This window comes from Paramisgurnus dabryanus, chromosome 12, assembly GCF_030506205.2.
Source record: "Paramisgurnus dabryanus chromosome 12, PD_genome_1.1, whole genome shotgun sequence".
Lineage (NCBI taxonomy): Eukaryota > Metazoa > Chordata > Actinopteri > Cypriniformes > Cobitidae > Paramisgurnus > Paramisgurnus dabryanus.
In genome coordinates this window covers 34,360,601-34,504,779 of record NC_133348.1, presented here as the reverse complement: position 1 = coordinate 34,504,779, position 144,179 = coordinate 34,360,601, and the positions used below count along the sequence as shown (strand labels likewise).

The 144,179-nt window shown below is 41.8% G+C and overlaps 1 protein-coding gene and 18 non-coding genes across 21 annotated transcripts; 1 reads left to right on the top strand and 18 right to left on the bottom strand.

Annotated features, from left to right (window-relative positions):
- Positions 1-55,331: 55,331 nt before the first annotated feature.
- On the bottom strand, positions 55,332-55,413 carry trnal-aag (transfer RNA leucine (anticodon AAG)). Its single transcript has one exon. It is a non-coding gene; the product is annotated as a tRNA-Leu (tRNA).
- A 431-nt stretch (positions 55,414-55,844) lies between these two features.
- On the bottom strand, positions 55,845-55,926 carry trnal-uag (transfer RNA leucine (anticodon UAG)). Its single transcript has one exon. It is a non-coding gene; the product is annotated as a tRNA-Leu (tRNA).
- A 397-nt stretch (positions 55,927-56,323) lies between these two features.
- trnal-aag (transfer RNA leucine (anticodon AAG)) lies at positions 56,324-56,405 on the bottom strand. Its single transcript has one exon. It is a non-coding gene; the product is annotated as a tRNA-Leu (tRNA).
- A 583-nt stretch (positions 56,406-56,988) lies between these two features.
- On the bottom strand, positions 56,989-57,070 carry trnal-aag (transfer RNA leucine (anticodon AAG)). Its single transcript has one exon. It is a non-coding gene; the product is annotated as a tRNA-Leu (tRNA).
- Positions 57,071-57,501: 431 nt separating this feature from the next.
- trnal-uag (transfer RNA leucine (anticodon UAG)) lies at positions 57,502-57,583 on the bottom strand. The gene has a single exon. It is a non-coding gene; the product is annotated as a tRNA-Leu (tRNA).
- A 289-nt stretch (positions 57,584-57,872) lies between these two features.
- Positions 57,873-57,954, bottom strand: trnal-aag (transfer RNA leucine (anticodon AAG)). Its single transcript has one exon. It is a non-coding gene; the product is annotated as a tRNA-Leu (tRNA).
- A 9,642-nt stretch (positions 57,955-67,596) lies between these two features.
- On the bottom strand, positions 67,597-67,678 carry trnal-uag (transfer RNA leucine (anticodon UAG)). The gene has a single exon. It is a non-coding gene; the product is annotated as a tRNA-Leu (tRNA).
- Positions 67,679-68,545: 867 nt separating this feature from the next.
- trnal-aag (transfer RNA leucine (anticodon AAG)) lies at positions 68,546-68,627 on the bottom strand. The gene has a single exon. It is a non-coding gene; the product is annotated as a tRNA-Leu (tRNA).
- Positions 68,628-69,060: 433 nt separating this feature from the next.
- On the bottom strand, positions 69,061-69,142 carry trnal-uag (transfer RNA leucine (anticodon UAG)). Its single transcript has one exon. It is a non-coding gene; the product is annotated as a tRNA-Leu (tRNA).
- Positions 69,143-69,431: 289 nt separating this feature from the next.
- trnal-aag (transfer RNA leucine (anticodon AAG)) lies at positions 69,432-69,513 on the bottom strand. Its single transcript has one exon. It is a non-coding gene; the product is annotated as a tRNA-Leu (tRNA).
- A 572-nt stretch (positions 69,514-70,085) lies between these two features.
- Positions 70,086-70,167, bottom strand: trnal-aag (transfer RNA leucine (anticodon AAG)). The gene has a single exon. It is a non-coding gene; the product is annotated as a tRNA-Leu (tRNA).
- A 433-nt stretch (positions 70,168-70,600) lies between these two features.
- Positions 70,601-70,682, bottom strand: trnal-uag (transfer RNA leucine (anticodon UAG)). Its single transcript has one exon. It is a non-coding gene; the product is annotated as a tRNA-Leu (tRNA).
- Positions 70,683-70,971: 289 nt separating this feature from the next.
- trnal-aag (transfer RNA leucine (anticodon AAG)) lies at positions 70,972-71,053 on the bottom strand. Its single transcript has one exon. It is a non-coding gene; the product is annotated as a tRNA-Leu (tRNA).
- A 572-nt stretch (positions 71,054-71,625) lies between these two features.
- Positions 71,626-71,707, bottom strand: trnal-aag (transfer RNA leucine (anticodon AAG)). The gene has a single exon. It is a non-coding gene; the product is annotated as a tRNA-Leu (tRNA).
- A 431-nt stretch (positions 71,708-72,138) lies between these two features.
- On the bottom strand, positions 72,139-72,221 carry trnal-uag (transfer RNA leucine (anticodon UAG)). The gene has a single exon. It is a non-coding gene; the product is annotated as a tRNA-Leu (tRNA).
- A 2,499-nt stretch (positions 72,222-74,720) lies between these two features.
- trnal-aag (transfer RNA leucine (anticodon AAG)) lies at positions 74,721-74,802 on the bottom strand. The gene has a single exon. It is a non-coding gene; the product is annotated as a tRNA-Leu (tRNA).
- A 442-nt stretch (positions 74,803-75,244) lies between these two features.
- On the bottom strand, positions 75,245-75,326 carry trnal-uag (transfer RNA leucine (anticodon UAG)). Its single transcript has one exon. It is a non-coding gene; the product is annotated as a tRNA-Leu (tRNA).
- A 399-nt stretch (positions 75,327-75,725) lies between these two features.
- trnal-aag (transfer RNA leucine (anticodon AAG)) lies at positions 75,726-75,807 on the bottom strand. The gene has a single exon. It is a non-coding gene; the product is annotated as a tRNA-Leu (tRNA).
- Positions 75,808-115,033: 39,226 nt separating this feature from the next.
- Positions 115,034-123,802, top strand: LOC135750176 (E3 SUMO-protein ligase ZBED1-like). Of its 3 annotated transcripts, none has more exons than XM_065268976.2 (4): positions 115,034-115,719; positions 122,922-123,056; positions 123,146-123,223; positions 123,326-123,802. In XM_065268976.2, the coding sequence occupies exons 2-4, from the start codon at positions 123,033-123,035 to the stop codon at positions 123,692-123,694; spliced, it is 471 nt and encodes a 156-aa protein (XP_065125048.1). In that variant the 5' UTR covers positions 115,034-115,719; positions 122,922-123,032; the 3' UTR covers positions 123,695-123,802. The 3 variants fall into 2 exon arrangements, 2 of the variants coding, with proteins under 2 accessions (XP_065125048.1, XP_073672421.1); XM_073816320.1 differs by lacking the exons at positions 122,922-123,056; positions 123,146-123,223; positions 123,326-123,802 and adding an exon at positions 116,237-116,394.
- The last annotated feature ends 20,377 nt before the right edge of the window (positions 123,803-144,179 follow it).

The following is a 144,179-nucleotide window of genomic DNA, read 5'->3' as shown; positions in this document are numbered from 1 at the left end:
ATATGTACTATATAATAGGTACAGATATGTACACATTTGGTACCAGTATGTACCTCTGATGTAATAATATGAACTCTTTAGGTACAAAGCTGTACATCTTGAAAGGATACTTCCCCAGTGACAGCTGGGGTACATATTTTGACAATTTTTCCAACAGTGTATGCAAAAATGCAGTCTTGTGCATAGCACTATATGGATTTACATTGGTTGGACAAAGAGGTCACACTATTGGTTGAGTCACTTTTATTACCAAGCAATAAAACTTAAACAAATTGTAAATCCATTTGCTGTAACTAGTGGGGCAGAAATGACACACTTCACCTTTCCACTATGCAGGTTTACACACTTAACCACTGACCAAGGAGCTGTAAAATGTATCTGTTAAAACTTTGTAACCCCACAACCGACAGATTCATTAGCTCATTAAATGCTATAATTACCAGAGCAGAATGGTGAGATGCTTTGTCTCAATAGGGTTTCTTTGTTGACTGTAAGTGTGAAAAACACAAGCTATTGCTCTTCTTATCCTGACTCTTACCAGCTTTAACAACTCAGCGTGCTCTTAAAGACACAAATGTCAGAGCCGCACACCCTCCACTCTTATCTACCTCTGCACACGACAGAAAATAAATGATTAATCGCACAGACTCGTCAAAGGGACACCTCATCAAGCCACGGTGTGATAAATGCTCCTCTCGGATATAAGTGGAATAAACTACAGTACGTGCGCCATTCGCATGGAAATGATGGGCGGTGATGACGATGCAAAAAAACGTTCTTACCGATAAGGCACATAACCGAGAGCCACCGTCAGAAAATGAAGTGGATCTGCGTAGATCATGAATCACATTATAGCTGTGATAAATAGAGACCAATCGCGTTCATACTCTCACGGCAATTCTCACAAGTGAGATTTTTTATGACCATACATTGTTTCATTATTCATTTAATTTTCCCTATATGCATATTTGTATGCCATGTGCTGGTTTGTGTGTTTTTCTCATCAGGCAGTCAGGATTGTGTACACAGCAAATCCAAGCTTTGATTTTACATTAATACATAAAAATGAAACTCACTGTAATTTAATTGTTGCCTCTTTGCTTAGGAAAAATTATTTGCTTATTATTTGAGCTCAGTATTGTAGAGTCAAATGACTTTGGATTGTTTATTGTTGCTATAAAAGTTGATGTAAATATTTATTACACAACACACAATACCTGATCCTGTCAGTTATGGCATCCAGTTTATTGACGTTATTGAATTTATACTTTTATATCTGCCCTGGCTGATGTTCAAAACTGACACTGATTCTCACATCAAAGACCCTATTTCTGTACATGACTGTCCAAATAAAGCAAACATTTGAGTTTTGCAGTCAACCAGCAGTTCATACATCATGCACAGTACCAATTTAATACTAATACTTCCTGATTATTAAATTATTGTGGGATAAAATTAGTGTGGCTAAAACTATGATTATGTTTTGAACTATACACCTATAATAAAAAACAAAAAACAATAATGAAACCTCACATGCTCACGTCACAGGGACGAAAGCAAATCGTACATAAACTTATAAACGTTTATGTACAAATTAATATGAATTAGCCACCTAGTAAAATACGAATGAATTGCCATGAGATTTTGTTGTTTCAGCTTTGTAATTATTAAAGATAAAAAATCTTTTTAAGGTAGGGCTGTAACGATTAATCGTGCAAATGCAATTAATTTTAATGAATTATGGTGAAATCCCAGCACATCCCAAAGCCAGGGGGTTCTCTCGTGCAGAAACTCCATTTGTGCCACAGAAGAAGTAGCATTACAAACGCTAATCCAGGAAATGTCTGCAGGAATATTTATATAGCTGTTCTTCAAATTGTTCAGGTATTTTCATTATAATAAAGAATATTTTTTATAAGTAGTAAGGCTCACCTTAGCAAACTTAATAATACACGTTTACAAAGCAACACAAAGATGAGGAAATGAACTCCACTGTAGGTGTGAATAAAGATCTTCTCATTCAGTTCAAAGGCCACACATTCTCTTTGTTTCTGTATAGGTGCTTGTTTTCTCTCGGGCCTGAAGCTGAATCGTATGTTGGACTACTCACAGGGCCTGCGGTGCAATGATCAATTGTGGATTAATTTTAAGAACAAGGTTATAAAAGAGGGATTAGCGTTCATCGATTATCACTCTTGAATGCGGTCCATCTGTGAATAGCAAGTCAATATCTGCAGCGTTTATTGACACACTATTGAGTAGCGCAGGGGTTAAAATGCAGCTGGCTTCAGAATGATCCCACCAACTGAGGAGAAATCGTTGTCAGAGCTAATGGTGAATCCGTCAAGAAAATCAAATTTAATCAGGACAAATTTGACCAAATACCAAGCCAGAGGAGGTACTCCATGGCCTTCATACATGATCAATAACTTTTAACCAGGTAGTGGCACTGGTGACTTCTTTTTCGAGGGCGCATGATGCGAAGCTAGTCACATCATGTATGTAGCAAGTCATATGTGTGGCTCATCATTTTAAAATATGTATTCAATTGTCAATTAAACAAGTTTTTTTATTTTATTTTACTTTACTAATCTTTTTTGTTTAAATGTAGCTAAAATAAATTGATTGCAACCAATTAAAAAACTGAGTTAATTGAATGAATATTTTTTTTCAGTGTATGTCACATCTGATGTCAAAATACGCTGTCAAAATAGTACCACGTTGTTTAAAGATCCCATTCTTCCTGTGTTTTTGAAGCTTTAATTGTGTTTACAGTGCACAATATAACATGTGTTCATGTTTCACGTGTAAAAAAAAAACATGGTATTTTTTACACACTAACTAAAGTTTGAAAAATGGGATCAGGAAGAAAAGCAAAATGCATTTGCGCCTATTTGTGCCCCCATGGGCTTGCTGGTCTAAAAATAAGATGTGTTCAGATGCATTGTTTGAGACAACTAAAATAGACTATGCCATTGACCAACTAAAACCTGGCCTAAAGTCTAAATTCAATGGTGCAAATTATTTTTAAGATTGCGTTAGTAATATGACCCTATAAACGGGACGAGAATGCACGTTTACTTATTACACACACAAGGAGGTGAAGCAGCACACAAACATTTTTAACTCCTTCCCAGCCATTTTTCAAATTAACTTGTCAATTAAGAGAAAACGCTTGCCTGCCAATGACAATTTTTTACCTTAATCCGTATTTTTGTCATTATTCACCAGGTGGTGCTCTTACAGAAACTTATAAATCCCAGAAGAATTCCCTTAGGGCAGGGGTGGGCATCGAGGGCCACAGTCCTTCAACTTTAATCAAACACACCTGAATGTCATTTCCAAACAGTCCTGAAGACTTCAATTACATTTTTCAGCTGTGTTTGATTAGGGTTGGAGCTAAACTCTGCAGGGCTGTGGCGCTCAGGACCAGGAGTTGCCCACCCTTGCCTTAGGGCAAACAGTTCAAACTCCATGTATGTTTTGAGGATCGCTTTGAATCTGATCTGAATCTGATTTAAAGTCCTTCACAAAAATGCAATCAGCTTTTTGCTCAAAATTCGGTATTTTCAAGAAACCAACCCATATTTGAGAGGTGATAAAAATGATGAAATGTTTTTTTTAAAGCAGAGGGTCTGTTCTTTTAATTGATATATTGTATGTTTATATATTTAAAGAAAAACATTTTCTAGAAAGCATTAAACTTTTGTGAGAATTATAAATAATGCTGGCGCTTGGCTGGCAACTTTTTTTTATAAAACACTGGTGGGGAATGTTAAAGGATTAAATGTAAATTAAATTATTATAATGTAAAAAAATATTATTGAGTCTTAATGAGGCTAATATTGTATTTATTTTAGATATTTTTTAAATGCTACCCCGTGGATATACTGTGTATGATGACTTTGTACCTCTGGATACGGGGTGATGAGAACCATTTAAAAGTAATAGGCTACTTTTACACTCAACTGTTCGAGCTTTTGCAACTTTTATAAAAAAATCTCCGGTTTGTTACAGATAAAGTATTTTAGAGTGCTAACCCTTCTTTTTTTTGCATATTTGTAGAGCAATCTTGTAAAAATACTTTTTGAGATTACATTGATCATGTTATGTATCCATACTTTTTCAGTAATTAAACTCTCATGATTTTATTACTCCATTGCTGCGTCCGAAACCGCCTACTACATACTATATAGTACGCGAAAAGCAGTAGGCGAGGCGAGTAGTATGTCCGAATACATAGTATTCGAAAAACAGTATGCGAAAAGTACCCGGATGACCTACTACTTCCGGTTAGATTTTGCAGTGTGCATACGATGGACGCTTCACTATCCCATGATGCCCCGGACGAGGAGTTATCCAACGAAGAAGAAGAGGCACGCGGCTGTTTTCACGCTGAAATGACATGACGTGATGACGACGTATGTCACGTGATGTAGCAACATGGCGGATGTAGTACGTCCGAATCTCATTCATACTACCAGGATTCATACTGTTCAGTGCCTACTGTTTTAACGCCAAGTAAGTAGGTACTTCATCTTATTCAGTACCTACTATACAGTATGCGGTTTCGGACGCAGCCCATGACTGCAAAAAAGCCTCTTAAGAGAACCAAACTTTTATTACGAAAAATAACCACAAATTATTAACATCAATCTTAAACTTGTGGTTTTCTTCCGCTTACAGTTTTTCTGCTTATAAACCTCATTGTAAAGTGTTAAAAAACATTACTTTAATATACAGACAACAAGGATTAAAAGCACTTTTGTGTTTCTACATTTTGGTGTTTACCGTCAGCAGACGCTTTTATCCAAAGCGACATCTTTTGTAGTGTTTATGACTGTCACCTTTAGAGATCCCGTGACCACAAAGTATCATCATGCAGTCTTAAGTGACTCTGTGATTCATGCGCTCCTCTGGTGCTTAAGTATCCATCTTTCTACTGTTCAATGTTGTGACATTTGATACTGTAGGTGGATCTGCTGAGTCAGTTGCATAAATTTTCTAAATCACATTCCCACAGGTTTTAATCGCAAAGGTCATATAGCAAACTATTTAAATAAAATGTCAGCTTTTCCAAAAAGATAGGTAGAAATAATCTAATCTACCATGTAGAATGGCTAATGAGAAAAGAATCTCAGAAAGTCAAATCTTCTTTTGACCTCTTGTAGACTTATGATGAGCAACACTGCCATGTATCTGTCTCCGTCTTTGAGAGTGTACTTTAGCGTTGTGCTATCATTGAAGTGACATGCCACAGGGTTTATTTTGACAGGCTTTTAAAGATGTTTCCTCCTGATACCTGTAAGCTGTTTTCTGCTAAGGAAATTGGATGACTTAAGGTTGCTGGGGACGTCGAAAAATGATGGGCCTGCCAATGCTGATGACGAGTTGATCTAAAGCCTCAATGCGGAGCCTGCTGTTCATATAGTTACACCATATCCCAGTGTAAGGACTGTGAAATTGCTCCAAAATAAAACGTTTTACAGAGACACATCTATTGATCAGGGGGCCTATGTACATCTGGCTTGAAAAACAATCGGTTAATCTTTCTAAAGTATCCGTCTTAATGAAGTTATGGGACCCTCATCAATACAGTTTACATTTATTTGTGGAATATTAACACTATTACAGCATCTAAGGCTATATTCATGGCTAGAACTGGTTAATCTATACACACAAGTTAATCTATACACAAGTTGGGGAAGAAAAATTTGGCATCTTTAGTCTGTGGGATAGCAGGTGGCCTTTCTGTGTGGAGTTTGCATGTTCTCCCTGGGTCAGCGTGGGTTTACTTGGGTTACTCCGGTTTCCTCCCACAGGCCAAAAACATGCAAGTTAGGCAAATTGTCCCTCCCCCAACATGTGTACGCATAAACTTATCTGAATAAAACTTATGTATGGATTAACTGATTCTCGCCATGAATATAGCTGTAGATGATGGAATGGCGTTAAGAAATAAAGGAAGAAGAAGACTGTGGGATGAAACCAGAGTACACAGAGTAAATGCAAACTTCAATAAAAATTACCTCCTCTTCATCCAAAGCTTGCACATGTTTAGAAAAGATTGCTATAATGCAATGTGCAATAAAAACCTCTTGGCTGACTCTTTTTCAGTCTTTGAAAATGTTCAATTTCCATCAAACAGCAAAACTGTATTTTTGATTGCCCCTTTTGAAACAAAATGTTTTAAATAAGGTCATATTTTACCAGATGCAAAAAAATCACACAAACAGTGACAGTATGTGAAACTACTCTTTACAACAAAACAACATCAATAATACAAAAAAGCTATGAACCCCAATGAATTATTAATAACAAGTATTTAAATCCCCACATGAGTTTCTGTGCCTTGACCCAGCATGAATCATTTATTCAAGGGCAAGGCCTGGCTTATGATTATTCCACACAGAATTGCTTCATCATTTGGATTTATTTATTTATTATTTTTGGGGGGATGTTTAAGCTAAAAAGATGAAGGAACTTAGATGTATCACACTGTAGTAGCTGGACTGCTCCTGCTTTAGATCTTTACACTACTGACCTGTCACACAGAGTACCTATTCGGTAATGTGCTTGAGCGTGTCATATTCTGTTTCCAGTAAATGTAATTCTGTTTTAATACATTCAGACCCATTCACAGTTAGCCCCTGGTGTATTTTCCTCTTTTATGCATCTATTTTTGTGGAGTAAAATCTCTCCAAAAAAAGCAAAATTATTTTTAATAATTAAGATCCCACGTTGATGTTGGGGGGTTCATCTTTTTATGAATAACTGAGCAAAGCACGCACGCACGCACGCACGCACGCACGCACACACACACACACACACACACACACACACACACACACACACACACACATAATAGTCAGGTTCCAAGGTGACACCATTTTTCAGAGATCCCAATAAAAACCATCCAGTGTCTCTGAGGTTAATGTGTTTTACTAAACAGCTTTGTGGAGCCTTTATTGTGATTGTTATCCCTAATACACCACACTCACTGCCTGTAATTCTCTCCCTTGCTCTTCTGCGGGCCGGGAGGCAGGAGAGGCAAAGATTACAAAAGCAAGCATTACATAATTCATTATCCAGACTGGTCTGGTTTTGTTCAGGGTAAGGGGAGGGTAAGGGGACACCTTCAGATGGTGCTTCTGACAGCGGCACAGAGAGGCTGGAACACTTTATTGGTTTTACTGTGTGTGTGTGTGTGTGTGTGTGTGTGCGTGCGTGAGAGAGAGAGAGAGAGAGAGAGAGAGAGAGAGAGAGAGAGAGAGAGAGGCCCATTTTCTCACCTCCCTTTGGCTGGTCAGAGAGAACACATCGCAGTGGTCAGTAAACACATAATCTTTCAAAAGCGACTCGGATCTGACATCTGCATTTACATTAAAACTTTGCGAAAAAATTCACAACATTTATTTAGCCGTAATGTGTGTGGTTTGTCATGTCAAAATATATGTTCGCCACGTCACGTGACATGTCAAAATAAGTGCCTAATGCAGATGTTTGGAAGGGGTTTATGATAAAAGAGACGTTCACGTTTGCCAGATTATTGCTTAGTTTAGTTAGTGTCTTCCGAGTATTTCGTGAATGTCAGCGTCTCTTTTATCATAAACCCTTTCAGCACTGGTGATACATATATGAATGTTACCTCTACTGTAAGGCTGCATGCACACCTGTGACTAGCAACGGCCTGAGCGACGCAATCTCATTCACTTCAGTGGAAGCTTGGTGACTTCTGGCAATTTGAGCGACTATGTATTAATATATGTATTAATGTCAGAGGTGTAAAGAGTAGCTGAAAGCCATACTTGAGTAAAAGTACAAATTCCTTACTGTAAAAATTACTCCACTACAAGTTACAAGTCACCAATTTAAATACGACTTGAGTAAAAGTATTAAAGTAACCCAATTTAAAAGTACTCAAGTATTTTTACTCGTACTGAATGTTGGCTCAAAGATGCACTAGTCCTCAACACAAAGAGACATTGTAGGTCTGGGCAGTGAAAACTAAGAAAGTTTATTTATGAGGTTTTATTTCCTAATATAGAAAAGAAATCAAACACCTCAAAATTTTGACCTGGCAGAACAAACACAGATTAAACATAGTCATAGTCTTCTTTTGACTAAAATTTAATTAAGTTTTAGTCATATTTTTGTCATCTGAATTGATTTAGTTTTAGTCTAATTTTATTCAACTAAATACCATGAGATTTTAGTCTAGAAATCTACATTAAATTTAATTTAAACCCATTTAATTTTAGTCTAGTGTCATTGTGTACTTGAATGTGCCATGCTGAAAAATATATAGCCTAACTTTGTGATATAAATATATGGTAACACTTTGCAATAAGGTTCATTAGTTAACATTCGTTAGCTACATTAGTTAACATGAACTAATAATGAACTGCACTTATACAGCATTTATTCATCTTTGTTAATGTTAATTTCAACAATTACTAATACTTTATTAAAATCTTGTTTACATTAGTTAATGCACTCTGAACTAACATGAACAAACAATTAAAGCTTACATTTTTATTAACTAACATTAACAAAGATGTAGAAATAATGTAACAAATGTATTGCTCATGGTTTGTTCAAGTTGGTTAATACATTAACTACTGTTAACTAATGAACCTTATTGTAAAGTGTTACCAAATATTCTTATATAGGCCTATCCTAAAAATATATAATTTTAATATTTAAAAAATTCCAGTAAACTAAAATTACACCAACAGAAATATGATAATGCATATTAAAAACGTGAAGTTGTTCATTTGAAAGATTAATTGTAAACACATGTAGTACGTAACACCACTATCTCACAAGTGCACTACATTTCTTCCGTCATGCATCCCTTTTTACAGTAAATACATTACAGCATACTTGATTAAATGTGAGGACAGGGAAATTAACTTATTATCAATCTTATAAAGTACTTAAGTTACTCGGGCAATCAGTACAGGACCTCGCTGGTTTATATAGTAAGTTATATCAAGTTATGTACCAGCTCAGGTTAGCTGATAAAGTAGCATCAGAGTATATAAACATTTGTGCTTGCCTTTGAGTTGCGGGATGATTCTCCTGCAATCGCGCATCACTTTTGTTTTGATTGTAGCATCACAAGTTTAACAAAGGGTCCCTTGACTGAAGCAAATGTGATATGCATCCATATGTTTGCTCTTTATCTCTTCTTTCAGTCCAGACGCGAACTTTTCTCTACAGTTTATGACATACGCAGCACGCAGATGTCCCGCTACGGTGGCTCAACGCAAGCCATTCAGCGTTTGACATCAAAGTACCGCGAGACCAGACTTCTCCATATGCATTTGATTCGCTCTCGCAGTACTTTGATTTCTACGATTGCTCTGCGCAGCGCCAAATGAAGTTGTGTGTGTGTGCGTGTAACCTCGCGACCACAGATTCTATCCATCATCACCCTCTGACACTTTCGTCTCGTTTTTATTTGACGAATAAACAATGTAGCGAGTAACGTTAAGTGTCATTTCAAATGTAGTGGAGTAAAGAGTACAAATACCCAATCAAAAATGTAATTGAGTAGAGAGTAAAAGTTGCTTATATTTTTTATACTCAGTACAAGTACAAAGTAGCCCAAAAAATACTTAAGTACAGTAACGAAGTACATTTACTCGAGTACTTTACACCTCTGAATGTAGTGCAATATAATATAGAGTATGTATATATAGTACACGTTTCTAAACTACAGTTACTTTTAAATGTCGTGTTAGCCAACACTTTCATCTTGGTGTATTTTGTTATTTTAGCAATTATGATGTTTGAGTCTAGACAACAGTACAGTAACACATAATAATCATATATGATTATAACTACAGCTGCAGAGTCACCTTGCTCTCGAGCGTTCAAAGACCGGCTTGGCAGGGTTGGCAGATTTGCATAACACTGGAAAATTATATCTAGCCCACTGACTCTAGCCCAAAAAGGAAAACATTCATTTCATAAATAAATAACCAAACATAAGTGATTCTCAAACTTTTTCGATATTGCACCCTCCTTGTGTACTGTGCATCCTTTCAGGGCCCCCAAAGAAAAATTCTGACATAAAACATTATAAACCTATTAATTTATACAACATAGTGCTGTTGGTTAGTAGCCTTATTTATCTGAGGTTTAAAAACACAGAATTTATAATAAATTAATGTATTTTATTAAATGTCATTAAACTGGGCCCTCTCGTGCACCATCTCAGGGCCCCCCAGGGGCCGTTTATGAGCCGTTTATAGGCTCATATTACTAACGCACTCTTTAAATAACAAAAAATTTGCACCATTGATTTAGACTTTATAGCAGGTTTTAGTTGGTCAATAGTGTAGTCTATTTTAGTTGCCTCAAATCACAATGCGTCTGAACACACCTCGTTTTGAGACCTGCAAGCCCATGGGCGCCTAAATAGGCGCAAATGCATTTGCTTTTTAAAGGTCACGTTCTAACATCAAATTTGTCAGAGGACAAACAAACATTTTCTGAAGGTGTGTTCTGTAGTATGCCAAAATCTTCAGTTACACTGTCACCATTTTATTTCCCAGATCTGTGATAACATCTTGTTTTCTGTAATCCTGCATGACTTTATTTGCCAGTTTGTTGCTACATGCACTGACCCCAACTGTACAATAGCTTGAGTGCTTTCATGGCTGGCAGAGATATTCAGTTTCTGAAATACTTCCTGTCCTGTTAAGGCGAACAGAGACGGTTTCATTGTTTTCCTATTTGACCTTGCCCCGAATGCAATAAAATGTTTGATTGTTTGTTTATAATTTAAGGTACTTCGTGTATTCAGTATGTTTAACAAGCCATTTGACTAATCAACAATGTAATGGAAAATCACTTCATAACAAATTAAATTGCAATTTTATTATTTTTGTTTTTCACTGTGCTCAATTGATGTTTGTGATGAGACAAAGAGACAGACATTAAAACTGAAGATCGTCTCGGTTACATATGTAACCCTCGTTCGCTGAAGGAAGGGAACGGAGACGTCACGTTGTGACCAACGAATTGGGAACGTGTCTCGCGGGACCAATCTACTTCGATAAACTTCTAAAACGCCAATGAACTTGGCATGCAGGTATTTGCATCTGCCGGCGCCGCGCGAGTATTTAACGAGAGGCAGGTGCGAATATCAAATCACTATTTTCGCTGAGAAAGCTGAGCATCAGTGCCCGGCCGGTATCAGCAGTGGAACAGCAAACTGTGGCGACGGGACGTGACGTCTCCGTTCCCTTCCTTCAGGGAATGAGGGTTACATATGTAACCGAGACGTTCCCTTTCAGTCGGTCACTACGACGTCACGTCGTGACCGACGAATTGGGAATCCCTACCAAAGCGCCACTGAAGCTGACCCCTCCAGTGCCTGCGTAAACCCTCTGACCCTCCTTTTTAGGGAGACAGAAATGGGGTTGAAGCAGAGGCCGGTCACTACTTGTTCCTTAACCCACGATAGTGAACTAGGCGAACTGGGAAGCGAACTCGTCAGGCGGGACTAAGATTGCTGCGAAAGAGTACCCTCTAGGGGTCAACCACTAAGGTTATGGTCTAAAGACATAACAAAGTCATAACATGAACTCCCTTAGTAATATCTCGTACTAGAGAGGCACGGAGCGAACTCCGTTAAGGGAAACATGGTAAAAAAGAACTTCCCACGGAAATACTCACATAGGAACCCTCAAGGGGGACGCAATGTGGACGCGAGCCTCACCCAGGTTCTCAAGTATACATCTAGTGAGAGGCTGGCAGCCGATACTCTGCAACATCGGCCACCAAGAGGTAGAGGAGACAAAAAACAGTTTTTGTAACGTTTTTGCCTTAAAGCCTTCCATAGTGGTGCGGTTGTGCAGCACCAAAAAGGAAATCTGCAAGGAGTCGTTCCTAGATGTTCTCACTGATCTGAAGAGAGAACTCGAGAGGATACCGGCTCAATATGAACACTGTAAAATATAGTGAATTTGTTAGGTGTCGCCCAGCCAGCAGCTCTGCAAATGTCTGAAAGTGAGGAACCACGAGCCAAAGCCCAAGATGAAGCCACGCTTCTGGTTGAATTGGCTCTCAACCCAAAAGGGCAAGCAATGCCCTGTTTCTCATAAGATAAGGCAATTGTATCTACAATCCAATGAGACATCCTCTGCTTAGTGACAGCTTTCCCTTTCTGCTGACCACCATAACAGACAAAGAGCTGTTCTGAGGTTCGAAAGCTTTGAGTCTGATCCAACTACACACGTAGTGCAGGTACAGGATATAACAAAGCCATAGCTGGGTCTGCCTCCTCTAAAGGCAGCGCTTGCAAGTTCAGCACCTGATCTCTAAAAAGGAGTGGTGGGAACTTTAGGCACGTAGCCAGGCCGGGGTCTCAGTGTAACACAGGATTCAGCAGGCCTGAACTGAAGGCACGAGTCATTGACCGAAAATGCATAAATGTCCCCTATCCTCTTAACAAAAGCCAATGCGAAGAGCGTTAAAGTTTTCATAGTGAGAAACTTAATACTCACAGTTCGCAGAGGCTCAAAAGGGGCGTCCTGCAGGGCTTTCAGCACCATGGACAGGTCCCAATTAGGAATAGAGGGAGGGCGAGGGCAAGATCTGTGCAATGAGGCTCACTGGGTGTAACGCGTATTTGCGCAGACCCCGCGGCCAGCTGTGTGCCAGTGCATCCACACCGAGTGTTCCCTCGGTTAGTGAAAAAACAGGCGACAATGGGTTGTCTCTGGAGATGCAAACAGATCTATCTGTGCTATCCCGAAACGTTTCCAAATCAGCTGAACCAACTGGGGGTGGAGTCGCCACTCGACGGGGCACGCTGCTCGTGAAAGCGTGTCTGCCGCTGTGTTCAGCGACCCCGGGATGTGAATGGCACGAAGAGACCTCAGATTCTTCTGACTCCAAAGGAGGAGATGACGGGCGAGATGCGACAGGTGACAAGAGCGCAAACCGCCTTGGCGATTGATATACGCAACAGTCGCAATGTTGTTGGTGCTAACTAATACATCTTTGCCTCGCAACTCGCTGCTGAGATGGACGAGAGCAAGATATACAGTCCACAACTCGAGGCAATTTATATGCCGGTGCAGCTGGGGTGATGTCCAGACCTCAGAGGCTGCAAGCCCGCCGTACGTGGCCCCCCAGCCTGTGGTAGAGGCATCTGTGCACACAATGGCATGCCTGGAGACCTATCTCAGAGGTACACCTGCCCTGAGAAATGCTGGGTCTGGCCACAGAGTGAAAGTAAGGCGGCATGTCGGTGTAATTGTTACCCGAAGTAACCCGCTGAGCCACATTCTCCTCGGGACTCAGTCGTAAAGCCAATGCTAAAGCGGTCTCAAATGGAGCATCCAAGCGGTCTCACAGCCGCCGCTGCATCCATATGCCCCAGGAGCCTCTGAAATTGTTTCAGTGGGACCGCTGTCTTGTCTTTGAATGTATCCAAGCAAGTCAGAATCGACTGGACATGCGCATCCGTTAAACGCGCTGTTAGACCGACCGAGTCCAGTTCTTTACCGAGAAAGAGGGCCTCTGCACGGGGCAGTTTGCTCTTCTCCCTGTTGACCTGAAGACCGAGATGGGCGAGGTGTTTGAGCACACAATCTATGTGTGTGCAAAGCATCTGACGAGACGGTGTTATTATGAGCCAGTCGTCGAGATACTACAGGATGCGAACACCACTCTCTCTCTCAGGGGTCTTAAAGCCCCCTCCGCAACTTGCGTGAAGACACGGAGAAAGAAAGAAGCCCGAATGGTAAGACTTATACTAATATGCCCGCCCCTCGAACACCACGAAGAAACGTTCAGTGTTGGGGAAGTATGGAGACATGAAAGTACGCGTCCTTCAGGCCAATGGCTACAAACCAATCTTGTGGGCGGATACATTGAAATATGCATCTAAAAACAGCATTCTAAAGTGCTTGACTCCGTACACGCAGGTCCAGGATCGGTCACAACCTGCCACTTTCTTGGGTACAATGAAGTAAGGGCTGTAAAACCCTGACCTCATCTCGGCTGAAGGGACCGGCTCGATCGCGTCCTTCACCAGTAGGACAGCAATTCTTGCACGTAGTATGTGCATGTTGGGGCTTTCACCGTTGTGAAGCGTACAAATTTGGGGGGAGCCGGGTTAACTGAATTGCGTAGCCGAGAGGGACCTCGTACGTCGAACAATCTGCGCAGGAAACCATCGCACCTACTGTCTGTAATAACTTGATTCTGATTGGCCAGTGCGACATGAACACATCATTCAATCAACACATTTGTTTACATGTCAGGATGGCAGCTTGCATTAACTTTTTTTGTTCGGTGAGGGATGCAAAGGCAGGGGTGGATCCAGGCGTTTTTCCCGGGCTTCAGCCCCGAATGTTTTGAGTGTAGCCCCGAATGTATTTTGAAAAGTTGACTGACAAATATGGAACTGTGTAAACCCCTGAAATCAAGGTGTCTAATTTCATTGTGCTTTGGCTTTACTGCATACAACCTTTTAAAAATAGACATAGGGCTAGGTCTTAAGAAAAATCTAGCCTATAGGATATGTTTCTTTGCTCTCGGTAGCCTATGGGCTACTCCGTTTTTTCCTATCTGTTGAATTTGTAGCAAGTAGGGGAGGAGCTACGAGAGCAGTATTTAACTACAGGAATGGAACTACTGATCTCTACAACGGTAACTTGAAAAAGTATCGTTAAAATTTAAATCAGATAATTTAACGCATTGTTACAGCCCCTGTAATCCTTTCTTAGATTGACCTCATTATTTATTCAATTACAACAGCCAATGGCAAGTCTCCGGCAGCAATACGTTTATAGCCTATTTAGTTTTATACGTTCTGTTTATATTATGTATTCAGACGTTCGGTATATTAGAATAATAACATCTGATCTTGGAAGCTAAGCAGCGTCAAGCCTGGCAAATCCCTGGGAATACTAGCGGTTGGGTCACGATTTTTTTAATCGGGTGGCCAATGCATAGTCCACGAAAGAAAACAATGTGTAAACATGTATTAAAAACATGAAAAAATCTTATGATCGCTGATTAGGCCTACCTCACATTAGCCCAAATAAATATTCCTAACTGCATGCATTACTAGAGGTAAACATAGTGTAACAGTGTTTTCTCACATCTGGGCTGCGTTCAGCCCCGACAAAACGTTGCACAACGTTTATTAAACAGAAACGGTGATGCATTGAACACCCTGTTGTGATGACGCAAGAGTTGCAACTACGGTAGCTGAGAGGCCATTCTTTGTGTTCTTTTTTAATTGTTTCTAAAGCCTGATGAAATCATTATAAATGTGTGTTTAATACTGTAAAATACCCTCGATGTTACAGTCACTGACCTTGCCGTCCAGAATGAAAGACAACATTCCAACTTGAACCCATTGAGCGAGCTGTATCTTTACTACCGCATGGTTTTATACATCTTGCCGCTGATTGGGCCGACATTTCTGACACACCCACCAAACAAGAGAAAACGCTTCTAAAACCTGTTGCATTCCGTTGCACACCGTTTCCAGGAAACATGTCGTTCAACCCGGAAACCGTAGCAAAACGTTGCGCACCGGTGTGAGATTGAACGTGCCCCTGATTTACTGTCTGTTAATGAATCAAAAATATCTATTACTGCAGTGACGCTTGTTAAAGTTGTTCAAGAAATCTAAACTGCACGACAAACCATAAACTTAATTTAGATAGCAGTGCTCAACACAAAAGATTTTTTCACAACCAAAAAGTAGTTCATTTAAAAGTAAATATGGATTCATCTTTTTCTACGAAGTTACAGAATTTACTCGGTCAGGAGCAGTAAGTGATTTTCTCTTCTTTTGTTTTTCTTTAACTGTATTGACAGAGTCTTCAACAGGTTACGCTTATTATGAGCCCGAATGCCATAAAATGTTTATTCGTTTAAGACGTAAAGTAAACAAGTGTTTACTGTGACACTAACTAAGACAGCTATTTTGACATATGAGCATTTAAAGGGATACTCCATAATTATGCACAAATTCAGGTAGCATATGATTACCCACAGACACACGAGCAAAGCAGATAAATCACAAACTCTGGCTGAACTGAAAGTCTGACAGGGTTGCCCCCATTTTCAACTCACCATGTTGCTGTATTTCAATGGCTGGAGTCGTGACTGTGTTAATAGCCTTTATCGCTATAAAACCTGCTTGCATCAGCTGCCACTGTGCTGAGTAAGTCTGCACGGCCTCTAACAGAGCCTATGCAGTATGTACTGTATGGCACCAGTAATAATATTTCTGAGGGCATAATTGATCTTATTCTTATTGCAGTACAGGAAAGAACGATATACACTATACTAATTTGAAAGATTGACAGCTTTTTTACTTTAAAAACAAGCTTCCCTTTAAAGGTCTCCAAAGTTCAACTAATCACATGTGACGCATGTTAAAAACACGCATGTCTGATCACACTGCAACCCGTTTAGTCACGGGAAGCACTTCTTCTGAACCTCGGGTCTTGGCAGCTTGCCTAAGGGGAGCCCTAATGTGTTTGGCAACATATAGTTTTTGTTTTTTGGAAGAGGTGGAGGATGAAGAAATCTGACTGTTGACTCTTCATTGTCACGACTGTGGTAAATAAAATTTTTTGTTTACTGAATGGTTTACTTGAAGTGAAAGCTAGCAGGACCTGGTCAGTGAGTTGAAAATTGGAAAATAAGGAAGACTACAAAGAGGATTTATGTCCCACTATAAAATTGTCAGAAAATAGTTGCATAAATTATTTAATTTTGTTTCTAGATTACAAAGAAAGTAGTTTAAAATTAGATTGAACTGTACATATGAATAATGTGCATTACAAAAGTAAATAGGGTCAATTTTGATTCAATGTTGATTTTAAACTAGCTGTCTTTCAAAAATTCATGCAGGAAAACCTGAAATATATCACAGATTCCCCTGCAAAATTATTCACAGTCCATGGGCTTCAGAATTAGCTGTTAGCAGGCTGAAACATTAACTGATATGTTCTTGTCAGCAGCTATAATCTCTGTGATTTAGCCAAATAAACGCTCCCTTCAAAACGCAATCCTTCTTCCTCAAGCAGGCTGTTAGCTTAGCCCACCACATGCCACGCTTTTGCGTCTGCTATATATAGCAGTCATCATCATCGGCTTTCAGGGAGCCTTCATCTTTTTTCTCCTTTCGTTTTCTTTCTTTCTTGTATTAACCGCACCAGTGGCTCTCTTTTCCTAAAGTGCTTTCCTGCAGCTAGCTGTAAGTTCCCTTTCAGTCGGTCACTACGACGTCACGTCGTGACCGACGAATTGGGAACTCGCTTAGAGAGACCAATCTGCTTCGTATACTACTAAAACGCCAATGAACTTGGCATTGAGATATTTGCATAATGCTGGCGCCGCCCCGCCAGGTGCCTTTATAAGCAGCAGGTGCAAATAGGGAAAATAGCTTTTTCGCTTCGAAAGCCGGCTTTATCTGCTACTGAGAAGCTACTTTACTCTGTTGGGATTTGATTGCTGAAGTTGGTTGAACTAGCAGTATCACAGCGGGCGCTTCGCTTATTCCACGGCTCTACATCTGTTTATTGTTTTGAGTTTAGTGTGTGCGTTGCCTTCCTGTGCGCTCATCAACTAAGCATCTGAGTGAATTTCCCTAAAAGAGTGATACGAGAGAGCTTTGTGCCTTGTTAAAGGCAGCCACTCTCTCGTATATGCGGAGATCAGCGTCCTTTTCAGGATAGCTTTTCGCCGTGCGATCTTGGATGCGAGAAGTATAAGGGTTCCAGTGACGGTCACGAGCGCTGTCTTCGTGCTCAGGCATCGAGCACTCCGGGGCTGCGTTCGTGGAGAGTTTCTGTTCTCTCTGTGAGAGCATAACCCTCTTGGATTGCGGAGACGACTGTCGTTTCTACGGGAACGCTGTCCGCGCCTTTGCAGTGCTGACGCCGCCATGGTGCGGCTGTCAAGCGCTCGCAGGGCGCCCTTCGCGTCACTACGCTGAGTAGGACGGAGGATGCGTCCTCCACCTACCGGCCTTCTCATCCTCAGCCGGTTGAGGCTCCGGTGGAGACTGCAGAGTCGTGTTCTACGATGTCTGCCGAATCCATTGGACCTCCTTCTGGTCCCGTCACTTCTGCAGCATCAGAGGGGTGTCCATTTTTCCTCCGAGGCAGAGTCGTTCCGGAGATGGCGGCCGTGCCCGCTCGAGCGGCGGAGACAGTAGAGTTGGAAAGGTTAACCCCTCTCCGCCCGAACTCTCCCGCCCACAGGATTGGTACTTCGGAGCTGCTCGGGCCTCTCGGTCCTCTCCTCCTGTGCCTTTCTTTCCCGACGGCACGAAGAGCTGACGTGATTTGCGGCCATCCGGCCGTTCAGCTTTCACCCCTCACCTCCCTCACCAACGGAGCCGCTAAAGGCGGGGACCCCTTCAGTGGAGCGGGATGTGTTCCTGGAGGGACCACCCAACCCTTCCCTCCCGTGTTTGTAGACAGTCGTCCGGTTACGGACGCTGCCCATCAGGCATGCCGGAGAGGCGGCTTCGGCCCTGCACGCAATAACGTTGCTGCAGGCTCACCAAGGATTTACGAGGGAGGCCGCGACCTTCAGTCGTGCGATGTCCACCACAGTGGTTCAAGATCGCCACCTTTGGCTGTGTCTGGCTGACATGACGGACGCAGGCGAGAACAATTTCTTTAATGCTCCTGTCTCACAGACCGGCCTCTTCGGCGAGGCCGTGGAGTCGTACAGCTCCGCTGCGCAGACTGAGGCGATCTCCTAGGTCATGCCCCGGCGAAGGAAAGCTGCCCTTGGTCCGCCACGCCGGCTCCTCAGTCTGCCTCTCGCCGTCGGCGTCCTGCGGCGACCACCTCCGTTCCCCTCCTCGGACCCCATCTCGGCAGCGCAGGGGAACCGGTCGTCAGCAGCTCGCCCCGCCCGCTTAGCCGCTTCCCGTGAAATTCGGGAGTTTAAGTGGCCAGTGAAGGGCGACCCGGATTGGCAGAGGATCACTCTTCAGGAGATGGAGCTCCTTCCCCCGATAGAGGGTCGGGTGGAAAATCCTTGGTTTGCATATGTTCCACCGGCTGTTTAGCCGGTACCCACTAACCACACATAGAGTGCATTCCTCTTCCCTCTCCAGGTCTCCAGAGGATCGAGAGAGCCGTGAGCGGGCACACACCAGCTCACCCTACCTCTCCTCTATCGCCAGCGGGTGACCTGAGGAGTCCGAGCTCTCCGCTGAGGAGACCGGACCACCAGCACCCTTATCGGAGTCTGCGCTCTCCGCAGAGGAGACCAGACGACCGTCACCCTCAGCGGGCTCAGGTCAGTGTCACACACACATACTGTAGATGTTTATGCTGTCACAGCAGACGCACCGGCAGTCCCACCTGTCTCGCTTCGCTGCCCCACCGCGGGTACTTCGGTAGTGTCGTTATTTCTCCTCGTACGGTGCCTGGGTGCTTGGCTTCAGTTCCCAGCCCGTTTCGTTGGGTTTTACGCACGATCCGCCTCGGTTACGAATCCGGCACACCCCAAAATTCGGGCTTTCGTTTCACTGTAGTGAAAGCGTCCGATGCACATGTACTGCGTGCAAAAATCGATATCCTGTTGGCGAAGGATGTTCGAGCCGGTCCCTCTTACCGAGATGATGATGATGATAGGGTTTTTCCAGCCTTTATCTCATAGTACCCAAAATACGCGGCGGGTTACGATCGATTTGATTTACGCACCGGCTCTACGAAGGTGTTCTTTTTGGATGATAACGCCGAGGCTCGTATTTCAATATTCAGATCGGTTTGCAGCCTTAGACCTGTAAGACATGTACTTATGTGTCCATCTCCCCTCGCTTTAGACCGTTTTTTCGCTCTGCGTCGTGGGGTGGGCATATTAATACTAAGTACACCATTCGAGCTGTCTCTCTCTCTCTCCGTGTCTCCATGTGTAGTCACGGCATTAAGATGTCAGAGAGAGAGAGCGTTGTTCGCATTCTGCTTTTTTCTACGTCGACTTATAATAGCCCGTTCTTGGCAGACGTGCGCGAACACAGAGAGTTAATGCTTCGGCATCTCGCTCGTTTAAGTCTTCAGGTCGTCTGGGAAAGAGCAACTTTGCCCCGTGCAGAGGATCCTTTTTCTCAGTATGGAAATAAGACTCGATCGACTAATTGGCGTGTTTAACAAGAGCGCGCAACCAGTCAGTTCTGACTTGCCTCGGTTTAATTCGAGGGAAGTACGCGGTCCCTCTGAAACAATTTCAGAAGCTCCTGGACATATGACAGCATGCTGCGGCTGTGACGCCGCCCTAGCTGCTTCATATGAGACCGCTTCAGCATTGGCTTACGATCGAGTCTCGAGGAGAGCGTGGCACACCGACATACACCGTGTAAACATTGCACCTGCGTGTCATTTAAATTTTTCCCTGTGGTAGACCCGGCATTTCCGATAGAAGATATGCCCCTGAGGGGTCTCCTGGCATTCTGTATATTGCAATGCCCTCAGCACGGGATGATCAGCCACGTATGACGGGCTTGCAGTCTCAGGGGTGTGCATAGCACCCCAACTGCCGCGAGCGGTGCGCTGTATATCTGGGACTTGTACGCTCCGCTATGGAGATGCGAGGGAAGGATGTATTAGCCGACACCAATAACATTGCGACTGTTGCGTTATTTACCGTTAAGGCGGTTTTGCGCTCTCGTCACCTGTCGCATCTCGCTCGTCATCTCCTCCTTTGGAGTCAGAAGCATCTGAGGTCCCTTCGTGCCATTTACATCCCGGGTTCGCTCAATACAGCGGACGCGCTTCCCGAGCTGCGCCCCCGGCGAATGGCGACTCCACCTCCAGACGGTCCAGCTAATTTGGAAGAAGTTCGGTTGTGCGTAGATAGATCTGTTTGCGTCGCCGGACGATACCCACTATCGCCTATTTTATTCACTAACCGAGGGCAGCCTCGGCGTGGATGCGTTGGCACACAGCTGGCCGCGGGGGGTGCGTAAATACGCATTCCTTCCAGTGAGCTTTATTGCGCAGACACTGTGCAAAGTCAGGCAGGACGAGGAGAGCCTTTTATTAGTCGCCCCGTACTGGATTGGGTTTCAGAGTTAATGCTCCTCGCGACAGCCCCTCCCTGACGATTTCCCCTGAGGAAAGACTTTCTTTCTCAAGGAAGGGGCACATTATGGCACCCGCGCCCCGACCTGTGGGATTTCCATGTATGGTCGTTGAGCGCGCGCAAGGTTTAGGTGATTTATCGCAAACGGTATCTAACACCATCGACGCGGTTCGAGCACCGTCCACAAGACGGGCTTACGCGCTTAAAGAAACCTTTCTCGTCACCCGGTGCTCTTCGCAACGCGAGGACCCCAGAGAATGCCCATTAACATTGTGCTTTTATATCTTTAACATAGGTTAGATGGTAGGCTGTCCCTCCGCCATTAAAGTTGATATCGCCGCTATTTCTGCTCATCACTCTCTTATCAACGGCAGATCAGTTGGCCAGCATGATTTAATTATTACATTTTAAGAGGCGCTCGCAGGCTAAACCCCTCGCGCCCTCCCTCTTTCCTCCTGAGACCTGTCCATGGTGCTGAAGCCTTCAGGTCTCCCTTTTTGAGCCTTTGCAGTCTACGAGTCTGAGGTTTTTATCAATGAAAACTCTGACCCTGATAGCATTGGCCTCCATGAAGAAGAGTAGGGGATTTACATGCATTCTCTGTTGACGATTCGTGCTTTTAGCTTGGTCCTGCTGTCTCACTGAGACCCAGACCAGGCTACGTGCCCAAAGTTCCCACCACTCCCTTCAGAGATAAGGTGGTGAGCTTGCAAGCGCTGCCCCCCGGAGGACGCAGACCCAACCATGGCTTTGTTGTGCCCCGTACGCGCACTGCGACTCTACGTGGTTCGCACGCAAAGCCTCAGGACCTCAGACCAGCTCTTTGTTTGTTATGGTGGCCAGCAGAAAGGGAAAGCTGTCACTAAGCAGAGGATGTCTCATTGGATAATTGATACTATCGCCCTGGCTTATAATCTTCAGGGTATTCCTTGCCCCTTTAATTTGAGAGCGCACTCCACACGGAGCGTTGCCTCATCTTGGGCTCTAGCTCGTGGTTCCTCGCTAACAGACATCTGTAGAGCTGCTGGTTGGGCGACACCTAATACGTTCATTAGATTTTACAGTGTTCGTATTGAGCCTGTATCCTCTCGTGTTCTTTCCTCACCAGGGGGAGCACGGAGAACAGTCTCACAGGTCGGCTTGCAGCCTCCATCTGATGCTTCATAACTGTGTCAGTATGGAAGGCCTTCAGAACAAAAATGCGTAATGGTTTGAATTGTTCTTCCTCCGCTGCCTTGGCAGCCTTTGTTGCGGAGCATTGGCTGTCAGCCTTCACTAGCTGCATCCTCGCGAACCTACGTGTTGGCTCGGGCTCCACATTGTGTCCCACCGGGTTCCTTTGTGAGTATTTTTCCGTGGGGTTAATCCTACTAGCCCACGTTTCCCTTAGCAGAGCACTGCTTTGCTTACACAGCCACGGCTGTCATTTTTACCTCAACTACGGTTGACTTTCGCCCACCATTAACCCTTAAGACGGGTGGTGGCTTCCGCAGCGTTCCTATCCCGCTCAGGTAGGGCGCTTCCCAGTTGCTGGCACTTCTGTGGGGTTAAAGGAACATCTAGTGCCCGGCCTTCTGCCTTAAAACCTAATTCTCCTCCTCCTTAAGTGGAACCGGAGGGCTTTACGCAGACACTGGAAGAGGTCAGCCCCTAGTGGCGTTTTGATAGGGATTCCCAATTCGTCGGTCACGACGTGACGTCGTAGTGACCGACTGAAAGGGAACGTCTCGGTTACGGATGTAACCCTCGTTCCCTGAAGGAGGGAACGGAGACGTCACGTCCCGTCGCCACAGGTGCTGCCACCTGCTGTTAAGGCCGGTCACACTTCCGGCTTTCTCAGCGAAAAGAAGCTATTTTCCCTATTTGCACCTGCTGCTTATAAAGGCACCTGGCGGGGCGGCGCCAGCATTATGCAAATATCTCAATGCCAAGTTCATTGGCGTTTTAGTAGTATACGAAGCAGATTGGTCTCTCTAAGCGAGTTCCCAATTCGTCGGTCACGACGTGACGTCTCCGTTCCCTCCTTCAGGGAACGAGGGTTACATCCGTAACCGAGACGTTTCCTGCCGTGTCCTTGAAGAGGTCATGTATTGGATTGTTCTTTAACTCTTTACCTTCTGAGTGTTCAGACAATGTAAAATTGATATAAGTACTTTGGGATAATAAGAATTTCCGCCATCTAAAACTTCTGCCCTTATGTTAGCTTTCTTTCGTTCACGAAAAAAGAAATTGTGAAGATGCTGATCATTCTATTCCATGCAATTATACTGAATAAGGGTCTCTTTCAAAAGAGGCGTTTTAATATCTGGTTGTCATAAACAAATGAGTCGTCCACTCCAGTAACTGACGAGAGACAGTTGACGTGAACTCCACTGCATCGTTCTCATTGGTTGCGCTCCCAAAGGTCGCTCATAATTTGCATAAAATTAAACATTTCTTAACTTTGTCGCGTGACTGAACACGCCCATCCAGACGCCAATGGTCACTGTCGCTCGTGTCGCCGGATGCCACCGAGCTTCTATTGAAATCAATGAGATCGCGTCGCTCTGCTACTGCTAGTTGCTTATAATGTGAATGTACCTTAAGGACTGAAGCTTTACAAAGACACAAAATACCAGAAAGTAACATAAAACGTTTTGTGTACTATTTTGTGTACCATTTTGTGTAATTTGATTGCTTTGTTTGCTATACTGCCTCAAATATGGGTCATTATTCACTGGAAATGCTAATAGCCACAATACTGTAGCTCTCATTGGCACAAATGATGAACTCAGCCCTCCTGTTAATTTTTATATTTTCAACCAATCAGCTGATTAGTTTCACAAAACTGGTTCTGAACACAAGGTCGTTTCAGAACTGTCCACCACAGCGTTTAAACATCTCTAAAGAGTCAGGCTGTGAGCGCTTAGAAACATCTCATAGCTTTAGTTGACTGGTTAGTGTTGTTATTTGTCCTGCCCCTCCTCCACTGTGATTGGTCGACTGGATGAAAAGTAACATTGACGTGCTCAGTGTTTTACTCTAAGGGGGCGTGTACATCAAAGCGTTTCAATGCGGCTGAAACGACAGGAGGATGCTGACTGTAGGCACTTGCCAGCATTTATGCATTTCAGGGTTTTGGTTGCTATGATACTTTTACTAGTCGCTGGCGGTGTGCACACAGCATTGTTTCTCGAGTTGCCAGAATTCTAAAGTCAAAGATTATCAGTAAATAATGATTTAAATTTCAGCCTTAAAGGACAAGTTCGGTATTTTACACTTAAAGCCCTGTTTTCAGATTGTTTATGATGAAATAGAACGGTTTTGACTGAAATTTCGACATATGCGGCTGCCCCGAGAATTTTGGGGGGTTTGTGTTTCACCTTACAATGGGTTTAATGGTGCACTGGAACAATCCTTCCTAAAATGCATTAAACTTTCGTTTACAAAGACGTGAAACTCACCGAGTGGTCAGGGGTGTTCACTGGTATGCTCACACAAAAATCGCTGCAAAATACACATTCCAACAGGTTTTATCGTAGTTTTTGCCAACTCCATTGACTTGTATTAGTTGTGCTGTGAGGTACGGTATTACTCCGCGCCGGGAACTTTGTTTCTATTCTTGCAATTGGCAATGGCGGATTAGCGCCACCACCTGGTCTGGAGTGTCTATTATTCAAGCTCTAAGCGGAAGAATGTACGGGTGTGAGGCATTTGGAAAAATAGGTCCACAAGTTAACAACGAATGCTAAAACAGCTGTTGGAAAGCATCTTTTGCAGCGATTTTTGTGTGAGCATATCAGTGAACACCCCTGACCACTCGGTGAGTTTCACGTCTTTGTAAATGAAAGTTTAATGCATTTTAGAAAGGATTGTTCCAGTGCACCATTAAACCCATTGTAGAGGTGTGAGGTGAAACACAAACATCCGAAAATTCTCAGGGCAGCCACATATGTCGAAATTTCAGTCAAAACCGTTCTATTTCACCATAAACAATCTGAAAACAGGGCTTTAAGTGTAAAATACCGAACTTGTCCTTTAAAAAAAACAATCATAATATTTGGAATGTAGCTCACAAGTCATATAAACTACCATTAATTTGTGATATTTTTATGGCACAATTTTTGAAGCATGCATAGCTCGAGCACACATTTTTGCAAGTGCATACAGTAACCAGTACATTTTTCAGATTTTTGTGTTCTGAGTTGAATTATTTATAAATGAATTCATTTTTGGTGAACTATTCTTATAAGCCTGGTTTGTGACTGTTTCCACATCAGTATTAAAGTGAATGTAGATATCATCCCATGGTGGCTATCTGCCCCATCAGAAGACTCTCATTATACACTGAATGACCCCATTATATCACATGGAAACGGCTATTTCCCTCGATGACCCTCAAGCTTTGATTTGAGAGATCCAATGGGACCTAATTTAATTTGATGTCCTGTGTCAACCTCTCTTCAATCTGAGCTCTGTAATATCTTACACATTAGGAAAGCAGAAGGCCTAGACTGCATTTTGTTTGGAGTTATTGATGGAAATGTTTGATTTGCTGGTGCCATTCTTGCCATCTGGACCCATAACACACTGAGCTAGTAATCAGCTGACTCATTGTAACAGAGCACTATACAGTACATTATAAAGCAATAACCTAATTTACTGCCTAAACAGATTTATGCCGTATTAGTTAGGTCATATATGTTTATATTTTCTCATATAGTGTACTTTTTTATGGAATGTTTTTTTGGTCTTTTTTAAATTAATTAATTAAATTATAAAATAATTAATTAAATTATAAAATAAAAATAAAATTGCAAAATATGTCCCAAATTTGAAAATTAAATGCTAAAATAAAAATTAAAACATTATTTCATTTTAATTTTTAACGTGATGAAGCATCATTCCGGCCAAATTAAAAAATTAAATTAAATTGATGATTTGACATTTCATTTTCAATATAATCTTGAGTCAAGACTGACAATATTAAAATAAAAAGGCAAGCTTGAAAAGGAATCTGTAAATACATTTTTTTAAAGGCTTTTTATTCATGTCCAAGCAATAATAGGGACAAGATTAAAATGTAAAGTTCAGTTTTAATTTTATGTTCTGTTTAAATTATTTGTTTTCATTTTCTTTTTCGTTTTCATTTTCATTTTCAACTTGTATGCAAATTCAATGTTAATCAATGGGTGGCGTTTACTTGCTTAAAAAAAGGGGATTGGCTAAAGCTGCGTTGCCAACTCAGCGACTGTGTTGCTAAAATAGCGACTTTATTGCTATGTCACACCCCGAGGGCGGACCCAACTGTGCTAAGGGTCACACCCCTCTCAACTCTTCCACCTCGAGGAGTTACCCAAGACCACCCCAATGACCAGACAGACGAGTATACTACAATTAAAATAAACTTTATTAAATATTTAAAAGGGAAGGGGGAAAGGGGAAAGGGCAATTTAAAACTAATGTTCTCCTGCTCGCCTCCAGGGCCACTTAGGACAGGGACTGGGGACCTTCGCTTCACACGGAGCCTCACTTGCACAGGTGGGTAATTGCTATAAGCACAGAGCAGTTTTATTTCACAGGTTGCGTTACTCACAGTGCCGGGGGATCCTCGTTCCCACACAAAGCTTCACTGGTTTCAGGTAGGTAGTTGCTATAAGCACAGAACAGGTTTATTTCACAGGTTGCGTTACTCACAGTGCCGGGGGATCCTCGTTCCCACACAAAGCTTCACTGGTTTCAGGTAGGTAGTTACTATAAGCACAGAACAGGTTTACTTCACAGGTCACGTTACTCACAGCACTGGGGATCTTCGTACACACACAGAGCTTCACTTGTACAGGTAGATATTTGCTACAGTGTCAGTGTACCGTATTCCTTCGCCCTTCCAGTATGGCTGGACTAGTGAGTCCGATGACCGGAGCCGAACGCTTCCCAAACTCCCCCTCCTTCTTCCACGACCGGGGTCACGAGCTGGGGCGAACTTTCGTCGAGGCTCCGTTCACCACAAGCTTCTGTTGACGAGGTCAGTACACACACCGTTACGACCCACAATCCGCACGGTACACACTTGATACTACTCACTGGGTTCTACCACTGTCTGTTCTGTGTACAAACGAAGCTCTCGTTGTCACACCCCGGGCACAGGGCTGGGTTTTCTCTCTCTCTGTAGGACTCAGGCCACAACGGATGTCGTCCTCTCGTGACTCGTCGGAGGCTCGGCAGTTTGAACGCTACAAGCACAGCATATACACAGCAAGTAAAGCGTAAACACCATCAATCAGTGAAACTCACCCACAGCACTCTTATACAATTTCACGTGAATTTTAGATCGTCCTTGCCACCTGACTACGACGACCTCGAGAGGATGGTTGGGTAACAACTGGATCACAATTGAGGGAGAGATATGTGATGTTCACAGGCCCGGCGTGTTGGTTATCACTCCCCTGGCTCACCTGCACTTCCTTTTTCCCACAGGGCCACTGACTTACTGGTAAACGGTGCGTCGTCCGTGCTTCCGGTCAACCCGCGGCTCACCCACGCTTTCCTCTCCAGTGGGGCCAGGGACCTCAAGAAACGCAAAAAAGCACACACCAGGACAACTCTTCATACAAGTTATGTACAGATAAGTACCACCACGGTTACTCACGCTTTGTTTCCAATAACCTCGGTTCACTGCGTTCTTGATGGCTCTGTGTCCACTCTCTCTCACTGAAACTCCACAATATTCCTTCGTCAGCTGATTGTCTCTTTCTCTCTTCCCCAGGAGAGCGATCCAACCAGCGTGGTCCGTCTGCAAAGCAGCAACACAGCGTACACAAAGTATACCACCAGCACCGGTGTAGTGTCCCTTTAATTAGTTCCACAGCCCCGTCCTTCTCGCCTCTTCTGGCAGCCGCACTCTTTCCTTACACCATAAGTGTTTTTAGCGGATCAACGGCGCCCTTCGGCTCCTCCAGGGACGGGGCATGTGTTTGCATTTGCCCAAGGCATAAAGGGACTCCCACCCGAAAAACCAACACTCCTTTGTGCTTCTTGGACCTTTTTATGTGCCTGTCTTCACTCCCTCTTCCAATCGTGGACGGCCAGCCTAATTCACCCCACCTGTGGCTCATTTTCTCCTGCTCTGCGTTGCTAGGGAGATCAGGAAGCAAAGTGGTGTAATTTAAAATCGGGCCCGGGCGGAAACCGTCTTCACGGAACCTTTATCCGCCGCTTTTGGTTCCCGCCCTATCGTCACCTGGTGACAGCTACATCTAGCGACTTTTAGGCCCATTTAGACAAACTTAGCGAATGTTTGGATGAATCTTAGCTTCACATCTGTACAGATAGGCTACTGTGTCGCTTGTACTGGCCCACGAGTGCCGGGTGGCGCTGTTCCGGTGAAATGTGCGTCTGGTGTCTCTGTGCATGGAGCTGGGCAGTGTAGGAGCTGATAACGCGTGGATGAGATTCGCGTTCATTGTTTACATTTGAGAGGAACAAACAATAAAAAGTGGCTGGTCCGCTGTTATATATGTGCGTATTTTCACACATCTGATCCGGTGAGGCGTCAGTTTAACGAGCTGATACACCGACCAGTCACTTACTTTTAAATGAACATTATCTGTTTATTTAGCCTATGTGTTGTCTGTACAAGTATCAGAACTTGCGTCCTCTGTGAAATGCGAGTCTCTCGGAGTCTTCTGTGTACACTGCACTGGACACAACATACAGTTCTTCTGACCATAGCTGAAGCGTGGAAGACGAGCTACGCACATAAGGGCTGTGACGATATCACAATAATAGTGCATCACTGCTGTAATAAGATGCCAGCTGCGGTGATGTCACGGCCGCAACCTTATAAAGCGCGTCATGCCCAAGTGCTCTGATTTCTTGAACTGTACCAACTCACTCCCTGGTTTTAACCCCCTGCGCGAATAACAACATCTCTGCAAGGAAATGTCAGAGCCATGCCCATGAAAGTTCATGTGCAAGGAGTCCGAGCCACGCGCATATTAAGCTTTCTCATTCAAGGAGAAGCACTGTGCTGGTGATGATAATGATAGCATAATAATAATTTAAAACTATAATGGGCAAACATGACAACTATCGTTATGAAGGCAGGAGCGCGTATACTGACAGCACAACTCGTTATTTGGTTGAATGCTGTGCTTATATCTGGAGCTACTGTAAGCGAATTTCTGAAAGCAATGATTGGAGTATCCATAAGTTTTGCCCAGTTATTTACGTAATGATGCAATTGTCGATTTCGTTTTGTATCCACTTTGAGAAAATCTAATTAAACATACAAGAGTTTCAACATGTTTGGAGAAGTGTGTTTCTATTCACGGAGAGTTTACCGAAAATGAATGTCTAAAGAAATAGGAATCAGGTTTTGCACAAGTCATCAGAAACAATCTTAAACTCTGCAGGTTTTCAGGTTGTTATTCTATGAAATGTATTGTATAAAATGGGTTATAAACGATGACATAAAAGGTCTATAAATCATAGTATATTCAAAAGATATAAAAAACAAAAGTTAACATATAGAAATACATATTATTTCACATTGTTATTGCTAATATAATTTGTTGTTTTAATAATATGGGGTGGGTTGTTGTGCTAACAGTCTAACCGCGTGATTCTGTTGCTTCTTCACCACGGTAAAATAAAATCCCGTACGGTCTCTGCCCTACTCACAAATCAGCGTTACAAATGAGGACCACTTACAAATATGCCACAAAGGCTGAAGGTCTGCTCTGCCAGTGTGCCCGCTGCAAAAGTAAGTGACTGGTCACTATGTCCATTTTCATGAAATGCATACAAATAACACGCTGTGTGATTATAGTGCTATAGCCTATATACGCCAATTTTGCGAGCATATGATACTCCAGTCCTTCACGGATTTTGGCATAATTATGTATTGCACGATAATCACACTGTGTTATGTGTATGCATTTGATGAGAATGGCTGACGCCTCACCGGATCAGATGTGTGAAAATACGTACATATATAACAGCGGACCAGCCACTTTTTATTGTTTGTTCCTCCTTTCAAATTTAAACAATGTACGCGAATCTCATTCACGCGTCAGCTCCTACACTGCCCAGCTCCATGCACAGAGACACCAGACGCACATTTCACCGGGACAGCGCCACCCGGCACTCGTGGGCCAGTACAAGCGACACAGTAGCCTATCTGTACAGATGTGAAGCTAAGATTCATCCAAACATTCGCTAAGTTTGTCTAAATGGGCCTAAAAGTCGCTAGATGTAGCAATAAAGTCGCTATTTTAGCAACACAGTCGCTGAGTTGGCAACGCAGCTTTAGGGTGGTTCTTCAACTACAGGCACTTTTGGCCTTGTGAACCTGAGGGGAAAAAAAGTGTTCAAATCAAAATGGTCAAAGTCTAACAGTTAAATATAACTAGTCTAGTTTAATGATCCATAAGAGAACGCACTAACATCATAAGACAAATTGGTGTTTTTTGACATATTTTCCAATCCGCACTGAACAAATGTCATTTCCATCACATGTAAATATTTGATTTTTATTTAATAATATTATGATATAAATAATTTCTTAACAGTGTAAGACCACTTTCACGCATAGTTTTGCTAGTTAATACCTATATTGCAATTACCATAGATTTGTGGATTAAGTAAATTAATTGTCATGAGGCCCAAACACAAAGCTTGCATCCAACACAACCTGAAATATAATATTGGATTGGTTAGATACATTTCAGAAAAATAATTACTTGTGTTATTACATTAATTGGACCATTATCCCATAAACTATGCAGAAGTTTTTATTTAGTGATTAGAATTTTGTAAATATTTTTAAAAAGGTATGATGTGGTGGAAATGACTGGGTGTTGTGGAATCTAAAAAATTGATGAAAAGGCATTTAAAAAAATATATATATTTGAATAAATACATTAGCTTTGTACATTTTAATAAATAATATATATATGTAGACACACAATCCATGAATTGCACCTTTTAAGCTTAAATGTAATTTCCACCTCACCTTTGTCATTTCCACCCAAGAAGGTAATGTGTTGGAAATGACGGTGGTGGAAATGACAATCCAGCAGTATTTTGTAAATAAAATCCAAGCTAGTACTACAGATTAGCTATGAATTGGAAGCTAGCATTGCATTCATGCAAAATACATCTATTTATGTTAAAAAATCTATTAATTTACAAACTCAATTGATGTAACGCCATGTTTGGAAATGACATACAATAAAAATATTTTCATTTCAAGCAATATTTACCTTGAATTTTCTTCTTCAAGTTGGTGAAGAAATTCAAAATCTCCTCCATGTCAGACATGTGCTGTGATGTCATAGTTCATCTCCATAGAAACAACCCAAACAATCTTTCAAAAAAACTGTTTTAAAGGGACATTACAGCATTGTGGTGGAAATGACAGCAATACTGTGGGACAACTATATTTTGAATATAAAATCACATTAAAAGTTGTCTGACCTTAAATACCCCAATTATGTTTTAATTATTTTACTGATACTTTATTCAGTCATATTAAAAAAAAATAGATAAATCATTTTTTTACACTTATTTTTCATTATTGAAGATCAGAAGTCTGGGTGTGGGACAAGCACAAAACAGCAATATTTGCATCTATAATGATGTTTAAAAAGGTGAAAAAATCTTCATAGACTACTTGTAAAAAGTTCCTAAAGTACTTACATTGTAAAGTTAACTATGAAAGTGTAAATTTTTCAAAATGTAATGTTTTTTATAAAATATGATCAAAGGACATAAAAGTGCCCATAGTCTAAGAATTGCCCTTTAGCCAATCCCCTTTATTGAGCAAGTAAATAAACGCCACCCACTGATTAACATTAAATTTGCATACAAGTTGAAAATGAAAATGAAAAACGAAAAAGAAAATGAAAACAAATAATTTAAAGAGAACATAAAATTAAAACTGAACTTTACATTTTAATTTTGTCCCTATTATTGCTTGGGTATGAATAAAAACCCTATTAAAAATGTATTTACAGATTCCTTTTCGGTCCGTGTACTTTTGCGTCCATTTATTTTTCCTTTATAATCCATGATATGAAAAATAAAATATAAACGGTTGTTGTATTTTTTAAATGCAATATTAAATTTCAAAATTTAAATTCAAACTGTATTTAGAACATCATACCCAAAAACATAATAATAATATTGATGTATTTTCATATTTTTGTTTATGATTTTTGCACCTTATTATAAATGTAAAACTAAAATTAAAAAACGCGATTATAGCTATTTCACATTCAGACTTCTTTGGCAGTGATCGCAGTGCTTTGCTTCATGCATGTAAACATCATCATCCTACGCATTTTGTAAATTTCTTCAAGTTTTGTCAAATTATGTTAACACAGCAAGCAAAAACCGAGACTCTTGTCCGGCTATGTGCAATAGGAACACACTTCTACCCTAAATAACCTTGAATTTGGTTACATGCCGCTTTTGCCAAAATAACTTGGAGAAGTAGCCTACTGTATTCCATCATGTAAGCAACAGGTGTTCAATGTGTTTGCTTTAATTTCTTTTACATGTTGTAAACATACGCATCGTCTATTTTTGGGCTATTATATTGTCACACTAGGCTCAAGTCATGACAAAAAAGGAGGACGCAGTGAAACCCAAAGTAATAATTGATCTTTTATTTAAAGAAGGTAATAATTAAACTGAACTTGATAAGGCTTTTTGACAATTTAAAGGAAACAAATGTATTTGAAACCACAAAAATAGCAAACCAATAGGCTACTTACAAAATAAAGCAGTAACTAAACACAAATTAACCAAACGAAACCCAAGCGGAGATCTCTCTCCTAACACAATCAACCCCAAACTTAAATAATGAAAGATAACGAGCCACAAGTGCAGATGATGTAGCGGTACAGCTCCACCCACTGGCCGGCCGTAGCGGGGAAGCAAGAGACCCGTCACACTATTAAACGTTCACTGACAACCTAAATTTTGCCTTGTTTTAGCCAAAATTGCTTGCTGGGAAGCCGGTGAATGCGGAAGACAGATACACGTTTTATAATTAACGGCTATTTTCAATGAAGATGCAGTGTTGCAGTCAGAAACAATTGACTAGTTTTAGATTCAGCCTGTGCGCATCTGTCATCGCAACAAGTTATGGTTCAGACACAGGTATTTAAACGCAAATCAACATTCATTCACAACGAGAAATGTTCAAAGTGAACGGGAAGGACTGTGCGAAAATAGAGAGATTATGCAGTATAAAAAAAGACCGACGTCCGTCTGAAACAGTAAAAAAAGTAGTTTGTTATTTATATACATGAAATAATTTTCACAAATCAGGCTCTATCTAAAACAATCAAATTGGCATGAACACCAACTGCTTGTTGATTGAAAATAGCAGTTAAAGGTAAAACCCCTCAGTTGAAACTGAAAAACTAAGCGGAGGAAGAAGATCTCCAGTTTAAGATTAATGTTAAATAATTGTGTTGTTTAACCAACACATCCTCATCCCATGGCGTCAATATTTGACGCCACTTGACCATGCGTCAATATGTTACGCGGAGGGTATACCCTTCGCGTCATTTTTTGACGAACTGGGGACTTCAATACTATTAGGTACGCGAAATTAAACAGTTGTCACAGTTGTCAATCTAACCCTAAACCGACGCGAAAATGGTAAGAAAATGGTAAGAAAATAGGAAAGAGAATGCAACGGACTCAATAGTATATTGTAACATATTGACGCATGGTCAAGTGGCGTCAAATATTGACGTATTGAAATTGTTATTTTTTTTCATTAAAACCTTTAAAACCCGTTTTCATTTAGTCATGGAAGTAAAAAAGCAGGCTTTTAATTGCTTTAAATGGCTATCCAATATATCATCAAAAAATAATTTACAAGTATGTAAGAAAAGGTTTGTACTGTAAAAATACTTTATTTGTTACGTTGTTACAAACAGGAGATAAAGAATTTACAAACCGCAAAGTCTCCGCAAGGTTCAGCACTTGGACAGCGTCAGTTTTTTAAAGCATTACTTAAAAAATGTTCTCATCTCACCATATCCACAGGTACAGAGTCATCATATACAATAAATCCGTGAGATAGCATTTAAAAACATTTAAAAACAGATGCATTTGTTTAAAGCATTTATTTACTTACCAGGCTGCAGGTGAAGCAGCACTTTGTGCCTTCTAACGTCTCATAATTAGTCTTCATTTATGTCCAAGAGACTCAATAATAATATTTTACGTTCAATCCTTAAATCTTTCATATATAAAAGCGTTTTTGTGCTGCTGTGCATTCATGTATCTGTTAAGCAAACCCGCGGCGTCGTCCCGTTTCGGCGCATATTACTAATGCGCTCTTCAATTAACAAAAAAACATATTGCGCCATTGACTTTAGACCAGGTTTTTGTTGGTCAATTGCGTAGTCTATTTTAGTTGCCTCAAAATAGCAACGCACCAACAATGCGTCTGAACACACCTCGTTTTCAGACCAGAACTGTCATGGCCCAGTTTCTTTCTCTCTCTTTCTCTACACTCTCACCCACACACACACACGCTCACACACACATTCATACACACACACACATTGCCCGCTCTCATTACTCTCAGCCGCAGCTGTTTCCACTCTCCCTCTCCACCTGTTCCTCATCTTCTCTCATTTACCCAGGCTTTATCTATCGTGCCCTGTCTTTGTCCTTTGTCAGATTGTTAAGCTATGCAGACGTGTTCGTTTCTGTACTGGAATTATATCTACCATTTCCTGTCCTGTCCTGTCCTGTCTCGTGTGTGAGGATTATTTTGTAGCTGTTGGAATTACCCCCCTGCGTTTTGTCATACACAGAACTGTGGCTCGAGAGAGACTTGCATTGTACCTGTGTGGTGCTGCTGGCTGGCATCGGTCTCCTCTCGCTCTCTCCGGGTGCCTTGTGAACCCCGCTGCCCTTTTCGTTCTGCTCTGCCACAGAGGACTATTGAGTTATCATTCTCCAGCCACCTGGATATTTTTCTGTTCATCTGTGTCTGTGTTGGTGCCGTTAACTATTGCCTGTGGCCGCATTAATAAACTGTGACATTGTTTCCTGCTATCCTTGCATTTGAGTCCTTCATTCCCATAACAGAACAATCTGACCAAACATGGACTCAGCGGGTAGCAGCCCCTTTCAGGCAGCCGGTCCCTTTCAGGCTGCCGTCGAGCAGCAGGGTGCCCTTCTAGGTCGGCACGAAGAGGACATCATCGCTGCCCGACATGCGGTCGAGACGCTTGCTGCCCAGATGTCTGACCTCTCGCAGCAGGTACATCATATCCGCCAGCCGCGGGCCTCTTCACCGGTCACTCATGTTCCACCGGAGCCACGGATTAACAACCCTCCTGTCTATTCGGGTGAGCCCACTCAGTGCCGTGCCTTTCTGACCCAGTGTGAGGTGGTTTTCTCCCTTCAGCCAGTAACGTACGCCGGGGAGCGCTCGAGGGTCGCTTATGTCATCTCCCTTCTCTCTGGTCGTGCCCGGGAGTGGGCCACGGCTAACTGGCAGGCGGAGTCTAATTGTGTCCTCAGCTTCGCTCAATTCAAGAATGAAATGATCCAGGTCTTCGACCGCTCTGCTCATGGCGCTGAGGCTTCTCGACAGCTGTCCGTCCTTCGACAGGGTAGAGGCTCGGCGTCTGATTTTTCTATTGAGTTCCGCACTCTCGCTACCACCAGTGGCTGGAACGAGCCTGCTCTCATCGCCCGGTTTTTGGAGGGACTTAATTCGGAGATCAGGGAGGAGATCTTCATTCGGGAGGTTCCCCTCTCCCTCGACAACCTCATCGCTCTCGCCATTCGGGTTGAGAAGCGGTTTGAGCTTCGCCGCAGAGCCCGCCGCACAGAGCCAGCGGCTTCCTCTTCCTCTTCTGTCAGGGCTGCTCCTGTTTCCACCGAAGCTGTGCCGGAGCCCATGCAGTTAGGCGGTCTTCGTATCTCTCCCAAGGAACGGGAGAGAAGGATTTCTAACCGTCTATGCATGTACTGTGCAGCCGCTGATCATTTTGTGTCTGCATGTCCGGTAAAAGCCAACGCTCGTCGGTAGATGGAGGGTTACTGGCGAGCGCCATCACACAGAAAACCCCTTCCAGGGCTTGTACGTCACTTCCGGTCATGCTTCATTGGTCTGCTTCATCAATTGCCAGTTCTGCCTTAATCGACTCTGGGGCAGAGGGAAATTTTATTGATGAGGATTGGGCTCTACAACAAGGTATTCCTCTCATGCATTTAAGTGACAGTACTCCTTTATTTGCCTTAGATGGCAGTTCACTACCCAAAGTACAGAAAGAGACTGTTCCATTGACACTTACCGTTTCTGGTAACCATAGAGAGACAATTTCCTTTTTGATTTTTCGTTCTCCTTTTACCCCTATTGTCCTGGGTCATCCTTGGCTTAAACGCCATAGTCCTCATATTGATTGGTCTAAGGGATCTATTGTTTCGTGGGGGTTGTCTTGTCATGTTGAGTGTTTAGTATCTGCGGTCCCTCCTGTCTCTTCTGTTTCTGTGTTTCAGGAGGAAGCTGGTGATTTGTCTGGAGTTCCGGAGGAGTATCGCGATCTGCGGGAGGTCTTCAGTCGCTCACGGGCCACCTCTCTCCCTCCTCATCGTTCATATGACTGCGCTATCGATCTCTTACCGGGGACCACGCCTCCTAGGGGTAGACTCTATTCTCTGTCGGCTCCAGAACGGGAGGCGCTAGAGAATTATCTTTCTGATTCACTTAGTGCGGGTACCATTGTTCCGTCGTCATCTCCCGCTGGGGCGGGGTTTTTCTTCGTAAAGAAGAAAGACGGTTCGCTCCGCCCCTGCATAGATTATCGAGGGCTGAATGACATCACTGTTAAGAATCGCTATCCTTTGCCATTGATGTCTTCAGCCTTCGAGATCCTGCAGGGAGCTAAGATTTTTACCAAGCTCGATCTCCGCAACGCATACCATTTAGTGCGTATTAAAGAAGGAGACGAGTGGAAGACCGCCTTTAACACGCCCCTCGGTCATTTTGAATATCGGGTCCTCCCTTTCGGTCTCGTCAACGCCCCCTCCGTGTTTCAGGCTCTTGTCAATGATGTTCTCCGTGACATGCTTAACATTTTTGTGTTCGTCTATATTGACGACATACTAATTTTCTCCCCGTCTCTCCAGGTTCATGTCCAGCATGTACGCCGGGTTCTTCAACGCTTACGTGAGAACCGGTTATTTGTCAAAGCAGAGAAGTGTTCGTTTCACGTATCTTCGGTCACGTTTCTGGGTTCAGTAATCTCGGCAGAGGGGATTAGTATGGATCCGTCAAAGGTTCAAGCGGTGGTAGATTGGCCGGCTCCCGATTCTCGCGTCTCGTTACAACGCTTCATTGGTTTTGCAAATTTTTATCGCCGTTTTATCCGAAACTTTAGTCAGGTGGCCGCCCCTCTCACCGCTCTAACATCTGTCAAGTCACGCTTTGAATGGTCAGAATCCGCTCAGAGGGCTTTTGATCATTTAAGGTCTCTTTTCACTACCGCACCCATTCTTATCACGCCTGATGTCACTAGACAGTTCATCGTCGAGGTTGATGCGTCTGAGGTAGGGGTGGGTGCTGTTCTATCACAGCGATCTGCAGCTGATGGAAAGATCCACCCGTGCGCCTATTACTCCCATCGTCTTTCGCCCGCGGAGCGTAATTACGATGTCGGCAACCGGGAGCTTCTCGCCATACGCTTAGCGCTCGGCGAGTGGCGACATTGGTTGGAGGGTTCTTCTATTCCCTTTATTGTCTGGACCGACCATCGTAATTTAGAATATATCCGCTCCGCTAAGAGATTAAATGCGCGTCAGGCTCGTTGGGCATTATTTTTCACGCGCTTTGATTTTTCCATCTCTTACCGCCCCGGTTCTAAGAACGTTAAACCGGATGCATTGTCTCGGCTCTTTGATTCCTCAACCCCCTCCACGTCACGGGAGGAGATTATTTCTCCCAGTCTCGTGGTAGGGGCCGCAGGCTGGGGAATCGAAAGACAAGTTAAGCGCTCTTTATCTCGCGTTGCCGTCCCACGAAGATGCCCTAAGGGCTTACTCTTTGTTCCGGTGCCCACACGCTTGGCTGTCCTCCAGTGGGGACATGCATCTAAATTAACTGCCCATCCTGGTGTTCGGGGTACACTTGCGGCTATCCGCCAGCGTTTTTGGTGGCCCACCTTAGAACTAGATGCTCGCCGCTTTATTGCTTCATGTGCGGTTTGCGCTCAAACTAAGGCTGGCAATGCCCCGCCAGCCGGTCTGCTTCGCCCGCTACCTGTTCCTACTCGCCCATGGTCTCACATCGCGCTCGACTTTATCACCGGTCTTCCCCCGTCTAATGGTAACACGGTCATTTTGACGGTGGTAGATCGGTTTTCTAAGTCTGCCCACTTTATCCCGCTCACTAAACTCCCCTCTGCCAAGGAGACCGCCCAGATTGCTGTAGACCATGTATTTAAATTACACGGTTTACCCTCTGAAGTAGTTTCTGACAGAGGACCACAATTTTCCTCTCTATTCTGGAGAGAGTTTTGTCGCCTCATTGGTGCCACTGCCAATCTCTCGTCGGGCTTTCACCCCCAAACTTGTGGCCAAGCCGAACGAGCCAACCAGATCATAGGTCGGCTCTTACGTAGTCTCGCATTTCGTAACCCATCATCTTGGTCTGAGCAGCTCCCGTGGGCAGAGTATGCCCATAATTCGCTCCCATCCTCTGCCACGGGACTGTCTCCGTTTCAGTGCTGCCTCGGGTACCAGCCTCCCTTATTCTCTTCACAAGAGGTTGATTCTAGATGCCCGAGCGTGCAGACATTTATTTCTCGTTGTAAACGAACCTGGAGAAGGGTAAGATCCGCTCTGTGTCGCTCTCGTAAACGCATGTGCATCACTGCTAATAAGCGTCGGATTAAGAGCCCCCGCTATTTGCCGGGTCAAAAGGTGTGGTTATCCACAGCAAATTTACCTCTCCAGTCTGAATCTCGTAAATTGGCTCCTCGATTTATCGGACCTTTCCCTATCACTAAGATTATTAATCCTGTCGCTGTCAAGCTCCGTCTCCCGCCTAATCTTCGCCGGGTACACCCCGTCTTTCATGTCTCTTGCATTAAGCCTGCCCCCCGCTCGTCCCCTCGCTCCGCGCTTTCCGCCATTCGTATCGAGGGGTCACCCGTTTACAGAGTCCGCAAGATTATGGACATGCGTCGTCGGGGGCGTGGGCATCAGTACTTGGTCGATTGGGAGGGATATGGTCCTGAGGAGAGGAGTTGGGTTTCTCCCCGGGACGTCTTGGATCCTTCGCTCATTGATGATTTCCTCCGGTCTCGTCAGGCTTCCCCCTTAGGAGCGCCAGGGGGCGCTCCTTAGTGGGGGGGCACTGTCATGGCCCAGTTTCTTTCTCTCTCTTTCTCTACACTCTCACCCACACACACACACGCTCACACACACATTCATACACACACACACATTGCCCGCTCTCATTACTCTCAGCCGCAGCTGTTTCCACTCTCCCTCTCCACCTGTTCCTCATCTTCTCTCATTTACCCAGGCTTTATCTATCGTGCCCTGTCTTTGTCCTTTGTCAGATTGTTAAGCTATGCAGACGTGTTCGTTTCTGTACTGGAATTATATCTACCATTTCCTGTCCTGTCCTGTCCTGTCTCGTGTGTGAGGATTATTTTGTAGCTGTTGGAATTACCCCCCTGCGTTTTGTCATACACAGAACTGTGGCTCGAGAGAGACTTGCATTGTACCTGTGTGGTGCTGCTGGCTGGCATCGGTCTCCTCTCGCTCTCTCCGGGTGCCTTGTGAACCCCGCTGCCCTTTTCGTTCTGCTCTGCCACAGAGGACTATTGAGTTATCATTCTCCAGCCACCTGGATATTTTTCTGTTCATCTGTGTCTGTGTTGGTGCCGTTAACTATTGCCTGTGGCCGCATTAATAAACTGTGACATTGTTTCCTGCTATCCTTGCATTTGAGTCCTTCATTCCCATAACAAGAACGCCCATGGGCGCAAAAGGGGGCGCAAAAGCATTTGCTATTTAAACAACGCGGCGCTAAACGTGAAAATTATAATTGCGCATGGTGGAAACTAGCAAAAGACACTTGCGTCGCGCATTGCGCTGGGTGTAAGATAGAGCCCATTATCACAAATCAACATTTATAGTTTCAAACTTGTAGATGTTCAGTCTTGCCAGTTATAATCTACGCGTTTTAATACAGTCTAAATGAGTAAGAAAGGGGAAATATTGGACCAGAGGACCAGAATCACATACATTTACAAATCATAATGAATAGAATGTGATGTTCACATGCATAAAGCCGCGCTCGCGATTTACAGCCAGAAGAAGCCTTAGGGCTCTATCTTACACCCGGCGCAATGCAGCGCAATGCGCGACGCAAGTCTCTTTCGCTAGTTTCCACCCTAATTTTCACGTTTAGCGCCGCGTTGTTTAAATAGCAAATGCATTTGCGCCCCCTTTGCGCCCATGGGCGTTCTGGTCTGAAAAATGAGGTGTGTTCAGGCGCATTGTTGGCGCGTTGCTATTTTGAGGCAACTAAAATAGACTACGCCATTGACCAACAAAAACCTGGTCTAAAGTCTAAAGTCAATGGCGCAATATGTTTTGTGTTATTTAAAGAGCGCATTAGTAATATGCGCCTATAAACGGGAGGACAACGCGGGTTTGCTTATCACAAAGTACACAAATACGCAGCAGCACAAAAATGCTTTTAAATATGAAAGATTAAAGGATTGAATTTAAGAGATTATTATTGAGTCTCTTGGACATATTTATAAATGAGGACTGATTATGAGACGTTAGAAGGCGCAAAGAGCTGCTTTACCTGCAGCCTGATAAGTAAATAAATGCTTTGCTTTAAACAAATGCGTCTGTTTTTAAATGTTTTTTTTTAATGCTACCTCACGGATTTATTGTATATGATGACTCTGTACCTGTGGATATGGCGAGATGAGAAACATTTGTAAGTAATGCTTAAAAAAACTCTTTGCTAAAAAAAACGCTGTCCAAAGTGCTGAAACGTGAGGAGAGCCGTTTGTAATTTCTTTATCTCCTGTTTGTTACAAATAAAGTATTTTTAGAGTACAAACCTTATCTTACATACTTGTAAATTATGTTTTTATGATATTGGATAGCCATACATTTAAAGCAATTACAAGCCTGCTTTTTACTTCCATGACTAAAAGAAAACAGGTTTTAAAGGTTTTAATAAAAAATAACAATTTAAATATAAGGGAAAAACAACACAATTATTTAACATTAATCTTAAACTGGGGATCTTCTACCTCCGTTTAGTTTTTCAGTTTACAAAGTCCGTCATCTAAATAGGGATAAGACATAGCGCCAGCGCAACTTGCTTTTAAAGGGGATGAGAGCTGTGACTCTCATTGGTTTACTGCACGTTACGCCCAAAATACTCCCATTACAATAGGACCTACCCTTTTCGACCATGCGCTCGGCGCAAAAACGATTTTTCCCGTCGTTAAATTAGCAAAAGTGGATTCGGACACGCCCATTTAGACGTTGCGCTGTGCGCTTTAGACAATGCGCTTAGATCGTTAAAATAGGGCCCTTAATGTGAAACAGCAAAACTGTGTAAGTAAAGTAAATAAATTACAAGAACCAAAATTAGCATTTTTATAAAACTGAAAAAAAAAATCCAATTCTTTGCTTTTCAATTGTAAAATACTCGGTTTTTGCTTGCTGTGTTAACATAATTTGACAAAACTTGAAGAAATTTACAAAATGCGTAGAATGATGATGTTTACATGCATGAAGCAAAGCACTGCGATCACTGCCAAAGAAGTCTGAATGTGAAATAGCTATAATCGCGTTTTTTAATTTTAGTTTTAAATTTATAATAAGGTGCAAAAATCATAAACAAAAATATGAAAATACATCAATATTATTATTATGTTTTTGGGTATGATGTTCTAAATACAGTTTGAATTTAAATTCTGAAATTTAATATTGCATTTTAAAAATACAACAACCGTTTATATTTTATTTTTCATATCATGGTTTATAAAGGAAAAATAAATGGACGCAAAAGTACACGGACCCTTTTCAAGCTTGACTTTTTATTTTAATATTGTCAGTCTTGACTCAAGATTATATTGAAAATGAAATGTCAAATCATCAATTTAATTTTCTTTTTTAATTTGGCCGGAATGATGCTTCATCACGTTAAAAATGAAAATGAAATAATTTAATATAATGTTTTAATTTTTTTTCAGCATTTAATTTTCAAATTTGGGACATATTTTGCGATTTTAATTTTTATTTTTTTTAATTTAATTAATTATTTTATAATTTAATTAATTAATTTAAAAAAGACCAAAAAAACCTTCCATACTTTTTGAAGAGGAATGACTTATGTGCTCTAACTTTTAGTGTTTTGTTTTCATATCTTATTGTCAGAGGCGGCCTTAGCTATGTTTCAACCGTTTCAATTGAAACGGGCCCCGCCCTCCAAGGAGGGCCCCAGGCAGCCTGGCGCAAGAATGTTTGAACGGGGGGCTATGATTCCAGCACGGGGGAGCTCGGCTGTTTACACTTGGCATTAACATGCGTTTAATTAAACACAAGTTTTACTTCTTTTTTTTTACTTCTGGCGTAAACATACGGTGAACAGCGCTATTTTTAGCCTTTCATTGATACAACTAAAGCGGCTGATCTCCGTAGTTTCGTTTTGAAAGCGTGTGAAAGTTGCGCGATCCTATTTCATCAATTGCGCTGAAAATTCAGAGAAAGCTCCAACATATAAACGTACAAAACACTATGCAGCATGTATACTTGCTAAACAAGCAGTGGACTCCGACATAATATAGTTTGCGTCCATATAAACTCATAATTACTCCCGCTCGGGTTTGAATGACAGCAGAGAGACTCGCCCACCGTCTCACAGACCGTCCCCTCACAGTATTCAGGACAGATGCGGTCGAAAGTGGACAAAAGAGACGGATTTAAATACCAGGTGTAAACGTTATGTGTCTCTCTCGTCCACTTGTGATCCGATCGATGAAAACGCATGTTAATGCCAAGTGTAAACAGACAGGGTTAGAACAACTTTTTGTTATATAAAAATGACATCCTAACCCAAACCCCAACTCTAACCCCAACTCCAAGCGATCATGGCTTAAATATGGATAAAAACTTAGAGAAACCTGTATATTAAATAACCTGCTTAAACAAATGTGAAATCTAACCCTAAACCCAAGCGAAAATGGTTTAAAAAACAGAAAACAAATGAGAAAACAATAAATAAAACGTCACGAAACGATTCGCCATATAAGTGAATGGGAAGGACTGGCGTATCATATGCACGCAAAATCGGAATTTGGCGCATCTATTGCACGATAATCACACTGCGTGTCATTTGTACGCATCTTGGTGAGAACGGGTAGCTGTGCCAGTGGATGTTAAGCAATCACATATCTTTCATTTTAAATCAATTAATTTCTGCTCTTTGTTTTCTCTCGGACGTTCATACGTGCTTTAGCCTGCGATAGAAATCGGATTACTAATATGAAATAAATGTATTTTATTTAGTCTACAATAAAACTGTAGAACTGCATTAATATTTATTATGTCATTTAAATTATTTTTTAAAGTAAATTCTTTCATTTTTATAAATCAATGTAGAACGTTTACAGCAGCATCACAGTGCTTCATAAAAACTATCAGAAAACGTGCACATGTGGATAATTTTAGAGGTTTAATTATTCTTTAGCATCGGGATCACTAGACGAGAGCTTAATAGCCTTATTTTTGTGAAAACCGACATTTCTTAAATGTGTTCGTAGTTAGCCCGTGCGCATTCATTCCGACAAATTTTCCGTCACAAATGGAGAGAATTCCAATTGGAAGTACTCATCCCTATGCCCTTTTTATTCCCTTAGAAGATCAGCTGTGCAGAGAGTTGCGCAATTGTGTCTCATTGCGTGACTGTGACCGTTAAAATACATTTGGAGAATAGAGCAATGAAAGCAACGTCATTTTCATTTTATCTGGAGTGAGTTTAAGCGGCGTTCCCTTCCCGAAGTGCCCTTCAAGGGCGCAAAAACGCAGTTTTGAATTCGACCATGCTCTCTCTCATCAGGCTTGTCTGTGCAAGTGCGATTCCAGGTTTTTAATAATACATTGTTTCAGGGGCTGATTTCAATGGTGTTTTTTAAAAAATAATATGATTGGATTTATACTAACCTTAATGCAGTATTTAATTGTATTAAAATATGCGTATAACATCTGTGTGCATTTACTGACTCCTGTTAGGGATGACAGACACAGGAATCCCAGCGCAGAGGTATTTATTAAATATGTATAATAGATGACACTCAATGTAATCAGGAAAGTATGTATATAGAAAAACACAATATGACTGTCAATATGTATAGGAGAAAACACTCGATGTCCTTGTGAGAATGACGTGAAGAATAGAATACACTAGAGAGCCGGGGCACAGCGGAATCCTTTCGGGAAAGTCACAGAGTGGGAAACACAGCACTGCCCTAGGACATCCACTCGCACATCCGAAATCCACACTGAAGTAATCCTGGCGGGGCGCAGAGAGAGTCCTGGCGGGGCAGAGAGAGAGAGAAAAGCGGTCAGAGTCTTCAGCAGAGGCCGTGCTGGACAGCGCACTGTGGCAGGCCCAGTCTTACACAGAATTACGCGCCCGAAAGCGCACTGTTGCTGGACAGCGCAAGAGGTGGACTGGCGCTCGGAGAATCCACAGACAGAGAGAAGACTGAGGCTTGACGCTGACACACCACTCGGGAGAGACTGACTACAGGGCTCGGAGTCTAAAGGGGTAAAGGCAGCAGAGAGCACGGTGAATAATCCAAAAATAAAAGCTTGACTAAGCAAGAGCTAGACAGGACAAGAACTAGACAGAGCTAGCGGGCATGAACACACTAAGACGAACTTGCAAAGAACAAAGGGAACGAGGGGAATTTAAATCAAACCGGATTGGACAATAATGAGAATCAGGTGCGGGTCGCAGGTGAGAAAAGTCAGAGGTGATGAGATCACCCGGTGGAAGACGCGCACGCGTGGAGCTGTCAAAACAAAAACACAACACATAGTGAAACAAAGACAAAGCAGCCAATAAGACCGAAATCATAACAGGACTCCCCCCCCACGACCGCCACCGGGCGGTCCATGAGGAGGCTCACCCCGTCGCCGGCGGAGATCCTCTATCAGCCCAGGGTCCAGAATGTCCCGGGCCGGTACCCAACACCTCTCCTCCGGACCATATCCTTCCCAGTCTACAAGATATTGAAATCCCCTACCCCGGCGACGCACATCCAGTAAAGACTTAACTGAATACACAGGGGCACCATCTATAAGCTGAGGGGTGGGAGGGGTGGGGGCAGAGGGAACAGGATTAAGGTGGGAAAAATACACAGGCTTCAGTTTAGACACATGAAAAACTGGGTGAACCCGACCGAGTGCTGGGGGCAATCTGAGCCTGACCGTCACGGGATTAATGACCTTAACAATGCTGTATGGCCCAAGGAATCGTGGAGCCAGCTTGCGAGAAGGCTCACGGAGAGGTAAATCCTTGGACGAAAGCCATACCTTCTGCCCACAGATAAAGCGGGGCGCGGTTCTACGGTGACGATCGGCCGCGGCTTTGGTTCGTCTGGAAACCTGACGTAATGTAAATCTAGCCCTTCTCCAGGTGCGTTTGCAACGACGGACAAAAGCTAGTGCAGACGGAACCACCGCATCAGGTTCCTGTGACGGGAATAAAGGGGGCTGAAACCCCATGGACGCCTCAAATGGAGACATGTTAAGGGAAGAAACAGGGAGAGAATTATGGGCGTATTCAACCCAGGGTAACTGTTGGCACCAGGAGCTCGGATATTGCGATGTCAGACAGCGGAGAGCTCTACCTAAATCTTGGTTAGCCCGTTCACATTGCCCGTTGGTCTGAGGATGATACCCTGAAGACAAGCTAGCTGTGGAGCCTATTTGTCTACAAAATTCCTGCCAGAAACGAGAAATAAACTGGGGACCCCTATCTGAAACAACGTCTGTGGGCAGACCATGTAAGCGAAAGACGTGTTCGATCATTACCTGGGCAGTTTCCTTGGCAGTGGGTAATTTGGGCAAAGGGACAAAATGAACCGCCTTGGAGAAGCGGTCCACAATGGTCAAAACAACAGTGTTTCCCTTAGAACTAGGCAAATTGGTTACAAAATCAATGGCGATATGTGACCAAGGACGAGAGGGAATGGGTAACGGTTTAAGCAGACCAATAGGGGCTTGATGAGAGGCCTTATTACGGGCACAAACCTGACAGGCTAACACAAACTGTCTGACATCGGGACCCATAGAGGGCCACCAGAAACGCTGACGTACGGTAGCCAACGTTCTCCGAACCCCCGGATGGCAAACAAACTTGGATTCGTGACCCCACCGGATGACCTCGGAGCGAAGCGCATTCGGCACCCACAATCGACCCGCTGGGCACCCCTCTGGCACTTCCCCCTCCCGGCCGGCCCGTCTCACCCGTTGTTCTATTCCCCAGCGCAGGGCACCCACCACCCGCCCCTCAGGGAGGATGGTTTCGTCCCCATCAGAACCGGGACTTTCGAACAAACGAGAGAGAGCGTCGGGCTTGGTATTCTTAGAACCGGGCCGGTACGAGAGGGTGAAGTTAAATCTGTCAAAGAAGAGTGCCCAACGAGCCTGACGAGAAGATAACCTCCTGGCTGAACGGATGTATTCGAGATTCTTATGATCCGTCCAGACCAGGAAGGGCTCCGAGGTCCCCTCCAACCAGTGACGCCACTCACCCAAAGCTAGTCTGACCGCCAGCAGCTCCCGATTACCTATGTCATAATTTCGCTCTGCTGGGTTTAACCGATGGGAGAAAAAGGCACAAGGATGCACCTTGCCATCCTTAGCAGACCGCTGAGACAAAACGGCGCCTACCCCGACATCCGAAGCATCCACCTCCACAATAAATTGAGCAGCCGGATCTGGAATAGAGAGAACAGGAGCAGAGATAAACCGGGACTTTAAATTATCAAAGGCCTCCTGAGCACTAGAATTCCAGACAAACCTCTCCTTAGTGGAAGTGAGAGCAGTGAGAGGTTGAGCAACCTGACCATAATTTCTGATAAATCGCCGGTAAAAATTGGCGAAGCCCAGAAATCTTAATAAATCTTTACGGGACTCGGGGACTGGCCATTCGGCAACCGCTTTGATCTTGGCTGGGTCGGGACGGATCTCACCTGGGGCAACAACAAAACCCAAGAACGAAACTGACTTACGATGGAATTCGCACTTCTCCGCCTTTACATACAACTTATTCTCTAACAACCGGCGTAAGACTCGGCGGACATGCTGAGTGTGTTCCTGCATAGAGGGGGAAAAGATGAGAATATCATCAATGTACACAAAGACAAACTTGTTGATCATGTCTCTCAGCACATCATTAACCAGAGCTTGGAAGACTGAGGGAGCGTTACAAAGCCCGAAAGGCAAAACGCAGTACTCAAAGTGTCCAGTAGGGGTATTAAATGCAGTCTTCCACTCATCTCCCTTTCTTATACGTACCAGATGATAGGCATTGCGTAAATCTAGTTTAGTAAAGACCTGCGCTCCCTGCAAAAGCTCAAACGCAGTAGACATTAAAGGAAGGGGGTACCTATTCTTAACAGTAATGTCATTCAATCCCCTATAATCAATACAAGGACGCAGGGAGCCGTCTTTCTTCTCAACAAAGAAAAACCCCGCCCCTGCGGGCGAGGTGGAGGGACGGATGAGACCGGCACGCAGGGCATCATTAATATACTGGTCCATAGCCTCTCTCTCAGGACTCGACACAGAATAAAGTCTACCCTTAGGCGGAGAAGTGCCGGGGAGGAGATCAATAGCGCAATCATATGGCCGGTGAGGAGGGAGGGAGGTGGCCCGGGCTTTACTAAACACCTGAGCGATATCCGCATACTCCGCCGGGACCCCGGTCAAATCGACTGCCGGAACCTGAGGAAGAGAAAGAACAGAACCAGAACCAGCAGAACCAAGACATGACACATGACAAGACTGAGACCAAGACAAGATAATGCTATGCTGCCAATCAACGTGAGGATTGTGTTGCATTAACCATGCATGCCCTAAAATAATAGGAGATAGAGACGCATGAAGGATATGCAACACAATCTCCTCACGATGATTACCAGACACAGAGAGACTCACAGGAGAAGTGCAGTGTGTAATCCGCGCCATCTGCTGCCCTCTTAGGGACCAGACATCCAAAGGGGATTGGAGAGGGACAACCGGGATACCCCAGGCGCGAACCAGCGCTTCATCAATGAAGTTGCCCTCCGCGCCAGAATCGAGGAGGGCAGTGGATGGATAGTCCCGCCCGGCGAAGGACAACATGACGGGGAGTTGGGTACTGGAAACTGGGGAGAGTTTTGAAGAAGTGGCGCCCACCAGGACTCCCGTATTCACTGATGAGCGGCGGCTTTTAACGGGCAAGTCTTGGCGAAATGTCCGGGCTTTCCACAATAGAGACAGAGGGCATTCTGTAACCGCCTCTCTCTCTCTCTCTGAGACAGGCGCATGCGTCCCAGTTGCATGGGTTCCGACTCGGCTGGGGGTGACACAGGGGCCGAGGAAGAAGTGGAAGTCTCATCCACAAACACACGTTGTCGTAGAGAACGGCGCTGACTGCGAAGCATCCTCCGAGCTTCGATCCGAAGAGCAAGGTCAATGATGGCATCAAGAGTGGGGGGAAGGTCGTGAACAGCGATCTCATCCTGAAGCCCGTCTGTCAACCCCTCGACAAACTGCGCTCGAAGAGCAGCTTCGTTCCAGTGGCAGGCAGCCGCTAAGGTCTTGAATTTGATGGCGTACTCGGTGACAGAGTGCCTTCCTTGGACCAGATGTGCCAACCGAGCCGCAGCGGCATCCCCGCGAACGGAGCGATCAAAAAGTTTCTCCATCTCCTCGCGAAATTCATCAAAGGATCGGCAGCAAGGATCGCCGGCATCCCACACAGCTGTGGCCCACTCACGAGCCTTGCCAGTCAGCAGGGTAATGACATATGCAACCCGGGTGCGCTCAGAAGCATAACGGCGTGGCTGGAGGGCAAAGACTAAGGAACATTGTGACAGAAACGCTCGACAGGATGCAGGATCGCCATCATATGGTGGTGGGGCTGAGGCATGGGGCTCCGTCTCATGCTGCTGACTAGGTTGCGAGGTGTTCTGCCGCACTTGGTCAAGGCGAGAGGAAAGATCGGACATGCGTGTGGATAAATCCTCGACCTCCTGTGTCGTGGTGGTGAGGCGAGCCGAGTGTTGGCCCAACCATGAGCCCTGCTGGGCGAGAGCAGACCGGAGGGCGTCAACCTCCGCGGGATCCATAACTGGCAAGTTCGTCCTGTTAGGGATGACAGACACAGGAATCCCAGCGCAGAGGTATTTATTAAATATGTATAATAGATGACACTCAATGTAATCAGGAAAGTATGTATATAGAAAAACACAATATGACTGTCAATATGTATAGGAGAAAACACTCGATGTCCTTGTGAGAATGACGTGAAGAATAGAATACACTAGAGAGCCGGGGCACAGCGGAATCCTTTCGGGAAAGTCACAGAGTGGGAAACACAGCACTGCCCTAGGACATCCACTCGCACATCCGAAATCCACACTGAAGTAATCCTGGCGGGGCGCAGAGAGAGTCCTGGCGGGGCAGAGAGAGAGAGAAAAGCGGTCAGAGTCTTCAGCAGAGGCCGTGCTGGACAGCGCACTGTGGCAGGCCCAGTCTTACACAGAATTACGCGCCCGAAAGCGCACTGTTGCTGGACAGCGCAAGAGGTGGACTGGCGCTCGGAGAATCCACAGACAGAGAGAAGACTGAGGCTTGACGCTGACACACCACTCGGGAGAGACTGACTACAGGGCTCGGAGTCTAAAGGGGTAAAGGCAGCAGAGAGCACGGTGAATAATCCAAAAATAAAAGCTTGACTAAGCAAGAGCTAGACAGGACAAGAACTAGACAGAGCTAGCGGGCATGAACACACTAAGACGAACTTGCAAAGAACAAAGGGAACGAGGGGAATTTAAATCAAACCGGATTGGACAATAATGAGAATCAGGTGCGGGTCGCAGGTGAGAAAAGTCAGAGGTGATGAGATCACCCGGTGGAAGACGCGCACGCGTGGAGCTGTCAAAACAAAAACACAACACATAGTGAAACAAAGACAAAGCAGCCAATAAGACCGAAATCATAACAACTGCCTTTAATATATTTTGTACATGACTGCATTTTCCTCTAACGCAACATCCACACAACGTTCCATTAAATGAACATAATGACCAAGAACTTTAGATAAACGAGGTTGATTTTTTTACTGTGGCTTGGAAATCTTCTATTTTTTTGCTCCCGCATCACAGTATGTAAACTGTTTTTATAATAGCCTATTGAACATATGCCGTCAGCTCTTGTTCAGATTTCAACTGAGCGCGAGGTGACAAATTCGCTGGACAAAGATTAACTTATCAGGGCATTCTTAACATTCAAACACAGAAGGGTGGATTTCTAAAAAGGGTTCAGGTGAAATCTACGCCCGCCGCCAGGTGAGCTGTCTATGGTGCTGAAAAAACGCGGAGCCCATCGTTATTTATAAGTTCGGTTCAGTGTCAGTCAGACACCTTTTCTTCTTTGCTTTTGTTAAATAATTCAAGTTGAGGGAATGTTTGAGATGTTTTTTTTAAGTCAGCCCAGACAGCTGAAAATATACTGCGCAAATCAATTAAGCAGAGAAGTTAGCGTCCATGAAGGGTAAGGGCGAGGCTTATTCCAAATATAATTGTATAGTTAATTAAATAAGGTTGGAAAATTTCTGTTGAGCTGCCTGTTCGTGAAGCTGAAAGTGCACGTAATAAAATAATATACCATTGATGCAAACCAACAGGAATCCTTGCTTTTTGCTCTATTATGCTTATGTTTAGGGCCCCGTATTAGTTATTGAAACGGGCCACCAGATGCTTAAGGCCGGCTCTGCTTATTGTCAGGTTCCAGAGGATGCAAGAGACTGACGGACCTAGCTCCAAATTGGCTGTGTTCAGTCTCTTTGCTCTGTGTGAATAACAAAAAGTTAATAAAACAAAAAGCTTTTTTATAACTAAGAAACATTTATGGAATTGTTTAATGATTTTTACTGGTGAGTTATGCACTTGAAGCAAAAATAATATGAGGTAGGAAATACAATCACTATAATAAGGTTGTAATTGATGTATTGCTGGTAACATACATTATTTTATTTTTATTAACTATATACCTAATTTAAATGAGCATATAATGAGATGAGTGCCATATACTTTTATCCTTTACACGTTTATTGTATTCTAGCTTCCCAGACCTGTGTACCTGATGTCTTTCAATCTCTCTCTATCTCTCGCTCTCTCCCTCTCTGCAATGTTTAATGACAAGCGCATTCCCGCGGACGTTCTTAAGTTGTTTGACTTGACATGAAGCTGATAGACCTCGAAGGATAATGCCATGTATTAAAAGCGCGTCGTTCAAATTAGCGGTAAAAACCCGGCTCAATGAAACAATCGCTTTGCGTTAATGGCCAGGAGTTTCTTTCATAAGAATTGAATTGAGGGTCTGCATTAGCCCTCGCCTGTCTCGTCCCTCTCCATGGCTCTTTTTGTGGGTTCCCCCGCCCATCAATCAATCATCCGTGGCGCTTCTTTATCACCTTGCTATTTTATTTTTTTACTCAGTAACGGGTATGATTTAAAATGTAGCGAAGTAGCCTACAATACTTTAAACAAAACATACTTAAGTAAAAGTAAAAGTACAGATTTTAAACCTACTCAAAAAAGTATAAGTACACAAAAAAAACCTCAATTACAGCAACGTGAGTAAATGTAATTTGTTACTTTCAGCTCTGCCTCACCTCTGCATGAATGCATAAAAATGTTTTCTTGTTCGTTTATCTGCTTCTGTTCTCATAAAACGAAATATGTTCATGTTTATATGTCCAAATAGTCCCGTTTTAAAACATATGAGGTTAAACTGATAAGTGATGGGAAACGTTGGTTTGTAGGTATATAGCTGATTAACGCGTCGGCTCCGTACACTTCTCAACCACCCGAAGTGGGGCGCTGGCAGTGGACCAAACCACTGTGAGGCAAGGGAGGGGGGAATCAAAATGTTTACAACATTCTTTGTTGTTGCTCCGTTTGCATTTGTATTGTTTTACTTCTTACACAACTATTTTAAGTATTATAAATCATTAAATTATTTTCAATACACATATCTTAATGATATTTTAGGGGGGGGACAACCCTCTGATGGGGGGGTCCTGTTCCCCCCCCCCCCCCGGGATTTCCGCCTATGGTGCAAGCTAGTGTTGTTTTTGGCAGCCTGTTTTCATTTTAGTTTTAGTCTAGTCTTTGTGTCAAGCTGTCATTTTAGTTTTTATTAGTTTTAGTCACGTCATACTCTTTTTAGTCTAGTCAACTTTTAGTCGACTAAAATTCTTGCCATTTTAGTCTTATTTTAGTCAGACTTATCCATTACTATTTTAGTCTAGTTTTAGTCGACGAAAACTAATGACATTTTAGTCTAGTTTTAGTCAGTGATATTGTATTTAGTCTCTTTTTAGTAATGCAATTCTATTTAACCCATATAGTATAATGACCTAATAGTATTATAGACAAAACAATATTTTCTTTTAGCCAAACCCATTTCAAACAAAAGTTATATTATTGTTACCTTATAGACCCAAGAATACATCCATTCCAGACATGGAAGATGCTCTGATTTGAATAGATATTTATTTTACTATCCTCTGAGTGAGTGACTTGACTGTTCGTAAGAGTCTACATAAAAGTCTACATAATCAAAACAAAAGTAGTCTAAGCAACACACACACACACACACACACACACACACACACACACACACACACACACACACACACACACAAGGTCAAATGGGTCACACACAACTATAATATGTGTGAGAATAGAAATATGCTATTGTTAACATTTATAATTGTATTTTGACAGCAGCACAAACTACAATCATACATATGTAATTATATATTATTATAGTTTATATTTCTGCATCTGTACGTTACCACCAGTGTACCTAATGGACTTTGGCTTAATCTAATGTGACAAAGCTGATCTTAAATGTCAGTATAAATTCAAGCAATTTTGGAGAATTACTAAATGTTTTTCTTGTAAGTAAATTAAAAGTCAGCTTTAAGAAAACATCAGATGTCTAAAGAAAAGCAAAGTTGGTATGTATGGTTATGTTCTCAACAGTACAGGTGTTTGATTGATTTAATACTCAAGTATTCAGCGAAGTATGTTTTGTTTATTTAAATAATAAATAAGTGTAGTTATTAAGCATATACACACAACGAATGTCTTTAGCATAGATTTACAATGTTTCAAAACGCAACGCAGCACAATGTCATTTAAACAACTTTTACATGATATAAATTTGTACATTGTTATACTGGTGGTGTCAGCAATCAAAGCTATAGATTTTAACAGGCTTGTTGAACTGACCTGAAAGTGATGCACGGGATTTATTTTGGACTTTTCTTTTACATTTGGAGCCAGAATGCTGCATCTTCCCGGTCGGAATCGCCGCGCGGCTACAGCGTTTCTCGTGTAGTGGAAGCGTTTTGTGCAGCATTTAGTGGAAATGTGTTTATCTTCAACAGCGACTGCCATGAAGAGTCGTGTCCGTAAAAGGGAGAGGATCTTAGGTGCACGAGCAAGGCTTGTGGACCAACTCCGCTTCACCTCTGTAACCGCCCCCGTTTCTCCGCTTTCCGCATGTCTTGCGGTTGCCGCGTACACTGTTTGAAATGCCCATTAACGTGCAAATGGAGGCGTATGATATCAAAGCATCGCGAGAGCAGACTGCCCCGCATGCTTTCTACTCACTCTCGCGGTACTTTCATGTTTTGATTGATCTACGCAGCGCCAACAACACACGTGATCACCTGCAGTCAGGTGGTGGGGCGCGGAGATGCTGGGATGGGTAAAAGACGAAATAACGTTATAACATTTCGTCTCGTCTCGTTTTGGTCAACGAAAATGAAGAGACATTTTAGCTTAGTTTTTATTTTGTAAACCACTTTTAGTCTCGTTTTTATTCGTCAACAATATTGCATTATACATTTTATTATAGTCATCGTCACATGACCAGCATTTTCGTTACGTCTCGTCTCGTTTTCGTCACGTGAAAAAGGTTCGTTGACGACTATATTTCGTCATACTTTTCGTTGACGAAAGCAACACTAGTGCAAGCGCGACTTCATTTCCATAAAAAACAGTGCAGATAATCCGGAAAACGGCTACAGGAAGCACAGACCGGATCTGAAGAGTTGTGATACACAACAGTGAGTCTGTCAAATTAGATATGCACTAAAATCAGATTTGGACTGACAGTGTGAACAAGGTCTTAGTCTTGATAGAGAGGCTGTAAACAGCAGGGAACGTGTCACGCTTCATGTGTTGTCGGTTTCAAAGAAGCAAAAAAATCTTCATCATTCAACTGTTGGCTAATTCCTTAGTGTGGTCCGAAGGCTCAAGAATAAATAACATTTTAATTGAACTGACCATCAGCACAATTCAGTTGGTTTGTTAGAGCAAGGGAAAAAAGATCTCCAAAATAGAATTACTTTTTGACTGTAAATAAAATAGTAAAGAGTAAAAAGTACTTTTTTTCTTAAAAAAAAAAAAAACTGAGACTAAGCATTTTCAAAAAATAAAAAATAAACTAAACTAGCAAACCCACTTTAAAAACTAATTAAAACTAAACTGAATTTGAATACAAAAAGTCAAAACGAAATAAAAATAAAAACTAATGAAAAATGTAAAACTATAATGACCTTGTGTATGACTGTTATAGGCTGGGCAGACAAAAAAAGTGTGAGATGTATGATAGTCCACTGACTGCATCTGACACAGAGGGGGAGGGATGGAGCCGGTTAAGAGATCAGTGGGCCAGCCCAGTGTCAGTATGGAAAACCAATGGGTTAGCTGGCTAGTTGACATCAAAGCCTATTTAAAACAATACTGGCAGCAGTGGGATACAAACCCACGTAGTTCTCAAGGTTATGCCTAAGTCTACAGAGTGTTTTTCCATGCCTTAGATTTACTGCAAGACAGCTGGTGATACAACCTGCTTAAAGCCACATCTGGCAGCGGTGGGATTCGAACCCACGCCCCCGAAGGGACTGGAGCCTTAATCCAGCGCCTTGGACCGCTCGGCCACGCTACCTGCCTGAAAAGCTTTTTGGCCGTTTCTGTTGCAGCTGACCCCCGTGGACAGCCTCAATCTCTTTCTGAGGACCTATCTCGCACACACCTCACAACACTCGTGAAGCAACACCTGCGAAACCATGCCAGTTTCTCAATCGGAAGGCTGCAACCTCCGCAGGTCGCATGTGCAGGCTGCATCATGCATCAAGCCTGGTTCATTCAAGTTAACTGAGCCTTACACTGGCAAGTCACAAGCGTATTACAATCGACTAAGAATAACAGTCAACTTTATAATTGTTAGTTTTCTGAAAACAAACAGTCTTTATGACGTATGCAGCCTTCAATATCAACCCCCTAGGCAGCAAACTTCCGATTGAGAAACGCTCAACGTGATTCTTCCAAAGCACATAGATAGCCTAGCTGACATCAAAGCCTATTTAAAATCACTGTTGGCAGCGGTGGGATTCGAACCCACGCCCCCGGAGAGACTGGAGCCTAAATCCAGCGCCTTGGACCGCTCGGCCACGCTACCTCTTGGAGAATACATCTCTTTGGGATTCCCAAAGCTCCGACAGCAAGCGCTTCTGCCCAACTAACGAAGACATGGGACATGCTTGAGTGCAGAAGACAGTTGAGTCTCCCAAACCTCTTACAGAAAGATCTGATGCAGTGCCTGACTGCTGGCAATAGAACCTCTTTAAAACTTAAATTTGGCAGCTGTGAGATTCGAACCCGTGCCAGTTGAGACTCCCAAACCTCCTACAGAAAGATCTGATGCAGTGCCTGACTGCTGGCAATAGAACCTCTTTAAAATTTAATTTGGCAGCGGTGGGATTCGAACCTGTGCCAGTTGAGACTCCCAAACCTCTTACAGAAAGATCTGATGCAGTGCCTGACTGCTGGCAATAGAACCTCTTTAAAATTTAATTTGGCAGCGGTGGGGTTCGAACCCACGCCCCCGAAGAGACTGGAGCCTTAATCCAGCGCCTTGGACCGCTCGGCCACGCTACCACTTACAAGTGTGCTACCTGGCTGTTGTGGTTGTAGTTGGAGCTTTGAAGGGCGATTTATAGTTCTGTACATGACCTGGGCAGCAGCTACACTGCAGGCTGTGCGTAGCTGTGAGTAGCTCCTCGTAGCCTGACGTGCACCACCCCACAACGTAACAGCGCGTCAATTATACGGGGACCGCATGCGCTGTGATTGGTCTGCTAGAAAACAAGGATAGACCAAGTTGAAGAGTGGCATTTACCTCAAGCTGCAAAAAGATCGCTGTCTGTTTACTTCTTTCACTGCTGATGCGTCTCTGGGCAAACGTACACAACCCCTGCTTCCTCTCCGGCTTTTGCCTTAATTCCGTGTACACACCAGCAATATGCCTGTGGACATTAACGTTCTGCACATGTAATTGCACGTCGACCCTGGAGTATAAATTAAAACTCACGGTGTAGTCCCTAGGAAGAACTATTGTTCGGCCTTTAGGTCATGCTATGTTGAGTAGTACTCCTGAATATGCCTAAGTCTACAGAGTGTTTTTCCATGCCTTAGATTTACTGCAAGACAGCTGGTGATACAACCTGCTTAAAGCCACATCTGGCAGCGGTGGGATTCGAACCCACGCCCCCAAAGGGACTGGAGCCTTAATCCAGCGCTTTGGACCGCTCGGCCACGCTACCTGCCTGAGAAGCTTTTTGCCCGTTTCTGTTGCAGCTGTCCCCCGTGGACAGCCTCAATCTCTTTCTGAGGACCTATCTCGCACACACCTCACAACACTCGTGAAGCAACACCTGCGAAACCATGCCAGTTTCTCAATCGGAAGGCTGCAACCTCCGCAGGTCGCATGTGCAGGCTGCATCATGCATCAAGCCTGGTTCATTCAAGTTAACTGAGCCTTACACTGGCAAGTCACAAGCGTATTACAATCGACTAAGAATAACAGTCAACTTTATAATTGTTAGTTTTCTGAAAACAAACAGTCTTTATGACGTATGCAGCCTTCAATATCAACCCCCTAGGCAGCAAACTTCCGATTGAGAAACGCTCAACGTGATTCTTCCAAAGCACATAGATAGCCTAGCTGACATCAAAGCCTATTTAAAATCACTGTTGGCAGCGGTGGGATTCGAGCCCACGCCCCCGGAGAGACTGGAGCCTAAATCCAGCGCCTTGGACCGCTCGGCCACGCTACCTCTTGGAGTATACATCTCTGCTGGGATTCCCAAAGCTCCGACAGCAAGCGCTTCTGCCCAACTAACGAAGACATGGGACCGGCTTGAGTGCAGAAGACAGTTGAGTCTCCCAAACCTCTTACAGAAAGATCTGATGCAGTGCCTGACTGCTGGCAATAGAACCTCTTTAAAACTTAAATTTGGCAGCTGTGGGATTTGAACCCGTGCCAGTTGAGACTCCCAAACCTCTTACAGAAAGATCTGATGCAGTGCCTGACTGCTGGCAATAGAACCTCTTTAAAATTTAATTTGGCAGCGGTGGGATTCGAACCCACGCCCCCGAATAGACTGGAGCCTTAATCCAGCGCCTTGGACCGCTCGGCCACGCTACCACTTACCTGGCCGTTGTGGTTGTAGTTGGAGCTTTGAAGAGCGATTTATAGTTCTGTACATGACCTGGGCAGCAGCTACACTGCAGGCTGTGCGTAGCTGTGAGTAGCTCCTCGTAGCCTGACGTGCACCACCCCACAACGTAACAGCACGTCAATTATACGGGGACCGCATGCGCTGTGATTGGTCTGCTAGAAAACAAGGATAGACCAAGTTGAAGAGTGGCATTTACCTCAAGCTGCAAAAAGATCGCTGTCCGTTTACTTCTTTCACTGCTGATGCTTCTCTGGGCAAACGTACACAGCACCTGCTTCCTCTCCGGCTTTTGCCTTAATTCCGTGTACACAATATGCCTGTGGACATTAACGTTCTGCACATGTAATTGCACGTCGACCCTAGAGTATAAATTAAAACTCACGGGATTCCCAAAGCTCCGACAGCAAGCGCTTCTGCCCAACTAACGAAGACATGGGACATGCTTGAGTGCAGAAGACAGTTGAGTCTCCCAAACCTCTTACAGAAAGATCTGATGCAGTGCCTGACTGCTGGCAATAGAACCTCTTTAAAACTTAAATTTGGCAGCTGTGGGATTCGAACCCGTGCCAGTTGAGACTCCCAAACCTCTTACAGAAAGATCTGATGCAGTGCCTGACTGCTGGCAATAGAACCTCTTTAAAACTTAAATTTGGCAGCTGTGGGATTCGAACCGGTGCCAGTTAAGACTCCCAAACCTCTTACAGAAAGATCTGATGCAGTGCCTGACTGCTGGCAATAGCAATATCACTTACAAGTGTGCTACCTGGCTGTTGTGGTGGTAGTTGGAGCTTTGAAGGGCGATTTATAGTTCTGTACATGACCTGGGCAGTAGCTACACTGCAGGCTGTGCGTAGCTGTGAGTAGCTCCTCGTAGCCTGACGTGCACCACCCCACAACGTAACAGCGCGTCAATTATACGGGGACCGCATGCGCTGTGATTGGTCTGCTAGAAAACAAGGATAGACCAAGTTGAAGAGTGGCATTTACCTCAAGTTGCAAAAAGCCTGACGTGCACCACCCCACAACGTAACAGCGCGTCAATTATACGGGGACCGCATGCGCTGTGATTGGTCTGCTAGAAAACAAGGATAGACCAAGTTGAAGAGTGGCATTTACCTCAAGCTGCAAAAAGATCGCTGTCCGTTTACTTCTTTCACTGCTGATGCTTCTCTGGGCAAACGTACACAGCACCTGCTTCCTCTCCGGCTTTTGCCTTAATTCCGTGTACACACCAGCAATATGGAGCCTTAATCCAGCGCCTTGGACGGCTCGGCCACGCTACCTGCCAGAAAAGCTTTTTGCCCGTTTCTGTTGCAGCTGACCCCCGTGGACAGCCTCAATCTCTTTCTGAGGACCTATCTCGCACACACCTCACAACACTCGTGAAGCAACACCTGCGAAACCATGCCAGTTTCTCAATCGGAAGGCTGCAACCTCCGCAGGTCGCATGTGCAGGCTGCATCATGCATCAAGCCTGGCTCATTTAAGTTAACTGAGCCTTACACTGGCAAGTCACAAGCGTATTACAATAGACTTAGAATAACAGTCAACTTTATAATTGTTAGTTTCTGAAAACAAACAGTCTTTATGACGTATGCAGCCTTCAATATCGACCCCCTAGGCAGCAAACTTCCGATTGAGAAACGCTCAACGTGATTCTTCCAAAGCACATAGATAGCCTAACTGACATCAAAGCTGTAGTACGGCTGGTAAATAATCAACTTTAAGCTTATTTATGAAGAGACACTATAAAACAATTAAACCTCAGGTGGTGTTGCTAACCCAAATTTGACTCTTAGGTGAAACTGTTTACAGACATGCAACTCTCTGTTCTCCTAATCTCTTCATCACAAAGGCTTTGGCACTGTTAGCCTTAAGGCTCACATCACTGAGTATCTGCTGAAATATATGATGTAATGTATACATATTATGTGGTTCTAAGTTGGTATTTAATATTAATGTTTAGTATTATCTTAAAGGTCATAGTGCGATGAGTAAAAAGGTCTCATTTCTATAAATCTAAGATATGATGGATTAAGGTTTAAGAACTTTGGATAGAAGATGCATTTCTTGTAGAGGTGGGGTTTTGCCTTGATATTTCTGGCTAGTTTGACCAGTTGCCAAGATACTCCTGGCTAGTTTGACCAGGTGCTCTTTAGTATCACTTGGTACAGGTCAAACCAGATTTTGTTAGTTTTCTCAAGCTGTGTATAAAAGGTGGCCTGGCAAAACATTCTGGGAGGCATCCTGTAACCAGGAGCTCCCACACTTTGTGTGTAGCCTATACAAACCTTATGGAGGCATCCTGTAACCAGGAGCTCCCACACTTTGTGTGTGTACTAAAACATCATGGAAGAAATCTTTAACAAGAATCTTCCTACACCATTTTAGGTGTATTATATCCACGATGGAAGTACTCTATAGCCAGAGTGTCTATTACTGAACTCACAATAGTCCATGATATCTATTGGTGTGTGACGAAGGTGTTATTTAGTGTTGTTTGTAAGGGTTACTGTGATGTTTGCCTGTTGTATTTATTGTCTATTCATTGTGTATGTGTTTTAAAAAACCACCTGTGGAGCCAAAGACAAATTTCCACTTTTTGTGGACAATAAACTTGAAACTTAAACTTAACTATTGCCAAGCATGACTTTGTAACTTTTGCAACTGTTGATCATTTTAATTAATTGAAATTGAATCATATTCTGTATGATATTCTTTAATTGATGTTGGAAGCTGGAACCTGCCTGGTATAATAAATTGTTACATTTGATTCATTTTAATTCTTCGGAAATTGTATTGATTTATTTTAATTCTTTCAGAAATTATTATTTCCAGTAGATTAGAAGGAGTCTGGTATTACCGCAAAATAAGTATGTCAGGATATGATCACACTGGTGTTTTGATGTTGAATGGAGCATGGGGCACATTCACCAGGACTCTCAGATTTATGTCTATCACCTGCCTTAGAAAGTTGCATGATCGTGACTAAAGTAACTATTTTTATGATCGGAGCAAGCATGGGGCGGCCAGACGTAAAAATATTAGTTTACCCGGCAACCTCTGACTAAGACCAGACTGGCAATTTTGTGTCCGTGAGATATACGCAACGGCCGGCGTATACTCTGTGCGATACCGGGTCCCTAATGAACGAATAACTAAGACTATGGAAATTTATAAATAATCAAACATATAAATTATGATCAACAGATAATTGGAATAATGCACTAAATTCTTACTATATTAAATTGGAGTCAGATTATAATTTAACCACAGAGATCAGAGAAATAAATGAAATAAATGGAATTATTCTTCTAGAAGCGCTAAAGGAAAACGAGAACACGAGACCCCTTCACCACGCATTGGATACCTTCGTTGGGCTAAATGGGTGGCGTCTTACAGCTTGGTGACCCCGACGTGATGACGTATACCACAGGTGACGTAATTCTGGTGACGTAGTACACCCGAAAAAGTGACGTGGCACTCCAGGAAGCTTTCCAGCGCGACATTTCAACCATAACAGAGGATTCCATTCATCGCAAAATAGGAGGTTTAAACGTCTACTTTCTGTCTGCAGCTGTGTTGGTAAGTTGATTTTATGTGCCTTTTAGAAATGTTGAGGGTGAGCATAAACGCACCCGTATGTTGTAGAATGGGCGGTAATGGTAAACTCAGTGAAAGTCCGGAGAGATCCGGTTATGCATGTTTTTATCGCGTTACGTTACGAAAAGTCGTACATTTAAGTCTAAAAGTGGAAACTTCGCCGTAGCGATTATCTATTTGCTCGTCGAAACAATCTCGCAACTATATCGGAAACATGTAAATTATTAACGAATATCCGTGAGTAATAAAGTCATGTCGGATGAAATGAGAAAACTCCGTGCCCAAATCGATGCGTCCATGTATGTAAACAAAGCTGCGCAAAACAGGCGATAATAACTCTGTTAATGGAAATAAAGTTACACAGCATGACAACAGCAGTGTAGATGAGGATAAATTCCCTTTGTTAGCAAATCAAAATTCTTTTGTTTGTTAAAGCAAAAAAAGATAAACTTAAAATGGATTAACATCTTCCAAATTTTATGCTGTTTCTCAAATAAGGGTAAACATTGAATTACAGTAATTACTAAATGTATAGTTGTTTATGATGTTCACAGCAAATGTGCAACATTTAAAGGAACAATCTTCTGAACAAGAATTAACTTAAATAAAGGGATGTTATATACATTTAAACTGCAGTGTAAGTTAATGTGTTTGCAAGTGAGAAGTGAATTTTGGGTTTACATGATTGAAATGACAAGAGCAAAGGTTCATATTAGTTTTTTTAAGATCATTAAATGTTGCAAACGTCAGTATACTAACTATGCCTGATGAGTTAAGGAGATAAGTAAATTTGTGAGTGAATCTCCTAAAGAACACTCAGGATTGGAATGGAATAAGTAAATCTTAAAACTCCTAAATTAATGCAGAATTCTCATTGTGAAATAAGGTAAATTGAGCTAAAGCTTTGACTGATGCACAGAAAGATAATGATGAAACTGTTTTTACAATTGTCAAGAAAACACATGTGATCTTATCTCACTGAGAAAGAATTACCACTGAGATCAAAGGGCTTAAACCCCCTCTCAGAAAATATGTGCTGTTTCTCCTTGTTTCAAGGGAAATATGTTTAGCTTTGTTGTAACAAATAAAATACATCATTTTTTTCTGTGAATCAATCAAAGTGATTTAAAGCTATGATTAACATCATGATATACAGTAGTACAGTGTTGTCAGCACTGTTAAAAGTTCTAGGCTTAGTCCTTTCTTTAAGAGATTATGAGAATTGTCAAATAAACAATTGAGTCCAGTTGTCTAGAGATTGTTGAAGCTAAGTCTTTTGTTTCTCTATGAGATTGTGGAAATTGTTAATGAGCAAAAGTTTGTGTTTTACATCCTATTCCTTGATTACTTTTTATATTCACAACAGGTAGCTGTTGTTGTTAGTGGAAATGTTAATGCACAGGAACATGTTCTCAATTTAGCAAATTTACTATCATTCTTAAGCCCTTGAGACCAGTAATAAAATTATTTTAATGAATATTTTTTTTAATTTAATGTAATTTATATTATAATCATATTATAATATACATTATATTATAATGGCCAGACAGGCCTAATATGGTGAAAAATGATGCATTACATGCATTTCAAACTTAATGATTAAAGACCCAAAGGCCCAGGGAATATTAAGATTAAAATTTATTTGGTCCACTATCTCGTGCCAAAACGGGGGTATGTGTATGCTTGTTGCTTGCTTGTTGCTTTGTTTTTTTGGTTTTGTTTTTTGCTTTGCAGGAACACAGAGAATACTATGGCACAAGATAGCAAACAACTCTTTTATAAGTTTAAAACATCAATTTAAACTGAATCTGATTAGTCAATTTATTTTTATAGTTGGTTAAAAATGTGGGAAATGTTAAATCATCAGAAATTACAGTCCTACAGGTCACAGAGATGTGAAAAGTTTAAAAGTATGTACCTTAAACAGACATCACAGCAGTTAAACATGTGAGCTGACGCAACTGAGAACAACTCAGAGTAAAGTAATTTAAGTTTAAAGTTAATCCAGAAATTTCCCCAGCAAAACTGGGATTTCTTATGCTCACAGTTTAAATGCAAGTGCAGTTTATGGTGCTATACACTCAGACTATACTGAAACAACATAGTCAAATATAACAGAAAATACCCAATTTAATCTGGCCTCTGAAATTAATTTGCAGAAAGTAATGATTAAAATATTCTTAACAGGAAGAATTTACAACCTAATGCTGCCGTTGACAGCTTTGTGGTAGTGACATCAGTAGAAACTAAAGATAATGCCATGTCTTAATGCAAATTGACCAAAGTTTAGAAATGCAAGTTTTTTTTGTCTGTTATCTTAACATCTTCCCTTTCAGGTGGATCTCTATGACTCCTTAAGAGTCCAGATACTAGAGATGTATCTGAGCCTAAATACAGGCATAAACCTGAAATGCATGAGGAGGTGGGTGTGATAATACTTTAAGGGGTCATATAAACTACTATATTCATTAAATGACCTCCCGATGTAGCATCGGAACTAAAATTGTGCAACACAAATTGTTTTAGGTTAGAATCCACCCACTCTCAGGCATGAACTTATAATGCACATATTTTCACCATTGAAACAACATAACACTGTTACCTGGTATAAGTTTTAAAACTATCCAGGCTGAAAACACCACACATATGTATGATTAATGACTAAGAATCCAAACTCTAGAGTTTGTCATACATGCAAAACCATTTAGCATCTCACACATAGGAAATCAAAGAACTACTCATGATGCTAATTTTATTTTTAATATAAAACCTATGTTTGTATTTTTCTTTTGAACTACGTGAAATGTTACAGTGTACGTAGGACATATGCATGGTTATAGTCACAAATTAAGGTTTTGTCTCTGATTGTATAAATAAAAGGTAGAAACTCTACCTGAAAACTCTAAATAAGACCTATTTGAGAATAAGAAAGTGAAGAATTAAGCCATTTGATGTGGTTGCAAACATGTCTAATGACATTCCAAACTTAAAAAAATGGTTAGATCTGAAGTGCTGGCATTTCTATTGATCAACCAACTGATTCTCAATCAGACTTCTAACCATTGAATGTGACTTTGCCAACGTATATGTATAGAATTTGTGAACAATGGTTAAATAAGAAATTCAGAATCTGTTTGTTTAAGTTTTTCTAGGTATGTTTTAATTTGCTTTACTGAAGTTTTAGATCTACATGGTTAACTTGCATTTCAGTGTTCTGAACTAGTAATATGGTTATTAAAATATAGTCATATATCATATAGATATATCATATTATATATACCTTAGTATAAATATCTGTATTTTATATACATATAATTACATGTATTTGTATTATATTTGAATACTATTGTTATTATATGCTTTAATGATGTATTCCACTGGTAAATATGTCAGTTAAAAACTTTTGCCACTCTTCCTTTAAAATACACAGATTATATCAAAGTTCCACTCTATACAAGAGATGCATAATAGAGAAGAAATTGGTATTTAAATGGGATCATCTTATGGGAAATTACCTTGAAAAGAGAAATAAGACCTTTTACCATTCGCACCTATTATTATGAAACTTCTAATAATTTTATATGTTTTTGTAATTTTTCACAACCATTTTCTTCCAATGAAAGTCAAGTTCTTCAGTGTTCAGCCAGTGCATGATCATGTGTTTGATGTTCTTCAGATGTCCCACATACAGTGGTGCATTGTCAGTATGAGGAATTCCTTCACCTATGGAGGTCTGACTATTCTACAAAAAATACCTTCTGCCAATAGGTAACAGAGGACTTTTCGAAATGTCAGATAAATATCCTGGGGAGGATCCCGTTAGACACACGTCTCTCCGTGGTGGGGAGACACTTTCAACGAACACAGCACACAGTCATTGACTGACACCATGAATTTGGTGCAACAGACGATTCTACAGACTGAGTACCATCTCAACCAGGCTCAGGTAGAAACAAACCTGGCCAAAGGAACAGCAAAGATTTTGTCAAGTTCATCTATTCGCTTTGCACAGTATGTATACACTTGGTGGGACTGGATGTTTCGTGGGTGTGTGATTGGCAGTGGACTTGTGTTTGCTGGTATTTCAGGTCCACAATTCGCTTACGGACATCTGCCAATGCTGCTATCACCCTAAGTCCCCTACAAGTGCCCGCCATACAGAGACTGTTGCAATAACAAAAAACACACAAGGATTTGAATGACCAGCAATGGCCCTTATGGACTATTTTTCAATTGCCCCAAAAGGGCCAGGGGAGGAATTGTAGTACGGCTGGTAAATAATCAACTTTAAGTTTATTTATGAAGAGACACTATAAAACAATTAAACCTCAGGTGGTGTTGCTAACCCAAATTTGACTCTTAGGTGAAACTGTTTACAGACATGCAACTCTCTGTTCTCCTAATCTCTTCATCACAAAGGCTTTGGCACTGTTAGCCTTAAGGCTCACATCACTGAGTATCTGCTGAAATATATGATGTAATGTATACATATTATGTGGTTCTAAGTTGGTATTTAATATTAATGTTTAGTATTATCTTAAAGGTCATAGTGCGATGAGTAAAAAGGTCTCATGTCTATAAATCTAAGATATGATGGATTAAAGGCGGAGTCCACGATGTTTGAAAAACGGTTTGGAAAAGGAGACGGGCCGACTACCAAAACACACTTATAGCCAATCAAATCAAATCAAATGCCGGGTTGCGTATGTGTGGGGCGGGTCTATCAACAGAAGGTCCAGATTCTATTGGGGTAGGGGCGTGTTTGTTTAGGCGATTTCAAATATCAACACTGGCTTTCAAACATCATGGACTCCGCCTTTAAGGTTTAAGAACTTTGGATAGAAGATGCATTTCTTGTAGAGGTGGGGTTTTGCCTTGATATTTCTGGCTAGTTTGACCAGTTGCCAAGATACTTCTGGCTAGTTTGACCAGGTGCTCTTTAGTATCACTTGGTACAGGTCAAACCAGATTTTGGTAGTTTTCTCAAGCTGTGTATAAAAGGTGGCCTGGCAAAACATTCTGGGAGGCATCCTGTAACCAGGAGCTCCCACACTTTGTGTGTAGCCTATACAAACCTTATGGAGGCATCCTGTAACCAGGAGCTCCCACACTTTGTGTGTGTACTAAAACATCATGGAAGAAATCTTTAACAAGAATCTTCCTACACCATTTTAGGTGTATTATATCCACGATGGAAGTACTCTATAGCCAGAGTGTCTATTGCCAAGCATGACTTTGTAACTTTTGCAACTGTTGATCATTTTAATTAATTGAAATTGAATCATATTCTGTATGATATTCTTTAATTGATGTTTGAAGCTGGAACCTGCCTGGTATAATAAATTGTTACATTTGATTCATTTTAATTCTTCGGAAATTGTATTGATTTATTTTAATTCTTTCAGAAATTATTATTTCCAGTAGATTAGAAGGAGTCTGGTATTACCGCAAAATAAGTATGTCAGGATATGATCACACTGGTGTTTTGATGTTGAATGGAGCATGGGGCACATTCACCAGGACTCTCAGATTTATGTCTATCACCTGCCTTAGCAAGTTGCATGATCGTGACTAAAGTAACTATTTTTATGATCGGAGCAAGCATGGGGCGGCCAGACGTAAAAATATTAGTTTACCCGGCAACCTCTGACTAAGACCAGACTGGCAATTTTGTGTCCGTGAGATATACGCAACGGCCGGCGTATACTCTGTGCGATACCGGGTCCCTAATGAACGAATAACTAAGACTATGGGAATTTATAAATAATCAAACATATAAATTATGATCAACAGATAATTGGAATAATGCACTAAATTCTTACTATATTAAATTGGAGTCAGATTATAATTTAACCACAGAGATCAGAGAAATAAATGAAATAAATGGAATTATTCTTCTAGAAGCGCTAAAGGAAAACGAGAACACGAGACTCCTTCACCACGCATTGGATACCTTCGTTGGGCCAAATGGGTGGCGTCTTACAAAGCCTATTTAAAATCACTGTTGGCAGCGGTGGGATTCGAACCCACGCCCCCGGAGAGACTGGAGCCTAAATCCAGCGCCTTGGACCGCTCGGCCACGCTACCTCTTGGAGTATACATCTCTGCTGGGATTCCCAAAGCTCCGACAGCAAGCGCTTCTGCCCAACAAACGAAGACATGGGACCGGCTTGAGTGCAGAAGACAGTTGAGTCTCCCAAACCTCTTACAGAAAGATCTGATGCAGTGCCTGACTGCTGGCAATAGAACCTCTTTAAAACTTAAATTTGGCAGCCGTGGGATTCGAACCCGTGCCAGTTGAGACTCCCAAACCTCTTACAGAAAGATCTGATGCAGTGCCTGACTGCTGGCAATAGAACCTCTTTAAAATTTAATTTGGCAGTTGCTGCCACTTGCCTGGGCGTTGTGGTTGTAGTTGGAGCTTTGAAGAGCGATTTATAGTTCTGTACATGACCTGGGCAGCAACTACACTGCAAGCTGGCGTAGCTGTGAGTAGCTCCTCGTAGCCTGACGTGCACCACCCCACAACGTAACAGCACGTCAATTATACGGGGACCGCATGCGCTGTGATTGGTCTGCTAGAAAACAAGGATAGACCAAGTTGAAGAGTGGCATTTACCTCAAGCTGCAAAAAGATCGCTGTCCGTTTACTTCTTTCACTGCTGATGCTTCTCTGGGCAAACGTACACAGCACCTGCTTCCTCTCCGGCTTTTGCCTTAATTCCGTGTACACACCAGCCTGTGGACATTAACGTTCTGCACATGTAATTGCATGTCGACCTTGGAGTATAAATTAAAACTCATGGTGTAGTCCCTAGGAAGAACTACTGTTCAGCCTTTAGGTCATGCTATGTTGAGCAGTACTCCTGAATATGCCTAAGTCTACAGAGTGTTTTTCCATGCCTTAGATTTACTGCAAGACAGCTGGTGATACAACCTGCTTAAAGCCACATCTGGCAGCGGTGGGATTCGAACCCACGCCCCCAAAGGGACTGGAGCCTTAATCCAGCGCCTTGGACCGCTCGGCCACGCTACCTGCCTGAAAAGCTTTTTGCCCGTTTCTGTTGCAGCTGACCCCCGTGGACAGCCTCAATCTCTTTCTGAGGACCTATCTCGCACACACCTCACAACACTCGTGAAGCAACACCTGCGAAACCATGCCAGTTTCTCAATCGGAAGGCTGCAACCTCCGCAGGTCGCATGTGCAGGCTGCATCATGCATCAAGCCTGGTTCATTCAAGTTAACTGAGCCTTACACTGGCAAGTCACAAGCGTATTACAATCGACTAAGAATAACAGTCAACTTTATAATTGTTAGTTTTCTGAAAACAAACAGTCTTTATGACGTATGCAGGCTTCAATATATCGACCCACTAGGCAGCAAACTTCCGATTGAGAAACGCTCAACGTGATTCTTCCAAAGCACATAGATAGCCTAGCTGACATCAAAGCCTATTTAAAATCACTGTTGGCAGCGGTGGGATTCGAACCCACGCCCCCGGAGAGACTGGAGCCTAAATCCAGCGCATTGGACAGCTCGGCCACGCTACCTCTTGGAGTATACATCTCTGCTGGGATTCCCAAAGCTCCGACAGCAAGCGCTTCTGCCCAACTAACGAAGACATGGGACCGGCTTGAGTGCAGAAGACAGTTGAGTCTCCCAAACCTCTTACAGAAAGATCTGATGCAGTGCCTGACTGCTGGCAATAGAACCTCTTTAAAACTTAAATTTGGCAGCTGTGGGATTCGAACCCGTGCCAGTTGAGACTCCCAAACCTCTTACAGAAAGATCTGATGCAGTGCCTGACTGCTGGCAATAGAAACTCTTTAAAATTTAATTTGGCAGCGGTGGGATTCGAACCCACGCCCCCGAAGAGACTGGAGCCTTAATCCAGCGCCTTGGACCGCTCGGCCACGCTACCACTTACCTGGCCGTTGTGGTTGTAGTTGGAGCTTTGAAGAGCGATTTATAGTTCTGTACATGACCTGGGCAGCAGCTACACTGCAGGCTGTGCGTAGCTGTGAGTAGCTCCTCGTAGCCTGACGTGCACCACCCCACAACGTAACAGCACGTCAATTATACGGGGACCGCATGCGCTGTGATTGGTCTGCTAGAAAACAAGGATAGACCAAGTTGAAGAGTGGCATTTACCTCAAGCTGCAAAAAGATCGCTGTCCGTTTACTTCTTTCACTGCTGATGCTTCTCTGGGCAAACGTACACAGCACCTGCTTCCTCTCCGGCTTTTGCCTTAATTCCGTGTACACACCAGCAATATGCCTGTGGACATTAACGTTCTGCACATGTAATTGCATGTCGACCTTGGAGTATAAATTAAAACTCATGGTGTAGTCCCTAGGAAGAACTACTGTTCAGCCTTTAGGTCATGCTATGTTGAGCAGTACTCCTGAATATGCCTAAGTCTACAGAGTGTTTTTCCATGCCTTAGATTTACTGCAAGACAGCTGGTGATACAACCTGCTTAAAGCCACATCTGGCAGCGGTGGGATTCGAACCCACGCCCCCGAAGGGACTGGAGCCTTAATCCAGCGCCTTGGACCGCTCGGCCACGCTACCTGCCTGAAAAGCTTTTTGCCCGTTTCTGTTGCAGCTGACCCCCGTGGACAGCCTCAATCTCTTTCTGAGGACCTATCTCGCACACACCTCACAACACTCGTGAAGCAACACCTGCGAAACCATGCCAGTTTCTCAATCGGAAGGCTGCAACCTCCGCAGGTCGCATGTGCAGGCTGCATCATGCATCAAGCCTGGTTCATTCAAGTTAACTGAGCCTTACACTGGCAAGTCACAAGCGTATTACAATCGACTAAGAATAACAGTCAACTTTATAATTGTTAGTTTTCTGAAAACAAACAGTCTTTATGACGTATGCAGGCTTCAATATATCGACCCACTAGGCAGCAAACTTCCGATTGAGAAACGCTCAACGTGATTCTTCCAAAGCACATAGATAGCCTAGCTGACATCAAAGCCTATTTAAAATCACTGTTGGCAGCGGTGGGATTCGAACCCACGCCCCCGGAGAGACTGGAGCCTAAATCCAGCGCCTTGGACAGCTCGGCCACGCTACCTCTTGGAGTATACATCTCTGCTGGGATTCCCAAAGCTCCGACAGCAAGCGCTTCTGCCCAACTAACGAAGACATGGGACCGGCTTGAGTGCAGAAGACAGTTGAGTCTCCCAAACCTCTTACAGAAAGATCTGATGCAGTGCCTGACTGCTGGCAATAGAACCTCTTTAAAACTTAAATTTGGCAGCTGTGGGATTCGAACCCGTGCCAGTTGAGACTCCCAAACCTCTTACAGAAAGATCTGATGCAGTGCCTGACTGCTGGCAATAGAAACTCTTTAAAATTTAATTTGGAAGCGGTGGGATTCGAACCCACGCCCCCGAAGAGACTGGAGCCTTAATCCAGCGCCTTGGACCGCTCGGCCACGCTACCACTTACCTGGCCGTTGTGGTTGTAGTTGGAGCTTTGAAGAGCGATTTATAGTTCTGTACATGACCTGGGCAGCAGCTACACTGCAGGCTGTGCGTAGCTGTGAGTAGCTCCTCGTAGCCTGACGTGCACCACCCCACAACGTAACAGCACGTCAATTATACGGGGACCGCATGCGCTGTGATTGGTCTGCTAGAAAACAAGGATAGACCAAGTTGAAGAGTGGCATTTACCTCAAGCTGCAAAAAGATCGCTGTCCGTTTACTTCTTTCACTGCTGATGCTTCTCTGGGCAAACGTACACAACCCCTGCTTCCTCTCCGGCTTTTGCCTTAATTCCGTGTACACACCAGCAATATGCCTGTGGACATTAACGTTCTGCACATGTAATTGCATGTCGACCTTGGAGTATAAATTAAAACTCATGGTGTAGTCCCTAGGAAGAACTACTGTTCAGCCTTTAGGTCATGCTATGTTGAGCAGTACTCCTGAATATGCCTAAGTCTACAGAGTGTTTTTCCATGCCTTAGATTTACTGCAAGACAGCTGGTGATACAACCTGCTTAAAGCCACATCTGGCAGCGGTGGGATTCGAACCCACGCCCCCGAAGGGACTGGAGCCTTAATCCAGCGCCTTGGAACGCTCGGCCACGCTACCTGCCTGAAAAGCTTTTTGCCCGTTTCTGTTGCAGCTGACCCCCGTGGACAGCCTCAATCTCTTTCTGAGGACCTATCTCGCACACACCTCACAACACTCGTGAAGCAACACCTGCGAAACCATGCCAGTTTCTCAATCGGAAGGCTGCAACCTCCGCAGGTCGCATGTGCAGGCTGCATCATGCATCAAGCCTGGTTCATTCAAGTTAACTGAGCCTTACACTGGCAAGTCACAAGCGTATTACAATCGACTAAGAATAACAGTCAACTTTATAATTGTTAGTTTTCTGAAAACAAAGAGTCTTTATGACGTATGCAGGCTTCAATATCGACCCACTAGGCAGCAAACTTCCGATTGAGAAACGCTCAACGTGATTCTTCCAAAGCACATAGATAGCCTAGCTGACATCAAAGCGTATTTAAAATCACTGTTGGCAGCGGTGGGATTCGAACCCACGCCCCCCGGAGAGACTGGAGCCTAAATCCAGCGCCTTGGACCGCTCGGCCACGCTACCTCTTGGAGAATACAGCTCTGCTGGGATTCCCAAAGCTCCGACAGCAAGCGCTTCTGCCCAACTAACGAAGACATGGGACATGCTTGAGTGCAGAAGACAGTTGAGTCTCCCAAACCTCTTACAGAAAGATCTGATGCAGTGCCTGACTGCTGGCAATAGAACCTCTTTAAAACTTAAATTTGGCAGCTGTGGGATTCGAACCCGTGCCAGTTGAGACTCCCAAACCTCTTACAGAAAGATCTGATGCAGTGCCTGACTGCTGGCAATAGAACCTCTTTAAAATTTAATTCGGCAGCGGTGGGATTCGAACCCACGCCCCCGAAGAGACTGGAGCCTTAATCCAGCACCTTTTACTGCTCGGCCACGCTACCACTTAAAAGGGTGCCACCTGGCCGTTGTGGTTGTAGTTGGAGCTTTGAAGAGCGATTTATAGTTCTGTACATGACCTGGGCAGCAGCTACACTGCAGGCTGTGCATAGCTGTGAGTAGCTCCTCGTAGCCTGATGTGCACCACCCCACGAATGTAACAGCGCGTCAATTATACGGGGATTGCATGCGCTGTGATTGGTCTGCTAGAACAGTGGTTCCCAACCTTTTTAGCCCTAAGTACCCCCACAGCCCTATCAGTAAGGCTTAAGTACCCCTTTATCAAAACTAAACCAAAGTTGTGTTTAAAGACAAATAATTAGTAATATTAATTAATTAATTATAAACATTAAAGTAAAAAGCATTTACTGATGAAGCATGTTTATCTCAACAAACCACTATCCGTGCGATCAGTGGTTGCATTTTATCACCTCATTTGCATTTTAAAAGGCTCAGGTCTACAAAATGGCAATTTTGACAAGCTATAATTACTTTATCTGTAGGTTGTTTTGAGATAAAACTTCACATACGGGCTCTGGGAACACCAAAGACTTAAATTAAAAAATTTCATCATATGACCCCTTTAAGGGCCAGATTTGCTAACAGCTTTTGCAAACCATCATTTTGGCGTTAAATAACGACTGAACTTACTAAAGACACGCAGTAGATATTTAGCTCTGAAAAGGTGTTATTTTTGCGACCTTATTTGTGGAAGTGTTCTTTTTAGAAGCAACATTAATGCGAGGAGAGTATTAAATGAATGCGAGGGAGTATAACATTTTGCCAGAGGAACATACTTTTAAAATATATATATAATTATAGTTCGCCAAGTCTTGCTCTGTTTAATTTGATGGAGAAAAGTGGAGGAGAAGTCACAAGGAGAAGTCAAATCAGGTATTTCAAAACCTTATTTACCCTTCATCTTTCGTCCTCCGGTTCTTAATGTATACTTTTACTAAGCTGGAATTTCATACTCCGCAGTCCGCATTTTCATTGTGATGCCCTGCCGAGGACTTTTATTTGCGACCCTGTACTATATTGCGCTGCTCTTATAGACTGCAATGGTCATTATAGAAATGTGCTTATGTCATTATTGTGCCTGTGTATTTTATTTGCGCCTTTGTAGTAAATCACACGCAAATGATCCACTACGGCGCTTATTTTGAATTGAGCTCTCACGTCCTTTTTAGTAAATGCCCTACTAAAATCTCAATTTAAGTTACTGATAATTAAAGTGTGCAAATAAGTTAAATTATTCTGTTCAAATATAAAGAGAAACAACATGTGTTAAGACATTCACTATAAATACAAAAGACATCATACGGGACAAAATATGTTAGCCAAAAACAATGCAAACGTTTTTTTTTGCGTCATTTGAAAATGCAATGGCAGAGGGAATGAATATCATTTTTTGAAGATTATTTATAGTTAATAAACTTTGTGTCTTTAGAAGCTATTCAAGTTCATTAAAAATAGTCAGATCGTTCTTGAGTTGGACATATTGCGTTTTGGAGCATGCAGTGCATTTACTCACGACGGCTAATAATTTAATGATAAAATTAAAATTACAAAGTAGTCCTTTTTACAATGTTTTCCTCACAAAAATCAATCTTAGGTAAATGACTGGACAAACGAAAGACATTTTTATTAAAAGTAATTGAGATCAAAGCAAAATCTAAATCATTTCGCGTACCCCATGGAAACTCTTCACGTACCCCCTGGGGTACGCGTACCCCCGGTTGGGAATCACTGTGCTAGAAAACAAGGATAGACCAAGTTGAAGAGTGGCATTTACCTCAAGCTGCAACAAAAGATCGCTGTCCGTTTTCACTGCTTATGCTTCTCTGGGCAAACGTACACAGCACCTGCTTCCTCTCCGGCTTTTGCCTTAATTCCGTGTACACACCAGCAATATGCCTGTGGACATTTGCGTTCTGCACATGTAATTGCACGTCGACCCTGGAGTATATATTAAAACTCAAGGGTGTAGTCCCTACGCAGAACTATTGTTCAGCCTTTAGGTCATGCTGTGTTGAGTAGTACTCCTGAATATGCCTAAGTCTACAGAGTGTTTTTCCATGCCTTAGATTTACTGCAAGACAGGTGGTGATACTGCCTGCTTAAAGCCACATCTGGCAGCGGTGGGATTCGAACCCACGCCCCCGAAGGGACTGGAGCCTTAATCCAGCGCCTTGGACCGCTCGGCCACGCTACCTGCCTGAAAAGCTTTTTGCCCGTTTCTGTTGCAGCTGACCCCCGTGGACAGCCTCAATCTCTTTCTGAGGACCTCACTCGCACACACCTTACAACACTCGTGAAGCAACACCTGCAAAACCATGCCCGTTTTTCAATCGGAAGGCTGCAACCTCCGCAGGTCGCATGTGCAGGCTGCATCATGCATCAAGCCTGGTTCATTCAAGTTAACTGAGCCTTACACTGGCAAGTCACAAGCGTATTACAACATGATTACAATCGACTAAGAATAACAGTCAACTTTACAATTGTTAGTTTTCTGAAAACAAACAGTCTTTATGACGTATGCAGCCTTCAAAATCGACCCCCTAGGCAGCAAACTTCCGATTGAGAAACGCTCAACGTGATTCTTCCAAAGCACATAGATAGCCTAGCTGACATCAAAGCCTATTTAAAATCACTGTTGGCAGCGGTGGGATTCGAACCCACGCCCCCAGAGAGACTGGAGCCTAAATCCAGCGCCTTGGACCGCTCGGCCACACTACCTCTTGGAGAATGCATCTCTGCTGGGATTCCCAAAGCTCCGACAGCAAGCGCTTCTGCCCAACTAACGAAGACATGGGACATGCTTGAGTGCAGAAGACAGTTGAGTCTCCCAAACCTCTTACAGAAAGATCTGATGCAGTGCCAGACTGCTGGCAATAGAACCTCTTTAAAACTTAAATTTGGCAGCTGTGGGATTCGAACCCGTGCCAGTTGAGACTCCCAAACCTCTTACAGAAAGATCTGATGCAGTGCCTGACTGCTGGAAATAGAACCTCTTTAAAACTTAAATTTGGCAGCTGTGGGATTCAAACCGGTGCCAGTTAAGACTCCCAAACCTCTTACAGAAAGATCTGATGCAGTGCCTGACTGCTGGCAATAGAACCTCTTTAAACTTTAATTTGGCAGCGGTGGGATTCGAACCCACGCCCCCGAAGAGACTGGAGCCTTAATCCAGCGCCTTGGACCGCTCAGCCACGCTACCACTTACAAGTGTGCTACCTGGCTGTTGTGGTGGTAGTTGGAGCTTTGAAGGGCGATTTATAGTTCTGTACATGACCTGGGCAGTAGCTACACTGCAGGCTGTGCGTAGCTGTGAGTAGCTCCTCGTAGCCTGACGTGCACCACCCCACAACGTAACAGAGTGTCAATTATACGGGGACCGCATGCGCTGTGATTGGTCTGCTAGAAAACAAGGATAGACCAAGTTGAAGAGTGGCATTTACCTCAAGCTGCAAAAAGATCGCTGTCCGTTTACTTCTTTCACTGCTGATGCTTCTCTGGGCAAACGTACACAGCACCTGCTTCCTCTCCGGCTTTTGCCTTAATTCCGTGTACACACCAGCAATATGCCTGTGGACACTGGCAAGTCACAAGCGTATTACAATCGACTAAGAATAACAGTCAACTATATAATTGTTAGGCGTAGATCTTACACACGACTATAAATTGAACTTTAGACAGTAAATTATATTTTTTGAGAGGTGTATCGTCCTAAATACCTAACTAATACACAAAGGATGCATGTCCATCCACTTGCACGTCTCATTTTGGTTTCGGTTTTAAAACATGCAGGAATTAGAAAATAAAGTGCAGAACTTGATTAATGTTAAAAGAGTTATTAAGAGCAACAAGACATCTAAAGTGCATGCACACAGACGCCTGAGTGCTGGATCCCAATATATTCAGACATAGACTGTAGGTGCATTCCATTTGACTGTAAGTGAACTGCGAAGTGGACTTCGCAGGGTAATCCGCCATCTTAACTGAGATTCCAATCCGAAGGGAGTAAACATGTTCAGTTCAAAAGGCACTGCACACGGCCTAGGGAATCAGGGAATATCGATACATCACTTCACAGGAAGTGGAGAGCGATAATCACCCAACTATCATTGCGTGCACCACGTGATCACCAGTCAGAACGGTCAGACTACTATCAAAGAGTATAGAAGAACAAGAGGTGAAACGATGATGCGTTTTTGGCAACAGCCACTTTGTGGCGCTTCGGTAGTGTGGCCACCATTTTGGAATGAATGACTGAACAACAGCTTGTTGAACACAGAAAACAGTTAACGTAACATACACAAAACAGACAGAATGGCATCGAAGACCAAATGGAAAAAAAGAATGCAGTGTTCGACAATAAACTGCAACAACTATATGTGTAACAGTACAAATGTTGCCTTTCATCGTTTTCCCAAAGACCCTGACAGGTAAATATGACCTATGGTAGTGCAATCTTAGGCACCTGCTAACTTTAATGTTTTTTTTATCTAGTAACAATAGTAAACTAGTAAAATTGCTTCTAGGAACTGCTGATAGCCATATAAACCATAATACTGATTTATATTGATGCCACAAAGTTAAAATGAGCTTTTAAATTCATTTGCTGAGTTCATTTATTTCATTAATAACTTATTTTTGTATAGGTAACGTTATGTTATGTGTAAGTTACCTCCCGAGAAACGGTCTAACGTTCTTATAACGTTAAATGAACTCATATGACTTTATTCTTACCTGTCACACTTAATGTAGAGAGTAATATAATTAATTAAATCCTTGAACTTCCCTGTCTTAAGTTCTGTGAAAAAAATCTTTGTTAATCCTCTGGGGTCTAAGGGGTTTTTAGGGCCCTGGGGAAGTTTTGACATGCACTGACATTTGTGCTTTTTCCAGTTAAAAACAAAAGTCTCATAACACTGTGTTCAGCAAAAACTGGGCTACAATATTATATGATCAACATGTATGTACATTTTTGTATTTTTAAGAGAAAAATGTTTATGCATGGTTTTTGAAAAAGCAAATTATTTAAGTCACTGAAAAGACTTTTCAAAACAGGATCTAGTAGTCTAGAGTTTTTTCTTCAAAATGATGTGAAAATCAGTCGGCCTACTCATTCACATAAAATAATATATTGATTTACAATTTTTAAGACACTTTTGCTTGGGAAAGGCTGTATGCGTGGAGGCGGGAAAGCTCCTGAATAATCTATGATTGACAGCTGTAGAACAAAAGAGTTGCATAATGAGCACTGCATGAAAAGTGGGATTTTCGTCCCCGTAAACGCCTGTAGGCTCCCGAAAATCTCTCTAATTTTCGGCAGCTTTCCTCAATTTTTTGCGTTTGTCTGTGTCACAAGTTGTCGTAAACGAACCATGACGCTGGCAGAGAGCCCCGCAGGGGTGTGATGCCTCTAATTAGCATATGAATAGCAGCGAAACCTCTGCCAGCCAGGTAGAGCGTCTCTGGCCTAATTAGCATGTGAATAGCAGCAAAACTAGAGTAACGGCCTACTTGAATGTAATCACTCAGTATTGGCTGAAGCCACTACTTTTAAACAAGTAAAATCCCCAGTGAATGGTTGGCAGATCACTTCAAACCAATCAAAAGGGATTTTTCTTGTTTAAAAGTAGTGGCTTCAGCCAATACCGAGTGAGTAAATTCAAGTCGGCCGTTACTCTAAAGAGGGGGGTTATTGGGCACCCTGGCTCATTATAAATGTAAACCCCAATAATAATAATTAATATATAATTTATGTTATAATAATTTTGTATATATTAATGTAATTGTGTTATGTACTACATTATTCACACCATCAAGAAATATAAGAGAAAACAAAGAGGCTTATTTATAAACACACAGCTGTTTATTCAAAGAAAGAGCTTTATTTATAAACACACAGCTGTTAATTCAAAGAAAGAGCTTTAATTAGAAACACACAACTATTTACAAAGTAGCATAATGTCTCTTATGTTGTCCTCCAAACACGTCAAAAAGTGCCCAAGACATTCGGGAAAGATCCCTAAAAATCTTTTTCAAAGTGATCAAAGTGTTGAAAAAAAAAGAAAAACTCGAAAACGTTGTAAAAAAAGTCACTTTTGCAGGCATATGGTGAGTTGCCTTGTACTTTGGTATCGCCTCTAATCTGGATTTCAGCGTGGCACAGCGCTCGGAGAGTTCCAGGCTGAAACAATCCATCCAGACAGATCTATTGTGGCGCACTTCCAAATGTCCATCTCATCCTCAGCCAGCACACTTCACCTCGCTTCCAGCAACTGTAATACAATCAATAAAGACAATAAGTGACCTGAAAAATACTCACATTGACAAAAAACTGATCTAATATAATAAATTTTACCCTCTTTCTTCTGGATGGACTCCGAGCTAAACTTTTCGCATTTTCCGCCTGCGATGCGAGTTCAGGTTGTTTGTATCTGAAGCTCCGGCGTACCGACTCATAATACGTTTAACAGGCAGCTGGAAAACAATTAAATGAGACTGGTATTAATAAAAAGAGTCACGGTACAATTAAACAATAAATGAGGAAAAACATTAGAAGTTCTACTTACAAACAATGTCATCATTCTCAGCAGTTAAATCTGGACTTGCAGAAATAGCCCCAAGCAAATAGGAGGTCACGGCTTCGTTATGAGGCGACGTTAGTCTTTGAAAACAAAATGTGCTGGTTTAAGCTCGGATATCTTAACGTATCTATTTCCTTATACAACAATAAAAACATATTCTTTAAATCGTAATGTTACCTTTGCTCTGGTTCATAGCGCCTGCAGTGTGCCTCAGAGACGCCTCCTAAAAATTACAAGACAAAAAACACCTCTAAGTTATAAAACTCACAACTTGGGCTACTTAAAAATATGCTTTTACATAAAATTATTCTTACCGCAATCCTGGGATTGTGCACCCGTCTTCTCTTCCGGAAGAGTTACAAACACCAAACCAAACGTCTCTTATGCTTGTTTTGTACTGCTGTGTGAGCCGCTGTCATGACCTTGCACGTGATTGAACGAAGGCGAGAAGCCTGTCGGGCTCCTCCAATCACATGCGAGGTTATTGATATAAGGAAAATCTTGTGAGACTTGTGCGCATGCGTACAATCAAAGTATAATATAAACAACATACGCGATGTGCCGGAAGCTCTGTGTGATATCAACACAGTGTGCTGTCAGTTGAAAGATGGAAGTACCAAGACTGAAGAAACGACCTCGGCACTCCTGTGAACATTGCAACACTGAACTGTGTCATACAAAATGGAGTTTGGGAGAAAAAAATCCAAAAGGGCTACGTCAGATAACGTACAAAGCCTGCTGCTATCCAGTCATGAACCCGCTGTGAGTGATGTCCCGTCATGTGTAAAGACCCGGAGGATAACTTTACTGGAGTTAGAGAGATTGGTGAAAGTGAAATGCAATCCGAGGACCCAGAAAAATAAGTGATTGAAAATGCACCCAGCGAATTGCAATGGTGAGCATAATTACATATTTTTTATATAAGCTTGGCTTGCTTTACGTATGTTAACATTTTAATCAATACTAAAACATATCAACAAGTAAAATAAAATAAAATAAAAAAGTTAAACAAAAACGTTTTGAGGATGCTATATCAAAAAGTAGCCATCCAGCATGTTTTATTCATTGTGGCAGCCCTTGCTCACAAAAAGGTTGGAGACCCCTGGTCTAGTTAAATGTGGTTGATTATCACTGTTGTTATTTTAATAGTAATTTATAATTTAATAGGAATATCGCATTATAATGCATAACAGTATCTTCTGTTTGTTGTTTTTCAGACGAAACAGCAGATGACCAAAGCATTCATCTTTTCCTGGACATCTCCTGTTGTGTGGTAAGCATGAAATTACATTTGGATATACTAGTATAAAGTTCAATACATGCTAATCCAGAGCTGAAATGGGAAAACCTAACATACTTCACCCACATGATTGTTTTCCACTCTTAAATTTCTGTTAGTTAAATAATGAAAGCAACTAAAGTATAAACACACTTTATAAAGTATTAAAAAAATCCTAAAATGAAGTTGAAGTGGATGAAGTTCCCACAAAGTACTTAACTGGTTCATTGCACTAAAGCTAGCTGTTTGAGATGCACATGATCTTTTCCAACTACAGTTTTCAAATCTTTTCATACTCAAATGGCCATATTGATGAGAAATGACCATATTAATTATGTTCTTTTTAAATCTCAAATGACCATATTAACGAATAACATGGGCTTTTCAATCTCAAATGGCCATATTCATGATGGACTTTTCAATCTCTAATGGTCTAATTCTAATGGAAGTGATCAGTCCAGAAGTGAAAAACCAGAACTGTGCCGTCCTCGATATGTCTACTTTATATCTTGACAGCCAGCTAAACTTTTTCCCATCCCCATGACTCTGAAGCTTGATTTAATTCCACAGGTTTAATGGAGTTACAAGGAAAATAGTAAAACTGCAACACACAAAAAAGCAATGACAAATTACTCATAAATAAAAGCAAATTGCACAATAACTGTCGTTTTCCCGTTTGTACTCATTTTAAAACTAAAAAGAGATACATATGAAAATACTAAACAAAGTACTAAAATAAATACTGACGTGAATTACATTCACGATATTATAACATCTTTACCGTGCAGCTCGTTAACAAATAAACACATGAAAGCTAGCGTATACGTAATTCACGCACTTTCAAAACATCCTCAGATTACACTTTACACACGTAAATTATCATCAAAAACAACATAATACTTCCGGAATAATCTCACAAAACAAATGATACATACCAACGATGCTACGTCAGAGATGAGAAGAGGAAAGATACGAAAGAAGCACCGTGAATGTAACGCACTAGAGGAAAACTGCGGAAACGCAAATGAAAGCATGAGAAATTACTTATCAACTACGGATCACGCAATAGGACAAAAAGAACAGCGCGATCTTAAAATGACCATGGTTCATGACCTAAATATAAACAAAAGGAAAGGCATATTCCTAGAACATTTTAGAATGAAGAAATGTTGACTAAAGGAAGCATGTTTATATTCTGAAACTTAACTATGCTTATTTATATTTTTCTTGTTTATATTCTTATTGTTAAGAACAGAACACTCCCCGTCTGACGTGGACACACGTCACCCAACAGTCCATGCACAGTTCCCCCTTTTTTTTTTTTTTTTAAACAGTCCATTTATTAAACAGTCCATTTACTGTGCCTCTGGAGGCAGAAGGAGAACAATTTCATTGACTGGCCTGAGAAAGAGGCTAGACCCGCCTGGTTTGATAATCTTTACCTCAACCTGGCGTACTTTCCCATCCTTCCTAGGGAAGGCCTGAGTAATCAGTCCAAGAGGCCATTCATTCCTAGGTGCTTTATGTTCTTAAGGAGAACAACGCTTCCAGGCTGAATGTTTGGCTGAGTGGACTGCCATTTCTTGCGGGCCTGCAGTGTTGGGAGGAATTGTTTCCTCCAACGGTCCCAGAAGGTGTTGGAGAGCTGCTGAACCTGCCTCCACTGGGACTTGTAGAGGTCTGAAACTCCAAACTCACCAGCAGGAGCAGGCACACTGTTTGTCTTTTGTGTGAGAAGAGCAGCTGGCGTGAGAACGAACGAGTCATCAGGGTCCATAGTCACTGGAACAAGTGGCCTTGCGTTGATGATCGCTGCGACTTCTGCCATGAAGGTCACTAGCACCTCGTGGGTGAGCTTGTCCTTCAGCTGGAGAAACATTGCATCCAGAATCCTTCTTGCCAGCCCTATCATTCTCTCCCATGATCCACCCCAATGGGATGCATGTGGGGGATTAAAAGACCAGATGCAACCCTTGTCTGAGAGAAAAGTCTTTACGGCAGTGCTGTCAATGTTTGAGGTTATCTTCAGTTCCTTACAGGCACCAATAAAGTTCGTGCCGCGGTCGGAACGAATGTTTTTACCGGGCCACGCACTGAAAGGAAACGCCGTAGCGCGTTGATAAAGCTAGATGTGTCGAGGGATTCTATGACTTCAATGTGCACAGCTCTTATGCTCATGCACGTAAAAATCACTGCCCACCTTTCACTTTGAGCGCAGCCGCCTCTGGTTTTCCGCGAGGAGACAATCCATGGGCCGAACACATCAAGACCTACATTAGAGAATGGAGGATCTGTTGAAAGACGATCAGCTGGCATATTAGCCATTTTCTGGATACCGAGAGGAGCTCTGAGCCTTCTGCATGTTATACAGTGGTGAATGATGCTGCTTACTTTTTTCTTTCCTCCAACTATCCAAAGGCCAGCAGAACGGACTGCCCCTTCAGTGAAGTGACGGCCTTGATGCTGGACTTGTTTGTGGTGGTGTTTGATAAGCAAAGTGGCGATGTGATGCTGGCCAGGAATAATAAGAGGAGTCTTTTCACCCTGATCAACACTTGAATAATGAAGCCAGCCTCCAACTCTGAGAAAGCCAAGTGTGTCAATGAACGGATCCAGATTTCTGAGAGGGCTTGTTTTTGGCATCCTTTCATGTTTTTGAATGCACTTTATCTCTTGGCTGTAGACTTCCTTTTGAACTGCTTGGATGATTACAGCTGACGCTTTCTCAGATTCCTCAACTGTAAATTCAGCTTTGCAGTAATGCCAGCCCTTGCATGTTGTGTTCTCTCTGTGAGCTGTCTTGAAATGACAAACTATGTGAATGAGGCGAGTGAATGCACGAGTTAATGACTTCCAGGTAGAGAACTTTGCAAAGCGTTGTGAATCCAGTTGCTGGTTTGAGGCTGCAGTGCTTAAGGCAGACACCAGGGGGCGGATTTCTGGGTCTGAGCTTGGGTCCACAAGGTCATAAGTGCTCTCAGAAATGTTGGGCTCTGGCTTGGAGAGAAATTTGGGCCCACTTAAACAGTTGGTGTGTTTCAATTGGCTAGCAGGGACGGAACGTGTTGCGTGATCTGCAGGGTTCATGTCTGTAGGCACGTAACACCACTGGTCTGGACGGCATGATCTTCGGATGCGTAACACTCGGTTGCTGACATAGACATAAAAGCGCCTAGTCTCATTGCAAATAAAGCCCAGGACTACTTTACTGTCCGAGTAGTAGGTTACAGCATCAAGCTGTAGATCTAGTTCTGTTGAGACCAGGTCTGCTAACTCAACAGCAAGCACTGCAGCGCAGAGTTCAAGTCTTGGCACTGTGTGTTCAGGGCGGGGGGCCAGCTTAGCTTTTCCCATTACAAATCCAATCTGGTTGTTGCCATTACTGTCTGTCACTTTTAGATAGCACACAGCACCGATAGCTTTAACTGACGCATCACAGAACACACACAGTTCTCTTCTTACCGCTGCTGATGGTGAGGCTTCTGTGTAGCACCTTGGAATGGAAAGCTTGGCAAGCTCAGACAGAGAGGCTCTCCATGACGTCCAAGCATCTTTCATTGCAGGAGGTAAGGGTTCGTCCCAGTCACCATTCTCCGTTGTGAGCTCTCGCAGGATAGCCTTGCCTTGGACTGTGACGGGCGCAACGAATCCTAGCGGGTCATAGAGACTATTAATCGTGGACAGGACACCCCGCCGTGTGTAGGGCTTGATTTCACTGGAGACATTAAAAAGGAAACAGTCTGTCTTGAGATTCCAATCAAGCCCGAGGCTGCGCTGCAATGGCAGTGTGTCTGCATCGAGGTCAAGGTCTTTGAGGTCACTCGCGTGGTCACTGGATGGAAAGGAGTCCATGACCTCTTTGTTGTTCGCTGCAATCTTGTGAAGTCTCAGATTTGATTTAGAGAGCACATCCTGTGTTCTTTTTAACAGGCTGATAGCAGCTTGAGCTGTGGGGAGGGACTTCAGCCCATCATCAACATAGAAATCATGCAACACAAAGTGCTGCACATCTGGGTCGACATGGAATTCGTTTTCTTGGACAGACTTGTGTAGACCATGAATAGCCACTGCTGGTGACGGGCTATTGCCAAAGACGTGGACATTCATGCGGTAATCCACGATGGCTTTTGAGAGGTCGTTGTTCTCGAACCAAAGAAAACGTAAGAAGTTACGGTCCTTTTCTCTTACCCGGAAGCAATAGAACATCTGTTCTATGTCGGCTGTGACTGCGATGGCCTCTCTTCTGAACCGCATCAGCACTCCCAATAGTGTGTTATTGAGGTCAGGTCCAGTTAACAGCACATTGTTGAGTGATACGCCATTGTATTGGGCGCTGGAATCGAACACCACACGGATTTTCTTAGGCTTTTTCGGATGATACACCCCAAATGTTGGTAAGTACCACCTTTCTTCATCCGAGCTGAGAGGGGGGGCCAACTCTGCATGACCGTTCCGAAACATGATGTCCATGAAGGAGAGAAAGTGGTCTCTCATCTCAGGCTTTTTATCAAAGTTACGTTTCAGAGACATGAGACGCCTCAGCGCCTGTTGTCTGTTGTCTGGGAGCCGTGGACGTGGGTTCTTAAAGGGTAATGGAGCCACCCAACTGTTATTTGAGTCTTTTTGCAGTCCCTCATCCATTATCTCCATGAACTTTGTATCTTGAATGGAGGGAGCCACCTGGTTGTCGTCCTTGTTCCGCCTGAACACTGTGCATCCAAGGTGGTCGGTTTCGCAGATAGGCTGGTCCTCAAGATATGCTGGGGGCTCACTGGTGGCTTGGGTGTCACTGAACCTCTCCTTCACATGGAACACATTGGGGCATGCATTAAAGAGAGTGGGTCGTTGCTGCTCTGTAATGTTTGTGTGGAACGTGCTAATTGTCAGTGGCCTGTGAACATTACCTAGGCATACATTTCCAACAATGACCCACCCCAGGTCTAACTTCTGTGTGTAAGGCAGGTTGTGAGGGCCATTCACCTGTTTGCGGACTTTGTGCACTCTGATAATGTCCCGTCCTAAGAGAAGCATGATAGGGGCTTGCGGATCAATGTCTGGGATGAGGTGTGCAATCGACCTTAGATGAACGTGATGAAGAGCTACTTCGGGGGTTGGTATCTCCTCTCTGTTGTTCGTTATGTCGTTACATTCTATGAGGCTTGGCAATGGGACGCGAACAGCTCCATCTAGAGACTCCACCTTATAGCCACTGGCCCTTCTCCCTGCTGATTGCTTCACTCCAGCACATGTTCTCAGTGTGTAAGGAGCACTTGGGCTTTGGTCATGGAACATTTCGAAGAACTGTGAGCGAACCAGTGACCTATTGCTTTGCTCGTCCATAACTGCATACAACGTCATGGCTTTTTCTCTGTGCCAAGCTGGGAACACCTTAACAAGGCATATTTTCGAGCAGGAGCGATCTGTGAGTTCACCTCCGCAGCCTTTTGTGCATTTGTTGGTGACCTGAGACTGCGCTGAAGCTTCATCTCCCTCCCCGCCGTGCTCAGAAGCAGGGCCAGCTTCCTGCTGCCAGGGCGCGGGACCAGGGTGGAGCGCGGTGTTGTGCCTGTTGCTTTTACATTCGAAACACTGGACATTGAGCTTGCAGTTCTTTGCTATGTGAGACGAGGAAGACAGGCATTTAAAGCACACATTGTTTTCTTTGAGGAGTGTTTTGCGCTCGTCAATGGGCTTCTCTCTGAATGCCCGGCACTTCCGAAGAGGGTGTGGCTTTTTATGTAACAAACACAGTTTTTCGCTGCCGTCAGGTTTTGTTGGAGACTCACCCGTGTCAAATGTGGCTCTGGGTGATACCTCTGTCTTGTGGACGGAGACCTCCCGTTGCCTGTTCGGCTTCCACGCTATCCTCTCTGTCCTGGGGGCTATGTCTGTATTGGTGCTGAGGCTAAAGCTTGGATCATTGGCAATACGAGCCTGCTGGATGACAAAATCGACAAAGAAGCAAAAGGGAGGATAGTTCACCTGGTTTTGATGCTTGTATGCTGCACCAGCTACCACCCACTTTTCCTGTAGACGAAACGGGAGTTTCTGTACGATCTGGTTGACACCTCTTGCTGTGTCAAGGAAAGCCAGGCCTGGTAAGTCCCCTTCAGCCTTAGCGGCCTGCAGTTCCATTAGTAGATCAACCAGCTTTGTCAGTTTAGGTCCATCTCGGTTTATTATTTTTGGAAAACTGTCAATGCGTTTGAACAGAGCATTTTCTACTGCTTCAGCTGAGCCATACGTAAGGTCTAGTCTTTCCCATGCCATGGCCAGTCCTGCTTCTGGCCGATTAACATGTATTGCTCTTATCTGCTCAATATGTTCTGCTGACTCCTTTCCAAGCCACTTTAACAGAAGATCCATCTCCTCACTCGGCTCCAGGTTAAGGCCTCTGACGGCAGTCAAAAAGGAACGCTTCCATGCTCTGTAATTTTGGGGTTTGTCATTGAATTGAAGCAGGCCTGTAGCCACAAGCTCACGGCGAGCTAGATACCTGACAAAGTCATTTACGTGTGAGCCGCCATCATTTATGTATGAGCTGCAGTCATAGAAATCTGTCCGTATGGCATGTTGTGCGGGAGGAGGCTGCATGTCGTGATTTTGTTTTCTAAAGTGGTGTGTAGGAGAAGCATGCTCACCACTGGACTTGATGTGAGATAGACGAACGTCTTCAGGAGTCCTGTTAAATGGCTTGTGACTGCCCTCGTATGTGCTGATGTAAGGCTGCTGTGAGGTGAGATGATGAGAAGCAGTATTGTTCTGTTGCGGAGAGAAGGGACTGGATTCAGGCTTTAGTGGTGGAGGTGACACGTTGTGGTTAGTGACCGACTCTCTCTTTGCTGATGCGTCACCGTTTTCACATGACTTGAGTTCTGAATCCCTTTCTTTTAGTTGATCAAGCACATACTGCTTTGTTCATTGTGAGGCTTCTAAAGGAACAGAGTCTTTGTTCAGGTCACAACTATGTTTCTCACTCTTTACATCAGCAGCTGCTTCAAATGCCTCTGCTTCAGCAATGGCTGCTGCAGTCTCTTTTTTATGTTTTAGCATTTCTATAGACACTTCCAACTTAGCTTGTTGTAGCCTCAGATTTGCTTCCTCTTCAGCATAGCATAGGCGTGCCTTTGCTGCCTCAGCCTTCGCTCTTGCTCTGACTGCTGCAGACCCCACTGATGATGAACTGGATCTCACTGAACAACATGCTTGCGAGCGTGTCCTTATTGATGCACTGTATGGGTTCTCTTGTGCTGCTATATTTCCATGCAGACTCTGTTCTGCAGCCTGTAGCTCTGTGGCGTGCGTAGCTGCAGTAGCGCTTGGCTGTAGAGTATGGTCCGTTGACCGTCCCCTGGATGCGTGAGAAGACATGTTTGGCTAGCTTCCAACTTGGTCTCTTTCACCTCGCTTGCTTGATAGACGTTGTTTTACTGTGCCGTCCTCGATATGTCTACTTTATATCTTGACAGCCAGCTAAACTTTTTCCCAACCCCATGACTCTGAAGCTTGATTTAATTCCACAGGTTTAATGGAGTTACAAGGAAAATAGTAAAACTGCAACACACAAAAAAGCAATGACAAATTACTCATAAATAAAAGCAAATTGCACAATAACTGTCGTTTTCCCGTTTGTACTCATTTTAAAACTAAAAAGAGATACATATGAAAATACTAAACAAAGTACTAAAATAAATACTGACGTGAATTACATTCACGATATTATAACATCTTTACCGTGCAGCTCGTTAACAAATAAACACATGAGAGCTAGCGTATACGTAATTCACGCACTTTCAAAACATCCTCAGATTACACTTTACACACGTAAATTATCATCAAAAACAACATAATACTTCCGGAATAATCTCACAAAACAAATGATACATACCAACGATGCTACGTCAGAGATGAGAAGAGGAAAGATACGAAAGAAGCACCGTGAATGTAACGCACTAGAGGAAAACTGCGGAAACGCAAATGAAAGCATGAGAAATTACTTATCAACTACGGATCACGCAATAGGACAAAAAGAACAGCGCGATCTTAAAATGACCATGGTTCATGACCTAAATATAAACAAAAGGAAAGGCATATTCCTAGAACATTTTAGAATGAAGAAATGTTGACTAAAGGAAGCATGTTTATATTCTGAAACTTAACTATGCTTATTTATATTTTTCTTGTTTATATTCTTATTGTTAAGAACAGAACAAGAACACTTGTTGATGAAACTTTTGGCTATGACGAAATTGACTGGTATCCTCCGTGACGACTTCTTACAGTATGTGGTTATTCCAAAATGTATGACAGTGTACATGCTTACTGAAACCTATGAGCTCAGACGGGATGGTACAAAGGTTTGCAGGACTTGTGGTCACATCCCATTCTACAATCACCCACAGCAGAGGTCTATATAAAGGAAGAAATGTGGCTCTGCCTTGCTAAGAAAGGCTACATATTCGAGCGGTGAAGAGTATGTCCATCCAATACGTTCTTACTGTTACAAGAGTGTTGTGCAGTCTCTGGGAGGACTTGTTAAAAGACTTGGATTTGAAGAGAAATTAGATGAAAGGCGAAAGCGGGAAATGCCAAAGGGTGTGTTAGGAGATGTATATGATGGACAAGTATGGCAGGATTACCAGTATGTGAATTCAATAAACTGTAGTCATGCCACTATGTACAGTAGGGGTGTCAACAATAATCGATTCGGCAATGCATCGCAATGCGCACATGCACGATTCAGCATCGATGCAGCAAATGCCATAATCGATTATGTCACTGTTTATTTTCTGGAGATGACCGTGATAGACGGGTAAATAAAAACGCACCCTTTTCCATGGAAAGTGGACATATGGGCACATTTCGGATTCTATGAAGTTAATGGGGAACAAGACTTACGCTGTGTGTAAAATTCTCATCTCGGGCAGGGCTCGCAAAATCGCTAGCCCGACGTCTCGTTTCTATTGTGAATTCCTGTCGGGGTACCAAAATGTATCTCCACCCTGCCTGTCGGGCTATCTTGGGGAGGAAATAATATTTTAATGTTTTTGCTTTGTCTCAGATTTAGTTAGGTAATTATAGTGTATGTATTTCGGTGTCCTCTTGTCAGTCATTATCCTCACATACCAAGTGAAACTGTCAGGAAATGAAGTGAAAGCATAAATAAACTCATCCTCTAATGTGCACGTCTGATATATGCGCGCGACCCTCTGCACGCGCTTCTACCGGCTAGATTCTTCACGAGCACCTGCTTGCGCGAACTCAAGTCATTTAATAAAATAACGTCATTTCATTTTTACCTCATAGACTAACATTGTTTTATCGTATTTTTTTTCTTTCTTCAGTTATTAACTTAAATATGTGAGAAGGAAAATATGTTTGAGTGATTTACGTCTAGGCTATTGAGAGTATGATGTTACAAGCTGATAGGTGACTAAACAGCAGTGGTAAGATATGTTTACCTAAAGCGAATAGAATGTGTGTTTGTCATTTCGTTTTACCTCAGAGTCTAACATTAGGGGAACGTAAAGGGAATTATGTTTATTCCTTTTTAATAAATATCTGCTTTAAGTCTTCTATATTGTGTTAAAGTCACTGGTTGTTTATATACAGTATTTGATAAAATACCATGTTATCTAAATACAATGTGTGATGTGTTGAGGTATTTTTTATAAAAAATAACCTGTGTTATAATACATTCATATAATATTTCAGTAATATAACAATTAAATTATTCTAACGTTAGGGGAACGTTAAAATAACCTAAAAATAACATTAGGGGAATGTTTATTTTCTTAAAGAAAACATTCCTGGCTAACCAAAAACCTTGGAAAATAGGGGAACGTTTTGGGAACCAAATTGTTAGCTGGGATGGGCAGGAATATTTGGCTTACATGGAAATCCAGGATTTATCAATATTCTACATTAAACAGTGTATTTTTTTATTCTGGCTACCTATATTCATTTCGGGCTACCAAAAATTAAAGAGTGTCTGCCCGAAGGGCTACCAGAGATTTTAAAATTTTGCGAGCCCTGGTCAGCTTTCGTTTTTGTTGAGAATAGTTGCACTTGAGTTTACTACTTGACTTATTAAAAATTTGCCTTGTTGTGTACAGTAGAATTCTGATGCATCGCAATGCATCGTAGAATCGAATTGAATTGAATCGTTACCTGGTGAATCGTAATTGAATTGAATTGTGAGGGCAGTGCCAATGCACACCCCTAATGCACAGTATTTGAGCTGTGATGTAATTGCACAAGTTTCCTTGCTTCATTCCCATCCGGACAGACATTTTGTTGTTTGACATGTTGTTTGATGTTGTTTGCATAGAATGCACATATTGAGCCTGATTAAAACTCTGTGAAATAAATTGTTTTGTGTATCTTTTTTTACCTAACATTGGTTATTGCTAATGACATACAGAGTAACTAATATACACTGTTAGCCTGGACAAATTGAATCTACTTAAAGGGATAGTTTAAAAAAATATTAGGAAAAAAATATTTTGAAAGTATTATGATAAATGATGAAGAAAATATTTTGATAAATGATTGTCATTAAACTTAAAGTTGATTTTGAATTACTTTCTATTTTTAATTAATTTATAATTATAATTCTCTTAGTGTTATAAATGGTATTATAACACAAAACTCATGACTAATTCAGTCATTGAATAAACTTGATTCTCCACTGAAACACACACAAAACTGCGAAAAATACAATACAATGTGCTGTTTATGTCAATAAACACTGATCACCTGAACGGTGACTTTCATTAACAAAAATGGTAATTTATAATTTACAACTAAACAACATGAATAATATAAGAGCATAAACCTCTATGACATTTTAACAAATATTTAAGTAGTTAAAGTTCTTATTAGTTCTTAATTCTGTAAAAAAAGCTTAAATAATCATAATATTCAGGGACAAAGGATTATGGGTATTCCTTACAACATGTACTGCATTCAAGTTCATTCACTTGAATGTTTTAGTTTAATTAATTTTATACGCTTAAAAGTTAAATGAATTAAGATTTTTTAAGTAAATGTCCAAAACTCAAAATATTAAGTGATGTTTACATCATGAAGACAATATCTGGGTTAACAGTGTAGCATATTTTAAAAATAAATAAATTCAAGCTAAAATTTAAGAGTCTGTAATTTGGCTATACTGATCCCAGAGATTTTCTTAAAATGAAGTTAACACCTCTCAGGCCATGTTTACATTAGAGCATTTGCGTTTTAAAACGGCATTTTAAAATGAAAACGATCCTCGTTTATACTGGCATTTTAAAAAGAATCTTCATCCACACTATACACCACCATAAACGCATGAAACATGACCAATCACGTAACTGGGCATGCGCATAAAAGTGTAAAATAACTTATTACTCTAATAATAGCTTACCTTTGCACGTTTATGCAGCCTAGGGGTGTGCGATATTGACAAAAAGTCATATATGGGTCCTTTGCTGGCAACTATAACAGACACTATTTTTGAACCTATAAAAATGTGTTTGGGAAAGTCTTATACTGTTCTATTTCCCCCCTACAACATATTAATATGATTAATAGGTTAATTTTGATTTTATAACTAAACAGAAAGGTCTTTATGATTTAAAAATGAAAGTGTAGAAAAATATGTAGTGTAGATGAAAGGCGTAAACGTAGCAAAAGTAACGCGTTTTAAAGCATAAACGCATTAATGTAAACATAGCCTCAGAATGTCACCTGAGTAAGGCTATGTTTACATTAATGCGTTTATGCTTTAAAACGCGTTACTTTTGCTACGTTTACGCCTTTCATCTACACTACATCACCGTTTTCCACCCTCATAAACGGATTCGTTCGCAAACGCTGAAGACCCTGTTTTAGTTTGAGAACTCAGACGTTGCTCTGAGTGTAAATGAACGTAGACGGAGTCTTATGTAAACGAACAGCTGATATTAAAGTGACAGCGCATCATTTTCAAAGTAAAAATTATTTTATTCATGTAAATGTTGGTTTGCAACGGAGGTTTTGCCAAAAATAGTAAACATCTACCAACCAGCTATTATAAACGCTATATCGGATTGTTTTAACATGTATCCTTATATATAATGTCTGTTTTATATGAATGTTTGAGTATTGTTGGGTTTAATGTGTTTATGTTTTGTTTAAATTTAGTTAGCTTACGAAAGATAGACTGTAATTTTAAACACCATATAGGCGTTGTAAAGGCCAATATGAAGGGAGAATTGTAATGGGTCAGACATTATTTTCCAGTTTAATGTAAGTTTTGTTTGCTACTTTAAAATGAATTTCGTTTCAGATAATTTGTCTGTTAATTTTGATCTATGTTTTGTTGATAAGTTTTGTGAATATAAATTAATAAAAACAATAAACTTAACGTCATTAATATAATGCTCGTTTAGGCGCTTGGCTTTTAGCTATTTGTGTGTTGCTAGCGGAGGACGTGCACGGACCTCGCACACTTTAAAAAATTAATGCAATAAGCATTTCTGGTAGGCTAAAGCAATACTTCACCTCTTACTATGTTTGATTGAAGTTTGAATTTGCTGAAATTTATTTTTGCTTCAAGTTCGCTACTGTTTAGTACTGTTCACTTGAATGCTTTCTTTTTAAATCATAAAGACCTTTCTGTTTAGTTATAAAATCAAAATTAACCTATTAATCATATTAATATGTTGTAGGGGGAGCTAGAACAGTATAAGTGTGTTTATGTTTTGTTTAAATTTAGTTAGCTTACGAAAGATAGACTGTAATTTTAAACTCCATATAGGCGTTGTAAAGGCCAATATGAAGGGAGAATTGTAATGGGTCAGACATTATTTTCCAGTTTAATGTAAGTTTTGTTTGCTACTTTAAAATGAATTTCGTTTCAGATAATTTGTCTCTTAATTTTAATCGATGTTTTGTTAATACGTTTTGTGAATATAAATTAATAAAAACAATAAACTCAACGTCATTAATATAATGCTTGTTTAGGCGCTTGCGCTTTTAGCTATTTGTGTGTTGCTAGCGGAGGAAGTGCACGGACCTCGCACACTTTTAAAAATGAATGCAATAAACATTTCTGGTAGGCTAAAGCAATACTTCACCTCTTACTATGCTTGATTGAAGTTTGCATTTGCTGAAATTTTGTTTAGTACTGTTCACTTGAATGCTTTCTTTTTAAATCATAAAGACCTTTCTGTTTAGTTATAAAATCAAAATTAACCTCTTATTCATATTAATATGTTGTAGGGGGGAAATAGAACAGTATAAGACTTTCCCAAACACATTTTTATAGGTTCAAAAATAGTGTCTGTTATAGTTGCCAGCAAAGGACCCATATATGACTTTTTGTCAATATCGCACACCCCTAGGCTGCATAAACGTGCAAAGGTAAGCTATTATTAGAGTAATAAGTTATTTTACACTTTTATGCGCATGCCCAGTTACGTGATTGGTCATGTTTCATGCGTTTATGGTGGTGTATAGTGTGGATGAAGATTCTTTTTAAAATGCCAGTATAAACGAGGATCGTTTTCATTTTAAAATGCCGTTTTAAAACGCAAATGCTCTAATGTAAACATGGCCTAAAACTCCCCCAGCTGCTACCCTGATTTGCATTTGTATAGCTCACAGCATGTTCATTTACATGTTAAAGCCTCCTCTAGAATTAGGGGAAGGGGGGACAACTTCCAAGCAAGACCCACGTCAACTTCTGAAAACTTACGGCAGTTTTCGGTGTTGGCTGCAAATTGTCGTGCGCAGTAGTAAACTTGGAGTTTCACAACAATCTACAGTGCCACATTCTGACGAAAATTCCAGTTTTCATGCAGTGGAGCCACATAATGAACCTTGTAGGAATGTTCAACAATGTAACTTTCTCTGCAGTAAAACCATGATAAGGTTTACTTGGGAATTTATAACAAAAAATTTCAATAGAAAGTAAACACACACGCACGCACGCACGCACGCACGCACGCACACATTAAATATATATATATATATATGTATATATATATATGTATGTATATATATATATATATATATATATATTTTTTTTTTCTATTAATTTCAAAGTATACCTTTAAAAATTATGATTCTGATGATTCTGATGATTCAGAATGCAACGGCAAGAGTGGTCTTCAATGAGCCAAAAGAGGGCGCACATCACTCCTCTCTTTGTCAAGTTACACTGGCTTCCTATAGCAGCTTGCATCAAATTTAAGGCACTGCTCCTGGCCTTTAAAACCACCACTGGGTCAGCACCCCCTTACCTTCGCTTGCTTATAGAGCCTTATGTACCCTCTCGATCACTGCGCTCTGCCACCGAGCGACGGCTTGTGGTACCATCTCAAAAAGTGAAGAAAACACTAACGCGTACCTTCTCAGGAACCGTTCTACAACTGTGGAATGATCTTCCGGTCGTAACACGATCTGCTGACACTGTAGCTGTAATGACACGTAAGGAGTGGAAACAACTGCAGGGGAAAATTCAACAATCTTTATTAAATATAAACAGAGAGAGAGTATTGAGAGTCAATGCGGAAGTAAACACAGTCCGGTGTTGATGTTGTTGGCAATGGTGGCGAAGACTACGGTGGAATTGGTGGAGTGGTGAGCAGTGGTGACATCCAGGCTGAACACGGGAACATCCACACGAAGATGACGACAGTACACATCCAACTGAAACTGTAATCCAAATGACACGAGACAACCAAACAACACGGAGCCGAACACAAAGTAAGAATCTGGCAGGGAACAGAAAGTCAGGTGAGTATTTATGGAGGTGATGTAATGATGAACAGCTGGAGCGAGACAATCAACACACAGGTGAAGGGAATCGCTCTAACGAGCACATGGCTGGGGTGAGTGAACAAACAAACACACACACACATGACACGGTGGAAACAGTGGATTTCCTACCGTGACAGTACCCCCTCCCCTAGGAACGCCCCTTGACGTTCCCAGCCTGCTTTACCTGTCGATTGTAGTCATCGATAAGGCGGTGATCCAGTATGTCCCGAGCAGGAACCCACCTTCTCTCCTCTGGACCGTAACCTTCCCAATCCACCAATTACTGAAATCCGCGTCCCCTCCGTCTGGAGTCCAGAATATGGTTAACCAAATACGTGGTTTCCCCATTAACGATACGAGGCGGGGGGGGACCGGGGTAGGCGGGTTAAGACGGGATGAAATCACCGGTTTAATCTTGGAAACATGAAAGACGGGGTGAACCCTCCTGTACGCCGGTGGAAGGCTCAGACGCACTGTTACCGGATTAATGATTTTGGTAACAGCAAAACGGGCCAATAAATTTGGGAGCAAGCTTATTCGAAACGGAACGCATCGGAATATTCTGGGTAGAAAGCCACACTCTTTGACCGACGACGTAACGGGGAGGCCTCGACCAGTGGCGATCGGCCTTGGCCTTGGTGCGCGACCTTGCCTGGAGCAAAGCTCTACGAGCTCTGGTCCAGGTACGGTGACACCTCTGGACTAGTGCGTGTGCGGAGGGGACCGACACCTCGGATTCCGTACTGACAAAATTAGGTGGTTGGTACCCTAAACTACACTTAAATGGAGACATGCCCGTAGATGACACTGGCAGAGAATTGTGTGCGTACTCCACAATTGAGAGTTGCTGACACCAGGACGAAGGATTCTTGGAAACCAAACATCGTAACACCCTTTCGACATCCTGGTTGGCTCGTTCGGTTTGACCATTGCTCTGGGGATGGAACCTGGACGAAAGACTAACAGTCGCTCCTAGCAGTTTACAAAATTCTTGCCAAAATTTGGACACAAATTGGGGACCCCTGTCAGAGACCACGTCTGTCGGGAGGCCATGTATCCGGTAGACGTGGTCAATGACAGCTACCGCTGTTTCCTTGGCTGATGGTGATTTGGGCAAGGGAATGAAATGAGTCGCCTTCGAGAACCGGTCCACTACGGTTAAAATCACCGTATTACCCTTAGAGGGTGGGAGGGCGGTAATGAAATCTAGTGATATATGGGACCAGGGTCTCGAAGGGACAGACAATGGTAAGAGTAACCCATCAGGAGGTCGATTGGAAGTCTTACCAGTGGCACAAACCGAACAAGCCAAGACGAAGTCGTGGACGTCACGAGCCATACCAGGCCACCAAAATCGTTGCTTGACTAGGAACCTAGTTCTACTAACCCCTGGGTGACAAGCAACACTGGAAGAATGACCCCACTGGAGGACGTCAGACCGTAACTTCTCCGGCACAAACAAACGATTCGGTGGGCACCGAGCCGGGGGCATTACCCCTTCTAAGGCTGTCAAAACCTTCGATTTGACCTCCCATCTGAGCGCGGAGATAATGATGGTCTCCGGTAAAATGGGCTCGGGATTAGCAGTGCGATCGGAACGCTCAAAAAGACGGGATAAAGCATCAGGTTTGATGTTTTTGGAACCCGGCCGGTAAGATAATGTAAAATCGAAACGTCCCAAAAAAAGTGCCCACCGAGCCTGCCTGGAGTTAAGTCTTTTGGCGGTTCTAATGTACTCGAGATTCTTATGGTCCATCCAAACAATGAAGGGTACACCCGACCCCTCAAGCCAGTGACGCCATTCCTCCAGTGCTAGCTTGACAGCCAACAACTCTCGATTGCCAATGTCATAATTAACTTCCGCAGGAGATAAACGGTGAGAAAAATACGCGCAAGGATGAACCTTTTCGTCTGAGGATGCGCGCTGGGAAAGCACTGCTCCTACACCCACCTCTGACGCATCGACCTCCACTATGAATTGACGTGAGCGATCAGGGGTGACGAGAATGGGAGCTGAAACAAAGCAGCTTTTCAGTTTGGCAAACGCAGCCTCGGCTGCGTCTGACCACCTGAACGTCAAACTAGGGGAAGTCAAGGCGGTCAGAGGTGCGGCTAGTTGGCTGAAATTGCGAATGAAGCACCGGTAAAAATTGGCGAACCCCAGAAATCTCTGCAGGGCCTTGCGAGACTCTGGGGATGGCCAATCCACCACAGCCTTAACCTTCTCAGGATCCATTGCACACCCTCAGTCGAAATGATGTGTCCTAGAAAAGAAACAGACTGTGCATGAAAAACGCATTTTTCCGCCTTGACAAAAAGCCCATTCTCTAGCAACCGCAGAAGCACTCGTCGTACGTGTTGCAAATGTTCCTGGAGAGACGAGGAAAAGATCAGTATGTCATCCATGTAAACATATATAAACTGATCAATCATGTCTCGCAACACGTCATTAACGAGTGCTTGGAAGACCGCTGGCGAGTTTGTGAGCCCGAAAGGCATCACGCAGTACTCAAAATGGCCACGAGGGGTGTTAAAAGCAGTCTTCCATTCATCCCCCTTCCTAATACGGACCAAATGATATGCATTACGTAAGTCCAATTTAGTGAAGACGGACGCTCCCTGCAACCTCTCGAAGGCAGAAGACATTAACGGTAAAGGATAGGTATTCTTTACTGTAATGTTGTTCAACCCTCGGTAGTCAATACAAGGTCGCAAGGATCCGTCCGTCTTACCCACAAAAAAGAACCCCGCCCCCACTGGAGAAGAGGAAGGGCGAATGAACCCCGTTGCCAGAGAATCAGAAATATATTTCTCCATGGCCTCCATCTCAGGAACTGACAGAGAGTATAACTTGCCCTTAGGCGGAAACGTACCTGGCAATAACTCTATCGCACAGTCATAGGGACGATGCGGAGGAAGAGAATCAGCCCGAGACTTACTGAACACCGCCTTCAGGTCGTGGTACTCCGCGGGCACGTTAGACAAATCCACTGCTTCCCCCTGAAACACAGACTCAGAAACAGTTAAACAGGCAGACACAAGACAGGACTTATGACACTCCTCGCTCCAGCTGGTAACAGAACCCAGTTTCCAGTCAACAGTGGGGTTATGGGAATGGAGCCAAGGATGTCCGAGAACAATGGGGGAGAGAGCAGTGTCAGTAATAAAAAAGGAAATTGTCTCTGTGTGATTGCCAGAAGTGATGAGAGTGATGGGTGCGGTGGTGTGCTTGATAGTGGGAAGTTGCTGTCCGTTGAGGGCGAAGGGCGCAATCTGGTGGGTGAGAGGAATAACGGGTATCTGAAGCTTATGTGCAAGTGAGCTGTCGATGAAGTTGCCCTCCGCCCCCGAATCCAGAAGTGCGTGACCAGTGTGAGACTTGGTGGACCACCGTAGCCTCACCGGAAGGAGAGTAGATGTTGTCGAGGTCTTGCTGGCAGAGATCCCGCCCGATAGTAGCCTCCGTCTTACTACCGGGCTTGGTCTTTTACGGGGCATTGCTGACACTGATGACCCAGCTCACCGCAGTACATGCACAATCCAAGGGATCTCCGCCGATTCCTCTCCTCCCGGGGTAACCGAGCTCGACCCACCTGCATGGGTTCCGGATCTGAGAGACCGCCGGCGGAGATTTCGCTGGGCAGATGGGAAACCTCGGTACGTGGCTGGGATGTGGCGGATGACTTCCTACGGGCGGCAATGGATAGTTGAGCGTCGACCTGGATCGCCAAATCCACCAGCCCGTTGAGCGTCGTGGGTAGCTCCGCCGTGACGATCTCTCGCTGGATCCGATCCGCCAACCCATGCAGGAAATGATCCCACTGCGCCTCCTCGTTCCACCTGCACTCCGCCGCCAGGGTCCGGAACTCGATGGAATAGTCCGAAACCGACCGCTCCCCCTGCCGAAGCTCCGTGAGGAGACGGGCGGCTTCCTTCCCGGCGACGGAGCGATCGAACACCCTCTTCATCTCCTGTGAAAGCAGGGCGAACGAGGAGCAGCAGATGTCCTTGTTCTCCCACACCGCCGTCCCCCAGAGGGCAGCCTTGCCAGTCAACAGAGATAGGGTGAATGCGACCTTAGTCTCCTCCAAACAAAATGACCGGGCTGTTGGGCGAAATGAAGAGAGCAATGTGACAGGAATGTACGACAATAATTAGGCTCACCAGAATATTTCTCCGGGATCGGTAGTCGGGGTTCCGGAAAAGAACTACCCCCTGGAGGTGAAGATGATGCGGGCGGCGTGGGTGGCGCAGTGGGTAGCGTGGTGTGTGGAGATCGCTGGGAGAGCTCGAAAACTTTCGCCACCATTGCATGGACGGCCTTCCGCATATCATCGATTGCTTTGTCCTGATGATCCATCCTAGCCAATGATCGCTGGAGAAATTCCTCCAACGCGGAAATGGGTTGTTCCCCCGCTGCTTCCATGATTGGCCAGATTCTTCTGTAATGACACGTAAGGAGTGGAAACAACTGCAGGGGAAAATTCAACAATGTTTATTAAATATAAACAGAGAGAGAGTATTGAGAGTCAATGCGGAAGTAAACACAGTCCGGTGTTGATGTTGTTGGCAATGGTGGCGAAGACTACGGTGGAATTGGTGTTTGAGTGCGACGTTGGTGGAGTGGTGAGCAGTGGTGACATCCAGGCTGAACACGGGAACATCCACACGAAGACGACGACAATACACATCCAACTGAAACTGTAATCCAAATGACACAAGACAACCAAACAACACGGAGCCGAACACAAAGTAAGAATCTGGCAGGGAACAGAAAGTCAGGTGAGTATTTATGGAGGTGATGTAATGATGAACAGCTGGAGCGAGACAATCAACACACAGGTGAAGGGAATCGCTCTAACGAGCACATGGCTGGGGTGAGAGAACAAACAAACACACACACACATGACACGGTGGAAACAGTGGATTTCCTACCGTGACAGTAGCTGTCTTTAAGACTCGGCTAAAAACCCATCTCTTCCGCCATTACCTTACTTCCTAATTACAGATTTACTATCTTTCTTTAGATACCCTTCTCTTTATCTCTTTCTCTATTTACCTTCCTCTTTATATATATTTAAAAAAAAAATTACTTACATACCCGTTGGCTATGTATATTGTGTTGGACTTGATGAGACTATTTCCAGTGCACTTATGTATTGCTGTTCTTGTGTTGCCATAATTGCTTCTATTGTTTACCTCACTTGTAAGTCGCTTTGGACAAAAGCGTCTGCTAAATGACAAAATGTAAATGTAAATGTAAAAACCATGATAAGCATGGTAAAGGGTACTGTTTAGCCATCGTAATGAACACAGGGTTAGTGTTTGGTTGGCCAGCGAGAGGTTTACTTTTGTGCAGTAAAAAGCTCAAGACTCTTGTTTGTGTTTTTGTAATCATTATAGTAGAAACACAACAAGGGACAAGCGTGATAAACTTATCAGTGTTTGTTTACAGCCGCCACCATTCAAAGATCCAAAGGCATCTGCAATAATACTGGTGCACACGCACTGACAAGGGCAAGCTCGAGAAGGGAGGTTGCCCGTTGGTTGTGGGGGAGGGACATGAAATTGTAAACATTTGGAAACTGGTCAATCCTCCAGAGTTGATGACAGCAGCTTTAACACAATGCAGGTGTTTTTAGTAATAAAATTAGAAAAACTTAAACAATGCCATAAACTGCATAAAATTTATGATAAAAAATAAATTTGTTATGTGCACTGCAAAAAAATGATTTTCAAGAAAAATGTTTTTAGTATTTTTGTCTTGTTTTCAGTAAAAATATAAAAAAATTCTTAAATTAAGATGCTTTTTCTTAATGAGCAAAACTACCCCAATAAATAAGTCTAGTTTTTAGAGCAAAAATATCAAATTTAAGTGATTTTGTGAATAAAACGGGGGGCAGTGGCTCAGTGGTTCATGTAGGTTGTCTACAAACCGGAAGGTTGGTGGTTCAATCCCCGGCTCCACCTGACCAAGTGTCGAAGTGTCCTTGAGCAAGACACCTAACCCCAGCTGCTCCCGACGAGCTGGCTGGCGCCTTGCATGGCTGACACCGCCGTCGGTGTATGAATGTGCGCGTGAATGGGTGAATGTGAGGCTAATTGTAAAGCGCTTTGGATGGCCATAGGTCTGTTAAAGCGCTATATAAATGCAGTCCATTTACCATTTACCATTTAAAACAAGCTAAAAAAATCTTTTTACTGAAAACAAGACAAAAATACTAAGATTTTTTTCTTGAAAATCATTTTTTTTGCAGTGTGCATCAGCTGTGGTCTTGACCGATCTTGAAATAAAATTCCGAGTCCTCTTTGTCTGAGACCGAGACGAGACCAAGACCTTTAAAAAGTGGTCTTGAGACTGAGACCGGTCTCGAGAACTACAACACTAGTAGAGCCTAAGGCAATGCTTACACTACAATGAAATAGTAAAAAGCCCTGTGTTGTCGTCCCGTTTATAGGCACACATTACTAGAGCACTCTCTAAATAATAAGAACAATATATGACAATAGATCAGGTTTTAATGCTATTCAAAATAGCAATGTGCCAACAATGAGAATCAATGGGCGCACAAACAGGCGCAAATGCATTTGCTATTTAAATAACGTGGCGCTGGATATGAAAATAATAACTGCGTCGAGCTAAAACTAGCAAACAAACTTGGGTCGCGCATTGTGCGCATTGCGCCAGGTATATGATAGGGCCCTGTAAGCTCTCCTGTTTCCCTTCAGTGTTGATCTATTCTCAGTCTTATCTTGTCATATTCAATTTTATTAAGTGTGTGTGTTTCCATGCCTTTCTGCCAGTTCTTTGTATTATTGTCATTAAAATTTAATTACAGTCTCCTCCCTCCACACACACCATTGACACCAACACTGTCCTAAACTGGGACACAGTGCTTTCACTGATAAATGCAATAAAAGATAAAAATGGGACACCAAAACCACTTAAGCACAATGTTTTTCCAATATCTCCTTGATGTCCTAATCTACAGCTGAGCTGTTCATTTTCATCTGCTTATTAGAGCCAAACAGATGTGTTTGAAGTCATTTATCAAAGAATCAATATAGCAATGAAGTTTCTCATTTAATTGCTGTCATGGCACTAATAGCTGTAACAGCACTTTGGATTGGACAAACACTGCAGGGTTCCTGTTTTCTTCTCTGCCAAGAAATTCAAACTCTTTAATGCTGATTATTGTAAACATAAAGTTGCAAAATGTAATATGAAGAGACTTAGTTCTTTTAAATTTTCTTCAAAACCATTTTTTCATGAAAACTGGCAGTTCAGTTGATCATGCCATGCGGGCTTGTCTATCAATCATATAGCTAATCCCAAGGTGCATTATCAACCAATCAAACATTCCCGCTGCCTCTGTTTGCCCCAGTGCACTCTGGGAGCTGGTTTTGACAGCTGACCACATTAAGATGTATGGTTGAGTGTGGCGTTTGGGACCTGTTCTACATATAACCAGTATAACTTGCTACATGTCACTTTTCTGCCAAGCTTCTTTGAAAGGAGTTCATTATAAATTATAAATCTTAAGAAACCAACTTAATTATAAATGTGGCTATAATAATATATTTGTGCCCTACAATCAAATTTCCAGTAATTCATTTACTTTACAGATGCCCCCATTTTATTGTTAATGTTAAAACATATAAAACATTTTGAAGATATAGCAGACAGTAGTGATGTGATGTATCTGTACCAACAGATTTACTTTACAAACAACCCAAATTTTCACAGAGAATACAGGCAATCTTGCATAGTGTCTGGCGTTCAAATGTGACTTCACAATAAACAAACATGGCAGATGAGGGGCCGGCATGCAAGTTACATTACTATATGGACTGCTGTTTACACCTCTGATATCCTCTCACTTTGGACCATGCCTGCTGCACCATGACTGTGGTTGTTATGCTTCTGTCTTTCATCAGCTTGCTTTTGGATTGGATATTGTTTCCTAAATGGGTAATTTTTATCATTTGGAGAGATTTTTTATAGGGTCTGTAAAATGATCTGCTATTCTTTTTCCATCACTTGATGAGACTGGTCCTAAAGTGCCCCAAACAATGTGCATTCTGAATGTCTCTGAATATTTTGGAACTAACTTGATTTAATTCAAGAGCTTGTTTGTATGTCAGACCAGGATTAAGAAACACTGGTTCAGAACATTGGTTCTCAAATGGTGAGTTGTGTCCCGAATATAGGTTGGATGTCTTTTCTGACATGCAACCTATATTTGAGCAAAGGAAAATGCTTATTTACAAAAATAAATGATATGGCAAGATGTCAGGGTTATAATGTTTTTGAGCCTATGCAGTTCATGGTATTATCAATACATCTGTTGGTACATCTGGTTCCTTAAGCAAAAGCAGTTAGGATTCACTTGTTAAGATTAAAGAAGTACATAATTTAAACATCATAAGATTAGAACACATCTACACAAGCTTTTTGTTTTTCAATTCGACCAAATGGATGGTCATCACTTTTTGAAAAAGCCGACGCAGAAGACAGCAACAACCCCTTCTAGAATGTCAGCACTAGTGGTCCATCTCTCAGCAATGCCCATGAACTTTCATGCCACTTGCTGTGATAAAAAGAGGTTCACTGCACTGCACTTGCCCAAACTATTTCTTGTTGTCTTGCTTAATCCTCCGACATGTGGTGAATGTGATGCTTTCTGTCACAGTGGGAAATGCCTGCCCATCTGATCATGCCCTGCATGCTGCACCGTCCTCTACTTTTGCCATGGGTGTTCTGAAACAGATTACTGTGAATAGCTATAGTGTAAGTTCTCCTTTTAAAAATATCATTCTGCTATCAACCTGTTTCTCGAACGCGGAAGTAAGTGATGTGATGTATTTCCTCTCCGGTCCGAGACTTCCGTTTTAATATACAGCCGGTAGAGGGGCATAGTGGGAGCACGCATAAAACACGATTTAAACAGTTAATATTTACTACACCTGTCATGTATGAACCAGTGTGAGGATGAAATTAACTCTTTCACCGCCAGCGTTTTTAAAAAAAGTTGCCAGCAAGCGCCAGCGTTTTTCATGATTTTCACCAAAGTTTAATGCCTTCCAGAAAATGTTCTTCTTTAAATATATAAACATACAATATACCAAATGAAAGAACAGACCCTCTGCTTTCAAACAAAAAAAAACGTTTTATCCTACCTTTAGTGGTTCTTTTGCAATCAGCTTTTGAATATGGGTAGGTTTTTGCAAAAACACCATATTTTGAGCAAAAAGCAGAGATAATTCCATTTTTATGACGGACTTTTCATAGAGATCCCATTCAGAGCGATCTTTAAAACAGACACGGACATGCAGCAGCTTGCCATAGGGCAATACTTCCGGTTTTAAAAAGTTGCGGAAGGGCGCCACCTGGTGGATAATAGCGGTATTGCGGAAAGACGGAAAATCTCGTCATTGGCGGGGAAGCGTTTTCTCTTAATTGACGAGATATCTCGTCAATGGCGGGGAAAGAGTTAAGAAGTGGATTGATATATGAAGATATATTCAATCATTTCATGTTGTTGATCATAGGTGACCGGTCTTCAATGCGCAAATATAAAGCAGAGACATACCAGTATATTTACAATGGGAAAGTCAGTCAAGTGTTTGTACATGGATTTTACCAAGACTTCGTGTTTTTAACTTTTCTGGGGCTGGTTTAAAATGTCAATTTTTAATGGACTTGTTTATGGGGATTTCAAGCTTCGCGCGGTCCGACACAGTCAGCAGTATCTTTCAACACATTGTAAGTTATTTGAACAAACCCTAATAAACATGTTAAACTCCTCCATGTATTGAGTATTGTTTTCATTTTATTAAAATATTAATACATCGCTTCTTACGCAGGTGCAGGTGGAGACATTAGCTTTTGTAATTATTTGCTTAATACTTTTTAGTATTTGCTTTTTGATTTAAAACATAACAAAAGTACACCCAAACACATTACACACTATTATAAACATTAACTAAGCAGATAATGTCGTATATATTCTGTACTGTAATCGCATTTTTGTAATAATATATAGTAGCAGAATAAATAAATCAGCTTAATCAGCATTTTTAATAATATTAGTTGTGTTTAAACAATTATTGTATTTATTGTTAACTGGTAGTTTCTATGAAAGGTTTTAGTGGATGGATTTGCAAATACAGATCATGAGTGCATGTGCACCACATACACATTCAGCTCTTGTGCATGACGTTAACCCCCTGGGGTCCAAAAACATGGCGCTGCGTTTTGAAGTGTTTCCTCCTTATCATAGCAGTATCAACTTAAAATACTCCATTATTAATAATCATACACTTACGTGTTTGACATCATTTAAAACTGTGAAGGGTCTTTTTTAATTTGTGTAGATTCACAATAACAACAGATCTTTGTGTTTTTGTCAAATAAAGAAAATAAACAAGGTGCACATTCAGACATTTCGGTCTCCGCCAGCTGTCTCTCAAACCCGTTACAAAAATAAATTGAAACTCTGCAAATACTCGTCACACAAACATGATACACATATCCAAATAAAGCCTGAAATGTCTATTTTTAAACAATCTAATTATAATCGAACAAATATTCTGTCTTTTTATATAATCTGCATTGAAGTAAAGAGAGTACAGTTTTTCCTGGCTGACTTCATTATCTCTAATGCGGTCACGCCCACAGGCGGTACACGCTAGGGTTGCCAACCGTTCCGTATAATACGCACTCGTCCCGTATAATACGGACTTGTCCCGTATTTGACACATAAAAATTTTTTACGTATTGAACTGATACGGAAAGCACTTTGTTTTCAGTATTTTTTGAAAATCAATTCAGTGCAAATACATGACAGACACATAGCTTCTAATATGTCAGACGATGAACAAAGACCGCGCAATTTGTATAAGAAAACCCTGATGGTGCAGTATAGAGATGTGCAGTGGAGTCAGTATTTGTATCTATATTTGTATCTGTAACAATTAAAAAATTATTTGTATCTGTATTTGTATTCGGATGGAACCGGAAGTGGGCGGGTCTTAAACCGGAAGATTGTCATATTTCATGAAAATGGCATTTTAAATGATTTTTTTGCTTTCATTATAATTATAACATAAATAACTGTAAAGATTTATTAAAAATAATATTACAAAATTTTAATCAAAAAGACAAATAACTTGATTCTCATTAATAATAGGCATGGAAAACAAACTTCCAATTTTGCAAAATTCTACTCCAATGAGCAAAACACCTCCACAGATTTGCACAACATTACACACAATGTTTGCTTCACCCTTTTTGCAAAACATTACACACAGTGATTTGTAAAACTCCACACACATTTTCACACCTTATACACAAATAAGGATTGTAAGGTTACTTCCTTGTCATTACAAAGCCCTGGATTGCCAATTACAACACCAATGAATGAATTGGCTAGTCACATGGAAGCACATATGTGCAAATTTGAAAACGCAGCACTCAGTTGTGCTATAAAAGGAAACTTTAATAAAAATGGAAAGACTAGAAGAAGAAGAAAAAGAAGAAAAGAAAGAAATGTAATTGGACACAAGGCAATCACCAATGTGCCAGGGCAGCGAGGGGGTAACATCACCCTTTGCGCTGCTACCACACAAAATGGGGTCCTCCACCACCATGCAAATATGGGATCCTATAATGCAATCTAGTACTTGCATTTCTTGACAGATTGCACATGATTGTCACAACATTAATCTAAGTGGACCAGATGCGGTACATTGTCATTTGGAACATTGGGCTGCTCTGGTCCATAACTGGTTCCATGAGCACCCTGAATTTGAAGTCTTATACCTTCCCCCATACTCCCCCTTCCTGAATCCAATAAAAGAGTTTTTTTTTCAGCATGGCGTGGAAGGTATATGACCTGTGGCCCTATTACCATGTGCCCTTCATTCAGGCCATGAAGGAGGCCTACACTCTAAAAATGGTTGGGTTAAAAACAACCCAATTGGCAACCCAGCGCTGGGTAAATATTGGACAGAACACATGCTGGGTTAAAGTAACCTAACACGTTGGGTAACACATTTTAACCCAGCAGGTTGGGTTGTTGAAAAAACCCAACGTGTAGTCATTTTAACCACTTATGAGATTAATATTCTGGGTTTGGGTAATTCTTCCTGGGTTATTTTTATCATGTGCTTTATTGTAAATCAAGACCATTGTGAACACCAAATAAATGTTTATTTGACTTCAAAATAACTACAAACTCTTAAATTTTTACAGTTGCAAAATCATTTAAAGGACTGCTGCTTACTGACATCAAGTATAAATATATTTATTAAATATCAGAAATTATGCACATTGAAGAAACAATGTACCAGGTTAAATCAATTTGTTTGAATTTAAGACAGCATTTGTATATAAGTATATACCAGAGGTCCCCAACCACCGGGTCGCGACCCAGTACTGGGTCGTGGACAAGTTGCCACCGGGTCGCAAGAACGTCCCGAAAAAATGTGTATAATAGCCACGTAATAGCTTAATCGAGTATTTTGTATTGTAAGAGCCGACTTCAAATAACATCAATCATTTCCACTTTTGAACAGAGCCGCGCTCTCTCTCTTTTTCTCCGCCTCTCTCTCTCTACCAGCGCATCAGCGATCACATTGCTGTCATTAGAGTTTGAGCATACAGTACTTCTGAAACACAATTGATCAAAGAATTGCGGAGGTATGACTTTATGAATCATTTGCAAATGTACGTCGCAATGATGTACATATGCGGAGACGTTCAAGTGTGTGACAGCGCAAATGACTGAAAAGTAATTATTTTATTCTTCTTTAAAACAACTTCAGAATTATCCATCGATCATAGCACCATGATCAAAATAAACTAATAATATTTTAACGGCTACACTTTTAACGTAGGTTTGAAAGGAACCTATAAACTTGTCAATCATCATTAATCATGGTAAACGTGAGTCTCCGTGCCTCTGCGCCCAGCTGCAATTCTTCTGGCATCTCTCCTCCTTCACTGCATTTTTCTTCTGTTCTGTTACTTGAAATTGGGTCTCGAGCCCGACCAAGATTCAAGCTGCCTTCGAGAACAGCATGCCAAGTTCGTTTAGGTTCCATTAATTATTAAGACTAAATGAACAGGCAAACTAGTAAAAACAATGAAAGTAAAAAACAATCCGCCAAAATATGGCTTTACACGTCTATAGAAAATATACTATAGCCTAAATAAAGCAATTATTAATTTTCCTAATGCATGGTTGTCATCTTTACTTCCGTTTAAAACGTACATTTCGAAAAGGAGGATTTTCAGCACTTGAAACTCAGCGACCCCAACAACCCCCCCCCCATCTCACCCCCGGTCCGCGAATTTTTTTTAAAGCTGAAACCGGTCCGTGGTGAAATAAAGGTTGGGGACCCCTGGTATATACAATATATAAATGAAATACTGAAATGTACATAAACAAAACTGCAGCAGTGTAAGAAAATAAACAATGTAATTGTTCAATTAAAAGTAAAATCATTTACAGATGTGTAAAGTTTTTTACAGAACAGATGTTCCAAGTTTCAGAGTATGGAATGTATTTGACTAAAAATACTTCATTTATTAAAGTTACTCCTCACGAACAAAGATGTACAAAGGAACCGAACAGCAGAGGATTCATCCATTTGGAAAATTACAGACTACAGTAGATGCACATTGCCTGGGGTATTTATTTTCAAGCACGTAAAATGCCTTTAAACCATAGACTGTAAAAAAATATGAAAGTAGTGTCCGTGATGTCACCCATTGGTTGTGAAGAGCATTTTTGAAGCCTAAAGGTCTTTACACACCGGGACGTTTTTCGTGCGCGTTTATCGTCGACGTTTAACGTTTTGTGACTTAAGAACGTGCGCCAATGTGAGTGCGCACACCCACGCGTAAAACGCGAGGCGCAAATGCGTCATTTTCAGAAAATCGCCTGGGACGCGTTTTTTTGTTTGACGCGGCGCGTTAAAAGTTGGCCGACCAATGAGATTGCCGCTTTTGTTCACGTGCCTGGCGCTGCTGAAGTTCCAGTAAAACACGACTTGGTGGCGCTCAAGCACAAAATGGTCTTGCGGAGCACGTGGAACAGGTAAACACACAAGGAAGCATCGAGGCTGTGGAGGTTTATGAAGGTGTCGGAGTTCCTCACAACATCAACTGAATTTCGAAGGTAACGTGATATATATAAGAACATAACAATACATAGCTGTGTGGGCTATATCATAAGATTAGATTCAACTTTATTGTCATTACACAAGTACAAGCCAACGAAATGCAGTTTAGGTCTAACCAGAAGTGCAAAAGCATTATAAAAAGTGCAGGATATCAGTATTTGCGTAGGTGCAGGATTATGTAATACGATGTAAAAACTTACTATGGGTGGTACCATGAACATAATATACAGAAATTTACAAATGGATATGTACATAATAAATTAAACTATACAGAACAGGAGTGAAATTAATATTTAGGTAGTGCATGAATGAATTTGGATTGTAACTAGTCAGTTAAGAGTGCAATGGCATAAGTTATTGTGCAGTGAATAGTTATTCTAATATTCATTACATAGTACAGGGGTGCAAACGATGCAATTCAAGTAGTCCAGCAGTGCAAATGAACAGTGAGTATGAAATAGACAGTCCAGTAGTGTATTGAACGGACCAGTAGTGCAAATTTACATTATAACTGTGCAAGTAATAAAAATGAATATTGGTGCATTACATTATGATATGTAATGCACTGACATTGAACAGTGATTAACTTCATACCATGCATGTTCCCTGTACACCGTGTGATATCACGTTTTGTTGTTTGCACCATAATACTTTGTGTGTAACTGGAACCTGTTGTACACAAACGTGGACAATTACACTGCTTCATGTTCAAAGAAAAATATTTGGTTATTATATTCATTGCTTCTTCCTAACCCCAAAATAGCTGGAAGAAATCTAAAATGCAAGCCAAACCAAAGGTCGGGTTTTAGGAGGTTAATTTGTGTTCTGTGTATAGCTAACCTAATTTGTTTAGTCAGATGAAATATACTATGAATCTAAATTACATTTGTAATCAAATATTGACCTCATGGATATCGTGGCATGGCCCTCTGTGTGAAAGATTGATTCTGATGAAAACTACATTTATCTTTACAGTGTTCACTGCAATATTTCTGCTAAAAATGATGTGAGCAAAAGTGAGGAGGCCCCAGCAAGCACGTCTTCAGGATCATTCAGCACCAGCCGTGACAAGGTCCAATCTAAACAAAAGAAAACAGTCCGAGACAAACCTCTGGAGAAGTACCTCTTATTAAAAGATGCTAAAGGGAAAAAATTAAAAGCAGTGCAAAGAAGAAAGAGGAGCACAGGAGGAGCGCACTGCCAGTTTTTGGTCACACCTATAGATGTTTATTATATACCATTTTATTTAGTTTTTTTTTATGTTTATACATCCAAGAAATACAGTTGAACATGTTCATTTCATATATATGTTTATTTGCACTACAGTTCACTTAGACTTCTATCATTGTGACTTTTTTGCTCTACAGCTCTGCCAGTTCTTGTTCACACAAATTAATGTTTATTATATACCAATTTACTTATGTATTTTAAGTGATTATACATTTTAGAAATACATTTGAAAATGTCTAATTTCTAAATGTTGATTTGCACTACCGTTCAGTTGCACTATAGTCATTGTGACTTTTCTGGACCAACATTTCTGACTCCTGTTTTATTTGATTTTACTGTCATGTCTCTGATTGTTATTGCAAACTGCAGTTCATTCACAAAAATAAATGTTTGATTAAAAAACGAATTGTAAATAACGTGCCATTTTGACACTATTCATATATTTGTACATCAGTATTGTTGACCTCTTATTGTAATAACTACATACCTACTTCTTTAGCCAAATCACAAAATACAATACATTTGGCAGGAAATGTGAGAAAATTGTTAACAGAGAAAGTGCTTGTAAAAGATTAGTTAAAAATACACACATCGGATCACCTATTTCCTTTTATTTTATAAAAAAGAGCTTTAATTTTGATATAACGTGTTATATCAAAATAGTTAATTTTATGTGGAGAGTGCTGATATATTAGCCGATGATAAAAGAATCGAATCAAATAGATTTGATTTAAAAAATGTATTTAAGTTCACGGAGATATTGTTTGTACAAAGATACAAAAATTTATATTATAAACACACCGTTTTCAAAATGGCAATTATAATGACTATAACATTAATGCACAGTTTGCTTTTATCTGAGAAGATCATGTTTCACATGATCATACTGTCAAGTAGCTGATGGTGAGTCCTGATGGTGAGTTGAAGTAGTCTTTGTATAGTTGATGCTGTTAGAAATCGAGCTGCTACTAGTAATATCCATGTTTTGTTAAAAGCAAGCATATGACTTGTTATTGACTAGCGTGTGGCTTTCTTCTTCTGTGTGACAAGTGAGTGTCAGAACAGAAGCATAAAGTTTCGCTGTGCCCCCTTGTGTACCGGCATAAATCTGTTTTGTATTAAGCGCCATCTAATGCACAGGGGGTGAATTTGCACCTCACTCGGCTCAGCGCCAGTAAAAATCGTTTGGGTGTGAAAGCAGAAAAACGTCACGTTAAACGCCGACGATAAGCGCGCACGAAAAACGTCCCGGTGTGTCAAGACCTTAAAGTAGGCGGTGCGTGCCGTCGCCATCTTGGCCGAATTGCAGTTTACAGTTTTTTACGATTGGTTACACACAAAATCTTTTCATGTCACACAATTTTCAAAACCTCTCACTCAAAGTGCAAAACTACATGCCAAATCTTCAAAACCATAAGCTATTTCTCAGCCTTTGACTCAGTTTTCAATTTCATAAAACACTTTTTTCAAAACACTACACACAATTCTCTACCTAAAACACAAAGATCTATGAGGAAGTCACTTGCTTTCCTTTTCCAAACACAACCAATCAAAATGCTACACTCATTCACCAGGTCACACAGACACACTCCTCACATGTGCAAACACTAAATGCTTTACTGATCACTAACCAATCACTGCTTTACTTTACAGTAGTATAGATATGCCTATAAATAGGTCAAAGGTCACTGTTTTGTCAATCTGCACCCCCCCTGCCAATTCCTGGAACAGGACCCCACACACAATTTACTGTATTCTACTGTAAAGAATATACTTTTGGTTTACATGTTTATAGTTTTGTTGTATGCTAATGTATACAACAGTAATATTTGGACTAATAAATATTTTCTGTTTCTACATTGCATTGGCGTCTCCGGTGTACTTTTTACCCCTCTCGGCAGATTACTTTCACTGTAGAACATTGTATTGAAATGTAGATATAAGCCCATGAAAGATCAAAGAGCTTTAGATTTTGAACAGCAGTGTTTACATGGTATATCCAAAAAGGTATTATTTTGAAAGAAGTGTTTGCCATTTGATGCAAATGCTTCATTTTGACACGTGTTTGTGGCATTTTGAATGCAGTGTTGCATTTTGAAGGAGATATGTGCTATTTTGCATTTTGTGTGTGAAGTTTTGAGAATTGTGTGTAGAGTTTTGAAAAAAGGAGACTTAGTTTTGAAAACGTGTGTACGCAATTGGTAAAAACTGTAGGTCACTTCCGTATTGGCTCCATCAGAGAGACTGATTGAGAAAAAAGATTGAGAGATCTGTTGCATGTTTCCCATGGCCAGGAAATAAAGGAAAGGGTTTTGAGGATTCTGTCCAGAGAAGAAATTCCACCACATTTGTTGCAATCTACAAAAGAGGAAAAAACTTTTAGTGGTCTGAACTAAATGATCAGATTTAAGTGTTCAGAAAACCATGTGGGCCAAGTGAATTATACATTTTATAAAAATTATAAGACTTTCTTTTGCATCCCTGGCCGCATTACCACCACGTGTGAGATTTTTTTCCCCAAAAATGCAATGGCCTGTCGTCGGTTTGCATAAGACTTTGGTGTTACACTCCTTTAATTGTTGTGCCAACAACAAAGGCTGCAAACCACACAGACTGACAAATAGGATGATCTGACTATAAAGAATAAAGTGCTGCAGAATAAAATGCAGCAGTTAATTAAGAAGACATTCCCAATACATTTTAAATAGGAGTTATTAAATGTTATGTGTTGTACTGGCTGAAGTTGTATGAAGGCCTTGCTAGCCTCATTAATGGATAGGGTTGGGCATCGAGAACCGGTTCCAACTGGAACCGGTTCCAAAATAACGATGCCATTGGAATCATTTATAAAATTTGTTTTCGATTCCGATCATCGGTTCCAAACGTGCAAGTTTTGGTTTCCATAGCGGCCACCGTATTTCCGGAAGTGTTTGCCGCGCACGCGCCCGCTTGTTCTGTTGCAGTCATGGAGCACGGTAAGCGACGCTCAAAAGTATGGCTTTATTTCACATTAAAAAAGCCTGGGTCGGCACAGTGCAACACATGTGATAAACTTATTTCTTGCACGGGAGGATGCACTACAAACATGACTAAACACCTACGCATGCATGGTGTACAAATTAACAAGGACTGTAGCGTGTTCGACGTGCTGCGCAGGTCAACGGTCTCGTCCTCCTCGGGCAACCCTGCGCCAACAAACATTACCTCGTCGTCACAATCAGGTAAGTGATTGTAGTGTAACAAAGCGCTTAACCAAATTGCTAGTTGTGGTGAACAACAACGTGACTGATTTTTCCCCCACTTGTAGATGAATGTAGTGTTACGCAAATTGCCCACGCTAGTAGCAGTCCTAATGTTACTGCTGCAAATGCTAAACTGATGAACACTCGGTGTGAAACTCCATTCACCTTTGCAGCAAAGCAGGGGAAAATGCCAGCGGAGAAAGTGGAAGAGTGCCACAGAAAAGTTACCGCATATGTGGTGAAAAGACTGCATCCCTTCTCTGACAACCCAGTCTCACCCCATTTCGTCAATATTTGACGACACTTGACCATTCGTCATATGTTGACGTGAAGGGTATACCTTTCGCGTCATTTTTTGACGAACTGGGGACTTCAATACTATTACGTCCGTTGCATTCTCTTTCCTATTTTATTACCATTTGCGCGTCGGTTTAGGGTTAGATTTACATAATGACATCCCTACCCAAACCTAACTCTAACCCCAACGCCAGGTGACAACTGTTTCTAACCCCAACGCCAGGTGACAACTGTTTAATTTCGCGTACACTGTTTAATTTCGCGTACACTGTTTAATTTTGCGTAATCTAATCCTAAACCGACGCGCAAATGGTAATAAAATAGGAAAGAGAATGCAACGGACGTAATAGTATTGAAGTCCCCAGTTCGTCAAAAAATGACGCGAAAGGTATACCCTTCACGTCAACATATGACGAATGGTCAAGTGTCGTCAAATATTGACGAAATGGGGTGAGACTGTGTTATCTCTGACGTAGAATCGCCAACGTTCAGGTAACTATTATGTTAGTTAACCCTTTGAACTTGAAACTTATATATAGGTGTTTTTTTACTGTAAAATTCTAAAGCAATGTGCTATCTTCATGTGCAAAGTGTCATCTTTTTCAGAAAGAATTCAACAAATTACAGTAACCATTACTGTGTGTGGTGAGTTTGTAAATAGAATTTAAATAGACAAAAAAAAAAAAGAGAATAAATGTACTGATTTTTATAAAACAAATACAGAAAAATCACAATAGAAAGTTTTTTTAACACTTTAAAGTTGAAAAATGAACTATAATACATGTAAACAAGTCTTTTTTGTGACATTGGGTTGCACAGTTTCGTTTTTTCACACATACAAATGACATGCTGGTTTAAAAGGGTTAACGTTAATCAAAAGGTAAAGATAGGTTGAACTTTGGAAGCAAGATTTCGAGGTTAACATTAGGTCCTATAATTGTGTTTTTATGTTCACAGGGATATGATCCATTCTATCAACCCCAAGTACACCCCCCCTACCAGAGACTATTTGGCAAACCAGTTAATCCCAACTTGGTACAAAATAGAAAAATCTAATGTAATCTCTGAGCTTGCTGAGGTCCACTCTGTTGCCCTTACTTGTGACTCCTGGACTAGCATTGCTCAGGACCATTACCTAACTGTCACAGCACACTATTTAGTGGAGGGCAAAATGAAGCAAAAAGTGCTGCAAACCAAAGCTGTCTACACAGCCCAGACCGGACATGTCGTAGCAGAAGAGATCGGCGACATCCTGAAAGATTATGGCATTTTTGACAAAGTAGTGGCTGCTACTGTGGATAATGCTGCAAATATGGACGTAGCCATAAAAAGACTAGAGTTTGTAAAACTGGGCTGCTTTGCACACACACTCAATCTTGCAGCACAGAGTCTCTACTCCCTGACTGCAGTGACTCAGTGGACTGCAAAGATCCGTGCCATCATCGTGTGGATGAAGAGGTCCTCGATGGCAAAGGTTGTTCTGCGAGAGAAGCAAGATCTCCTCAGTAAGAATCACTGAATTTGTTTCATTTTACCACTGTGAATGCTATATAATTAATATGTCTTTTTTAGTAATGTACAACAATAGCTGATGTTTGAATGTAACAAAATCACATACATGTTGTGTGATGTTATGTTTTTTCTGTATTTGTGATTTTATTGTTTGTGTCAGAGCTACCTCAACACTCACTCACACTTGATGTGAGAACTCGATGGAACTCTCTCTACCTTATGATGGAGAGATTCCTAGAACAATACCCGGCAATTCAAGCAGCCAGCTTGGATCAACGGCTGAGAAAGAATATGGAGAGGGACAGGTAGAGCTAGTCTAGATAGGAGAGAGGAAAATCTGGGTATCCTACTCAACATACCACCAATACACAAGATAAATAAAACACAAAGCAGTTCAAGTTTCAGTCAACTTCAAGTCAGAGTCTAATGTCAAATTAGATCATTAAAAATAAAGTGTAAGCAAGAATAACTATTCATTTTATATTATAAAATATATCCTAATTGTCACAGACTTGCCCGGCTGAGTGATGAAGACTTCAGGAAGGCAGAGGACTTCATCAACTTGATGAGAGTTCTTTACACTTCCACGCTTTGCGTTTCAACTGAGAAGAACCTCACATGTGGCCAGATCCTGCCAATTCTGAAAAAGCTTGAGATGCACTTTACTGTTGTTGAGGGAGACCGTTCCCTTTCAGTCGGTCACTACGACGTCACGTCGTGACCGATGAATTGGGAACCGCTCCGCGGGTGACCTATCTACTTCGAGAAACTATAAAAACGCCAATGAACTTGCAGGCATGCAGGTATTTGCATAATGCCGGCGCCGCCCCGCCAGGTGCGTATATAAGGCACAGGTGCACAATACCAAATTAGCTTTATTGCTTCGAAGCCGGCAGACATCTGCTCTCGAGAAGCTTTCTATCTGATCTTCGTAGATCCTGTTCTGGAAGGGAAGAAAATAAGATCTCAGCTTGCTGAAGTTGGTTGGGCAAAGACACCTCAGCGGAGGCTCGCAGTGTTTTTTCTCCACCCTTTCTCTCTCTCTCTCTGTCTCTTTAATTTAGGACTTGAGTTCGAGTGAGTGCGTTGCCTCTCCCTGTGTGTTTCACCAGCTCGCACAAAAGAGTGATTTCCCTAAAAGAGCAGCACGTTTGAGCTTTGTGTCTTTTTAAAGACAGCCACTCATTCGTGTCACGGTCGGGGTCGTCTTTTTAAAGATGGATTTCCGTCCGTGTTCGGTTTCTGGATGCGGTGTGTACATCGCCCCCCGGGATGGCCACCAGCGTTGTCTTTCGTGTCTGGGGCTCCAGCACGCAGAGGCTGCATTGCGTGATAGTTCATGCTCCATCTGTGAGGGCATGACTATGGCGGATTTGCGGAGACGGGTGTCGTTTCTCCGGGAACGGCGCCCGCCTTCCAAGTCTGGTGCTGCTAAGAGCGCAGCTACCAAACTTGCGAAGGATGACCTCCGTATAACGGTGCTGGGTCGGTCTGCTGGTTCGTCCAGCAGCTCCCAGCGCCCTGATCCGTTGCCAGCGGAGGTCCCGATGGAGACGAGCGGCCCGTGTTCTACGGTGTCCTCGCGCTCTGTCGAGCCTCCACCCGACGCGATGTCCACCGTAACATCGGAAGGGGGGTTGTCAGCCTCGGACGTCGATCCGGATCCGCTCCCGCCTTCGGGCCAGGTTGCGGCTTCTGTGTTCGACCCCGAGATGGCAGCCATGCTCGCTCGGGCGGCGGAGGCGGTCGGCTTGGAGTGGACTAAACCTCCCCCCCCTGAACCGTCCCGCCTCGATGATTGGTTATTCGGGGGTGCCAGGGCTTCTCAGTCCTCGCCCCCGGTGCCTTTCTTCCCCGAGGTGCATGAAGAGCTGACGCGGTCGTGGAAAACCCCGTTTTCCGCCCGGAACCGACCGTTTCAGCCTTCACCCCTCACCTCTTTCGAGGGTGGAGATGCCAAGGGGTACACTGGTATCCCGTCAGTGGAGCGGCCGGTCGCGATGCAGTTGTGTCCGGCCGGTGTCGCTTCCTCCTGGCAGGACCAGCCTACTCTCCCCTCACGGGCCTGTAAGCAGTCTTCGGCGCTGTCCGGTGCTGCTTACAAGGCTTGTGGGGAGGCAGCCTCTGCCCTGCATGCCATGGCATTGCTGCAGGTCCACCAGGCTAAGGCTCTGAGGGACCTGCACGCGGGAGGTCACGACTCGGCGGAGTTCTCTGAACTACGTGCGGCTACGGATCTGGCGCTTCGTGCGACCAAGGTCACCGCACGCGCCGTCGGGCGTGCGATGTCTACCCTGGTAGTCCAGGAACGCCATCTCTGGCTGTGTCTGGCGGACATGAAGGATGCTGATAAGACCCGGCTCCTGAATGCTCCGGTTTCCCAGACCGGCCTGTTCGGCGAGACGGTCGAGGAGTTTGCCCAGCAATTCTCCGCGGCCAAGAAGCAGACTGAGGCCATCGCTCAGATCATGCCACGTCGGAAGCGTCCTGCGCCTGCCCCGTCCACGTCGGCACCTCAGCCTGCTCCTCGCCGAGGGCGTCCTGCGGCGGCCGCCTCCGTTCCTCCCCGGGGCCCTTCTAAGAAGCGAGGAACCGGTCGTCAGCAGCCCGCCCCGCCCGCTCAGCCCGCTTCAAAGGGTGGAAAAAGAAAATCGAAGCGGCCCTGAGACGGGCGACCTAGAGATGGAGGGGATCGCTCTTCGGGAGATGGTGAAGGCACCACTCCCCCCACCGGAGGAGGGCCGGTTGGGGAATCCTTTGTTTCAATTTTCTGTTCCGCCGACTTTTCAGTCGGCACCCACAATTCCACAAAAAGAGCGAATTCCACTTCCATCTCTAGGTCTTCAGATGAGCGCCGGAGACACGAGCGGGCTCATAACCCCCCCTCGTTCTCCGACTCATCAGAGGAGTACGAGAGCAACGCACGGGCTCATAACCCCTCCGCGCTCTCTGTCTTCTCAGGGGAGAGAAGACAATCACGGGCTCATAACCCATCGTCTTCCTCCCCCTTCGCCAGAGGGTGCATCGAGTGGCGTGAGGTGTCTTCAGCAGAGCCTCCCTTACTCAACCACCCAGCAACGGACTCAGGTGAGTGTTATCACACACAACACTGCTGTCGGTGCGGCCATTACGCACACACCGGCGATCACCTCCGTTGCGCCCGCCGCGGGTACACCGATCGTGCCTTTAGCCCCTCTCGCACGGTGTCTGGGGGCGTGGGAACGGCTTCCCAGCCCGTCGCGTTGGCTTTTACGCACGATTCGTCTCGGCTACGCGATCCAATTTGCCCGGCGTCCCCCCAAATTCTCCGGCGTTCGTTTCACTACGGTGAGAGCTGCCGATGCGCACGTCCTCCGTGCGGAGATCGCTGTCTTATTGGCGAAAGACGCGATCCAGCCGGTCCCTCCAGCCGAGATGAGGTCGGGGTTTTACAGCCCTTACTTTATTGTACCCAAGAAAAGCGGCGGCTTGCGACCGATCCTGGACCTGCGTTCGCTGAACCGTGCACTTCACAGAATGCCGTTCAAAATGCTGACGCCCAAACGCATATTTCCATGCATTCGTCCAAACGATTGGTTCGCATCTATCGACCTGAAGGACGCGTACTTTCATGTATCGATTCTCCCCCGGCACAGGCCGTTTCTCCGCTTTGCGTTCGAGGGGCGAGCATACCAGTACAAAGTCCTCCCATTCGGGCTCTCTCTGTCGCCCCGTGTATTCACCAAAGTAGTGGAGGGGGCTTTAAAACCCCTGAGAGAGAGAGGTGTGCGCATTCTCGCGTATCTGGACGATTGGCTAATAATAGCTCAAACACGTCAGACGCTGTGCGATCACAGAGATTCAACTTTAAAACACCTCGCTCGTTTGGGTCTTCGGGTCAACTGGGAAAAGAGCAAGCTTTGCCCCGTGCAGAGAATCTCTTTTCTCGGTATGGAACTGGACTCGATCGATTTGACAGCTCGTCTAACAGAAGCGCGTGTACAGTCGATTCTGACTTGCCTGAATACATTCAAGAGCAAGAGCGCGGTCCCGCTGAAACAATTTCAGAAGCTTTTGGGCCATATGGCAGCAGCCGCAGCTGTAACTCCGCTCGGACTGCTTCATATGCGACCGCTTCAGCATTGGCTTCACGATCGAGTCCCGAGGAGAGCGTGGCTGCGCGGCATTCTCCGTGTTATCATTACACCTGCGTGTCGTCGCACTTTCACTCCGTGGTCAGACCGTGCGTTTCTCCGAGCCGGTGTGCCTCTGAGACAGGTCTCCAGGCATGCAATAGTATGCACAGATGCTTCGGACACGGGGTGGGGGGCCACGTACGATGGGCTTGCGGCTTCGGGGGTCTGGACGGCACCCCAGCTGCATTGGCACATAAATTGCCGAGAAATGTGGGCTGTATATCTTGCGCTCGTCCGTTTCAGCAACGAGTTACAGGGCAAAGATGTATTAGTTCGCACAGACAACACTGCGACCGTGGCGTACATCAATCGTCAAGGCGGTTTACGCTCGCGTCACCTGTCGCATCTCGCCCGTCATCTCCTCACTTGGAGTCAGAAGAATTTGAGGTCTCTTCGTGCCATTTACATCCCGGGCACGCTCAATGTAGAGGCGGATGCGCTCTCTCGGGCTGCGCGTCCCGGCGAATGGCGACTCCACCCCATTGCGGTTCAGCAGATTTGGAGACCTTTCGGCAAAGCGCAGATAGATCTGTTTGCTTCCCCAGAGACGACCCATTGTCGCCTGTTCTATTCACTAGCCGACGACTCGCTCGGCGTGGATGCATTGGCACACAGCTGGCCGCGAAACATGCGCAAATACGCGTTCCCTCCGGTGAGCCTCATTGTGCAAACCCTATGCAAAATCCGGGAGGACGAGGAGAGCGTGCTGTTGGTGGCACCGTATTGGACAACCAGGAGTTGGTTTCCAGAACTCTCTCTCCTCGCGACAGCCCCTCCTTGGAAGATTCCCCTGAGGAAGGACCTTCTTTCTCAACAAGAGGGCACATTATGGCACCCGCGCCCCGACCTGTGAAACCTCCATGTGTGGTCTCTGGACGGGGCACGGAGGATTTGAGTGATTTACCGCAAGAGGTATCTAACACTATTGCTGCAGCGCGAGCGCCGTCTACGAGACAGGCTTACGCGCTTAAATGGAACCTGTTTGTCGACTGGTGTTCTTCCCAAAGTGAAAACCCCCGAGAATGCCCGATTAGTGTTGTGCTTTTATATCTCCAGCGTCGTTTGGAGAATAGGCTGTCACCATCCACTATTAAGGTCGATATCGCAGCGATATCTTCTCACCATTCACCCGTAAACGGTAGAACAGTGGGTCAGCACGACCTGGTCATTAGATTTCTCAGAGGTGCTCGAAGACTGAATCCTTCGCGTCCTCCCTCTATTCCTCCTTGGGAACTGTCCTTGGTGCTGAAATCACTCCAGGAAGCCCCATTTGAGCCTCTGCATAGTGTGAGTGTTAAATTTCTTACTATGAAAACATTAACTCTCCTTGCTTTGGCTTCTGTTAAGAGGATAGGGGATATTCATGCATTTTCGGTCGACGAATCGTGCCTTCAGTTCGGGCCGGCTGCATCCAGCGTAACACTGAGACCCCGGCCCGGCTTTGTGCCCAAAGTTCCCACCACTCCTTTCAGAGATCAAGTGGTGAACCTCCAAGCGCTGCCTTTGGAGGAGGCAGACCCAGCCACGGCTTTGTTATGCCCTGTTTGTGCACTACGTGTGTATATAGACAGGACGCAAAGCTTTAGGACCTCAGATCAGCTCTTTGTTTGTTACGGTGGTCAGCAGAAAGGAAAAGCTGTCACCAAGCAGAGGATGTCCCATTGGATTGTGGATACTATAGCCCTTGCATATCAAAAGCAGAATGTGCCTTGACCGTTTAATTTACGTGCCCACTCTACACGCAGTGTGGCATCATCTTGGGCACTGGCTCGCGGTTCCTCGCTAACAGATATTTGTAGAGCTGCAGGCTGGGCGACACCTAATACGTTCACAAGATTCTATAGTGTTCGTGTCGAACCGGTTTCCACTCGGGTTCTTTCTACTAACTAGTTAAGAATGCCGAGGGTCGGCTCGTGTGTCGGCTTGGAGCCTCTATTTTGGTGCTGCACATCTGCACCAATATGGAAGGCCATCGGGCCAAAAACGTCTAAAAACTGTTTTTGCCTCTCCTCCACCGCCCTGATAGCCGATGTTGCGGAGCATCCGCTGTCAACCTATCACTGATGTATTCTCTGTAAACCTGTGTAGGCTAGGCGTCCACATTTTTCCCCTACGTGGGGTTCATTTGTGTGTATACTCCGTGGGGTACTAATCCTCCACGTTTTCCTTAGCAGAGCCTGCTCTGCATCTCTCTGCATACTATGTTTTGTTCAGAGACTTTTTATGAGCAACCTATCGGTTGTTTCATATTTTATGTCATCCATTCAACCTTCTTAGGGGATGGCTTCCGCAGTGTTCTAGCTCCGCTCAGTTTAGACGCTTCCCCAGTTCGCTGCTTCACTATCGTGGGTTAAGGAACAGGTAGTGACCGGCCTTCTGCATTTTGCCTTTGGTTCCGCCCCTTACGTGGAGGGCGGAGGGCTTTTACAGACACTGGAAGGGTTCAGCTGCAGTGGCGTTTTGGTAGGGATTCCCAATTCGTCGGTCACGACGTGACGTCGTAGTGACCGACTGAAAGGGAACGTCTCGGTTACGTATGTAACCCTCGTTCCCTGAAGGAAGGGAACGGAGACGTCACGTCCCGTCGCCACAGTTTGCTGTTCCATTGCTGTTTTCAGGCCGGGCACTGTTGCTCGGCTTCTCAGCAATAATATAGCTAATTTGGTATTGTGCACCTGCGCCTTATATACGCACCTGGCGGGGCGGCGCCGGCATTATGCAAATACCTGCATGCCAAGTTCATTAGCGTTTTTATAGTTTCTCGAAGTAGATAGGTCACCCGCGGAGCGGTTCCCAATTCGTCGGTCACGACGTGACGTCTCCGTTCCCTTCCTTCAGGGAACGAGGGTTACATACGTAACCGAGACGTTTTTATAACCAATCTCAAGAAGCAAGTTTGGGCAAACTTGTCCAAGCGATATCAGATAAAAAAATATGTGAACTTTCATTAAAGAACAATACATTAAATAATTATATTCCTGTGACTTCATTGTGTATTAAATAAAAATTTTATTTTGCAGAGTGAGGATATCAGGAACTTTCTTGAAGTGGCCACAGCATTAGACCCACGCTTCAAACTAAATATTGGTGGTGATGATGATGCTGTCTGGGACCGAATCAAAAGAGACCTGATGAAAGACTCAGAGCATGAGCAGGTTATATAATGTCATTGAAGCTCAAACATTTAATGTCTCCAATTCAGTCATTAAAATGTTTGGTCTATAAATGCCAATTATGTTATTAGCAGTCAACAGAGGACGATTGTGGAGAAGGTAGTGAGAAAAGGGATGAGAATGATGAAGTGGAGGAGGAAGATGAGAACGTAAGCACAGAAATGTTGAAATTATATTTAGGATCTTAGCCTTTGCCCTTTAGTAGTATATGTTTTTCTTTTAGCGAACATGTCCATTCTTTGTTTTTGCAGCAACAACCTCCAAGCAAACATCCAAGAAAGTCTCCATTGGAGGAGCTTTTTGCCGATGAGGATGCAGAAAAGATGTCATCTCATAGGAGGACCATGTCCATCCAGGACCAGGCAGAGAAGGAGATCCAGATGTATAAGGAGACAACACCAACCTTTACGTCTGATGACCACGCTGCCTGGTGGTGGAACCAGCGCATGACTTATCCTTTAATGTCAAACACCGCCTTTTCGTATTTGTGTGTTCAGGCCTCCTCTACACCTAGTGAACGGGTGTTCTCAACTGCCGGTGACACAATCTGTGCTGAACGTTCACGGATACTGCCTGAGAAGGCAGACATGCTCATATTTTTGAACAAGAACTGTTTTTAATTTAATGAGTTAGTTTATACATGTCCAGACCAGGGTGCAAGTTCTGTAATATATAAATATATGTGTTTTTTGGTCTGGTGCGTTCCTAATTTTCTCCTACATAAGCTTCAGTTCCCAAAACTAAAACTCATTGAATCAGAATAAACATTTCCTCTGTGAAATGAGCCTGTGTCATGTTTTAACTCCACCCTTCAAAGAATCGGAATTGAGAATCGAAAAGAACCAAAATCGAAAGCAAGAATCGGAATCAGAATCGTTCAAATCAAAACGATGCCCAACCCTATTAATGGATGGACATAAAAACTCTGCACACTCTAGAAAAAAGAATGGGAAAACAACATCACATCTGATCTCTGCTAAAACATAACATCTCTGATACAGTATCAGCCACAGATCAGAGGGTTGGTCAATATAAACTTGAAATCACAGGAGACAACCCAAAAATAGAATGAAATGAATATAAAATAGTAACTAAATACGACTCAATAACACATCATCATTCATATAACACATATAAATGTTTGTTAAACTGTACACGCAGTGACACGCAGGGCCCTATTTTAACGATCTAAGCGTATTGTCTAAAGCGCACAGCGCAACGTGTAAATGGGCGTGTCCAAATTCACTTTTGCCAATTTAACGACGGGAAAAATGTTTTTTTGCGCCGAGCGCATGGTCGAAAAGGGTAGGTCCTATTGTAATGGGAGTATTTTGGGCGTAACTGGAAGTAAACCAATGAGAGTCACAGCTCTCATCCCCTTTAAAAGCAAGTTGCGCTGGCGTTATGTCTAACCCCTATTTAGATGACGGACTTTGTAAACTGAAAAACTAAGCGGAGGAAGAAGATCCCCAGTTTAAGATTAATGTTAAATAATTGTGTTGTTTTTCACTTGTATTGAAATTGTTATTTTTTAATTAAAACCTTTAAAACCCGTTTTCTTTTAGTCATGGAAGTAAAAAGCAGGCTTGTAATTGCTTTAAATGTATGGCTATCCAATATCATCAAAAAATAATTTACAAGTATGTAAGATAAGGTTTGTACTGTAAAAATACTTTATTTGTAACAAACAGGAGATAAAGAATTTACAAACGGCTCTCCTCACGTTTCAGCACTTTGGACAGTGGTTTTTTTAGCAAAGAGTTTTTTTAAGCATTACTTAAAAATGTTTCTCATCTCACCATATCCACAGGTACAGAGTCATCATATACAATAAATCCGTGAGGTAGCATTAAAAAAAACATTTAAAAACAGACGCATTTGTTCAAAGCAAAGCATTTATTTACTTACCAGGCTGCAGGTGAAGCAGCTCTTTGCGCCTTCTAACGTCTCATAATTAGTCCTCATTTATGTCCAAGAGACTCAATAATAATCTTTTACATTCAATCCTTTAATCTTTCATATTTAAAAGCATTTTTGTGCTGCTGCGCATTCATGTACCTTGTGATAAGCAAACCCGCGTTGTCCTCCCGTGTATTGGCGCATTTTACTAATGCGCTCTTTAAATAACATAAAACACATTTCGCCATTGACTTTAGACTTTAGAGCAGGTTTTTGTTGGTCAATGGCGTAGTCTATTTTAGTTGCCTCAAAATAGCAACGCGCCAACAATGCGCCTGAACACACCTCGTTTTCAGACCAGAACGCCCATGGGCGCAAAAGGGGGCGCAAATGCATTTGCTATTTAAACAACGCGGCGCTAAACGTGAAAATTAGGGTGGAAACTAGTGAAACACACTTGCGTTGCGCATTGCGCTGCATTGCGCTGGGTGTAAGATAGAGCCCGCAGTGTCTTGGTGACAAATGCGTTTATGTATTCAAGTTCATGTCCAAACACTTTAATTATTGTTTCATTTTAAAAGAGAGGACCAAGCAATATACATATAAGACACCGGTTATTGGAAACGCTGTTTCGTTTTCATTTATCGACGCATAACCTGCCGTACCGACTGTGAAGTGAATGTGCTGCTTGTCCCTGCCTCTCAGTGACAGAGTAGACGCCGGCTCTGCAATTCTCCGTCGCCGGTTAAGTTAACTTGTGCTCGCGCCTCGCGGTCTGTCTTTCCATATCGAATGACAAGAAAGCAACTCGTTTGTCATCAACTTTAATTTAATAGTGTCGCTATTGCTAAGCTGGGAAAACTATGCGCGTGTGTGACACAAAAAGCCGAAGTGGGGTTGCGGAGGTCGACTCGGTACCGGTTTTGACTCGCTTTGTTAAAGGCTTACAGAAATTGTCATGAGTTAACGTAATCAACCGTATGATGGGGATTTTGTAACATCGATTTTATTAATTTTATTAATATGCCATATTAAACATCTTAGAACGATTATTCGAGTGAATTTGTGTAAATGGCGATCTGAGGTAACAGTCGTCATTCCTCTAAATTACACCCGTCGTCTTAGTCTGTATAAATTAACACGTTGCTGTCTCGCAAAATGTTATAATCTTTTTATATTCATGAAATGTTTACAAAAACATATAAACTTACCTTCAAACAACTGCTTCCAGTGACTCTGTCCTTTCACGACGACCGTTGCTGAGCACATTCAAACATCAAAGGCACAAAGCACGTGAGCCTCTTCAAACAACCCAGCATAATAACCCAGCAGTTTTAACCCAACAACCAGAAAACTGAAACTACCCAAAAAGTGTTTAAAAAGTTAAAAATTAACCCAGCAAAACAACCCAACAGACTCAACCCAGCATTTTGGGTTAAAAAATAACCCAGACATTTTTAGAGTGTATGATCATATAGAAGCAGCTTCTGTGCAGGGGTGGATTCGTCACATGAGGCGATTCTTCCGAAGGTGCCTTCCCAATAAACACATAGCCTGTGATGTGGATGAAATCTTATGGCCTGATGCAGCCAGACTGAGAGATGATGAGTAGTTACAGTATACTTGTTGCTTTTACAGTAGTTTTTCTTCATAGTCAAAGTGTATGTACTTCATGCATTATTTTTTATTTCTCTATAGATGTTATTTGTTTCAATGATTACTGTTGGTTGATTACTGATTATGGTAAGAAATACTGCAAGTATTGAAATATTACTTGAAATAATCAGTCTGCAGCATCAGTGTTGTGCAGTGCTTGGTAAGTTTATAGTAGGCATATTTGGTACTTTCTCCCCATATCTCAAACTAATCATGAAGATTGTTTTCGGTTTGTCACAATTTTTATAAATCTAAATGATCCCTTACATAACAATGTCTGGACAAAAATCTAGCACATGCTATTTCCTAAAATAATTTTTTTACAAATGTGTTTTTTATTTATCACAGCAGTGTGAAACTGGCTGCAATAGTGTCTGATCATTGAGGACTGTGTTGGTTAAATGAAAACTAATAGCATTTTCACAAATATGTGTATATGTTTTGACTGAAGTGTGTATGTTTTGACTGAAATGTGTCATTTTGCAAACAAGCTAGGAATTATGCAAATTGAGTGTGGTGTTTGGATAACTGTGATTATATTTTGAAAAAAAGAACCTGGTTTCCAAAATTGCGTGTAAACAATTGAAAAAAACTTTAATAGGCCAAGGCATCAGATCCGAAACCGAACCGAAAACAGTGGACAAGAACCGAAAATTGTGTTGAACCGTGAACTAAGTGTATCGTTGCATCACTAGTGTTTAATATGTACTTTTTAAAAGTATACTTTTAGTGTATGCACAAAATGTACTTAAACACAACTATAATTTGCAATGCCTTTTTAAGTGTATTTCCATTAGAATGGCAATGCAATGCAATTGTACTGTTGCAATGCAATTGTACTGTAAGTGTGCGCTTAATTGCTCAAGAATCTTGATTTTCAGTAGTGTGTTTTAGTGCACTTGAAGTTTTAAAAAAGTTGTTCCATTTTAGTATACCATTTACATTTGAAGTGTAGTCAAATAGATGTTAAGTTGAAGTTAATACATAACTGAAAACACTTTCAATTATGTAAATTGTAAAAAAAATATACTTAATAAACTTTTCTAAAGTATATTTTTCATAGAATTATTTTTCACCTGGGATACTTTGCTATTCTATAAATATTTAGGCCTAAGAAGTTGTATGAAATATATTTATCTAAATGTATCAATTAGTTTTCACTATTTTCACCAGAAGTCTTCATTTCAGGGGTTATTTTTTTTATTCTCTTCCGTGGGGGCATGTCATCGGACCCAGGCAAACCCCCCGAATAGGGGGCCAACGTGCTTTCTGTTCCTTATTTCCATTTCAGAAAGTTGGCAACCCTAGTACACGCTGTTCAGATGGTAATGAGCAGACGAGCAGTTCAAACAATAACAAACAAAGTAGAGTTTTATCAGATTTAAAGACTTTACTGCATGTTTGGATGATACACTTTATACACACACGTGAGGAAGATCTTAATTTATTGAGGAAGAGAAGCATTTATCTTTAACGTTACCTAAGAAGAAGAACAATGGAAGACGCACTGGATGAGGATATATTCCTGAAGTAAGTAACAGTTAATTTATCCTCATTTATATATGCTATCATGTAATATGTTATGGCTTGTGCAGTTCAGCCTACATAAGCGACCTCAGCAGACTGCACGCTTCGGATTGAAAAACTTCCGCATTGTTTACAAACGAGGACGTGTGAAGTCAAGTTATGGGCGGATAACTGTTACATGCCGTACAGGTTAAACACAGTAAATCACTTTTGTATCCTTCATGGCAACTTTCAGTAAGGCTGCACTGCAGGATCTTTTAAGTGTGTGCTGTAATATGATTCCATATATTTTTTTCATGCAACGCAATTCCATACAATGCGCTTTACACGCGACACCATTTCTTATGAGCGCCGCATTGTATAGACGGAGATGCGAGTACTCGCGCACATGGTCGCCAAATGCGATGTATTTTTAAAGTTCATACTCGCTTACAGAAACGCGTTTTAAAACAGAAGCTAGACGATAAGGGGATGGGCATCTGAAAACAGTCATCTGGAACAGCTTTTTATAAAACTAATCACTGCAGATGTTTATCTGAGATGTTCTGAATTTAGTTTATGTACATGATAGTTTATCTGAATGTAGTGCTATCAGTGATATTTGCTCATCAGTTATGTATGTAAGCTTATGTGGTATTACTGTGGACAATTTATGCTAACAGCTGTTTATAACTCTCTTACAGGTCTGCATCCCTCTCATCAGTACAAAACTATGAAGTTGAAAAACATATTTACACTTTTTGGACATAAAGTTATATGGTAACATGAGCCACATGAGCAGCTCTGTTGTTTATCAGTTTCTTATACAAGTTACGTTTTTGACTGACCTTCCTTTGTCAAGGTAGGAAATCCACTGTTTCCTCCGTGTCATGTGTGTGTGTGTTTGTTTGTCACTCACCCTCTGCCATGTGCTCGTTAGAGTGATTCCCTCCACCTGTGTGTTGATTGTCTCGCTCCAGCTGTTCATCATTACATCACCTCCATAAATACTCACCTGACTTTCTCTTCCCTGCCAGATTCTTTCATTGTGTTTCGGCTCTGTGTTGGTTGGTTGTCTCGTGTTGTTTGGATTACAGTTTCAGTTGGATGTGTATTGTCGTCGTCTTCGTGTGGATGTTCCCGTGTTCAGCCTGGATTTCACCACTGCTCACCACTCCACCAACGTCGCACTCAATACCTTCATCACCAACTTCCACCGTAGTCTTCGCCACCATTGCCAACAACAACAACAACAACACCGTACTGTGTTTACTTCCGCATTGACTCTCATACTCTCTCTGTGTTTATTTTTAATAAACATTGTTCAATTATTCCCCTGCAGTTGTTTCCACTCCTTACGTGTCATTACATCCTTTCTATTATGATTATATTGTTAACTTCTTAATAAACCACAAACAAACATGTATACATTTGTCCTCTACATTCTTTACTGTAGTTCCCTCCTGCCTCATTATGCAGCTCATTATGCAGCTCATTATGCGAGGCTTTTGTTTCTCAGCTGTCAATCAATCCTTCTCGCATACGGCCCCTCTAAACCAAAAGTGTCTTACAATTTCTAAATCAATATATTATTTTGAGTAAGCAGAATGATTTTCACATTATTTTAAAGAAAAAACTCCAGACTACTAGATTCTGTTCAGAAAAGTCTTGGGAAAACAAGTTAAGTATGGGTTTTGTGGACTTAAATCAGTGACTTAAAATTTTGCTTTTTTAAATACCACGCATAAACATTTTTCCACGCATTAACATGTACATACATGTAGCTCATATAATATTTTAGCCCAGTTTGTACTGAACACAGTGTTATGAGACACTTGCCATTAATATGTTTTAAAGCAACTGAAAAAAGACCAAATGTAAGAGCATGTCAGAACCTCTGCCAGTGTCCTAAAATGGTCGGACCCCAGAGGGTTAAAACAAATGTTTTGTAGAGATTTACTGCATTTGTATCAACTATTATGGCAACCCCTAACTGCACACATTATGTCAGTCTTCCTGGATTTCATAATAAACACTAAACAGCCAGTCAAAATGGCACACTTGTGTCCTTCGCAATAGACTAACATTAGTGTTAGTGGCTCACCGGAAGTCATAAACCGGAAACCGGGCGCCCACATTTACGTGAAAAACAGGTGGATATATTGTAACATTTGATTAGGCTCCTGTCCACCAGAGGGAGCCTTCACCTGAATATTGAACTCTGTCAATTTTGATTGAATGAGGTGGATGCTCAAGGATATTATAAAATGCTTTGAACCATAAGTGTAATTTACAAGTGGGATATGTCCCCACCACTTTTCACAAAAATCGATTGCGTTACCTTAAGTAAATTTAATGTTAAGTAAATTTATAAGTTATAAACGTAGCAGAAGGTACACTGCAAAAATCATCATTAACCTTTTTTTTTCTTTTTCTAAGTTGGTTCTTCAGATTTTTTAACAGTGCATGTAAAGCATCTTAAAAGCATCACTCTTATACTCTTATTTACTCTCATCAAATATTATTAATACATGTTGCATGTTACTTCTTTTGTACCAATTTTGCATGCAATTTTTTGTTTTGAGAACTATTAGATGTGTTAGGTTCCCAAAATTATCAAACTTACTAAAGATTAAGGCCAAATGTTTAACTATTTTACAAACCTAGGAGTAAGTAAAGTTTTCAAGTTCATTCAAAATTTATTGAAAATGCAATTGTCAATTGAAAGTTTTTTACTGGATCAGACTTTTTTAGTTCTTAAAGCTATTGTAAGCCACTGTATGTCTTTAAAAGACAATTTTTTTATCTGGAGGGGTCTACCTTCTTATTTATCGAGCTGTAGTCAGTCATTATGAAAACTTGTGAGGAACTGTAAACTGTTAGAACTCCTAAAGAAAGTTTTGTTCCCCATATGAAAGAAAGTTGTATGGCTTGAGGGTGAAAGAAATAATGACACTAGCTGTGAAGTATACAGTATCCGGAGGGTCCTCAACCAAGATTTAAATGAGCCGTCCTTCGTAGGACATACGGACAAAAAGGGAATGCCAAAACATGCTACAAATTATGTATTTTATCATAATTTAAATAAGTGTTGATTATTAAAAAAAAACTTGCATTACTTCATTAAACAGTCCAACCCTATCTCACGGCGAATTCGTAATAATTCAAACGATTTAACCAAGTGGCTAAATCGTATGAAATCATACGAGCTGGCTCGTACGAAATCGTACGATTAGTTCATCGCATTTAACACAGCCCTGTGTTGCAGGGATTTCGTGCTAATTAATACGAATAGATTAAATCGTACTATACCATACGATTTTGTTCATCGCACTCAAGAAGCGTGACCCGTAGCCAGAAAAAAACTCTGGGTGTGCATCTGAAAATCTGCGTGTGTCACAGGCAAGATAAGCAGAAACGCTGGGGAATTCAGGTGCTGTAAATCCGGTGGACAGGACTCATCTCGTTATAGATCAAGATAATTTATAAAGATCTTTAAACGAAGGATTGGAGTATCAGATAGTTGACATGGTAAGCAAGTTAGTTAATATTTTAATTAAAAAAAGGAAAAACGAAATAAAACGAATAGAATACATTATTGTTGTTGCGGTGTGTCACGTGACAATCATGACCCGTCGCCATGGACACAAGGGGTCAGATAAAATATTTTTAACTTACGCGTGAAAGGGTTGATTTTAAATATATATATATTCTAAGTAAACAACAACAGCCCAAGTTTAGTACAAAAAAATATTGAAACTATAAATAAATATTCTGCATCAATTTTAGGTTTGCTACTGTGGGTGGCCGTGGCTACGCCCCTGCCGTGACCCAAATCTCGTTCGCACATCATCGCGATATGTATCATCTGTTTACAAACGTCGCCACTCGGTGAGTATACTAAAAGTGTCTGTTTGTTCGATATTAAATTCATTATATTCTTTATTAATCCAGATCGGCTTCTAAATGTTATCTGAATTGTATTGGTCATCTATATTACATTCTTTCTTTTTGTTCAAAAGAAGTTCAACAAATAATCAAGCAGTGGGTGATTGATTAGCGCGTGATTAAAAGCTAGTCACGTTATCCTCGATCATTTTATTATATTCATATTTTTGGAATTAACTACCAATGTACTACTACTGTGGTATTGTGTGTTTATAGTACACAAATCGTACCATGTTTTTACCGCAGTTAGTCTACTTCTACTGTGGTATTTTGTAGTGCAGTAACAGCAAACCTTATGCTTTTACCACAGTAGTTCAGCCTTTTTATACATAGTAAAAAACAGTAACACCAACAACATGCTTTTAATACATTTGATGTACAAATCTGAAATCTTTAGACATTCAGATCTTTCTTTTTTTGGTCAGTTTTATTATATTGCCGTTTTATTTATTTATTTATCTTATTATATAGTCTTATGATAGTGGGCGGATCTTGGGGTTTGTTGTAAATAGTTATACACATACAATGTTTAGTAAATAAAGAATTAAAAAAATATCCAAAATTTGTAATTCACAATTTTTTTTGTCTTGCAGTTTCTTCACATACATCTCATGCTCCTCCATCTACACGCTCCACAACATTTAAACCAACGGCTCTTTTAAGAGCCATCACTTGCAAAAGCTCCCGTACTCGCTCTCCTACTCACTCACTCACTCTCCAACTCACTCTCCTACTAACTAACTCACTCACTCTTCTATAGGGCTGTGCAAAATAATCGTCTGCGATTCTCATGCGTGTTTCATCAGTAAAGCCGGTTCCGTGATTAGAAGTAAATCGCCATCAGCTGCTTTCAGATGGAGCGGCATTTATTACACAGACCCGTAGTTCACAGAGAAGCTAGGCAAAATTGCATAGATTGTCGGAGTCGATTTTCCTCGATTTTAAACCCGGTTTTGCCTAGCTTCTCTGTGAACAACGAGTCTGTGTAGTAAATGCCGCTCCATCTGAAAGCAGCTGATGGCGATTTACTTCTAATCACGGAACCGGCTTTACTGATGAAACACGCATGAGAATCGCAGACGATTATTTAGCACAGCCCTACTCTCCTACGTATACACACACACTCACTCACTCTCTCTCACTCTCCCCCCTCTCTCTGTTTGTCCCTCTTTCAATTTGTTTTGCCTGTTTCTCTTTGCATTCTTTCTTTTCTTCAATATGGCATCTTCAGGTTTTGACCAGTTATGCCAGGAAGCTGCAACTATTTCAAAGCATCTTGACATGAAAGCTGACAATGCTAAACTTGGAGCAGCTAGAGAGGCTGAAGAAATTCTACAAATGTTCAATCCTCCACTGGTAAAGTTAATTATATTTCAGTTTTCTTATTCATTTGGTTAATTTTTTATTTACACTTAAGTTGCTTTAATAAATGTGTATTTTTATCTGTTCATAGATTTCCAAGTCCTTACTTTCAATCACTTTTAGCATTTTGTTTTAACATGTTTATTTCCAATTTTTTTCAGCTGAAAAAGATGACCAAACGAGCGATTTCCTGGACTCAACAGACACAGTGAACTTTGCACTGCATTTCAAAGGTAATATTGGTTATATAAAATATCCGTATATCCACATAAATGGACTCAGGTCTGTAATAGTGCCTATATACATAATATAGTTTTATAAAATTGATTGTTGTCTGTTATTACATCTGTAGCCAGCTCCTCAGCCGCAACACCGAGAACCAGAGTTGAGGTCAATGTACTGCTAAGAAAAGTGCAAGATCTGTTTAACCAAAATTATAGTAAGCATATGTTCAAACACTTTTTAAGTCTTGATAACCTAATATACCTTCCTGATTTCATGGCATTATTATCAAATCAATAACTTATTTGTGTCCATCAACCATAAGATTATGACACATTACCAAAATGACTGTTTACAGCTGATACACTGGCTCTTAACAGGATAGGAGAGTCACAATTGTCCGACTGTGTTACAATGTGTAACATGTACATGCATGTGTTTGCCGTGTCTTTCAGAGGATGCCGGAGGTACTGGAAGGCTCCCCTGGTAAATCAAGGCATGACAGTTAAAGTTGCAGGACTGCCCAACAGCCTTACTTTCAAAAAGCCATCCTATTGTGGAAGGAAGCAGTTGGAGGCCATTTTGCAAGCGGCTGAGGAGATTTCATTTGAAATCAGTAAGTGAGATTAACAGTGGTTTTGTTTCTCCAGCTGAGTTTCGGCCAATCATTTGGCTCTATGCAAAGTGGGAAAAATAAGTTAACTTAACAATAATACAGGCCTACATGTGAGTCTTTGTATAGTGCAGAACTGGGTGGGTTAAGTTTTGACCCATAACGAGTAAATATTGAAAAGAACAAATGCTGGATTGTTGTTATGCAACCATGGGGTATAATAACCCAGCAGTTGGGTTAAAACAACCCAGCATTGGGTCAATATTAACCCAGTAGTGTGTTCTGTCCAATATTTACCCAACATTTTTGAGCCCAGACATTTTTAGAGTGCTGGCCACTGTATTTCTCCATGTCTCCTCACCCCAACCAGTCGAGGCAAATGGCTGCCCATTCTGAACCATGGTTCTGCTCGAGGTTGCTGCATATTAAAAGGAAGTTGCCACTGCGCTCTCAGAAAAAAAGGTATAAAAGTTGTACCTTTTTGTCACTGGTACACTACCTTTTGAAAAGGTCCTAAAATGTACCAGTTAGGTACAGATATGTACCTATGAGGTACCAGCATGTAGCTTGGTGGTACCAATGTCTACCTTTTAGGTACAAAAGTGTACTTTTTGAAAAGGTACTGCCCCAATGTCAACTTTTGTATCTTCATGTACCTTTTTTTTCTGAGAGTTTGTAGCCTAATAATATAAAGACTACAGTATGGTCTAGACCAGTGGTTTTCAATCTTGTCCTAGGGGACCCACAGCTCTGCATATTTTGTATGTCTCCCTTAACTGACACACCCAGTTCTGTTCATGGATCTCTCCCTTAATGAGCTGATGATCTGAATCAGGTGTGTTAGATAAGGGAGACATGCAAAACGTGCAGGACAGTGGGTCCCCTAGGACAAGATTGAAAACCACTGGTCTAGACCTACTCTGTTTGAAAAGTGCTGTGAGGTAACTGTTATGAATTGGCACTTTAAAAATTAAATGTAATTCAATTGAAACAGATTCAGGTTATAGATTCTGTATGTGTCTATGACAGTTTGTAAGGGATGTAACACTATTTCTCAGTTGCAGTTTCCTCATTACAGTGGACACATTTTCTAAAAAGGCACCTCTCCAGAATATCCTACGGCTGTTTAGTTGAATTTGACTAGTGATTGTGATGGCCCTTGGCAACAGTTAAATTTTATCTATAAAATAATATTTCTTCATTAATACTGCTGTGTGATGCAGAAAGACCAGTTATTTGTTATGCTTCTAAGTGTTTCTTTTTTTCCCTATACATAATTAGATGCAGCACAATGCAACTCCACTGACAAAGCAGAAGGAATGTCAGAGGCAATGGACGCAGAAGGTACGCTGAGATGTTTTTATTTTATCTTTAAATAAATATATAACATTAAACTTAAGAAGCATAAGGGGACATTTAACATCTTTTATAGACCATTTTGCAAGATGTAAACAACAATGGTCCAGAAGCACTTCATGTATCAGTTTTTTAACACAACATAAACGTTGGGATAAAATACAACCAACAGGACATATAAAACTTAATCAAAAAGTTAAAGAAACATTTTTAAGATGTTTTCTTTATGTGTGAAATAAAGAAAACAGTTACAAACTGAAACAGGAAGTGTTTCTGGACCAGTGTTGTTTACGTCTTGCAAAATGGTCTATATGGTTGGTATTCTGATAATTTTACACTTTGAATTGGATGTTGATATTTAGATGCAAACAATGAATGGTACTGTATCTGTATTTAACCTACAATTTACTAATTAACTATTGACAGTATAAATGTTGACACATTGCATTATGAATTTGTAATTTAGATTCAAATGTTGTATTAAGAAAGTTGTTATTATGTTTTATGTTCTTTAGGTACAGAGCTGGAAGAAAAGTCCTCAGAAACAGCCACTACTGTAGCTATCGTGATGACTGCAGATTAAGGTATCTTTTCAAATTGTGCTGATTTTTATGTCCCATTGTGAATAATAAGCTCTTCCTCATAGTAGACCAGGGCAAGTAGACCTGGTTTGGAGGCAGCAACATGTATAAAAACAGGTAGTTTCAACAGATTACAATACTTTAACAAGAACAGATATTGGAACAGAACCATAGACCAAAACATTTTAAAAGGGAAACAATCCACTACACAGTGACACATTGTGACAAATCAGCCTCCAAATTTTTCATTTAGGATCTAACAGCATTAAACTAGATTCACTTTGTAAGTCTTTCAAGGGGCAGTTTCCAGGCAGAACGTGCAGAATATATAAACAGAGTTCTGTACATACATTTGGGACCTAATGTATAAAAACATCTTAAAGGGTGTTGTCCAGGACATTGTCTTAAATTACAAACAGAGATAGAAGGTGAACACACCAACAATTGCTTTTAAAATGATGTTCCCTATGAATGGCTAGAACAGGCCAACCTACGACTGTATGAGGTATGGCATTACAGTTAGTTATGCTAAAGTGGTGGTGAGATTTTTTTGAATTGATGATTCTTCTGAATCATGTTTGATTTACATACATTTCTGAAATGGAAAACCCAGAGTTTTCCTTGTTTCCGCTTTCTAAAATGTGCCCCAGGAATTCTTCTTTGTTGACCTGCTTGTATCTTATGATTGAGCGTCAGCAATACCCACATTTTAATTTGGCAATAGTTACAAATTAATAAACTGCCTTTGAAATGTTACTAAAATATGAGCATAAAATATGCTCATAAGTATTAATTCAACTAACTGGCTTGACTTAAATATATTTGTTTTGATAGATGGAGGCCATTTGTGCTGTAACTGCCACGTCCTTTCGATGACAGGAAGAAGAATGCTTCAGAGAAGTGGCGTTCATCGTCACAGTGCACAGTGTGCCAATCATGGTCACACACTGCATGTCAAGACACCATGCAAACAGCCTGTAGCACTGCATCAGTGATAGGAAACATGCTAGTTACACAAGATGTTTTATGTTTTAACTTTGAGTTGTTTTTACTTTGTTCATGACCCCATCCCTACAAACACACACACACACATTTTTTTTATTTTTATGTATTAGGTGCCATTTAATCTTTTTCATGCAAATGTATTGTAATGATTACACTTATAAGAATAAAACAGATTTTTAATTCACTCTAATTTGTATTTATTGTTGTCATTTGTTGGCACCATAAGTGTGGTCCCTTTACCTGGGACATGTGGGGACCAATTAATATCTATTGTACTGAATTTAGGCCACAGGTTGTAAATGATAAGTAGCCTGATGTTTTTATCTTTTATCAATGGTTCGGTATGGTTGGGTGTTGGCAAGGACCTCACCATACTTTTCAATACAGTGAGTCAAAGTTCGATTTCATGTTATGATTAAATAGTTTACATAACTTTCACTTCTTTTTCGCAGTCTTGCTGTCACTGAGGGGCATTTGGCAAATTGGATATCGAAAAGTTGGTTTATGTCAGAGCAGTAGTGATACTCGTGGATACTTTGATATACAACTGAACAGTACAATTTAAACAACTTTAAATATAATGATGAGGATGATGATGTTATGTGTATCTGCTTTATCAAAGTGATTTTCCTCCATCATACAGATGAAGTTGAAGCAAATCTCTATTACCACTTTTAATGTTATGAATGAACCATCATGACAGAAATATATATTTATATATGAATTGAAAGTAATACAAAAAATTGAGACCAACAACAAAGAGTTAAAAAACTAGCTATGCTCAGTTGTAAGGAATTTTTTGGAATGATTAAGTAATTTCACATTTTGTGTTAAAATTAAAGTGACAACACAAGTAACAAAATGTGGTGTTCCTATAATAAAACTGATTGTGTTGTTTTAACACATCTGTTTTTAAAGTGTATTTATTACTCTGCAGTATGCTGTAGCATTCATTAACAAAGTTTTAAATAATATATACTGTATACTACACTTTACTATAGTATGGGTATTTACTATAAATTACTTTAGTACTTTTATGTGGGCAGAATTTTTATGACTGGACTGACACACCTGATCCACATACATTCATGGTATAGTTTGCATACTGCTCAGGCCTGTCTTTCTGCTTAGAAAGAAGGAACATGAAGCAATACATAGGCTTCCTATACTGTACACAAAGCTGAAGCATTCAGTTTCTCAAAGTGACAGGTTTGGAAGGAGGGGAATGGTACAGTACTCTAATGGATAAACTAAATAGGCCTGTTTACAATTTTTAGTTGAGCTCAAAAGAAAACATTTAAACAAAAATAAATAGGCTACAAAAGATGCAAGAGAGCAAACATTATGTACATTATGTAGCAAACATTGTGTATAATGTTTGCTAATTTGGGTTTTGACAACCAATAGACCTAATAATCATCTACTAGCCTACAATCGGAGACAACTACCCATCAGACTATGGTCTTATTTATTAATGGTATGTTTTTAATTATCATAGCAGCATTAACATAAATAGATAGTCTATGCATATAAGCCCAAACAGAAATGCACAGTTTGTGTGTGTGGCCAAGGTATTCATCAAGGTGTGGGGTCTGTTTACAAAGCCAGAAACAAACAAACAGCTTTATTTTATCTAACCCTAACCTTATTGAGCCTTCAAAGTGCTCTCTGAAACTACACCTGAGATGGCTTGTGTACTTGAAATGAGAACATGAAAAGTTTGTTGTAGAGCTAAGCCAAATAGATCGTTAGAAAGGTCTTGACCTGCAGAATAACATATGTCAGTATAAAGAATCTACATGGCACCTGCTTTGAAATACGGCCCTTTAAAACATCACCTTGGTGCATTTTTGAATGCTTATAATTAGGCAACAAAAGGGGCTATAGACATGGGACAAACTCTTAATGAGAGCTCTTGACCTCAGTTATAATGTCAATATAGTCAACAACTTGGGACTCTATCAAATATGGTTAAAATTTATTTAAACCTATTTAACAATTAAATATTTAAAATCTGATTGCATAAGTGTGTTAACAATCCCCCTAAACACCTTACTGTACTCTCAACTCACTATTTACAACCTCCAATTATAAGAAAAACACAAATGTTTTTAAAAAACTACAATTCCCTACATGTGTGCAATGCAGCTTGATACAAATCAGCACTAAAATTGTAGTTTTTCTGGTTTGCAAAGTAGGGCTGTAAAAACATATATCTACTGAATATATAAACACCTAGTTCAGGCAAACTATTAATTAGGCTGCATCTAGATGATCTACGTTAAGAAAATGTTAAAAAGTTGTTTTTTAAAGATATTTTAGCAGAAACAGTGTTTTTTGCTAGATGGGATACAGCTACGCGATTTAGGGTTAAGTTTGGGGTAGAATTCGGATGTAAACAGCGGATCTGTCTAGATGTGATACAACTTGTCTTAAATCGCGTGAAATGTTTGGTTTAGGGTTAGGTTTTGGGGATAGGATTAGGATAATAACAGCGCTCATCCGCGAGAGTTTGCTGTTGCTGTATCCCCTCTAGCCACAACGCCGAAACAGCAGAACACGCAAACCCCGCCTTCAACACAATGCACTTCTGTAACCTTCTGCTACCAAAAAACTAATTTCTCAGATCGAAATTGTTCAAAATGATTTTATTGTTGAGTTATCAAGTTTTTGTTTTGTATTTCATTTAATTTTGAATGTCATTTAAAAAGAAAACACGTCATGCAAGCTACGTGGTTTCAGTGATAGCAGCCTCATAGCAACCACCATTGCAACGAACTATATAATACTAAATATAATGGGAAGAAAAAAGTATTAATCCACATCAACTTAGTTCGGGAGAATTTCAAGCCAATATGGTTATGTAAGAACATACTGTATGTGGCAGTCTGTCTTGTGGATTATGACTGTAAAATCATTGTATAAGTCATTTACTAAGTTCATCACTATTCATTGACCTCTAAAGTGTGCTGTGACAATAGCTGAAATCATGACTATAACTCATTCTGGAAAACATTTTATTTTTTACAAACTTTAACAGTATTTGTTTCAAAGGATTCAAGATTCAATACTTTGTCATTTTAACTTAGCTCACAAAAACAAAACACCTTACACACATTGACCACATCTGTACATTACAGTAAATAAGTAACATCACAATGGTAAACACACAATTTTGTCCTCACACAGACTAGTGTGAATATGTGTGCTTAAAAACAGTACCTACGTTTTAAAATAAATCAGACCTAGTAAAACATCATGTTTGCACAAGTAAGGCGAACATTATATTAAACCACCATAAAGGTTTCTATGATATGCTCCAACATATACTATACATTTTACATCATTCTTTTTACAGAATACAATATCAGACTAGAAATTAAAAAAAAATCTGTAGTGCTAGTTATCATATTTATCCACATTGTCATCATTATCACTCTTATCATTGTATACCAGTGTCTGTATGCTTGGCATGGGGAGGGCCTGACACATGTGGGGGTTGTCTGCAGGAACAAAGTCTGATACATGTGGGTGAAACATCATAATGGCTTGATGTAGTTTTCTTTCCAGCTGTTGGATGCGTTGAATGAGAGCAGCTTTTGCATGAGTCTTCCTTTGTAAGGCATCAATCCCTCGCTTTTTTAGACTCCGCGAAACATCATCTTCTTCAATCTAGAAGACAAAAGAAAACAAAATGCTATGTTGTGTTACCAGGTGGTTTCTAATATGATTTGCAGGTAGTTAGTTTGTCAGATGGTTACTAGAGTGACTGCTGTGTGGTTACTAGGGTAAAGTAATTATACTTACAGTGTCATCAAAGCAGAAGTAGACATGCCAAGAGGGATCACATGATTCCTGAAAATCAATTGTCGCTACCTGCTTGGAGAGTCTAATGGCAATGCCCTGCCCATCTGAAGCAAAGCTAGGAAACAAGCATGCAGAAAAATGAATGTATTAGTTTGTATTATAGTCCTTTTTAAGTTAAAACCTAATGTCATATTGTATCTAATTATCCACTTATAAGTAGATATACCTGGATATATTCTTCTCAGGTGGAGGAGGACTGCTCTCTCTCCCTTAATTCAGTTCTAGCCTTGAAGTTGGACTCTGAGCTCACGGTCCACATCTTTAAGGGTAGACTGGAAGTTTGAATCAGACTCTTGCCATCTTCTCCCAATATGGTATTTTTTCTCAATGTTCAGCAGAGTCCTCAATTCTAATATCTACACATTACAAAAAGTACAGCACAAAAGTTCAGTTGCTAGCAAGCAGAAAGCATTACCGTGGTACACCTGACCAAACATATGTTACAAGTAAGGCCTTGGTGGTAATAGATTACTAATTACACCACATGAAGATTTGCAATAATGCTGCAATATTTTAATTTATAACCACTGGTGACAGTTTCCTTCAAAACTATGCCATTACTATAATCACACGTTTAAGCACATCAGCAAGGCACTTAAAGGAAAACACCACCGTTTTTCAATATTTTACTACAGGGCTATTCAGATCTTACCCTGGAGGGCCAGAGCACTGCATAGTTAAGCTCCAACCCTGATCAAACACACCTGAGCAAGCTAATCAAGGTCTTCATGATCACTAGAAAATCACAGGTGGTTAATGGTACATAAACTCAGTAGTGCTCCAGCACTCCAGTGTACAATTTGAATAGCCCTGTTTAACTATGTTCTTACCTCAACTTATACAAATTAATACATACCGATCTTTTTTCAATGCGTGCACTTTTAATCTTTGTACAGCGCCTTGTGAATGTATTAGCGTTTAGCCTAGCCCCATTCATTCATATGGCTCCAGGGATGAATTTAAAAGCCACCAAACACTTCCAGGTATTTAGACGAGTAAGTATGGTGGCACAAAATAAAACTTTTGTTTGGAGCCATAGGAATGAATGGGGCTAGGCTAAATGCCAACACATTCACAAAGTGCTTAACAAAGACTAAAAGTGCATTCATTGAATAAAGATAGGTATGTATTAATTCATCTAAGTTGAGCTAAGGACATAGTAAAATATTGAAAAACGGTGGTGTTTTCCTTTAAAGACGTCTGTAATTACCATAGTCTTACATTAAAACATTAAACTCTTACTTGAACTTGTAGAACTGAATCAGTCTGATGATGTAGTCCCTTTTCCATCTATAGACAGAGTCTCTGAAGAAAAGACGACATTACTACCATGCTAATAAAGTAATTAATTTCATGTTACTTATAATAAAGTAATTTATTTCATGTTACTTCTATTTCTTTGTTAATAGTATTCATGACATTCTTACAGTATTTAAGACTTTAACTTAAGTTCCTTACTTATTGGTTTCAGTTGGGCTAGCTTTTTTCCATCTCTCCATGTCTCCTTCAGAAATCAACACTATACAACAACAACAATAACAGAAAACAAGACACACATCAATCCTAAATACTCTTGTGCAAATTGCACTTATAAATGGAATGTAATATTCTCCCATCTACAACTAATTGTTACCTGCTTCTTATGTGCATTGTTTACCTGGTACCTATCTGATGACATGAGATATCTTCTTGAGGAGCGAGAATCAATATTTTCTCTGCTTTGTCTACTCTTTGCAGGAGCTGCACCTCTGAAAAGATGAAAAGACAGTTTAATCTACTTATAGTATGCTTACCATTTTGTGTGAGATCGGCTTCACTCCAGAAAATATGAAATGTATAAACAGTGAACCACCAGCACAGAATTTTGAAAGGTTATACAGCAGTAGACACACCTAGGTCAGTTGATTTCCTCCGTCCATAATGCAAAAGGGCATCAGTCAGTAGGTCAAGGCGATGAGATGGAGTCATCTCCTTTGTGACTCTGGCAAATCTTTGGAGGAAAGACCACAGCCTTTCCATTCCTTCCCCGTCTGTGAGCCCAAACCCATCAATACATCTGGTACTGTACTTGATCTATGATTAAAGCAAAGTGGTAAAATATCACATACTGTACACAAAGCATGACCCTACTGCTTATAGTGATTTTATGGTATTTTATCTTTTAATTTGTAAAAATAGCAAAGCTGTTCTTTTTATTACTTTATATTAATGTAATTATTATACAAATTAGTTAATCTGCATAAAAAGAAACAAAGGAAACCAATTTGGTTATAACAATCCTCTGCTTATAGTGATTAGTTTGACCCAGACAGATTTGAGATAAACGGTTTCCACTGGATTGTCTTACACATTGCATCTCTGAAACAAGTTTAGACAAACGTCAGGTTGGAAAAATGTTAGATTAAAGATTATTTTTAGGCATTTCTGGCTAATTTCAGCTTTGCAGTGCATAGACAGGACAAATTGAGGCCAAACAGGGAGTGAATGATGTGTGTTATACAGGTATGTCCTGATATCCCTATAAAGTCCTTGAATTACCTGGCAGGGCAATTTGTGCCCATAAACATGAAATGCTGGTAAGTCTAAGGAGATGTTGTGTGGTATGCCCTCCCCTGATTTCTGATTGAACACAGTATGACATAATTTTGAGTTAAAGGTCTTTTCTCAAAACAATAATTCAGTTTTACACACAAAAAGGGGTACTTACCTGCAAATGTAAGGCAACAACACAGGCAATGTCTAAGACTACTCGCAGGTGTATGTTCTTGTCCTCACATCTTTGAAGTAGTGCATCAGTGACATACAGGGGATAGGCTAATCTATTTTAACACAAAAATGTGAATGATAAAACACTTTATACTGAGGAAAAGTGAAAAATAATTATACAATCTCCAGCATCACATTCAATACCTAAATACTCAATAAGGGCACTCAGAATAATTCTAAACATTTTTCATGTTTTCTTGTATAAGTGAATATTATAAAATTGCTGAAAAGTTTCACAATTATATTTGGTGACTAAAAATTTTAATAAAATATGGCTTATGTTAGGGTCATGCTATTTTAGGCATTTTATGAATAGCTAGAATC

What these genes read in the sequence shown, in the direction of transcription:
- LOC135750176 (XM_073816320.1), top strand. Translation starts at nt 115,176, where the DNA reads ATGATCCATTCTATCAACCCCAAGTACACCCCCCCTACCAGAGACTAT.